Genomic DNA, 112,787 nt, shown 5'->3' with positions numbered 1-112,787 from the left:
CTTAGGTGCCTTCGTAAGATTACAGTGGAGCTATTAAAGGCACATTTCCTTTGTTACTTGCGGAGTAGTTGGAACTCAGTACAAGCAGCCTCCTCGTTATATAGAAAATGTAGCCAGATAATCAGAAGCAGAGGGAGGATCTCGCCAGTGGAAGCTCCAAGAAGAAAGAAAAGATGACAGATGACTCCAACCACCACACTTCCCAATATTTTTGGGGTAGGCAGATTATTATTAATTTTTATTTATATAGTACTGCACATAGTACAAAACAAATAGTGGGGAGCACAGATACATGAGAAGTTCCAAACTCCATACAATCAGGTCATCCAGCGATACAGATACATACAAAGCTGATGTGCGGTTTGAGACATCACCAACAGCAAAATTACAGCAAATTGAGAAACATTAGGAGAAGGTACATGCACTTGCAAGCTTATAGTCTTGAGGGTAGTGGGGTGGAGACACTAGGGAAGGAGACACAGGGGTTAGCAGATAAGGCAGTGAGTGTCCACTGCGACCTACAGGAAATGATAGGCTTGTCTGAAAAAGGTCTTTTGTATGTTTGAAGATTTGCAGGTTCGGAGCAGGACAGACAAGCTGTGGGAGAGGCGACACTTGTGAGAAGTCGTGGATGAAGGAGTGAAAGGCAGTGACCAAGGTAGAGGACAAGAGGAGCAAACGTCCAGTTGGGATGGTATTTGGAGATTAATAAGGAAATGCATGGAGGTGACAATTCATGTACGACGGGATGAGGAGTTTAAACTGCATCCTTTTGGTAACAAGTAGTCAATGGAGAGATTGGCAGAGAGGGGCTGCATCAAATGAGCAGGAGTAGAGATGGAGACAAGCAGCAGAGTTCTGTAGGTACTGGAGAGGTGCCAGTCTGGTGGCTCCCACATGGGATAGACACTAGGGGAGAAGCTGAGTGATAAGATGAGGGAATAGGGCCCAGGGCACAGGTAGAGAGATATGCTTTAGAGAGGAGTAAGGAAAGCAGGGAGGAGGTTTCAGTGAGTGACTGGCCATGTAGAGAGTGAGAGGGGGAGTTTCTAGTGGGTGAAAAACCAGGCATGGAGGAAAAAAGGAGGAGGGGACTGGACTGGTGAAAAGGGTTGCATTTTAACCTCCTGGGCAGTATGCCCGACACTGTGTTGAGCAAGGAAAATTAGCTGAAAGCGGTATGCCCAGCACAGTTTCAGGCATGCCGCTCAATGTTTTTTTTTTAAGGCAGCCAGGTGTTCCCAGTATTGGTTAGCTTTACTGGGGGCACCTATACCTGGCCACCTTTACTTGGGGCACATATCCCTGGCTACCGTTACTGTGGGCACCTATACCTGGCTAGCCTTACTGGGTGTACCTATAGTTGGCTACCTATACTGGGGGAACCTATACCTAGCTTCGTTTACGGGGGGCACCTATATCTGGCTACCAATACTGGGGGGCTAAATACTGCATCACAAATAATGTTCTTGAGCCCACAGGGAGGCGTGGGGGATTTTGTGGTTCAAGCTTTTATTATACTCAAAATGTATACTAGACCCCAGTGGACCTGAACTCTTGAACAGGAAAGAAGAAACACAGATAGAAATGTAACCTGTATGTATTTAGAGAGTTTAGCCTGTCTATTTCCCCCTTGGGCTTGATTCACAAAGCAGTGCGAAGTGTTAGCACGCTTGTGAAAAGCCCCTTATCACGTGATAATTAACACTCGCGCGCAAAGTCCCGTGCGCAAAACGTCGCATCGCGGTGCCCCTATAAGGTCGCATGGGGTGCGACTTTGCGCGCGAACTGATTGTAAAAACGGTGCTAACCTAGTTAGCACCCTACTTTACACGCCCAGTTTTTAGGCGTGCTAACTAGGTTAGCACCGCTTTGTGAATCAAGCCCCTTATCTGTGTCTAATCACAAGCTGTAATTTAATCTCTCACCGTGTCACATGACTGCCACGGCAGAGATGGCAGATAAGCCCATTTGAAAGCACAGGCTGTTAACAATATGATTGCTCCCATGAATCAGGAAGTAGAGACAGTGCAGATTTATTTTAGGATTTGTATCATCTGTAACAAAGAAATGTTTTTGTTGAAAAGTTATTATGCTGTTGTATATCTTTTAGAGCAGAGAGGATGTTCTGAGTTCAGGTCCGCTTAAATACATTTTGGTAAGTTACAGGAAAAAAGGTTATGAAAATTTATTGGATACATTTTTGCACAGAAATCCAGCAGACACTGAAAGCCAGGGAGGTTAAAGCTGTTCCGTATTGTTATAATTTTTTTTTTCACAAAGTATGAGACATTTTACACACTTCTCATCCCTTTCACAGTATTTGTACTTATAGAAAGATGATTTCTTCTAGTCAATCCCACCACACCTAAGTCATCGGCATCAGCCATTGTGTGTTTTCAAGTGCTGTTTTAGATTTCCTTTCTCAGAAAAACCCTTTCCACACGCATGACAAAAAAAACAATGCTCGCCTGTGTGATCTCTCTGGTGCTTAATAAGATGCCTTTTATGAATGAACCCTTCCCCACACTCTGGACATGAGAACTGACATTCACCTACGTGGCTTCTCTGGTGGGCAAGAAGTTTTTCATTGTCAGTGAAACCTTTCCCACACTCGGAACATAAAAATGGCCGCTCGCCTGTGTGCCTGTGCTCATGCCTACGGAGGGCTGCTTTCTGAGTGAAACTTTGCCCGCACTGTGGACAAACAAATGGCCGCTCACCTGTGTGACTTCTGTGGTGTATAAGGAGGCTTCCTTTATGAATGAACCCTTTCCCACACACAGGACATGAAAATGGACATTCGCCTCTGTGACTTCGCTGGTGGGCAATAAGTTTCTCATTTTCTATGAAACCTTTGCCACATTCAGAACATAAAAATGGACGCTTGCCTGTGTGTCTGCGCTCATGCCTAAGGAGGGCTCCTTTGTGAGTGTAACTTTCCCCACACTGTGGACAAACAAAAGGCCGCTCACCTGTGTGACTTCGGTAGTGTATTTGAAGGCTTGCTTTATAAAGAAATCCTTTCCCACACTCTGAACATGAAAAAGGGTGTGTTTCTGTGTGACTTCTCTGGTGTATAAGAAGTTTTTCTTCCTCAATGAAACCTTTCCTACAATACTGACATAAAAATGGACGGTCCCCTGTATGTCTTCTCTCGTGTCTCAGAAGGTGTTCTCTCTGACTGAAGCCTTTCCCACACTCTCGACATGAATAGGGACGCTCTCCTGTGTGACATCTCTGGTGTCTAAGAAGGTGTTGTTTCTGACTGAACCATTTCCCACACTCTGAGCACTTAAAAGGCTGCTCACCTCTACGCTGTGTGAAATGTTCTGAGGAAGTGACTTCCTTCTCCTCCCCCAGTCTCACAGTGTGTGATGTACTGGCAGAATCTTCCTCAGGATTAAAGGGATCCAATGACCTAGCTCCTTGGTAAAGTCTGTTATGTTTATTTCCAGCAATGGGGTTTCCTGCTGGATAATACTGTCTGACGTCATCTTCTGCATTGCAATCCGGAGGAGAAATAAGACGTCTCTTTGAGGTGTTCCAGGCATTGTGTCCACCTATTAGGGAAACATATTGCTATGAAAACAACAGTAAGATTCCCCACTTTGCATTGTAGAGCCGTGTATGTTTGTATAGAAGGTAACTCTGGCATGACAGTGGGTACAACATCCGACTATAAATATAAACCGATCAGCCACATCAATAAACCCATGCTTAATATTGTGTAGATCTCCAATGTGAAACCAAAATTGCTCTGACCCATTGAGACATGGACTTCACAAGACCTCAGAAGGTGGCCTGTGATATCGGGCACCAAGATGGCAGTAGTAGATACTTTAACCACTTCATAAAAAAGAGGACAGTGTATCTACACCCTCTAAGACTTCATCTGAAGTCCCAGGGGTGTAGATATTTATTTTCTGCTTGGGTCCCCCGTGAGAGTGCATGTGCTCCCACGTGAGAGCACCTGCTTCCATGTGAGTGCACGCGCAGTTTGGTGGCTCTAAAGGCAGCAATGCCTGCTTTTCTTAATTTTCCATGTACAGCAATAGGACATGAGACTCACGTCCTCTTTCCCTACCTCAACCCCGTGCAAGAACATAAATCTCACATCCTTGTAGCTTCGCGACTGCTGTATACGATCGCGAGCATGTTCGCACATGACTTTGTGAACCTGTGTGCACTCTAGCTCCCAACAAATCCCAAGATAGCACTGATTGCTGCAGGAAAATGTGTAGCCTGAGCCAATCTGTGCTTTTTTTGTGAATGTTACAGCCAGTAACATTGATCATTCTTAGGCTGGGACCACACTTTCACCATGGTGTCCACAGTTTTCCATGGGTGATTTTGCACGACGCGTGTGCTTTAATGTGCACTTCACTCACCAGACCTCCAGCAATTCCTGACAGCCTATGGTAATCACAGGTGCTTTGCAATTTTATGGGGGGGGGGGGGGGGGGGGGGCAACTTTTTTTTTTTTTTTTAAGGGCAGGAATCACATTAGAAAATCTGCAAAGTTGGAACAAATGTCCATGTCACCACTGAAAAGCATTATGGGTGGTCCCACCATTGAAGCAACAGTATCTCCTCTTTATTTGTTGGAAACATGATGCTATACTGAGGAATGGAGATGGGCCTCTCATATGGTGTACAGTACCTCCTCCTCATTTGTTGGGAACATGATGTTATACTGAGGAATGGAGATGGGCCTCTCATATGGTGTACAGTATCTCCTCCTCATTTGTTGGGAACATGATGTTATACTGAGGAATGGAGATGGACCTTCCATATGGTGTACAGTCCCCTCTCTGGGGCGTGCAATCGCGTCGGGACTACGAGGACGTTACAGTTACGTCCTGTCAGACACAGACAGTCACACAGAGGACATAACTGTAACACTCTTAGTCCCGAGGGGGTTAAACCAAAGGGCCACATAATTGTTTAGCCTGCAAATTCTTGTCTTGCAATTATAAAACCAGGTAAAGAAAACTACAAACATATTCATATTATTTGTTCCTTTACCGCCTGCTCTGATTGATGTAAGCTCACTGGTCACCACTGTTTCCTGCTCCTCCACAGACTGCTGCTCATCCCCCACATCCGTCTCCAGTTCGATCACTTCAATTTTCATGTCGGCCAGTTCTTCATTCTAAACACACCAAACAATAGATTAGACCATATCTGACTCACAAGCCTGAATTAACTCCGAGTAGTAAAGTCTCCATTCTACCTACCTGATACTGGTGGGAGATGGTTTGATCTGGCTGGGAATAAAGAGAACCTGTCCATCCCTCTGGTGGGATTCTGTAACTGGATGAATCTGTAGGAAACACACACGCTGACTTAGAGGGGATAAGAGGAGATTGCTGTAATGACGGAGAGAATACCTGAGGCGATTCTGGGGGGCGGGACAGATGGGACACAGTGGCATGTTCCCTGCTCCATGACATGCTTCTGTGTCCCCTCGCTGCACTGTCACCCCCCAGAAAATGCAGAGAAGCAGATTGTCAGCAACTAACGGGGGGAGGGGTGTCCCCCACAAAAATACCCCCTCTGGCTTTAGGAACGCCCCTTCCACAGCAGTCATTGGCCCTATACTGCCTCTCTTCAGCCCATTTCCCGCCCCTCTGCTCTGTGATGAGACTCACAGAGCAGAGCTTGCAGCCTCGTGACCCTTGGCTTGCGACCAATTTTTTTTGTTTAACTCCGCGATTGCAGGGAAAAGGAACAGTGGGAAACAGCGGTAATGTACGCTACCTGATCCAGCTCAACCCCCGGATCATGTAGTGTGTTTTTTTAGCATTTTTTTATCGCTTCAGGTTTACTTGAAGGAAGGTGTGAAAATATTTTGTATTTAGTGTTTATTACTGACCTGTGCTATGTGAAGGAATTTCCTCATCTGTACATGGATCATCATCCATCTCATACGTGTCGTCTGCTTCCTCCTTCATTTCCACTTTTATAGAAATCACATCTTCACCCTAAAATAATCCATAAATCCAAAATCATAAGCTGCACACAGCTTCACTACACATCACTCAGTACGGAGTCACTTTGGTACTAAGTTGCTGAGATCCTCAGTTTCATCTACCTGATGATGGTGGGGGATGGTGTGATCTTCCTGTGGACCATCCTGGGAATAAAGAGGACCTGTGCATCTCTCTGGTGGGATTCTGTAACTAGATCCATCTATAAGAGACACACACTAACTGAGTATGGAGAAGAGGAACCTGTTGTATTAATTGGAGGAAAGCTTGCAACTCTCTTCTGTATTTACACATATCAACATTAACCATTTGGGTTAATATGCACGGTAACCACAGATATTGAGAATAAACAAAAACTGTAGTCACATAGTTTACATCAGAAAAAAAATAAATCTTCCTTTCCCTCAACCTTCAAATATAGAATTTGCTATAACTAATCACTACGGTAATTACCGTAGTAGCAGCAGCGCTAGTGGAGTACCACGGTCACACAATGAGCGAATCGCGTGGCAGTTACGAGCCCACGTTACGCTGAGAGGATTGTGCACTTTGTGTGCGTGGAAATATTAACCTGTACTGTGTGTGCACTGTACATTTTGCGAAGTTTCCTGCATCAAGGTCTGTGTTTCAGGTTGCTGTGTGCATGTATTTTTGAGTGCAAAAGGTTAGTTTTGTATGTGTTTCATTTGGCCACATCTCTAATCCCTGGACTTCTCCTATATTCCTGGTACCCAAGGTGACATATGACATGATGAGATACACGTGTATGTACAGTACCAAGGACACAAATACCTAGGCTATGTTCCTTTTCTTCATTTTCTACCGGAAAGAGTTAAACATCAGGTATGCAAGTGACAGATTCTCTCAAGTAGGGACCTTGTTGGATTATAGTGTAACCCTCCTTCTCAAGGAATTACAGCCATATAACCTTTTTCTGACAGAAAACAGATTCAGAAGGCAGGGGTTAGATTAAAAAAAGTAAATAGTTCATAGATTTTAGATCCACGGACACTGAAAGATGGAATCAGCCATATGAGACAACACAACAATAAACATGTTTTTTAGCTGATACACAGAAAATAAAACTGTGAGAGAATATAGTCTTGTTACTAACTGTCCATCGGAGGAGCTCACAATGTAATCCCTACCGAAGTCCTATGTATTGTGTGGTGTATCTGTATCGTAATCGAGGGCCAATTTGTAGGTGGAAGCCAATTAACTTATCTGTATGTTTTTGGGATGTGGGAGGAAACCAGAGTGCCCAGAGGAAACCCACACAGACACAGGAAGAACACAAACTCTTCGCAGATGTTGACCTGGCTGGGATTCGAACTGGAGACCTAGTGCTGCAAGACGACAGTGCTAACCACTAAGCCACTGCGCTTCCACGAGGATATATAGAATTGCTTATCTCAGCAGTTAACAGAAACCTGAGACAAGATGACTACAAGAATTGATGGTTACCTGGGGCATTCTCCAGCTCCCTGCAGTCCATGGGTTCCCTCACCGTCCTCCCACTGTCAACCCCAGGAGTCAGGGGCTGCCATGCATCTCCATGGTCATGCTCCCATGGCAGAGAACACCTGCACAGTTAGTTAAAGGATACCCCAACTGAAATGTGACATAATGAGATAGACATGTGTATGTACAGTGCCTAGTACACAAATAACTATGCTGTTCCTTTTTTTCTTTCTCTGCCTGAAAGAGTTAAATAGAAGGTATGCAAGTGGCTGACTCAGTCCTGACTCAGACAGGAAGTGAAGTGACTACAGTGTGACCCTCACTGATAAGAAATTCCCCATATTTTATCTCTTTCTTGCTCTCAGAAGCCATTTTCTGCTAGAAAAGTGTTTCATAGTTGTAATTTCTTATCAGTGAGGGTCACACTGTAGTCACTTCCTGTCTGAGTCAGGACTGAGTCAGCCACTTGCATACCTTCTATTTAACTCTTTCAGGCAGAGAAAGAAAAAAAGGAACACAGCATAGTTACTTGTGTACGAGGCACTGTACATACACATGTCTATCTCATTATGTCACATTTCAGTTGGGGTATCCTTTAAGGCTGGTAACTGCGCAGGCACAGAACATTCCCAGCCACGGGAGCACAACTAAGCCGCACATGCGCAGCAGTCAACGACTGGCTCAATCAGGGACTTTATCGGGGCTGCCAGCAGCAGAACAGATGGGACTGGAAGGACACTGAGGGAGCCCACAAAATAAAGAGAGCTGGAGAAAGCCCCAGATAAATGTAAATGCTTGCAGTAGTTTTGCCTCAAGTAGTTTAATTTTCACCTTGGTGTTCCTTTAAAGGTCTCTAAAAGAGGAGCCCACCTTTGTGAGTACTTTTTTTGTTTTTAAAGCTAGATACTGACCTGAGCTGATCAGTGAAGTGATCTCCTCCTCCTCCTCATCATCACACGGCTCCTTGTCCCTCACAAATGTCTCCTCTTTTTCCTGTTTAATTTCTGCTTTAATAAAGATTCCATCTTCACCCTAAGTTAGAGACAAAATCCAAAATATGAGACAGCATGCTTCACATAGCTTCCCTATCATTACTGATTTATAAAAGGCCAACTCCTACTATGGAGAGGAACCAATAGATAGTTTGTAAAAAAACAACATGTACATAAACAGGGCACAACAGATGGAAAGCACAGGAGAGATGGCCGCAGCCCATTCAAGCTTACAGTCTCTACAATCAATGCAATATGGAGTCATTCTGGTATTTGGTGAGAGAATGTCAGTTCTACCAACCTGATAATGTTTAGGAATTCTGAGATCTATACAACCTCGGGAGTGAAGGGGGTTTCTACTTGTTTCTGGTGGACTCATACTTGATCCATCCTTACAGTGAAGATGGCTTTCTGGTGTCAGACGCTTCCCAGACATGTTCTTCACAACTGTGCAATCCTGTGAAATAATATACAGAAACAGAAGTTACCATGTCTGTTCACAGAATCGTCTGTACCTCCCAAGTCTGCTCTTTACTTCCTGCCCCTCCCCCCTCCCATAACCTGCCAGCCGTGCGTTCCACTTGGTGATAGCAAGCTCGCCCCCTAGCGGAGGATAGAGAGAATGCAGCCTTCATTCATTAGTTGTGGATAGGGATGAAAATCTCGCGATAGGGGGTGCCTGACTGTCTGCCAAAGGAAGTGACACTGTCTGAAAAAAATGGAAATCTAGTATTTTAGTATATCCAGTAAAAATCCAATATTTCACGACAGTTTTTCAAAGGACTGGGAGATACACTATATGATAACCAGCAATGTAATACTTGTAAGTAAGAAAACCTCAGAATCAGCTTTATCCTCCAAGTACGACAGGGGTCGCACCTGGAATTTCTTTTGGTACAGCTCTACCCCTTATCGTTTCCAGAAATAGCACCAAAAAAAGACACAACGGGGAGGAAAAAACAAAACAAAAAAACAAATTAATATTCCTAATTAACCATAAATTATTATTATTTATTATATATTTATTAAGTCAGAGCCAATATATTATGCAGCACTGGACAATAAAGATGAATACATATAAAGGTAACAAAGGATGGCAGACATAACATAGCACAAGGTTATGCAAGGCAAGCGCACAAAGGGGGCACGATGGCTTGCTGGTGGGACCCATTTGGGTGATCTGTGTTTGTATGACGAGCTTTAACTACCCATTTTCTGCCTAACTGATAAAATGAAGACTAAATAGTTCAGCAATGATAGGAGCAAATGAAAATATCACAAACAGAACTCAGAGGCCTTTGAGCAGAGCAAATTGTCCAAAAAAATGTGCTATTATTGAAGAAAAGTTATCTACAGATGCTCTTGGCTAGGTTGCTGGTACGCTTAATCCTTACTTGCTAGCAAGCTGCTTCTGTGTGGACAGATCACAGGCAAATCATTCCAGCCCCCAGCCTGTGTCTCATGACACTACAAGCAAGGGAAGGGGCAAAAGGTGGGAGGGAAATACTGTGGCCCATATACAATTAACTTTTTTCACCTGAGCTTCCTCCTAGGTGATATTTTTGCAACTTGCAAATAAAATGCTTTTTAACCCACCAGCAAGCAAACAAATACTCAAAATAATTTTGACAGTACTTTTCACCTACTGTTACCTTTTCGATTGCAAAGTGCTAAAAATTAATTTTAAATTGAAGATGAAAAATTATCTCCTAGGAGAAAACGCAGGTGAAAAAGTGAATTGCATATGGCCCCGTGTGTGTAATTCCTTATCTTAGTAGCTAAGAGCATTGCTAAAGTCTTGGGCCCATATGCATATGCAATCATTTTTTTCTCCTGAGTTATCTCCTACCGTACTTTTAAGTAAAAATACCCAAAACATTGTGAAAAAGTACTATCCAAATTATGTTGAGTATTTTCTTGCTTGCTGGTGGTTTAAAAGGCATTTTATTGACAAGTTTGTAATTATCACTTTGTAGAGAACTCAGGACAAGAAATTAATTGCCTATGGGCCTAGATCTTGTATTTTATAGACAGAACGTTTTGAATCAGGATTACTGGCTAATTTAAAAGAAAAAACATATGCTTTCACAATCAGGTGATAAAGAGTTTTTTTTGCAAATGTAAGTGTCATCCAGATACATTTATTACAAGAGATCATGCAAGGATTGTGAGATATTTATGGCAAATAGATAAGACACTTGGTTTACTTAACGCCTACATAGACTCAGGATGACATAGAAAGTTTTATTACACACCTTATCCTCTTCACTGTACACTGCTGGAGCCTGGAAACAGTTAACTGTATGTTACTAAGTGGGGAAGGGGGGGAATTCAGAGGGGTACAGTGATTCCAAGGGGGGACAGTGTCAGAGGCTTACAATCTAAGGGTAGGGTGGACACACTAGATAGGGCTGTGAATAGGTGTTCGGTGTTTGGCAGAGGGAGTTGAAGAATGGTAGAGGGTTGGTAGGCCATGTCAAAGAGGTGTGTTTTGAGGGCTTATTTAAAGATATTGAAGGAGGGGCGAGTCTGATTGGCAGTAAAAGGGAGTTACATAGGGTGGGTGCAGCTCTTCTGCAGGCCTGCACAGGAGTGAGAAATGAGCGGGGTGGTCAGACAAAGGTCATTGGAAAACCAGAGGGGGTAGGCAGGTATGTATCTGCAAACAAGCTCTGAGATTTAGGAAGGCAGGTTTTGTGCACAGATTTGTAGGGCAGGCACATTACCTTGAAACTTATCCTATTCCTAAACTGGATAAGGAGCCAGTGCACTGCAGGGGTTTACAGAGGAGGTACATAGATGGGGAGCGGTGTGAAGAATGGATTCTGGCTACAGCAATTATGACTGGATGAAGATGGGGAGAAAGATGCATTTCAAGGGGAGGCCAGACAGAAGGGAGATGCAGTAGTCGAGACGAGAAATGATGAGGGCATGGATGAGCAGCTTGGTAGAGGATGGGGTAAGGATGTTGGGGAGGTAGAAATAACAGGCTTTGGTAATGTAAATACATACCTTTAATGAATGATCCCAAGCCAATACTCTCTAGAGGAACTTGACTGGAGACCCCTGACAAGCATCCGCACTCCTGTAACCAACAGCCAAAAACTTCCCTACAGCCAGAAAGTTCTGGCAGCCTATGCCTTTATATGGGCAGCGATGTCACGAAGATGGCCGCCGGGGACTGCTAGTAGCTTTTAAGGTGAATGAAGGGTCCAGTGGATGAGAAAAGCATCCTACTCCTATAACCATTTCACCTGGGAAAGTAGACAGCATTTGCAAAAAGAGTGACAAGGAAATTTAGGCACTGGAAAAAGCTGCTAGTAGAATATCGGTAAAATTAAAGATATTTTACTGTTATGCAGTTCTAATTCCGATTCTGTGTCAGTAAATGTTAACATTTTACTATAGCTAACCCTATTCTCAAACAGAGGCCTCCTTCTACCAATTTCTTGCCCTGACCAACCCCCCACCCCACCGATGCCTAACCCTTATCAACACACTGCACAGGGATGCCTAACTTTAAAAGACCACATCCCCCCACCAATGCTTAACCTCAACTGTGCCTTCTCCCTGCTACTTTTGCCCCACAAAAAAAAAAAATATTGGGTGCTGGGGAAGTTTGGGTGCCATCATAGGCGCCCATACAAACTACAGCTATATGGGGACGCAATCCTATAAGGCTGGAGGCGCCTGATAAGATAGCCATCATTTATATGGGTGCCTATAATGGTGCAAAAACTTCTGCGGGGCGCCCACAGCTCCCAAATTTCCTGTTTCCCCGAGCAGCCTCTTGCATATTTTTCTATTATCAACTAATGTGGCCACTCTACCTTGCATTAAACAGGTCATAAATAGCTTGAAAAGAACTGGTTTTAAGACTGATCCTTATGGTCTTGATAGTAAATACCCTGTGAGTCCTTACAGAATAACCATACAGACTAAACTTGATGGACTGGTTCTGATTTAATGTTGTCGGAGAGTACCAGTTTCTCTATCCTCATGATCTGGATTTTACAATGGTTGTGAATCCCCAGAGGAGGGGTATGATAACCAGCCACAGATATACATTGCTTTAGTAAGCCTTTTATCACTGTAAAAGTAAAGAGGGGCCACGACAAAGTGTACCATCCCTGAAGATCTGTGAATCGAGGCCTCATGCTACACATCAGTTTGCGAAAGAAATATATAATTATAATAATGCCTAAAGCACAGCAAAAAAGACAACTACATAAAATGATATGAATAAAATTTTATTAAATGCAGGAATCAACATACTTTATTAATTTACCTACTATATACATAAAACAAAGTCCAATATCTGTCAGACTCTCTTCTGTTAGTAACAGATGAGGTTGGAAAGGGGAAGGGGTCCGTATTAGTACGCGGCGGGGGGTTGGGCGCAGAGTGAGCTGAATGATACCTCACCCTGCTGCCACTGAAATTCCTGGGGGTGTAAAATACTATTTCCCATCTGAGTCGTCGCAACTCAGAGGGAGAAGTAATTTGGGGTCCAGCGATGGACAGGACCCCAAATTACCATTGCGTGGGGTGCGCACCAAAGTATTGGTGCTATATCAGTGCCCAACTCCAAACCACCTGCCTCAGGAAAGAGGGGTTCTGCCAATTTCAGCCACCGCTCTCAGTAAAGGATTGTGCGCGCTATGCATGCTGTATTAAAGTAAACCCCCAGACTAGAAATCTACTCAGCAGCACTGAAAAGGCTTGGTGTTTCTTTAACAGTTTCACAGCATCAGGACTTTGTTTTTTCTTACCCAAGCCTCATTTTTAGCTGCACAGACGCTAAGCTCTGTCCCATCAAAGAAATCTGCCCGGTCATTTTTCCCCTGATGCTGTGCAAAGCATGATGAGATTTCTGATGTTGTTGTTCTCGTTGCCTAGCGTGCACAGCTGGGAGGGGTGATCAGGACACAGGACAGTTGGAACTGCGTCTCATGCTCCCTGTCACCTCCTTTCAACCAAAAAGATGGCTGCCCCCATGAAATCACAAACATGTGCCTGTTCTTTTAAAACAGGGTGGGTAAGAGATGATATTACCTATCTATTTTAATTAACAGAACTAATGAAACTTAATGACAGTATGTTTGTTTTGGCTGAAGTTCCACTTTAAGTTCTTTTTTTAAATAATATTTTTATTGTAGTTTTGTCATGCATATTCCTCTTAGTTTCACATTAACAGTTCATAATTTTTAGAATTAAATTTTAATACAATCCAATTGAGACCTTTGTGCTTGCCTTTATTCTATCTCCTAATCATTCAATGTCTTCAATTTTTGTCTAATATAAACACATTTTCAATTGGAATGAGAACAGACGAGAAAACCAGTGTATTAAGTTCTGAAGAAACGGCATATGGTGTGTGATCTGCAGTCCATAGACTTTTATAGTAATCCAGACGCACCCCTCTGCTGTGCGTTGTTGTATAGTGTGTTATCAGCATGGAACATTTTTGTGCAAAATACTTGCGGTTTCACTTTAAAAAAAAAAAACATGTTTGTGTTCTAAAGTGTCACTTACCCTAAAAGAAATGGTGAACTGAAGGCAGGAGGCAAGCAAGGCACATGAAAGAGGCGTCACTGCCCTGATGCCACCAGCCTATCACCACTGCATCCCAAGATCACAGGAGGGGACCATCACTTCCTCCTCCACACCTTGACTTTGTATTTCTCTATTCCCTCCAATCACTATCAGATAATGTAGCTGTAGTGATGAAAAAAGTTTTTGTCTTGGTTCAAAAACCCGATTTGTCTGGAAGGAAATTTCATAGTGGATTTACTTGGCTTCTGAAACTGGATGTGACATTTCAGCACCTCTCATTGTTTACATGCAGCAGCTGCACAGGAGCCCAATGTCTACACAGCAACCACCTTCCTGCTCTGCTGTCTTACTCCACTCTGCAATCCAAACATGGACAACATGCAGATAGCTCACTGGTAACAAGTGATCCGGGTACTCTGCTCTCTTCCATTACTGTCTGCCACTTCACCCTGGTAGATAGCAGTCACTGGTTGCCTCGAAAGAAAGTTCCTCGCTATGGAATAAATATAACAGAGTGGGGTGGCAGACTATACTAGGAGAGACAGAACACATGGATGCAAGGCAGCTACTAGCTCCTACGCCTTTCCTCCAGGATTTTGAAGTGGATTTGTGTCAGGAGATGTAAAACCCGTTTCCTCCTTGTCATATCAAATCCTTTGTTTCAGAGGCTCAATGCAGTCTGAGCAAGTGATCTCAGCATTTAAAGCACACTTGAAGTGAGAGGAATATGGAGGCTGCCATATTTATTTACTTTTAAGCAATGAAAATTGCTTCGCTATTCTGCTGATCCTCTGCCTCTAATACTTTTAGCCACAGACCCTGAGCAAGCATGCAGATCAGGTGTTTCTGACTGAAGTCTGACCAGATTAGCCACATGCTTGTTTCAGGTGTGTTATTCAGACACTACTTCAGCCAGAGTGATCAGCAGGACAGTCAGGCAACTGGTATTCTATAAATAGAAACAAATATGGCACCACCGTATCCGTCTGACTTCACGTGTCCTTTAAAGGATACCCGAAGTGACATCTGACATGATGAGATAGACATGGGTATGTACAGTGCCAAGCACACTAATAACTATGCTGTGTTCCTGTTTTTCTTTCTCTGCCTGAAAGAGTTAAATATCAGGTATGGAAGTGGCTGACTCAGTCCTGACTCAGACAGGAAGTGCCTACAGTGTCACCCTCACTGATAAGAAATTCCAACTATAAAACACTTTCCTAGCAGAAAATAGCTTCTGAGAGTAGGAAAGAGATAAAAAGGTTCAATAGGTCATAGATTTTAGCTCTGGCATACTTCAACGAATGTGTCATTGAGCAAAAACAATAAAACAGTTAAAACTTAAAAAGTAGATTTAAACATAAAATAAAACTGTGGAATATTCTAAAAAGTCATTTTTAGGAGAAGGAAGATAAATACAATAGTTTATTTCGTTAGTTTATTTTCGCTTCGGGTGTCCTTTAAAGTTAATTTGAAGTGAAATCTGAAGGAAAAAACAGATACTCATCTAATGAGAGGGAAGGCTCTAGGTCCTGTAGATCCTTCCCATTATCCTGTTGGTCACCTTGATCTCCTGCAGGCTTCAGCATTTAAATCTCCCACTGCGGGAGACTTTTGGCAGTCTTCGGAAATGCTCGGCCTTACGAAGCCCCGCGGCTCTGTACTGCACATGTGCAAGTGCGCGAGAGAAGGCGTTCATGTGTGCCCAATATGGAAGCCCAAGTGCTTCCGAAGACTGCCAAAGTCTCCCCAACCCCGAAGAGAGCAGTCCACAATCAAATTGGTCGTGGACTGCTAACGGGGAGCCTGCGGGGGAACGCGGACACCAGTAGGAGAACAGGAAGGCTCTACAGGACACAGAGCCTTCCTCTCCTTAGGTAAGTATCTGTTTTTTCTTTCAGATTTCACTTCAGACTCTCTTTAATGCAGAGGATCATAATAACACTAAAGAAATGAGAATTGTATACAGTAGTTGGAACTCAGTACTAAAAGCCACCCCATTCCTCATTATAGAAAATGTAACCAGAAAATGAGTAGCAGAGGGATTATGGCGGGACCATCTCACCAGTGGAGGCCCTCCCAAAAACAGAAGAACGCAGCAGGTGACTCCACCCACCAGACTTACCAATATTTTCTGGGTAGTCAGAATTTTGTTTACATGATCTTCATCCCTTTCACAGCATTTGTACTTATAGAAAGATTAATTCTTCTAGTCAATCCCACCACACCTACGTCATCAGCATCAGCAGTTGTGTGTTTTCAAGTGCTGTTTTAGATTTCCTTTCTCAGAAAAACCCTTTCCACACACTTGGCAAAAAAAACAATGCTCACCTGTGTGACTTTTCTGGTGTGTAAGAAGGTGCCCTTTATGAATGAACCCTTTCCCACACTCTGGACATGAAAATGGACATTCGCCTTTGTGACTTCTCTGGTGGGCAAGAAGTTTTTCATTGTTTATGAAACCTTTCCCACACTCTGAACATAGAAATGGCTGTTTTCCTGTGTGTCTACGCTCATGCCTATGGAGGGCTGCTTTCTGAGTGAAACTTTTCCCACACTGTGGACAAACAAATGGCCGCTCCCCTGTGTGGCTTCTGTAGTGTATAAGGAGGCTTCCTTTATGAATGAACCCTTTCCCACACTCTGAACACGAAAAAGGGAGCTTATCTGTGTGACTTCTCTGGTGCATAAGAAGTTTTTCTTTCTCCGTGAAACCTTTCCCACATTGTAAACATAAAAATGGGCGCTCACCTGTGTGCCTTCTCTTATGCCTCAGAAGGTGGGCTTTCTGGCTGAACCCTTTCCCACACTCTAAACATGAAAAGGGACGTTCTCCAGTGTGACTTCTCTGGTGTCTAAGAAGGTGTTGTTTCTGAGTAAACCATTTCCCACACTCTGAACACTTAAAAGGATGCTCGCCTCTGCGCTGTTTGAGATGTAAAGCAGATTGTGAATTATTTCTAAGAAATCCACTGCGTTCGGGGAAAGTGACTATCTTCTCCTCCCCCGGTCTCACAGTGCGTGATGTACTGGAATGAGGATTGTGAAGATATTTTGCACTCTGACCACTTGGGTGAATATTTAGGATAACAGGAGGCGATCTATCAAATGCTTTCCCAAAAAACAGGTCAGGTGATCCACCCACACTGTGAGACTGTGGGACAACATCTAGGGATAGAGTCTGTGGTTTAGGATAAGACTCCTCAGGATTCGAGGAATCCGGTGATCTATGTCCTTGGTATAGTCTGTGAGAGATACTCCCAAAATGTGAGTTTCCTGCTGGAGAATATTGTGTGATGCTGTCATCTTCTGCATTACAATCTGGAGGTGAAAGAAGACGTCCGTCTGAGGTGTTCCGGATATTGTGTCCACCTATTAAGAAAAATATATTGCTGATCAACCAAAACAATAAACCACCTGCCTAATATTGTGTAGCTCTCTAATGTGTCACCAAGATAGCCCGGACCCATTGAGGCATGGACTCCACAAGACCTCTGATGGTGTTCTGTAATATCAGGCACTGAAATGTTAGCAGTTGATACATTAAGATCTGTAAGTGGTGACACGTGGCCTCAATTAATCAGACTTTTTTTCCAGCACATCTCACCGATGCTTGACCACAGTGGGATTTGAGGAATTTGAAGTACAAAGAAAATGCAGCTCATCAGACCAAGCCCCCTGCTTCAATTGCATCATGGTACATTTCCGATGCTCAAATTTTGGGCAGTCTTAGCAGTGTGTAATTCTGCCACCGCTCTGCAGCTAAACTGTGATGCACAGTGTGTTGGACACTCTTCCTAGGTACTGAGCAGTATATACTGGGAGCACCCCAATGGAGATGCCAGTTTAAACGTCCTGATACAGGCCTCTGGCCATCATAATTTTGTACTTTGTCCAAGCTTGACGATTTTTTCTGCTTGCAATGCATCACCTTAAAGAACTGACTGTGCACACTCCTTAACAAAAGTTAAAGCAGTAGGATCAGCCATACTATGCCAGGGAAAAAAACACATATATAAGTAGATAAATATTTGATCTACTTACATAACACATGTATTATACTGTCCACGTTTTGATTTCAGTGAATGTTATATAGTAAATGATGAGAATTCTGTTAGTGGTGGGGGCCATGTCTTTTGCCCACAGTTAAGGCTAACTCGTGATGTCATTTCTGCCCTTTACTTTTTTTCTTGTCTCCTCCAATCGCTGAGTCGCCTCAGCCTTGCTTGTAAACACAAGTGAGTAGGGGATTAGGTTTCAGATAAGCAGCTGGCAGGGAAATAAAGAAAAGAGGAGGAATACATTATAGATAAAAAAAAAACCCAGCATACAATTCTTTGGCACCGACTACTAAAAGGCCAGTGCTCCTTAAGTATGTGATAACTCCAAATCATAACAGCAGAAAAAGTTTTGAAAGTTTTGAATGCAGGATTAGCATCTTTATCACTTAATACACTCAGACCAGTTGCTGTTGAAATGCGATTGTTATGGTGACGATACCGCTTTAATTTAATAAGATAATCAGTTTGATGAATCTCTTGTTAGTTGTTCTAAAGTTGGCGAATGGATAGAAATAATATAAAATGTAGAACACTTCCAAAACAACTCAAAAATGGGTCACGGTGTGCTCACATGAATGGTCTTTTATTACTTTATTTATTGGGAACCTGATGCTATGCTGAGGAAAGGAGATGGGCCTTCCATATGGTGTACAGTATATCCTTCTCATTTGTTGGGAACATGATGTTATACTGAGGAATGGAGATGGGCCTCTCATATGGTGTACAGCATCTCCTCCTCATTTGTTGGGGACATGATGTTATCCTGAGGAATGGAGATTGGCCTCTCATATGGTGTACAGTATTTCCTCATTTGTTGGGAACACGATGTTATGCTGAGGAATGGAGATGGACCTTTCATATGGTGTACAGTATCTCCTCCTCATTTGTTGGGAACATGATGTTATGCTGAGGAATGGAGATGGGCCTTCCATATGGTGTACAGTATATCCTCCTCATTTGTTGGGAACACGATGTTATACTAAGGAATGGAGATGGGCCTTTCATATGGTGTACAGTATATCCTCCTCAGTTGTTGGGAAAACGATGTTATGCTGAGGAATGGAGATGGACCTTTCATATGGTGTACAGTATCTCCTCCTCATTTGTTGGGAACATGATGTTATGCTGAGGAATGGAGATGGGCCTTCCATATGGTGTACAGTATATCCTCCTCATTTGTTGGGAACACGATGTTATGCTGAGGAATGGAGATGGGCCTCTCATATGGTGTACAGTATCTCCTCCTCATTTGTTGGGAACATGATGTTATACTGAGGAATGGAGATGGGCCTTTCATATGGAGTACAGTATCTCCTCCTCATTTGTTGGGAACATGATGTTATACTGAGGAATGGAGATGGGCCTTTCATATGGAGTACAGTATCTCCTCCTCATTTGTTGGGGACATGATGTTATACTGAGGAATAGAGATGGGCCTTTCATATGGTGTACAGTATCTCCTCCTCATTTGTTGGGAACATGATGTTATACTGAGGAATGGAGATGGGCCTTTCATATGGAGTACAGTATCTCCTCCTCATTTGTTGGGGACATGATGTTATACTGAGGAATGGAGATGGGCCTTTCATATGGTGTACAGTATATCCTCCTCATTTGTTGGGAACACGATGTTATGCTGAGGAATGGAGATGGGCCTCTCATATGGTGTACAGTATCTCCTCCTCATTTGTTGGGAACATGATGTTATACTGAGGAATGGAGATGGGCCTTCCATATGGTGTACAGTATATCCTCCTCATTTGTTGGGAACACGATGTTATGCTGAGGAATGGAGATGGACCTTTCATATGGTGTACAGTATCTCCTCCTCATTTGTTGGGAACATGATGTTATGATGAGGAATGGAGATGGACCTTTCATATGGTGTACAGTATCTCCTCCACATTTGTTGGGAACATGATGTTATACTGAGGAATGGAGATGGGCCTCTTATATGGTGTACAATATCTCCTCCTCATATGCTGGGAACATGATGTTATACTGAGGAATGGGGATGGGCCTCTCATATGGTGTACAGTATCTCCTCCTCAATTGTTGGGAACATGATGTTATACTGAGGAATGGAGATGGGCCTCTAATATGGTGTACAGTATCTCCCCCTCATTTGTTGGGAACATGATGTTATACTGAGAAATTGAGATGGGCCTCTCATATGGTGTACAGTATCTCCCCCTCATTTGTTGACAACATGATGTTATACTGAGGAATGGAGATGGGCCTTTCATATGGTGTACAGTATCTCCTCCTCATTTGTTGGGAACATGATGTTATACTGAGGAATGGGGATGGGCCTCTCATATGGTGTACAGTATCTCCTCCTCAATTGTAGGGAACATGTTCTTATACTGAGGAGTGGAGATGGGCCTCTAATATGGTGTACAGTATCTCCCCCTTATGTGTTGGGAACATGATGTTATACTGAGGAATGGAGATGGGCCTCTCATATGGTGTACAGTATCTCCTCCTCATTTGTTGGGGACATGATGTTATACTGAGGAATGGAGATTGGCCTCTCATATGGTGTACAGTATTTCCTCCTCATTTGTTGGGAACATGATGTTATACTGAGGAATGGAGATGGCCTCTCATATGGTGTACAGTATCTCCTCCTCATTTGTTGTGACCATGTTATACTGAGGAATGGAGATGGGCCTTTCATATGGTGTACAGTATCTCTTGCTCATTTGTTGGGAATATGATGTTATGCTGAGGAATGGAGATGGACCTTTCATATGGTGTACAGTATCTCCTCCTCATTTGTTGGGAACATGATGTTATACTGAGGAATGGAGATGGGCCTTTCATATGGTGTACAGTATCTCTTCCTCATTTGTTGGAATATGATGTTGTCACGGACGATTGCGGGGACGCAGGCGCGTCCTGGAACCGCCCGTGAAGAAAAGAACGATCGCACTCGATCCCTGCATCGATTGCGCTTCAAAACGATACAATCTGGGTTGAGTGTGTAGGGACAGCTGAAGTCCTTTTCTTAGCAAAGAGAGCACCATTCCAAAGGCTGGCTGGCTCTTTTGATATGCTAATGAGCCTGAGCCTAATCTGCCCCAGAGAGTCCCTGGCTTCAAGCTGTGCTGATGGCCCATCCATCAGGTATAAGGTGACAAGCACCATGGCAGGAGCAATCTAGTTGGGCTAAAAGCCAGACCCACTGGCTCATTCCCAGCAGGGGAGGCGACACCTCGCTGGCTGCTCCAAACTTCAAAGAGCCTTTGCCTGGGAATAACCTGAGTCTCATAGCAAATCCATAACTTCCCAGATCTGTCATATTTCTGGGGTTCCTGAGATGGCAGCTTCACCAAACGTGGGGGAAGTGTAGCATGAGCCCCGGTGCTGGTTCTGAGGAAGTTTCAGAACATTCTGAGGTAAGGACTGCCAGTTAGGCAGTTTGAAAAGGCCCTGATGATACCACAGGGGTCCCACCCCTCATGTCTGGTATCAGGGCGCTGGGTAAATCGAGACAGACCTGAAAATGTTAATAAATCTGCCCTGACCTGTACGGTTCTGTGAGATAGAGCCCATATATGGGTAGATATGATTTCTAGCCCCAGTACAAGGGGAGGGCTCATCTCATCTTTGAAGGGGGTGTATGGCTCCCCGCCCTCACTTCCTCCTACTGAAGCAGGGGCAGAATGGCTGAGGACCCAAACTCAGTGTCCTCCACACTGAACCATCTTGCACTCATCAGATGCCAGCTTGAGGATATGCTGGCATCCACCTGGTCTGAACTCTGGACTTTGAAACCAAGAACTTTATGATTCTTCCCACAATAAGGACATCTTTCCAGGAACTAAGTATTTTTCTCCCTTCTTTTATTTTTCATACTGGCTATTACTGTTTTAATAATTGTTGATTTTCATAATTGTCTGTATATATTAATTATTTATATTGCGTGAATAAACGACTTTCCCCAAGTCATTCACTGTTTCGCTACCCTGCTTATCAGCACACACAGAAATGATCCCGGGTCTCTGAAGATACGCTACTGTTTGTTTGTTGTTGGCTAGACAGAATATCGTGTGTTTAACCGTTTTATTCGCAGGATTAGTCAGTCAGTTAGTGGGCCCCACGGTCCCATAGTAACCGCGGTGGTGGCAGTTTACTCTGAACCAGTAGGTGACGTTGTAATTACCCGTGTCTCACAGGCTCCCTTCTGAGTTGTCTGCGGCTAATTCTTAACGGTTCCTGCGCATTGACTGCGACCAGAGTTCGCACGATCTGTGCGCTGGCACCGTTTATAAGGCTAAGTGCGGTCAGCCACTGAGGGCTCCTGTGACAGTGTTAGGCAGCGGTTGGGACCTGTGTTGTGCTGAAAGTATCTACGATAGCGCTAGCGCTATCGAGAAACGAACTAATTCGTTGGTGTAGCTGGAAGGCAATATATTTTTTATATATACAGAGAGACTGTGTAGCCAGTACCCCTCCCCAAAAGTTTTATTTTATTTGGCATGGAAATGTCCGGGAACTACAAGCTCATGGCCGTATCCGACCTGGAAAATCTTTGTCAGCTGCGGGGCATTGACACCCTCCGCAGGAACAAACAGGACATGGTAAATGACTTGTTTCAATGGGATACCCAGCAACCGCGGGAGCTGGATGTGTCTGCTGAGGTAGACGCTGCCCCATCTGACTCAAGGCAAGGGGAACCAGAGGCTGAAGATCCTAGGCGTACAGAGGTTGAGCATCCTGCGGGCCCTGTTGCAACAGTTACGCCAGAGACTGTCAGTATGGACCCCAATCCCAGAGTTTCTGAAAGTACTCGCCTGGAACCGGCCAGTACTGGACTGTCCGTTTGTACTGATCCGCTAATGCAGCAGGCATTACAAAAGCTGATGGACACTGACCTGGACAAGTACCTGCAGTACATGCGTGAGGAGCGCCAATCTGCAGAAGCGCGGACAGAGCGCCAAATGCGGGAGGAACGGGAGCGGCAAGCTGCTGCTGAACGCCACGCAGAGAGGGATGCCGCTGAGCGAGAACGGGAGCGCCAATCTGCAGAGGCGCGGGAGAGACGACAGCATGAGCTCAACATGGCAAAGGTTCAACAGGCCAGCCGGAGTTCACCGCCCAGCCTCCCTGCTGAAGGAGCTGCACCACCCGTAAGTGCAAAGTTTAAATTTGCTAATATTGAAAAAGACACAGACATTGACTTGTTTTTGCGGTCTTTTGAAAAAGCATGCCGTCAGTATCGTCTGTCCCAAGACCAGTGGGCCAGACATCTGACACCTTTACTGCGCTACAAAGCGCTTGATGCCTTCGCAGAATTGCCTGCGGAGAAGGATAATGATTATGCTGCTATAAAAGACGCTATCATTACTAAGTACCAGCTGACGCCAGAAGCCTATCGGAAAAAGTTCAGGTCCTGGCAGAAAAAGTCTTCTGATTCGTACCGAGATGTGGTCAGCAGCTTGCTCACCACACTCCGCCAGTGGACACTAGGCCTCACCAAAGGGTCTTATGATGTCCTGGAGGACTTGATAGTCCTGGAACAATTTCTGAACATTTGCCCTGCTGATGTACGCCAATTTGTGCTAGAACGCAAGCCGGCTTCAGCAACTGTCGCTGCAGACCTTGCTGAGACTTTTGCAACTACCCGGGTGGCTGATACCCGCAGAACTGCCCCATCCAGCTGGAGAGGAGGTCAGCCCAATACTCTGGCAGACTCTCCTGCCCCTGTGAGCCGTCCGCCACAGAGGCCACCCAGCGTAGCTGCTGCACCCAGGCCTGCAGCGCCTGGAGAGGTCACCTGTCACTACTGCCGCCAGCCCGGACACATGAAATTCGACTGTCCGGAGCGGAGACAGACACCACCAGCACCTGGATCATCTGCATCACCTGTACCTCACCCACAGCAGAGGCAACCCGCCAGCGAACCACAGCCGGGATCATCAGATTTTGTCCTGTTTGCCCGCGGAAAGGAAATCCGCGACCGAACCGACCAGCAGCAACTTGTTAGAGTGAACGGCAAAGTTGTCACCGGATTTCGAGAAACCGGAGCTGACATCACGTTAGTTCACTCACACCTTGTGCCAAAGGAGAGCATCAGCTCCAGCCGATCCCTTGCCCTTACTGGAGTAGAGGGCACCCTTTTTCACATAGCCCACGCGACAGTGAAGCTTGATTGGGGATTAGGAATCCAAGAAAGGGTTGTTGGGGTTATGAAGGATCTCCCAGTCCCTGTGTTGCTGGGGACTGATTTGGGCAAGCTTGTGTCCTACTATGAACCTGCCACGACCGCCTTGTCGCTCACGGAAGGAGACGGACTCTCCACCCACCACCAGGTACTTTATACACTTGGGGGAGCACCAGGGGGAGTTGGGTTGAATGTACCCAGTTCAAGGGTACCAGGTTCAATAGTGCCTGCTTCAAAGGCACCTGAGTTTGAGGTACAGACTGTCTGTTGTGATGATGCTGTAACTGTACCTGAGTTTCTTGTACAACCTGTCTGTAATGAAAAAATGTCTATACCTGTCAATGTCATTACAAGTACAGAGGGGCTGCAGCACACAACAGGAAAACAGTGACAGGGGCTCTTGGTTACGCTTTAACGCGCTTAAGCTCACCAACTGCGCCAAAGTGTCCCCAATCTGGTGAGTCCTACTCTACCATGCAAAATGCCAGTTTTTATAAGCAGTCTAGTGGGAACTAAACCAAAAACCCTAAAATGTCAACTAGATGGGAAAAAAGGAAATTAAAAACACCTCACCCTTCACCTAGCTACCAAACGAACTCTCTTAACATGTGCAAAGCACTCATTTATATACTTAACTGTGCTAGAGGTGGGCGTGGTCATGCAGGCTCACAGGGGAAAATTATAAATAAATTACCAAGGGGTGAGCAGCACAAACCAAATTTTTTTATGCAATTCTATGCAAAGCATGCACGCAGCGCTGGAGGTCCCCAGACTCCATAAGAAATATATAAGTACAGAGGGGCTGCAGCACACAACAGGAAAACAGTGACAGGGGCTCTTGGTTACGCTTTAACGCGCTTAAGCTCACCAACTGCGCCAAAGTGTCCCCAATCTGGTGAGTCCTACTCTACCATGCAAAATGCCAGTTTTTATAAGCAGTCTAGTGGGAACTAAACCAAAAACCCTAAAATGTCAACTAGATGGGAAAAAAGGAAATTAAAAACACCTCACCCTTCACCTAGCTACCAAACGAACTCTCTTAACATGTGCAAAGCACTCATTTATATACTTAACTGTGCTAGAGGTGGGCGTGGTCATGCAGGCTCACAGGGGAAAATTATAAATAAATTACCAAGGGGTGAGCAGCACAAACCAAATTTTTTTATGCAATTCTATGCAAAGCATGCACGCAGCGCTGGAGGTCCCCAGACTCCATAAGAAATATATAAGTACAGAGGGGCTGCAGCACACAACAGGAAAACAGTGACAGGGGCTCTTGGTTACGCTTTAACGCGCTTAAGCTCACCAACTGCGCCAAAGTGTCCCCAATCTGGTGAGTCCTACTCTACCATGCAAAATGCCAGTTTTTATAAGCAGTCTAGTGGGAACTAAACCAAAAACCCTAAAATGTCAACTAGATGGGAAAAAAGGAAATTAAAAAGGAAATTAAAAACACCTCACCCTTCACCTAGCTACCAAACGAACTCTCTTAACATGTGCAAAGCACTCATTTATATACTTAACTGTGCTAGAGGTGGGCGTGGTCATGCAGGCTCACAGGGGAAAATTATAAATAAATTACCAAGGGGTGAGCAGCACAAACCAAATTTTTTTATGCAATTCTATGCAAAGCATGCACGCAGCGCTGGAGGTCCCCAGACTCCATAAGAAATATATAAGTACAGAGGGGCTGCAGCACACAACAGGAAAACAGTGACAGGGGCTCTTGGTTACGCTTTAACGCGCTTAAGCTCACCAACTGCGCCAAAGTGTCCCCAATCTGGTGAGTCCTACTCTACCATGCAAAATGCCAGTTTTTATAAGCAGTCTAGTGGGAACTAAACCAAAAACCCTAAAATGTCAACTAGATGGGAAAAAAGGAAATTAAAAACACCTCACCCTTCACCTAGCTACCAAACGAACTCTCTTAACATGTGCAAAGCACTCATTTATATACTTAACTGTGCTAGAGGTGGGCGTGGTCATGCAGGCTCACAGGGGAAAATTATAAATAAATTACCAAGGGGTGAGCAGCACAAACCAAATTTTTTTATGCAATTCTATGCAAAGCATGCACGCAGCGCTGGAGGTCCCCAGACTCCATAAGAAATATATAAGTACAGAGGGGCTGCAGCACACAACAGGAAAACAGTGACAGGGGCTCTTGGTTACGCTTTAACGCGCTTAAGCTCACCAACTGCGCCAAAGTGTCCCCAATCTGGTGAGTCCTACTCTACCATGCAAAATGCCAGTTTTTATAAGCAGTCTAGTGGGAACTAAACCAAAAACCCTAAAATGTCAACTAGATGGGAAAAAAGGAAATTAAAAACACCTCACCCTTCACCTAGCTACCAAACGAACTCTCTTAACATGTGCAAAGCACTCATTTATATACTTAACTGTGCTAGAGGTGGGCGTGGTCATGCAGGCTCACAGGGGAAAATTATAAATAAATTACCAAGGGGTGAGCAGCACAAACCAAATTTTTTTATGCAATTCTATGCAAAGCATGCACGCAGCGCTGGAGGTCCCCAGACTCCATAAGAAATATATAAGTACAAAGGGGCTGCAGCACACAACAGGAAAACAGTGACAGGGGCTCTTGGTTACGCTTTAACGCGCTTAAGCTCACCAACTGCGCCAAAGTGTCCCCAATCTGGTGAGTCCTACTCTACCATGCAAAATGCCAGTTTTTATAAGCAGTCTAGTGGGAACTAAACCAAAAACCCTAAAATGTCAACTGGATGGGAAAAAAGGAAATTAAAAACACCTCACCCTTCACCTAGCTACCAAACGAACTCTCTTAACATGTGCAAAGCACTCATTTATATACTTAACTGTGCTAGAGGTGGGCGTGGTCATGCAGGCTCACAGGGGAAAATTATAAATAAATTACCAAGGGGTGAGCAGCACAAACCAAATTTTTTTATGCAATTCTATGCAAAGCATGCACGCAGCGCTGGAGGTCCCCAGACTCCATAAGAAATATATAAGTACAGAGGGGCTGCAGCACACAACAGGAAAACAGTGACAGGGGCTCTTGGTTACGCTTTAACGCGCTTAAGCTCACCAACTGCGCCAAAGTGTCCCCAATCTGGTGAGTCCTACTCTACCATGCAAAATGCCAGTTTTTATAAGCAGTCTAGTGGGAACTAAACCAAAAACCCTAAAATGTCAACTAGATGGGAAAAAAGGAAATTAAAAACACCTCACCCTTCACCTAGCTACCAAACGAACTCTCTTAACATGTGCAAAGCACTCATTTATATACTTAACTGTGCTAGAGGTGGGCGTGGTCATGCAGGCTCACAGGGGAAAATTATAAATAAATTACCAAGGGGTGAGCAGCACAAACCAAATTTTTTTATGCAATTCTATGCAAAGCATGCACGCAGCGCTGGAGGTCCCCAGACTCCATAAGAAATATATAAGTACAGAGGGGCTGCAGCACACAACAGGAAAACAGTGACAGGGGCTCTTGGTTACGCTTTAACGCGCTTAAGCTCACCAACTGCGCCAAAGTGTCCCCAATCTGGTGAGACTGACCTGGACAAGTACCTGCAGTACATGCGTGAGGAGCGCCAATCTGCAGAAGCGCGGACAGAGCGCCAAATGCGGGAGGAACGGGAGCGGCAAGCTGCTGCTGCTGAACGCCACGCAGAGAGGGATGCCGCTGAGCGAGAACGGGAGCGCCAATCTGCAGAGGCGCGGGAGAGACGACAGCATGAGCTCAACATGGCAAAGGTTCAACAGGCCAGCCGGAGTTCACCGCCCAGCCTCCCTGCTGAAGGAGCTGCACCACCCGTAAGTGCAAAGTTTAAATTTGCTAATATTGAAAAAGACACAGACATTGACTTGTTTTTGCGGTCTTTTGAAAAAGCATGCCGTCAGTATCGTCTGTCCCAAGACCAGTGGGCCAGACATCTGACACCTTTGCTGCGCTACAAAGCGCTTGATGCCTTCGCAGAATTGCCTGCGGAGAAGGATAATGATTATGCTGCTATAAAAGACGCTATCATTACTAAGTACCAGCTGACGCCAGAAGCCTATCGGAAAAAGTTCAGGGCCTGGCAGAAAAAGTCTTCTGATTCGTACCGAGATGTGGTCAGCAGCTTGCTCACCACACTCCGCCAGTGGACTCTAGGCCTCACCAAAGGGTCTTATGATGTCCTGGAGGACTTGATAGTCCTGGAACAATTTCTGAACATTTGCCCTGCTGATGTACGCCAATTTGTGCTAGAACGCAAGCCGGCTTCAGCAACTGTCGCTGCAGACCTTGCTGAGACTTTTGCAACTACCCGGGTGGCTGATACCCGCAGAACTGCCCCATCCAGCTGGAGAGGAGGTCAGCCCAATACTCTGGCAGACTCTCCTGCCCCTGTGAGCCGTCCGCCACAGAGGCCACCCAGCGTAGCTGCTGCACCCAGGCCTGCAGCGCCTGGAGAGGTCACCTGTCACTACTGCCGCCAGCCCGGACACATGAAATTCGACTGTCCGGAGCGGAGACAGACACCACCAGCACCTGGATCATCTGCATCACCTGTACCTCACCCACAGCAGAGGCAACCCGCCAGCGAACCACAGCCGGGATCATCAGATTTTGTCCTGTTTGCCCGCGGAAAGGAAATCCGCGACCGAACCGACCAGCAGCAACTTGTTAGAGTGAACGGCAAAGTTGTCACCGGATTTCGAGAAACTGGAGCTGACATCACGTTAGTTCACTCACACCTTGTGCCAAAGGAGAGCATCAGCTCCAGCCGATCCCTTGCCCTTACTGGAGTAGAGGGCACCCTTTTTCACATAGCCCACGCGACAGTGAAGCTTGATTGGGGATTAGGAATCCAAGAAAGGGTTGTTGGGGTTATGAAGGATCTCCCAGTCCCTGTGTTGCTGGGGACTGATTTGGGCAAGCTTGTGTCCTACTATGAACCTGCCACGACCGCCTTGTCGCTCACGGAAGGAGACGGACTCTCCACCCACCACCAGGTACTTTATACACTTGGGGGAGCACCAGGGGGAGTTGGGTTGAATGTGCCCAGTTCAAGGGTACCAGGTTCAATAGTGCCTGCTTCAAAGGCACCTGAGTTTGAGGTACAGACTGTCTGTTGTGATGATGCTGTAACTGTACCTGAGTTTCTTGTACAACCTGTCTGTAATGAAAAAATGTCTATACCTGTCAATGTCATTACTGCATGCAATGATGATTTGAGTAATGCCCGTCTGTGCCATTCTGACAGTGTACCTGTGCTAGCAGTACCGCGCAGCTGCACTGCTCAGAACCCGAGCTCAGAACAGGTGGAGGGGGTTCCGGCCTCCTCCCCCTCCTCTGACCGCAGGGATGAGACCTTTCAGCCGCTGGCCTCGTGTGACATGAGCCAGTTGGCTGAAACTGACAGCGCCATATTCTCAGCCGCACTACAAAGTGACCCGAGCCTGGAGGTGCTCAGGCAGCAAGCCGCTGAGCCCCTCGCAGACGGGGCCGCTTTCAAGGTGTACTGGGAAGGTGGGAGACTGTACAGTGAGTCTGTACAGCCCCCTACAGGTAGATCCCACGCGGATACCAAGTGGCTTGTGGTCCCGAGTGCGTTCAGGGGACATGTGCTGAAATCCGCACATGGTAATCCTCTGACAGGGCACTCGGGTGTCCGCAAGACACTCGCCGGTATTCGGAAACAGTTTTATTGGCCCCGGATGAACAGGGATGTAGCCAACTACTGCAGGGCATGTGCCGTCTGTCAGGAGCTGGGAAGGTCCAGGGATTCCCGCGGGGTTCCCTTAGGTCCACAGCCACTCAGCAGGGGAACCCTGCGTGGGCTGGCTGTTGACCTAACCAACCCACTGCCCGTTGTCAGCAGTCCCGGCAGACACCACGTCCGACTGCAGTGGCGCAAACGCCCTGTCCAGAACGGTCCATGTTGGGTCAACCCTGAGGGTAGCAGACCGCGACCGGTCCAGGGGAACCGAGCCACAGGCTCCAATAGGTTTTCCCGCCGTACCGGCAACTCGAGGCCCGTCAGCCAGGTTAGCGGCGCCGCCACACATCTTGCGGATGAGTGGCTAAGCCACGGACAAGGGGGAGGGCTGTCACGGACGATTGCGGGGACGCAGGCGCGTCCTGGAACCGCCCGTGAAGAAAAGAACGATCGCACTCGATCCCTGCATCGATTGCGCTTCAAAACGATACAATCTGGGTTGAGTGTGTAGGGACAGCTGAAGTCCTTTTCTTAGCAAAGAGAGCACCATTCCAAAGGCTGGCTGGCTCTTTTGATATGCTAATGAGCCTGAGCCTAATCTGCCCCAGAGAGTCCCTGGCTTCAAGCTGTGCTGATGGCCCATCCATCAGGTATAAGGTGACAAGCACCATGGCAGGAGCAATCTAGTTGGGCTAAAAGCCAGACCCACTGGCTCATTCCCAGCAGGGGAGGCGACACCTCGCTGGCTGCTCCAAACTTCAAAGAGCCTTTGCCTGGGAATAACCTGAGTTTCATAGCAAATCCATAACTTCCCAGATCTGTCATATTTCTGGGGTTCCTGAGATGGCAGCTTCACCAAACGTGGGGGAAGTGTAGCATGAGCCCCGGTGCTGGTTCTGAGGAAGTTTCAGAACATTCTGAGGTAAGGACTGCCAGTTAGGCAGTTTGAAAAGGCCCTGATGATACCACAGGGGTCCCACCCCTCATGTCTGGTATCAGGGCGCTGGGTAAATCGAGACAGACCTGAAAATGTTAATAAATCTGCCCTGACCTGTACGGTTCTGTGAGATAGAGCCCATATATGGGTAGATATGATTTCTAGCCCCAGTACAAGGGGAGGGCTCATCTCATCTTTGAAGGGGGTGTATGGCTCCCCGCCCTCACTCCCTCCTACTGAAGCAGGGGCATAAGAATGGCTGAGGACCCAAACTCAGTGTCCTCCACACTGAACCATCTTGCACTCATCAGATGCCAGCTTGAGGATATGCTGGCATCCACCTGGTCTGAACTCTGGACTTTGAAACCAAGAACTTTATGATTCTTCCCACAATAAGGACATCTTTCCAGGAACTAAGTATTTTTCTCCCTTCTTTTATTTTTCATACTGGCTATTACTGTTTTAATAATTGTTGATTTTCATAATTGTCTGTATATATTAATTATTTATATTGCGTGAATAAACGACTTTCCCCAAGTCATTCACTGTTTCGCTACCCTGCTTATCAGCACACACAGAAATGATCCCGGGTCTCTGAAGATACGCTACTGTTTGTTTGTTGTTGGCTAGACAGAATATCGTGTGTTTAACCGTTTTATTCGCAGGATTAGTCAGTCAGTTAGTGGGCCCCACGGTCCCATAGTAACCGCGGTGGTGGCAGTTTACTCTGAACCAGTAGGTGACGTTGTAAATACCCGTGTCTCACAGGCTCCCCTCTGAGTTGTCTGCGGCTAATTCTTAACGGTTCCTGCGCATTGACTGCGACCAGAGTTCGCACGATCTGTGCGCTGGCACCGTTTAGAAGGCTAAGTGCGGTCAGCCACTGAGGGCTCCTGTGACAGATGTTATGCTGAGGAATGGAGATGGACCTTTCATATGGTGTACAGTATCTCCTCCTCATTTGTTGGGAACATGATGTTATACTGAGGAATGGAGATGGGCCTTTCATATGGTGTACAGTATCTCCTCCTCATTTGTTGGGAACATGGTGTTATACTGGGGAATGGAGATGGGCCTCTCATATGGTGTACAGTATCTCCTCCCCATTTGTTGGGAACATGATGTTATACTGAGGAATGAAGATGGGCCTCTCATATGGTGTACAGTAACTCCTCCTCATGTGTTGGGAACATGATGTTGTACTGAGGAATGGAGATGGGCCTCTTATATGGTGTACAGTATCTCCTCCTGATTTGTTGAGAACATGATGTTATACTGAGGAATGGAGATGGGCCTCTCATATGGTGTACAGTATCTCCTCCTCATTTGTTGGGAACATATTATACTGAGGAATGGGGATGGGCCTTTCATATGGTGTACAGCATCTCCTCCTCATTTGCTGGGAACATGATGTTATACTGAGGAATGGAGATGGGCCTCTCATATGGTGTACAGTATCTCCTCCTCATTTGTTGCGAACATGGTGTTATACTGAGGAATGGAGATGGGCCTCTCATATGGTGTACAATATCTCCTCCTCATTTGTTGGGAACATGATGTTATACTGAGGAATGGAGATGGGCCTTTCATATGGGGTACAGTATCTCCTCCTCATTTGTTGGGGACATGATGCTATACTGAGGAATGGAGATGGGTCTGTGTTTTTAAAATATTTCTGTTAGGCGGTAAAAACTAGCAACTCTTTACTAGGTCACACTGAAACATAGTGGGGCTTGCTGAAAGGATAGTAAATTAGCAGTTGTGTGTTTGCAGTTGGTGGGCTCCCTCGCTGTCCTCTCTGGGTGCTTCGTCCTCGTTAACACCACCAGTAATCTGACCAGTCACACTATTCTGTGCATGCGCAGTTCCCCTCTGTATGCACCTAAGCCCCCCGTTGAGCTACCGCAGCCAGGAGTATACTGCTCCCGAGCAGGTGGGCATGACGGGGTTACGAGTTATGCATGCGTGGAAGAGCACGACTGGCCAGATTACCAGCGGGGATAACGAAAATGGAGCAACTGGGGAGGACGGCGAGGGAGCCCACACACCTCATGAGGCTGGAGAAAGACCCAGGTAAGCATAAACACACCGCTATTAAACATCTCAGGTACACTTTAAGGAAAAAATTCCTTGTGGTTTCAGCTTACCACTGGTTCCTTTACCACCTGCTGTGATTGATGTAAGTTCACTGGTTACTATGGTCTTCAGCTCCTCCATAGAATGCTGCTCCTCCCCCACATCTGGCTCCAGTTCTAACACTTTAATTTTCATGTCAGTCATTTCTTCTTTCTAAACACACCAAACAATAGATTAGAACATCTTTGACTCACAAGCCTAAATTAATTTTGTGTTGTAGAGTCTCCATTGTACCTACCTGATAATGGTGGGGGATGGTGTGATCTTCCTGTGGACCATCCTGGGAATAAAGAGGACCTGTACACCTCTCGGGTGGGATTCTGTTACTGGATCCATCTGTAAGAGACAACACACACTGACTGAGTATGAAGAAGGGGAACCCGTTGTCGCAAATGGAGGAAAACTTGCAACTCTTTTCTGTATTTGCACATATCAATATTAACCTTTTGTGGTAATAAAAAATGCATCCAGAAACCTATGACACAGACAATGGGATATTGGTTCCCAAATAATTAATGTTTTTACATTAAAGTGAACCTCCAGACTAAAAATCTACTCAGCAGAATTGAAAAGGCTCGGTGTTTCTTTAACAGTTTCACAGCATCGGAGCTTTAGAACTTTGTTTTTCTTACCCAAGCCTCATTTTTAGCTGCACAGAAGAAAACTGCCTGGACATTTTTCCCCTGATGCTGTGCAAAGCATGATGGGATTTCTGCTGTTGTTGTTCTCCTTCTGCTGTTTTGGTGAATATTTTTTTCTTTTTAAATTGAATTTGAGATTTGAAGCCTAGCGCGCACAGCTGGGAGTGGTGATCAGGACACAGGACAGTTGGAACGGTTTCTCATGCTCCCTGTCAACTCCTTTCAACCAAAAAGATGGCTGCCCCCATCAAAAAGATAGCTGCCCCCATGAAATCACAAACAGTTGCCTGTTCTTTTAAAACAGGGTGGTTAAGAGATTATAATACCTATCTATTTTAACTAATGTAACTTAATGACAGTATGTTTGTTTAGGCTGAAGTTCCCCTTTAAAGGGAACCTGAAGTGAGATGTATATGGAGGCTTTTAAACAATATCAGTTGCCTGGCTGTCCTGCTGGTCTGTTTGGCTCCAGTAGTATCTGAATCTAGGTGCCAATTAATGGCACAATTATTTCCTCAGATGTGATCTTTTGATGCACTTTTTATGACCAAAAGTAATTGGAAGTTGATTATCGATTGTTCCCATAAACAGGCTGATTAGGGCAATTTTATCTTCAGATACTCTATTTTCCATACAACTTGATCATAAATATTGCATCAAAATAACACATCTGATGGAAATATTGTACCATTAATGGGTACCTTTACATTTCTGAAACAAACATGCAGATATTCTTGCCTGTTTTTTTTTTTGTCAGAAACATCTGATCTGCTGCATTTGCTTATTCAGGGTCTATGGCTACAAGTATTAGAGGCAGAGAATCAGCAGGACAACCAATGAATGTGCGTTGTTTAAAAGGAAATAAATATGGCAGCCTTCATATCCCTCTCACTTCAGTTGTCCTTTCAGCTGTAGCTCTTATTTCTGTGTCATTACATCCCGTTTTTTATATAAATTGTGTGTGTAGGAGAGTTTGCTCCCTGGAAAGATTGGTTTGATACATAATGTGTAGGTCCTGCATATTTAAAGAGACACTGAAGCGAAAAAAAATATATGATATAATGAATTGGTTGTGTACAATGAATAATTACTAGAAGATTAGCAGCAAAGAAAATATTCTCATATTTTTATTTTCAGGTATATAGTGTTTTTTCTAACATTGCATCATTCTATAATATGTGCAGATTACACAACACTCTGCATTCAAAATGATTCTTTCAGAGCAGTCTGTGAACTAATGACCTCTCCTCTGTCAGAGAAAAAGGAAATTTGTTTAGTAACAGTTGAGATAATAAAAGTCAGAGGACAGCCCTCTCCACGACTTTGAAAGTCGCAGAGATTAATGGCTTTTTTCCATAGAGATAACAATTGGAGTTTCTTAACTCTTCCTGTACTGGAAACAATTAGACTGATGTATCTGATCTTAATGTTTTGTTTCTTAGCTGTACTACACATACAAATCATAACATCATAATTTTTTTTTCGCTTCAGTGTCTCTTTAAAGCTAAAAACCCTCAATGTGTGCCTAGTTCATGTTTGGATGTATGAAGTGCCTGTTTGCATGCCAGTTGGCGTAAGTAACAGTAAGGACCAATTTTAAAGAGGTAACCAGGTTATTAAGTTAAGACTAAGAAAAGATAAGAGGCACCCTAAGATCTATATAAAATAGTTTAAAAGTTTAAAAGAAAAGTAATGTTTAAGAATCAGTTCAACAATATTTATTCAAAAAGCACCCAAGACAACGCGTTTCACGGTCTATCGATCGCTTCCACAGGTTAATCAACACGCCTGAACAAGCCGTGTAGGTGAGCTTGGGGCACCTATAGTGACAGGTTGTGAAGTTGAACTCGCTTAGTGCAAAAACACTGTGTTCCTTTTTTGCTGACTAGTATCCACCAATTTGAAAACTGAAGTGTTTATGTTCACACTTTGTGTTTCAAGTTGATGTGTGCATGTATTTTAGAGTTCAAATGGTTAATGTTCTTATGTGTTTCACTTGGCCACATTTCTTTAGCACACAGCCTTCTCCTATTTAAAGAAGAACTGTAACCAAGGATTGAACTTGACCCCAATCAGTAGCTGATAATCCCATTTCCCATGAGAAATCTTTACCTTTTCTCAAATAAATCATCAAGATGGTCTGTATGGCTGATATTGTGGTGAAACCCCTCCCACAGTGTGATGTCAGGACCTAGGTCCTGACAGTTTTGTGTCTGTGAACCTTGATGCATTGTGGGAAATAGCAGCTGTTTACAACTGCCAAGCAATCAGCATCTCCCTCTACATATCTATAAAAAGACAACCTTTTAGCCTATCGCATTGTTGGGGGTGTGGTTATAGATAATTGCAATTGGTGCTGTTTTTTTCATGTCTGCCAGTAGTAAAGATGATTAAGTGCAGGCTGATTGTGGATCAAACATCATGAACAAATTACATGGTGAATATCAATAATTTATTGGTCTCTCTACTATGTATTAACTGCTCACTTTGCAATGTATTGATTTTTTTTTCCTGTTTTGCTAAAGTTCCTCTTTAAGGTCTCTGAAAGAGGAGCACTGGTTTACTTGTTTCTGAGCACTCTCCTGTTTTAGTGTTTATTTACTGACCTGTGCTGATCTGTGAAGGAATTTCCTCCTCCTCCTCACACAGCTCATCTTCCCCCAGGTTTTCCTGTTTTACTTCAGCTTTAAGGATAATCACATCTTCTCCCTAAAATGAGACGGCAAAATACAAGAATGTGAGGCTATACGTTGCACAGTTTCCATATTACAGGAGGGTCTTGGTTATTAGGCAAAGGTGTGAATTGCCTGAGCCTGCTGCTTTGCTGCATCCTCCGTACTGTTCCTGGCATGAGTCAGGTGACATAATGGGAGCCTATAGAGGATGCAGCAGAGGAGCAGGCAGCTGAACAAGTGAAGAGGACTGGCGCTCAGAGCTCTGGTAAGCTGTTTCTTATCATACAGAGCAGCATGCTGTAGAGAGAGGGGGGCACAACCCCATGGCTTCCCCCGTTTTACTGTATTATTATTACTAGGTGGTGGTGCCTGCTATACTGCACAGGGCCTTGTGTGTGCCATCCAACCACTTGCATGCACAATCCAAACAGTGTGTGGCCAATCACATTGTGGATGGGCCTGAGGAGGTGTTTGTAGGGCAGACCAGAGTGGGGTCGAGCAGAAGAGTTCATGTGCAAGATAGGAGGACATACAGACAAGCTTGGAAATCATTACTTTAGATTTATTTATAAAATGCCAACCTCTACTATGGTGCTGTACCAATAAAAATCTTAGAAACTGAAAACATGTACAAACAGTGCTCAAAACATAACACAAAAAAGCACAGGAGAGGGCCCAGCCCATTCGAGCTTACAGTCTCTACAGTCCATACAACATGGAGTCACTCTGGTATTTGGTGGGAACCTCCGTTCTGCTAACCTGATAATGTTTAGGACTGCTGAGATCTTCATGTATACATTCTCGGGAGGAAAGGGGACTTGTACATCTCTCTGAAGGATTTCTTGTACTTGATCCATCCATACAATTAAGATGGCTTGTGTGTGTCAGTAGCTCCCCAGAAATCTTCTTCACAACTTTATAATCCTGTGTAATAACATACAGAAACAGAAACGACTATGAATGTTCACAGAATCCTCCTCATCTTTCAAGTCAGGATTGTGGTTTGTCATCAGTGATAAAAGTGATGTCATGTGACCCTCCCAGAATCCTCCTCACCTCTCCAGTCAGCAGGTAAATGATCTCCAGGGTGAGGTTTAGTATCCTCTCAGTCTTGAGAATCTTGTCCTCGTCCATGCTCATTGATGCGTCTTCTGTATCAATACAGCCTGAACTTCTCGGTAGATCACTAATCATAATAAGAAAATGAAAACGATCTGAACTGGGAATTATTAGGATGGGTATATAGTATATACCACACACCAAACATGGTGGAGACTATGTATTACACTGAATTACAAAAGGGGTGCTTATTGGAGTAGTTTAAAGAGAATCTGTACTCTAAAATTCTTACAATAAAAATACCATTCTATTCATTATGTTCTCCTGGGCCCCTCTGTGCTGTTTCTGCCACTCCCTGCTGCAATCCTGGCTTGTAATTGCCATTTTTATGCAGTGTTTACAAACAAAAGACATAGCAAGTGATAGGAGAGTAGCTCAGTGTGTGAGTCATACAGAGCTTGCAGTGGGCCTGAAGAGGGTGTGTATAGCTTCTATCCAATCACAAGCAGCACAGCACATTCCAGCCTGACTGCCTGAGTCCGACAGAGCCGCCAGAGGAAAGAAAATTAGATCATATAACAGAGATAATACAGCCACTGTGCAACTAGGAAAGGCTGCAGTGAGCCAGAGCACATTAGAACAGGTAAAGGAACTTATAGGATAGAAGAAATACGGCTCAAAATTTTGTTACATAGTCTCTTTAAAGGGAAACCGAGGCGAGAGAAATATGGAGGTTGCCATATTTATTTAATTTTAAACAATACCAGTTGCCTGGCAGTCCTCCTGATCCTGTGTCTCTACTTTTAGCCATAAACCCTGAACAAGCATGCAGCAGATCAGGTGCTCTGACTCAGCAGACTCAAGCTTTACTGGGTTACTCATAAGCTTGTTCCAGGGTTTCAACTCCAGTGTTCTCCCCAGAATTTTTTTTCCAACCGGGTGGCATGAAAAAAGTTGCCGGGTGGCATGAAAAAATAGCCGGGTGGGGCAAGATGAGAGATTACAGGGCCGGTGCTTCTCTGCTTACAGCAGAAGAAGATATGAGCAGATAACAGCCGGGTGCTCACCAAAACTAGCAGGATCACCCAGCTAAAAGAGCCTGGGGATAACACTGAACTCACACTACTTATGCCAGAAGATCAACAGTGCTGCCAAGCAACTGGCATTGTTTACAAGTAAATAAATATGGCAGCCTCCATATCCCTCTCACCCCGGGTTCCCTTTACACTTGAACTATGTATTGGTGACTGGATCCCCACTGATGACCTACATATGTGTAGTCAGATCCACAAGTCTCTGGTTGCCACTTGTGTCCAAACTGATAAATGTTACCTGTCTGCCTACATGTTGTGTGATTTACACCATACAATTGTGTAGCTGGATTTTATAAAGACTGTATACTAGCATATAGGGATAGCCCTGATTAGGAGAACTTATGGAGAGGCATGTGATCAGTTTGATCAGCTGATAGATTTGTAAGGTCCTGATATGCATTGATGACTTCCTGGTTTAACACATGATCAGGACTAGACATGGGAAGTTCGGATCTTTTCAATGATTCAGATGATTTGAATCGGATCATTGAAAAGATCCGGATCTTTGATCCGAATCTCGAATCATTTTTACTAGGGAAGCATTCAGGGGTGAAATGACTAGCAGGACAGGACTTTCCCTGCAGTGGACAGAGAAGGGAAGGGGGTGGATGGACAGAGAAGGGGAGGGGGTGGACGGACAGAGAAGAGGAGGGTGGTGGACAGACAGAGAAGGGAGGAGGTGGACGAAGAGGGGTGAGCAGAGAGCAGAAATGTTTTTTGCACACATTACCCACATGTTGCAATCATATGCTCACAATGAAAGAAAACATTCCCCACCCCAATGTGTCCTGTTTTCACCTCCAACACGCATCATAAATTTAGGGTGAAGTGAAGTGCAGCTGTTTAGAGCAGAGTGCAGGAGGATCATATTGCCCTGCAATCACAGTGCCTGCCCTGTCCTAGCCCAGCACGCTGTCTGCAAAGTTACTGAGCTGTGCTTCTGAGCCAAAACTTTCCCATTTGTTCACTATGCACAACTACGGAACAGACAGCCTATAATGAGCAGCACATTACAGCCAGTACGTGTGCTCTACACATATCTGGCAGTGGCACCGATGTCCCCTCTCTCTCATGTACCTGTCCCTGCAAGGCTGGCTCCCCTCCAACAGAGCGATCCATCTCTGCTCTGCTTCCAGGACCCCGCTGCCCGCTGAGAGGGGGGCGTGCCGCTACTGGCTTCACCCCCTTTTTGATCCGAATCATTATTTTTGGTGATTCGGATGATTCGACTCACAAAAGAGATTCGGATCAAAGATCAAAGATCTGAAAAGTTTCATGATCCGGAAATTAATCAGGACCAGCAAATCAGAACCTTACAAATCTATCAGCTGATCAAACTGATCACATACTTCTCCATGAGTTCTCCTAAACAGGGCCCTCCATACTAGTATACCTCCCAACTTTTTGAGATCAGAAAGAGGGACACATAAGTCAAACCCCTGCCACACCTCTAACCACACCCCTAATCACACACACTATAAAAATGTCACAAGAAAAATATGTTGTTTTATAATTCAAACCACACTGGCCCTTTCTATCCTGGTTCATTTTCCTTCATATTAACATTAGAAAATAGGAAATATATCAATTTAAAGGATGAGAATAAAGTTTGGAGTGAATCAAACACATTTTTCTGTAGAACAATACATCCATTTACACAGATTAGCACAAGAGTCCTGAAAGAGGGACATATAAGGGAGAAAGAAGAACAGAGGGACAGGGTTCCCAAAGAGGGAATGTCCCTCCAAAAGAGGTAGAGTTGGGAGCTATGTCCCAGAAGCCCAGATCAATACAGTGGCTATATGATCGGCAGGGGCACCGTGCACATTGCCCCTACTGACCCTGCTGTATGTGTATGGGGTGACATTTCAGTGTAAGCCACTACTTGCATCAGTCTCAGCACTAATGTGCAGAAATCTCTGTAAGCACTGCTAAATAAGCCATTGCTATGTTTACATATAACAATAAGTATCTGTATATGAGGCATCATAGTTATATATAATATACATGATAACATGATAAGTGTGTGAATTTAATTACCTCCCCTGCTGCCAGTTTCAGCAATGTCTCCTCTCTACTTCCTGCCCGTACCCCCCCCCCCTCACTACCCCCCCCCCCCCCCTCAAACCAAACAGTCCCATCTGTGCGTTCCACTTGGTTTTAGTAAGATCGCCCCCTGTTGGAGAATAGAGAGAATGCATCCTTCATTCATCAAATACCTAAGTGAGGCTGCAGTTCCTTTATTCTCCAGATGACACCAAGTGGAACGCACAGATTAGAGAAGGTGTGGGCAGGAAGTAGAGGGGGGATATTGCTGGAATAGACGGCAGAGGACTGGAGGTAAAGAGAATTACATTGTATGCAATGGAGCTTTCTCCTGGCCAAGCATTTGGGCATGGTTGTAAAGTTCCAGAAGTGTTTTGAAGGAGCTTTGTTTATATATGTAATAGCATGCACAGAGTGGACAGTGTTTGTGCATTGGAAGGGAGGCAGTATGCTGTGGTTTGCAGGTCTAGGGGGTCTGGCTTGTGGGAGCCCTGGTCTGTCAGCAGCAATAGCTGCCTATCTCTTGTCACAGGATTATCTGCACAAAGGGGACTGGACTACTTACAGGGCTGACTTTTTCATAGGGGCAACCTGGGCAATAGCCCAGGGCCCCGAGCCGGCTGCCATTTTCCCCCCAAATCAAACTGTGATCCCTTTGGCCCCTTTAGAGTTTTTGGCAGCGGAGCACCTCGCCTATCTGTCTGGCGTGCTCCTCCATCAGTCCATGTGCTCCCATCCTTATCCCTTGATTGCAGCATCTTCTCTGTGACCTGGTGGCATGTTATTACATCATAGCATGTGGTTGGGTCACCGGGAAGGGGTGCAGGTGCAGAGGATGAAGACGGGAGTACATGGACGGATAGGGGAGCTTGTCGGACAGGTGCTCCATTTCGGAAAACTCTGCAGGGGACCACAATTCAGTGGGGGGGGGGGATCTCTCAGAAACAAAGTGCCCCCCTAATGCTGCGGAGATCAGGTGAGCCTGCAACGCTTGCACAGCACAGGAGGTATGTATTAAATGAAGGGGGGGGGGGGGCGGCAGGTGGGGATAGGCTGCACAGGTTTCCAATAGATAATGTATCAGATGTGATCAGAGAGTAATCTATCTGATTGTTGAATCGTTGAAGTGTTGCTAGCTATATAGTTAGTGTTCATCACATATACACATTTTCTTACTAAAGTACCTGACTGGAGAGGAGGATTCAGGGAGGGCCACGTAACATCATTCTTAAAAGTCAACTGAAGCAATAGGGATAATACATAGTGGGACAATAAACTCAAACTCACCCGTTTGTCCTGAAACAGACATTAATCTTAAACACTGATTCCCCAGGCAGAAAAAACGTTGTGATTGTTTTTGCCCGAAGCCTCACAACTCCTGTGCTGATGTGGCCCACCCAAGCTTGGCAACCGCAACCTTATAGGTGGAAGCAAAGCTGGGGTCGGGCCATGTCAACACAAGTGGGGGTGGCCCAGAGCTCCAGACCTCTAGACAAGGCTTAGGGTTTTTGACAGGGGGAGGTGTTTAGGATTAATGTCGGTTTCACAGTGAACGGGTGAAGTGTTTACATGTTTTATTGCCGATCCTAAAGGCTCCTATTAGGATTACATAGGTACTCTTTAATAAAACACACTGAAAAGTTGAGTAGGATTATGGGTGTGTTACATGACATTAGTCTAACCTTTTTTAATAAAACACAGTTCACAAACAGCGTGATATCTGCAATACACAATCAATGCAAAAAACGCAAATACTAGAGGACAGAGGCACCAGCAGGATAAAAAAATTTCTAAAAACGTTAAAAATGCTTGGGACGGAGGCGCTCTGACAGAGGCGCTTTTTGTGTTACTTACGAGCTACTGTTTGTCTCCTATTTATTGCCTGATGAAGAGGGCTGTGTCTGCAAAACGCGTTGCATCTTTTGGGGAAAATACATTAAATTAATTTGTTTGTTTGAATTGACAGTTATCGTGTCTGCTTCTTGGAGGTAAAGTCCACCACTGCCTCCCAAGCATTTTTAAAGTTTTTAGAGATTTTTTTATCCTGCTGGCGCCTCTGCTCTCTAGTATTTGCACTATATCCACCCCTGGTGGAGGGGTGACCTACCCCTTTCTTTCCAATATACAGAGAGCAACTTCTTAATCCTGAGTAAGGAAAGGTCTAATCTCCTCACCTGCATGTACAGTGGTTGCCTGGAAGGTAACCCTTGTTTGTGAGTAACTCATTCTCACACTTTAACTCTTCAATGTATTTTAATACATACTACATATTGGGCTCTCGGTGTTCTCGTTTTTATTTTAATAAAAAACAAAAAAAATGCTTCTTTATTATAGGGAAAGCCTGCTCTGTCTCCGATATTGTGTACTTTTCATACAAAAAACATTTTTTGGCAGTGATGAGGTGTGGCAGACATCACCCTGTTTGTGGAGTGTTTATTGTGCTTTGGCTCACAGGTCTGCATCACCTACACCAGAACCCTGAGGGTCCTTTCACACTGAGGTGGTGCGGTCAATTTAAATTTATCGCATTCCACCGCAGCCTAATAAAAGTCTATGGGGGAGATCACATTCCCCATGTTGCTGTATTTAAAAACCCCGCCGCCGTTGTCAGCATGCGCAGAAGCGTATTTTAACAATACGCTTCCATGCACTTCACCGATGCCCAACAGGAAGTGAGAATCGCTTCCTGCTTGGCTGGATGCCAGGCGGGGATTACCGCTTACCAACACGGTAATCCACACCACCAATCTGCAGTGTGAAGCCGGCCTTAGAGTCGGGAGGTATGTAAAAAGGGGATTTCCCATCTATTAATAAAACACAGATTGCCTGTAGAAATAGGACATCACTCTTATCTATCTATGGTAATCTGTCTGGAGAGGAGAGATGTATTGTGGGAATTTACATGGTGATTCTTCTTGTTATGTCATTACATAGGATTATGAAATAGTGAAGACGGGTTGTGGTGCGCCATTGTCAATCTCTCCATGGAAGACTGACAGTATTTAGAAGGACGAAAAGACGTCATGATGGAGAATCAGCCGCCACTCTCATCAGCGGGTAGGAGGAAACTTTCAATTCTTGTAGAAAAGATAATAATATGGAGTGTCCATCTAGATTAAGCTTTCTCAACCAGGTTTCACTGGAACCCCAAGGTTCCTTGAGTACTGTGCAGGGGTTTCTTGGCATTTTCTCCCATCATGGGGAAGCATAAGAGAGCACATTATGAGTGGCACTGTAATGGGGGTGGTGAAATAAACAGCCTCACTTACTTTTAAAGACCATGCCTCCTCCAAAATAAATGCAGGGGTTCCTCGAGATCAAAACATTGTTTGCAGGGGTTCCTTGAGAGCCCAAAGTCATTTGCAGGGTTCCTCCAGGGTAGAAAGGTTGAGAAAGGCTGGCCTAGAAGCTCTATAATCTGATAAACATGAACTCTGTAATCAGTCAGTGTGTGTTTCCTACAGAAGGATCCAGTAACAGAACCCTGCCAAAGCGACGCAAAGGTCCTCGTTATTCCCGGAGTTGTACACAGAAGGATCGCACCGTCCCCCATCATCAACAGGTGAGTGGAACGGATGATCTCACCAAATACCAACATGACCCCATGTAGTCATACATAATCAAAAACTTGACTGAAAGAACTATAGTATGCCAAGTTAGAATTATACAGGTATAGAACCGGCAGAAAAAGAACAGAAGATCTATATAAGGGTCACACCATCACATATGTTATCAAAAGAATGCTAAAAATACAAATAAAAATGATTGTGATAACATATAGGGTAGTAGGACTCCTACGTAGAACATGTGTTTATTTTTGTTGTAAACCTGTATGAAACTTATAGTCATAGTCTAATTTGGTGCTCTAATTATAGAGTGAAGATGTGATTAGGATTAAAGTAGACATTAAGGAGGAACCAGAAGACACATATGTGACGGGTGATGAGCCGTTTAAGGAGGAGGAAATACCTTCACAGATCAGCACAGGTCAGTAATGATATACAGGGAGTCCCCGACTCACCCACCCCATTCTATAATGCACAGTATAGCCGCAGCAAAAGCCCCTCACCAGAGTCCAACGCTGTGTTTCTTCACCTCTGCTCACCCTAGTACTCAGCATCTCCAGCATGTTGCTTGATTACACGTGACAGAGGCGGAGAGGCTGGGCACTAGAGCAAGTGTTGAGAAGAGAGAGGGAGGTACAGCGATGGACTCTGGTGGGGAGGTGAGATCCGTACTTCTTCTGCTGTGCCTTACTTGGGGGGGGGGGGGGCGAGCACCTATCTCCTGATAGACTAGGTTGGGGGTAGAGAACAGGATGGGGAGGCCACTCACACCACCGTGGAAGCTATATTGGAGATGGGGGGGGGGGGGGGGGGAACTGGAATGAACATACAGTCCCTATTTTGTTCATTAACCAGGGATTACCTGTACATAAACATAAAAAGGGTCATAGGGTCTCTTTCATCAGCCTCTACTACAATCGCCCCTACCCCCTTCTTAATGTGTGTGTTTCCTACAGATGGAACCAGTAGCAGAGACCCAGAGAAATGTACAAGTTCTCCTTATTCTGAGGATTCCACACAAGATGATAACACTCTTTCACACCATTATAAGGTAGGTGGTAATTAGTCAAAAACTCCAAACCTTTTTCCAACTGTAAAAATGAGTCTTCTGAAGTTTTAGTGCATTGAGTGCTCACACCTTGAATATGTAATTTTCTATCATTCCGTGGGTTTAGGGTGAAGATCTGACTATTCTGAAAGTTGAGATTAAGGAAGAAGATGTAGAGATGTGTGTGATGGGTGAGTGTCAATCAGCAGAGGAGGGTGATATGATGATGACCAATAAAAACAGGATTCTATTTCCATGCAGAGAAATAACCTGAAAGAAACTGAGAGGGTCCTTATTTTACAATCAGCTTTGTGTTTTCTTTATATAGATTTAATTCTATTTGTCTATATGAGGAAATGTGTTGACAGTTTTGTCAACATATTATGAAAAGCATAAAGCCCATCTGCAGGAAGAGATGTAAAAACAGATGAATAGTTTAGTTAACAGAATGCTCAAAGGCTCATTTACCTTTTTGTATGAAAAGAGTAGCAAAAAAAGAAATCTTGTCCGCATGACCGGAAGCTGCTGTGAGGCGTGGCTGTTCTTGATGACTGAATTGCATAATCTCCACTGTTCAGCATAGAAGGGACCAGCACAGTCAGAATCTGTCAGAGAGGAGTGCAGCCTATAGCACAGGCAGTCAGGGGTGCAGACACAGGCAGTGTTTGCACCCCTTACTGAGTAGGTATGTGGAAAAAAACGAATCAAGGAACTTGACTGGAAAACCTGCAGATCTTCCAGGAACAAGAAAAATCACAGGAGAAACCAAGAGCCCTATTAGTGAATGGTACTCACAAACCCAGGATGCAGAACGACAACCACAGTAAAAAGTTTGGGTGTGGTGGATCCAACCACCCTGTATATCCTAGTAAGTTCAGTCGCTGTCCAAAAAAAGGTATAACTAAGATACAAAAGGGAAGGAGGCGCTCCAAAAATATAAAATATCTAAAAACAGTTTAAAAGGTAAGAAAAACTTGCCTCAAGAATGAGGGGGATCTTGCCCAAGGTCTCCTTACTGAATAGGTGCTGGCTTACTGAACAGGAAGAGCCGAGATTCAAACCTTGGTGTCCTGTGTCAGAGCAAAAGGGATACAGAGGCTGCCATATGTATTTCCTTTTAAACAATGCAAATTGTCTGGCTGTCCTGCTGATCCTCTGCCTTTTAGCCATAGACCCTGAACAAACCTGCAGATCAGGTGTTCTAACTGAAGTCTGACTGGATTAGCTGCATGCTTGTTTCAGGTGTGTGATTGAGATACTATTGAAGCCAAAGAGATCAGCAGGATAGCCAGGGCACTGCTATTGCTTAAAAAGGAAAAAATATGGAAGTTTTAGGTTCAATTAAACCAGTACACTATCCAGCCACTGTGTTAGGAGTAGTGGGGATGGGGGGTTAGAGTTAGGAGTAGTTGGAGGGGAGAGGTTAGTGTTAGAAGTAGGTGGGCAAGGTTAGAGTTAGGAGCCGGTGGAGGGTGGTTAGTGTTAGGAGCATGGGGGGCTGTGGTTAGTGTTAGGAGTATGTGGGGGGGGGGGAGGTTTGTGTTAGATGTAGGTGGGCAAGGTTAGTGTAAGGAGCAGGTGGGGGTGGTTAGTGTTAGCAGTAGGTGGGGGATAGTGTTAGGAGTAGGTGAGGGGTGGTTAGTGTATGGAGTAGGTGGGGTGGTTAGTGTTAGGAGTAGGTGGGGGGACAGTGTTAGTAGTAGGTGGGGGGTGGTTAGTGTAAGTAGCAGGTGGGGTGGTTAGTGTTAGGAGTAGGTAGGGGGATAGTGTTAGAAGTAGGTGAGGGGTGGTTAGTGTAAGGAGCAGGTGGGAGTGGTTAGTGTTAGGGGTATGTGAGGGTTGTGGTTAGTGTTAGGAGTACATGGGGGGATAGTTTTAGGGGTAGGTGGGGGTGGTTAGTGTATGGAGTATGTGGAGAGTGTGGTTAGTGTTAGGGATAGGTGTGTGGGGGGGGGGGGGGGGTTGTGTAAGAAATAGGTGAGGGTGGTTAGTAGTAGGGGGAGTAGTTGGTGGTTAGTGTAAGGAGTAGGTGGGGGGTGATTAGTGTAAGAAATAGGTGGGGGAGGTTAGTGTTAGGAGTGTGTGTGTGTGTGTGTGTGTGTGTGTGGGGGGGGGGGGGGTTAGTGTTAGGAGTAGATGGAGGGTGATTAGTGTTAGGAGTAGGTGGGGGTGGTTAGGAGTGTGTGTGTGTGTGTGGGTTACTTTTAGGAGTAGGTGGGGGTGGTTATTGTTATGAGTAGGGGGTGGTTAGTGTTAGAAGTAGGTGGGGGTGGGGTGGTTAGTGTAAGGAATAGGTGGGGAGGCTAGTATTAGGAGTGGGAGGGTGGTTAGTGTTAGTAGTAGGGAAAGTAGTTAGTGGTTATTGTATGGAGTAGATGGGGTGGTTAGTGTAAGAAATAGGTAGGTGAAAGTTAGTGTTAGGAGTGGGGGGTGGTTAGTGCAAGGAGCAGGTGGGAATGGTTAGTGTTAGGAGTGGGGGGGGGGGTAGTGTAAGGAATAGGTGGAGGGAGATTAGTGTTATGAGTAGGGGGGGGCTGGTTAGTGTTAGGAGTAGGGGGGCTGTTTAGTGTTAGGAATAAGAGGGTGGTGGTCAGTGTTAGGAGTAGGAGGGTGGTGGTCAGTGTTAGGAGTAGGTGGGGGAGGGGGTGGTTAGGCATAAAAAGGGGAGGGTTTGTGTGAGAGTTAGGGTACAGAGGGGCACATTACAATATTGGTGTAATTACCAATATTCTACCAAAGTGAATAATAAAATATTGGTAAAATTACTGATATATTACTGTAGAGGATTGTAGAATATCAGTAAAATTATCAATATTTTACTACAGCTGTTTCACACCCATTTTTCATTAGGCCTTTTTTCAGTAGATGCTATCTAAGACCCTCCACCACTTTCAGTTGTGATTACATTTTATACAATTTATTTTTATATATTGGTGTTATCCCCACCTTCATGTCAGAGCTCCATGGAACTTACAGTTACTGTCCCAATTTCCAAAGCACAACTGCTATCCCACTATACATCATGTAAAGGAGAAACAATGGCTGTGATATTAATAGCAATATATTTTCTCCAATAGATGGACAGAATGTTGAGAAGACCTCAAAGGAACATTCAGATTATGACGCAGAAGATAATGATGTCGCACAGTATTCTCCAGGAGGAAACCCCATTGCTGGAAACACACATCACAGACTTTACCATGACGATAGATCCCAAGATTCCTCTAATCCTGAGGAATCTTCTTCCAGTAAATCTCATAGTAATGAACAGGGGGATGAGAAGATATTTCCATGTCCTGAATGTGATAAATTCTATAAAAAGAAAAAACATCTAGTTGTACACCAGAGGGTGCACACCGGGGAGCGCCCGTTTTCATGTTCAGATTGTGGGAAATCTTTCCGTCAGAAAGGGATCCTCCTTATACACAAGAGAAGTCACACAGGTGAGCGTCCTTTTTCATGTACAGATTGTGGCAAATGCTTCACTCAGAAAGGACAGCTTCTTAACCATCAGAGAAGTCACACTGGTGAACGTCCTTTCTTATGTTCAGAGTGTGGGAAATGCTTCACTTCGAAAGGATACCTTCTTGAACACCAGAGAAGCCACACAGGTGAGCACCCTTTCTCATGTTCAGAGTGTGGGAAAGGCTTCAGCCGAAATGTACAGCTTGTTGCGCATAGTCGAAGCCATACAGGAGAGCGACCGTTTTCATGTTCAGTGTGTGGGAAAGGCTTTACTCGGAAAGGTTCCCTTCTTGTACATGAGAGAAGTCACAGTAGTGAAAACTTTTTCTCATGTGCAGAGTGTGGAAAGAGTTTCATAGCAAAAGCAAACTTTCTAAGACACCAGAGAGGTCACACTGGCGAGCGTCCGTTCTCATGCACAGAATGCGGGAAAACGTTTTTAGATAAACATAGTCTTGTTAAACACCAGAGAAGTCACACAGGGGATCGTCCTTTCTCCTGTAAGGAGTGTGGGAAATGCTTCCTTGATAAAGGAAGCCTTGTAAGACATCAGAGAAGTCACACTGGGGAGGGTCCGTATTCATGTGCAGAGTGTGGGAAAGGGTTCATTCGTAAAGGTCACTTCCTTACTCACCAAAAAACTCATCAACCTTCTTAATGTTCTGATTGCAGGGAAGGCGTTTCAGAGAGAGGAAATGTATATCCGACCATACATACCTGTTTCTGCAGGTGACATTTCATAGGATAGATAGTTCTTTTAATAGAAATATTGTACAGGAAGGATGTGTTTATTCTAATGTATTTCTGAAAATGCATACCTGCTTTTGCCAGTGACATTTCAATGGTTAGGTAGTTATTTTAATAGAAATACTGAACTGTAGCGAGGGGAAGTCTCTTGAAGATGACTCTGCCCAGAAGTAGTGGGCGGAGTCAGCTGCTGGTTACTTTAAAGTGGTCTGAAAGCCAGCATTTCTACTTCGCTCGAAAAGATTCCTCACAGCTTAAAAGCTACTATCCCAGATTTTTTTTTTTAGCAGAACATCACTGAAATGGTTAAACAAAAGCACTTTGCCCTGCTATTCAGCTTCAATCCGCATCCAAACTGTAGATAACAGTATCTTTGTTTACATTCCAATGTTGTTACAAAGTGCGTAAACACAGTCTAAAAAGTGAAGGAGCTTGCAGACCACTTTAACTCTTGAGGCCTCCAATGGGGAGATCTTTAAAAACCACTATTGCAAAAAAAAAATTAAAATACAAGAAAAAACATGCAAATAAGAAGTACATTTCCTCCAAACTAAAATTTGCTATAAATGTATCGTCTCTCATGTTGCTGTCACTTAGAGTAGGCAGTAGAAAGCTGACAAATCTGACAGGTTTTGGACTAGCCCATCTCCTCATGGGGGATTCCTAGGCTTTCTTTATTTTGAAGAGCACTTACTGAATGGCAGTTGCTCAGTCAGAGTTCCAAATTAGCATGAAAACAGGTATGGGGGCCGACCTGCATCTTTACAAAAGCACTCCCTGCAAAGAATCCATGCAAAGAGACAAAAATCCCCCATGAAGAGATGGACTAGTCCAAACCTGTCCGTTCTGTTGGATTTCTACTACCTACTGTAAGTGAAAACAACATAGAAGAAAAGTAATTTATGGCTCATTTTACTTTGGAAGAAATGTACTTCTTTTTTTGTAGGTGTTTAAATGTATTTTTTATGTTATCATTTTTTTCACTTTAGTTGTCCTTTAAGCCATAATTCCCACCTCTCTTTCTGTCTGCATGCCACCCTTCATTCATTTTGCTTCCTCCATAGTATAAATGCAAGATAAAGGAAAACTAACCAGAGGATCATGGAAGCTGCCTGTGCTGGCCAGGCACACTGCTGGGTCCTGGAGTACCTGGGGCTACCTTGAGAAAGAGATTTTGGCAGACCATGGTCCTAGTGAAATAAGGCTTATGGATTTATAGTAACTGAGGTGAGCCTACATGGCACTGTAGCACTATACTTGTGTGGCACACATGTCACCACACAGCTGTGTCTGATGCATGAAAATCTACTAAGAAGTGATGCATCGAAGAGTCCTAAAGAAGCTTCATAGCTATGAATGTGTGGGAGAAGCCCTCTTCCTATCAGACTGGCCTCCACCCCTATCACATTCATTGTGCTCCTAAAACCCCAAGACTTCAAAATCACTCTCCCATCTTCTACTCTATCCTATCCCCCCTTTACTAAAGTCACAACGGTCCCATCCCCCCGCCTATTGTATCCTGTATCTCCAGCTCTAATGCTGGGAATACACCCTATGTTAATTTGGCAGATAGATGGTTCGATAGATAATTTCCAACATGTCCAATCTTATTTTCGATCGTTTTTCTGTTCGATTTCTCATAGAAGGGAATGGAAATATATAACAAAAGATAAGAGAATCAAGTGGGAAATTGAGCAGAAAAACAAATAGAAAATCGGTCGAACAGAAAATTGACCGAAAAAACGCATCGTGTGTACCCAGCATTACAATGTCAGCTGGATCGTGCAGCTTTGTTGCTCCTCCTGTCTCATCGTTTTGTATTTGTTATCTGTGTATGTTTGTACTTTTATTTATTGCACAGTGCTGTATAATACGTTGGCACTTTACAGCAAAAACACAATAAAGACTAAACGAAAAAAAAAATGGTTTCCGGATTATTTATTTTTAAAAAGTGTGCTGCACGGAAAAGGATTGAAAGTTGATTGTTTAACACATTGGTTTATTTTACTATATTTGGTGGCTTACTTAGTAATTCTTGCTAATTTGAAAAAATGTCATAAAATTTAGATGAATGTGAGCTACGATATCATCAGATATTCAGTATAAACCACAAAAAATGGGTAAGCACCATCAACCAAACCCCAAGAAGTGAGGGGTAGTAAATGGGTGTGCAGAAGGGAACTGAATACAGTATATACCACAAACAAGACGATATTCCCTACAATAACGGCACCACTCCATGTAAATCAATATAAATTCATCTTTATTCAAAAAAGCAATATGATAATAACACTAAAAACAAAAGCTATGGGGAGGGGGGGGGAGCGGGTAACTGACAACTGTATACCAATAGAATAGATCTATAGATAAAATTAATCACGAAACATATATAAATAGAAATCCACAATGCAATGTGGGTAACATCAAGTTAGTGTCAACAAACCAACATTTGCAAAAGGATGAAGAGATGACTAGTGAAATACAGTTGTCAGTTACCTGCTTTTCCCCCCATGGCTTTTGTTTTTAGTGTTTTTATCATATTGCTTTTTTGAAAAAAGATGAATTTATATTGATTTACATGGAGTGGTGCAGTTATTGTAGGGAACTTCTTGTCTTGTTTGTGGTATCATCAGATATTCAAAGAAATCCTAAAAGTAGAGGAAGAAAACAAGTTTAAGTGGGTTGGAATTGCAAATTGAATTCTCTATTGCTAGAGTAGTTAGTGTAAGATTTTTTTTTTTAATGGGGAAAACAATAAGATACATTTAAAGGACAACTGACCTGAGAGGGATATGGAGGTTTCCATATTTATTTCTCTTTAAAGAGACTCAGAGATGAAAAAAGTGAAAGATTTTTTACTTACCCGGGTCTTCCTCTAGCTCCATAAGCATGGCTGCGTCCCTCACCGTCCTCCCGCGGTCCTCCATTTAGCAGCAGTCAGCCCCGGTAACTGGCTCAGTTGCGTCAGTCTGGGTCTACTGGGCATGCTGCATGTCTTGGTCAGGATCTATGGGGTTGATTGGGGTTGGAGGGTGACATAATTTGACAGGATGCCTATTGGGCCAATCAGAGTGCGGGGATCAAGTCCTTTAATCTGACTGGACCCACGCTAATGATAATGCCGGGAGGATCGGAGCCACGTTAGTTCATAGCATTCACAATGCTACAATTCAGTAGCATAGCGTCCGCTGACTGCCCGGTCCCCCATTACGCACGCTATGATGTTAATACGGTGCGTAGCGTGCAGTGATAGGAATTAAGGCACGCTTGTTTTTACAGCCTTATACAGCAGGCGTAACAGCTGATAGCTCTCGTGGTTACGCAGCGCTACAATTAGTGAATCAACCCCTATGGCTGAAAGTATTAGAGACAGAGAATCAGCAGAACAGCCAGGCAACTGGTATTTCTTAAAAGGAAATAAATATGGCAGACTTCATATCACTCTCATCTCAGGTTCACTTTAAGCGAGCAACTGTGGTTTTCCATGATGCATCACTCCTGAATATGCAAATCCTCTCTTTCTGCCCCTGAAAGCAAGGCTGCACATCCAGAGCCGCTGGTGTATAGTGAGCCTGTAGCTAATAAATCTTACAGAGCCTCAGTAACCAACGTACATACATACAGCCTGTTTCAGACTTAATGGTCCTCATCAGTGCACATTGTGGATTTATATGGCTCTATAGTCCGCTCAATGCCCATCTTCAATAAAGTGTTCCACTTTCTTGGTACATAGTGATAAAATCAATAACAATAACTAACTACAACCAAACATTAGGGGAAACTTTTAATCAGTCCAGCAAATTAACTCTGAGGAATCATAGCCCGTTCCTCCATACTGAACAGCTTCAGCTCTTGGAATATTGGTGGGTTTCCTCGTATGAACCACTCCCATTAGTTATTTCCACAACATTCCAGTTGGATTAAGGTTAGGACTTTGATTTGGCCATTTAAGAACATTCACTATTCATGTGTAACCATTCTCTGGTAGAATGACTGTTTCCACAAAATGTTCTTCCAGTATCCCTGCGGTTTGTCCAAATGATCTTTAGCAATGTGCAGATGATCAGCAATATTTTTGAGGGAGAGGAGTGGCTTCCTTCTTGCTACCATTCCATTCGCACCAATGGTGTTCAGTGTTCTCTTGATAGTGGACTTATGAACACTTAAGTTGCTTAACTCAGGGCATGAAATTAGAATAAAGTTACAGTAGGTATAGTATTGTCAGAAAAGGCAAAGAAGTGGTTAAAATGGTCTAAACATAAAATCCATACTCAATAGGACAATAAACTTAGAAATTGGCACTACGTTTCCCCAGTTCTCATTAAGACACGTCTAGGCTCTTCCACATCAGTTCAGTACATTTTTTGGAAATCTTTTCATATATCCTCCGATCCTTTTCAGAATACTGAGGCTAGTGTGGGGCTAGGGTATGGGAAGGGCAGCATGAGCTACGGTAGAGCAGAGAGTGTGTGGCATGTGGCTGGGGTATTGGAGGGGCTGCATATGCTAGACTAGGGGGTGATTTTTTTTTAGCTGAGGGAAAGGGATAATAGGTTAGGGAAGTGGTGAGTTGGACTAGAGCAGCAGAGGGGTAGCATGGACTTGGGAATGGGAGGTGCAATACACTATGGAAATGGGGATGGGAGGAAAGGCATATGAAGAGGTGGGGAAGAAGGGGAGGGGCAGCACCTGCTAAGGTATGCCAGGTGCGGTGCAAGTTGGATACAGCAAACTCTGTAGTGCAGACTCGGGTAGTGGGTGGTGGTATAGGGTGGGGCTGGAGTAGGGAAGGTGTGGGCTTGGGTAGAGGTAGGGGGAGCTGGAGTAGGGGAAGTGTGGGCTGGGTAGAGGTAGGGGGTGGTGCAGGCTTGAGGGTCTGCATGGGTTGGGTAAAGGGAGAGGGTCAGCATGCACTAGGTTAGGGGAAAAGTTGCTTGGGTAGGGAAGGGGCTGCATGGGCTAATAATGGGGAATGTCAGGGATGGCTGCAGTAGGGGATGTGTGGGCTGTGTAGAGGTGGCGGTGGAGCAGGCTTGATTAGGGTCTGCATGGGATGGGGAAAGGGAAGGTCGATATGCACTGGGTTAGGAAAAAAGTTGCTGGCGTAGGGGAGGGGCTGTTGCTGGGGAAGGGCAGGAGTAGCTAGAGTAGGGCTGGTGTGGGTTGGATAGAGGAGGAGTGGTGCAAGCTAGGGTAATGGAAGGCATTTGTAGACTACGGGTGGTGTAGGCTGGGGTAGGAAAAGGGTTGGAGCAGTGTGTGCTGGTTACATCCTCCACAGGCTGGAATAGGAGGAGATTGGCGACATGGGCTGGAGAAGCAGCGGTGAGGGTTAGGGTTGGAGAAGGGTAGGGCTGTGGTAGGTAAGGAGTAGCACAGACTGGAGTAAAGGAGGGGTGGTGTGAGGTAGGATAGGGTGTGCACAGTGCTGGAGGAGGATAGAGGGTGTTGGAGGAGGGGAGAGGATATGCAGTGTGGGCAAGGGTAGGGGAGGGACCTATTCAGCGTGGTCTGGGGTTGAGGAGGGGCTGTGTAGCGTGGGCTAAAGTAGGGAAATGCTACATGCCATAGGCTGCAATAGAGAAGGTGTTGTGCAACACAGGCTGAGATATAGAAAGGTGTGGGTTAGGGGATAAGAGGGGCAGCTAAGGCTGGTGTAGAGGAGGAGCCGCATTGGCTGGTGTAGGTTAAGGGCAATATGGGCTGGGGTATGGTATTGGCACCATGTGCTAGAGTAAGTAAGGTTTTGGCAGGGTAACTTGAGATGGAGTAGAGGATGGGTTGCATGGGGTAAGGGAGAAGTGGCGTGGACTGGAGGAGAGGTGTGGGCTGGGGTAGGGGCAGGCCAGGGGTGACACCATTTGGGGTAAGGCAGGCGATGAACAGGCTAAGGTAGGGTAGAGAGGGTACGGCATAGGGGGAAGGCGGTGTGATGGTAGGTTATGGGATGGGTGGCGTAAGTTGGGGTAAATGTGTAAAGCAGAGAGGGGTAGGGAAAGAGTAGAGCTAGCTGGTGTAGGGGGCAGGCAGAGGATTGTCTGGCAACATGGTCTAGGCATGAATGGAGCAGACTGGGATAAGGGAGGTGGAGTATGAACTGGAGTAAGGGAGGGGTTGCATGGCATGGAGGAAAATGATACAGACTGGGGTAGGGGAGGAGTGGTGAGGTGTGGCCTGGGGTAAGGAAGGAGCGATAAAGGTTGGGTTAAACGACGCCAGGGTAGGGGAGAGCATGGCCCTTAGCTGAGGAAAGTTAAGGTATAGGATGGGGATATGGAAGGCTGGCACAGGTTTGGAAAAAGGAGGGGTGATGAGGGCTAGGTTATGGGAGTGAAACAGTAGAGTGTAATTGGGAGGGGGGGGGGGTAGCAGGCTAGGGAAGGGGAGAGGGTGTGTGGCATAGTCAGTGGCAGGGAGGGATAGGAATAGGGCATGATAGGTGAGGCTATGTGAGTTGGGGAAAGGGAGAGTGGTGCAGCCATGGCCAGGGTAGAGGAGGGACTGTGGGCTGGGAAGGGCATGGTAGGCCCTACGCAGGCTGGAAAAAAGGAGGGGTGGCACAAATTAGGGTATGCGAGGGCAGTGTGGGTGCGAGTTGGTGTAGGGTTAATGCAGTGCCTATTAAAGTGTGTAATTTTTGTTTTCTCTCTTTGCTGGCTATTTATTCTTATTTTGGTGACTCTAACACCAAAATAAGCCCCAGGCCAGATGGAAGATAGCTCTACCTCCAAAATTAACCAATGTACAGTAAAGCATGTTCCGCATCTGACCTGCAACAGCGTCATAGGAAGTCGGAATCACACATCTTCCTGTCTCCTGGTCTCTGCTTGTCTCCTGGTCTCGATGGAAGATGGCTCTACACTGAAAATTAACCATTGTCCAGTACAGCATGTTCTGTATCTGTAGGCGTAATGGCCTAATTCCATTTCATAGGCCATTATGCCAAGTGCAAAGTAGCCCACCGTGCTGTTGTATTACTGATGCAAATAGACCTCGGGGGCCATGTAAGAAGGGTTGACAACAAATGTTTTGGATATTATGTTTCCAAATATTCCTGTTTTTGAGAGGCCAAAATCTGCAATCTTGACATAACCGTTGTGATCCAGAAGGTTGTCCTCTGGCTTCAGGTCCCTGTGTATGATTCCCTTGATGTGCAGAAACTGCAGATCGCACAGGATCTCCACAGTGAGGAATCTGGTAAGAGTGATAGCCGATGGAGCATATTTCACTATCATCTTTATCAGGGTCCCTCCGTCCAGGGACTTCATGGTGTAGAAGATGTCAACCTTTGTTTTGAAAGTACAGAAGGCATGGATGAAGAATAGGCTACTCCCCACCATATCCAGGACTTGGTGCTCTACCAGAGGATTGCTTACTGGTGATTCCAGTATGGTCCTCTTCTCCACCATTTTCAGCTTTCTCTGGGGTAACATAGTCTCCAGCAAAGTCATAATGTATTAAGAACTAATAGGATTTTGTAGTGTGTAAGAACCATTTTTTTCCCACTGGAAAGGCTGTGCTAGATACGATAATACCATCTTAAAAACAGAAAGTATTTGTAAATACACAGCTTCCTAAGAGCAAGGAACTAGTGCCATAATACATTATTACATATTGGAAAATGAATATGGAAAATATTCCTTCATGTTCCCAGAAAGACTAGGATACACTCAGAATCATTGATGTATGGGATGTCTGCAGCCTATTCATTTTACAGAGACAAAATACCACTTGCAGAACTTTTTACTTACCTGAAGCTGAAAAGTTGGAAATCTTTTTTGGCTTTAGGAAGAAAAACTTGTATTTAGTGTAGCGGTATACTTGTTTGGGGCTTTTGCTTCCTTTAAGGTGTGTACACACGCACCACAAAAGGAAACGTTGGGTCCGCCGGACCCTCCCGCTGGGCGGTCTTTAGCCGACAGTATGCGCGTGAGTACGCGCTGTCGGCGGACTGATAAGGCTGTTTCTGAGCGATCCGCTGAGCGTACACACGCGCATACTGTCGGCTAAAGACCGCCCAGCGGGACGGTCCGGCGGACCCGTCGTTTCCTTCTGTAGTGTGTGTGTACGCACCTTTAGGCTCTCTACAAAATCCTAGTTGTTTTATTCTCCACAATTTCACTGGGTACCCAGTAACACGTCTACCTTGCAAATCCTACCCACAGAGGCATATGGATCCATACCTTGCACTGCTAAAGACCAAAACAGCCATTTAGGTACTAAAGTCTAGTAAAGATTTGAGATGCAGGGTCTCTTTAAGCATAGTTTCTCGGAGAGAAATTATGCAGTCATTTACAAGAAGCATGTTCCTCTAGAAGGACACATAATATGTTTTCAGATATTTGGAAAACATTGCATTCCTTGCATCTAGGTCATAAAGCACTGGTGTATTAGATGATGATGTGGGTCACATGCCCATGCCTGCCAATTGGAGGCTTGGGAGTATGGCTCCGGTGATGTCAGAATTTAACTCTTTGATGTTCATATAAAAGTATAGACGGGATGGCAGAGACTACTTTACTTTGTCTTCTGCATGCTATCCTGCTCTCTACGCTTCCTATTTAGAATAATAGCTTCATGTCTGTATGCTGTAAATATACGTGATGTACATAGGACATAGGAAAGACTGTTTATACTCTGAAGAAATCTGATGGAAATACCCAGGTAGTTTTTCCAGTGGTGTCCCTGGGGACACCTGTTTCATCCACGCATGTCTTACACCATGACTTGAGAGGTCAGCATTTTGTGGTGCTCAACGGAAAAGTGAAACAAGTGGACTTGTTATCATGCTGACAGTGTTCAGATAAGTACCTGTGTTTGCCAGGACAAGTCAAATTTAGTGATGAAGCCTGCTGGCTTAAAGGGACACTTAAGTCAAACAAAAAAAATGAGTTTTACTCACCTAGGGCTTCCAAAAGCCCCCTGCAGCTGTCCGGTGCCCTCGCTGTCTCCCTCCGATCCTCCTGGCCCCGCCAGCAGCCACTTCCTGTTTCGGTGACAGGAGCTGACAGGCTGGGGACGCGAGTAATTCTTCGCGTTCCCAGACACATTAGCACCCTCTATGCTGCTATATGGTATATGATATATGCTATAGCTGCATAGATGGCGCTATTGTGGCCAGGAACTGCGATTTTAACAGTACAGATTCTCTTTAAAGAGAATCTGTATTGTTAAAATCGCACAAACGTCGCCACTCCTTGCCGCATTAAAAGTGGTTAAAAACAGTTTTAAAAAGTTTGTTTATAAACAAACAAAATGGCCACCAAAACAGGAAGTAGGTTGATGTACAGTATGTCCATACATAGAAAATACATTCATACACAAGCAGGCTGTATACACCCTTCCTTTTGAATCTCAAGAGATCATTTGTGTGTTTCTTCCCCCCTGCAGCTATCTTCCACTGAAGTGTCAGGCTGTTTCTTCCTGCAGAGTGCAGACAGCTCTGCCTGTATGTAATTCCTCAGTATGTGAAAGCCCAGCCAGCTCAGAAGAGTTTTTATCCAGCTTGTAAAAGATAAGAGAGAAGCTGCCCTAATCTAAATAATACACAGGCAGTGTGCAGAGAGGGGCCTGGAGGGGGGAGATGCATCACAGAACCACAACACTGAAGAACTTGGCAGCCTTCCAGACACAGGCCGACAAGTCTGACAAGAGAGAGATAAGTTGATTTATTACAGAGATGGTGATAGAACGTGCTGCAGTAAGCCAGAGGACATTAGAATAGATTTTGGAACTTGTAGGATGATAAAAAACAGGAAGCAATTTTTGTTACGGAGTCTCTTTAAGTGTCCCTTTAATACTGAGTGCACAGCGGCCATTCAAAAGATCTGCCCTGAAGCCAAACCAATATTTCCGGTGGCTGAAGGAAAAGTTTGTTTTTTTAAACATGATGTCCACGGACACATTCATGCCCAAAAAAAGTGTGTTGTGCTGTTGCCAATAGCAACCAACATATAGATTCTTACATATGCATGTGTAAAATTAATAGGCCATAGGCTTACTGTACACAGATGGTTCTGGCTGTATGCCTAGCTTTTAAGGGCTATAAAGGAATCATTTGCTTATTCACTCCCTGGAAGAAGTGATGAATTAAGGACGTACATTTTTACTTGTGTGAAGCTGAATATTTAGAAATACCTTCTGTCTAATGAAGGTAACATTATATTTACAACATTTAACAAGGAAACAATACCATTTTGATACTCTAATCAGGACAGTTACCATATTTTTCAGACTATAAGACCCTCCTGACCATGAGACACACCTAGATTTAGAAGACTAAAAACAGAGCAAAAAAATACAGTTTATACTTAACCTGGTGTACCAAGGTGCAGGGGTGTCTTGCGGATCTTCTGCTCCATGTAACGATTGGTGTCAGCGAGAACAGATTTCTATGATTATTGGTGATCTGCAGTATCACCAATAATACAGATGCTATACCTGATTATGTGTGATCTGCAGAATCACCAATAATACTGGTATAGCCAGAAACAGGACAACCAATGTGAGGGTATGTGTTTGGTGCAACAGTAATGATAGAGATACTCGCTTTTCCCAGAGGAGCTGGGAGATAGGAATATTTCTATATAACACAGGAATACAAACTCCAGCAAGCTGGAGATACAGGCAATAGTTCACCCGAGGAGCGGGTAGAACTATGTTAAACAAGCTTACTGATCACCCGAGGAGCGGGTGATTCAGACTGTACTGTAGCCACTATCACCTGAGGGGCAGGTAGAGAGGATAGTACTGTAGTGACTATTCACCTGAGGAGCAGGTGATAAAGACTGGATTGCAGCAACTGACCACCCGAGGAGCAGGTGATTCAGACTGTACTGCAGCTACAGACCACCTGAGGAGCAGGTGATTCAGATTATACTGCAGCTACTGACCACCTGAGAAGCAGGTGATTCAGATAGTACTGCAGCTAGTAATGTCCTGAGGAGCAGGTGATTCAGGCTGTACTGCAGCTACTGACCACCTGAGGGGCAGGTGATTCAGCAGCTAGTATTCACCTGTGAAGCAGGTGATGCTGGCAGAGGATCCCTCACCAGTGACTAGGCTCACTGGTGAGGACAGGAGAGTCAGACAAGCAGGTTTGGCAACGAGCGGACAGATACGGTACAGAGACAGAAAGCTAGATCAGAGTAGTGTTTCAGAGTCCGCAACTATATCAGATAGGCAAAGGTACAGGTTCAGTAAACAGAAGAGTAGTCAGGCTAGCAGAAGGTCATAACAAATAATACAATTCAATTAGTACTTTAAGCTATCAACAGAATCTGGCTAAGTGTGGATCCCCAGCTCCTGCTGGTTCTAGCACACTTTGGGATCTGACTAGGTCTGAGTGCTAACACGTAGCATATGCAACAGCAGACGCGGAGCAACTGAATGACCTGTCCTATATATACTGCAAGCGCTCCACAGCGCCGCCCCAGTCACTCAGCCAATCCGGAGCATAGCTGGAGACAGCTGATTGCCTGATCAGCTGACTCCCCTTCTAGTTGCATAAAGGTCCTGTCGCCTGGCGCACGTAGCCCTTAGTCTGTGAGCAATAGAAGGACCAGGCAAAGCACCGGCGTGTAACTGTGCGGCGGAAACTGCCGGCTGCGACGCGGAGATAGCCGCCATGCCGCTTGCTGTTGCGGCCGTATCTCCGCTATCCATTACACTCCAATTGTTATCGCCCCTCTTGTGCCTCCCTTGTACTATTCTGTCCTTCTTTTGTCCCCGTGTCCAGCTTATGCCCCTCTATATCCAGCATGTGTCCCCCTTGCACCTCTTGTGTCCAGCAAGGACAAGATGTCTCCAAAATCATAATCGAAACTGGTCGGTAGCGGTTCATATCGGCGGATGTTCGTAAGGTTGGGACTTACAGCTGGAGGAGACTTTTCTTCGCATCCAGTTATCTTGGTGGATGCAAATTTCAGGATGGTAGGGGTTGCCAAGGAGATGGAGGGGATGGGACAATAACGGAGTATGAAAATGTGGGGAAAAGACTGGAATACAGAAAGAGTATGGAAGGGTGATAAAATAAATGCTTTGACTACAGAGAGGGTTTGAGGCTGGGGTACTAATCCCACAAAGTCTTATATCAGCAGCAGAAGATGCAATTTTAAATAAAACAATCAGTTTTTTTTAATTATATTTTTATTTCCAGCTATGCGTCCCCAGTCCACCAATGACAACATGCCACACCCCTGATGTAAGGCCCGACAAAAAACATGAGATCCCTCATATACTGTAAACTCAACTAAAGAAAATCACAATGCTCAAATAATGCAGACAGTCTCAAGTGAGGGAATAACACAAAATAACATAAAGGGCAATTCAATATTATTTTCAAATAAATATGTATAGAGGAACATCAGAGAATAAGTGGGCTCCTCTTCTGTAGTGAACCTGTGTCTAAATCACCTGAAATACATCAAATCTATGACATCATATGTCTCGTGATCAGTCCATAACTTCAATCATGTCAGTTTTTTAGCTTGAACCATAAATTGTGCCAGCTCTTCCGCCCTCACTTTGCTTTGCCCTCCGTCTTTAAAGGGGATCTCCGCATCAAACCAACAAGCCTTTTAGAGTGTATCTATGAACATTTATGAATATTTACCCTTCCTCCTGAAAATGAAATTCAGCAAAACGGAACATGTTGGCGTTTTATAAATTATTAATACTTAAAGGACAACTATTGCAAAAAATTGTAAAATATAAAATACATATTGTACCCTTTCCTACAGTAAAATTCACTAAAAATTACCATTTTCCTATGTTGCAGTCACTTACAGTAGGTAGTGAAAATCTGACAGATCTGTTTTGGACTAGTCCATTACCTCAGGGGGGATTCTCAGTAATTTCTTTATTTACAAAAGCACTTGAACTGTAGTTCAGTCCAACTGCCAAGCGACTGAGTGTGCAAGCGAGTAGGGAAGCTGGCTGATATTTTTGTTTAGATCTTTTCCAGAGAGTGCTTTTGTAAAAAATACAGGTAATATACTGAGGATCCTTTAAAGTCTATAAGCAAAAAAGCACAGTCACTCATGGGTATATGAAAATAAAAAATTCAGCTTTATTAGGGAACCATACCCACATAAGTTCAGACCAACCAAATAAAAACAATTAAAAATGGCCAAGATAGAGCGCACCTCATCCACAATTGCTCCCACACACGGCACTCTCCACACATACACCCCCTTTCCGGTACCAGAATTGACTGTTTCCTTGAATCTTCAGAGAGGGGGAGAGGGAACCTATGCTGCGGGGATCAACCTGGATAATAAGATCTCTTCAGCCCGCAGATTGCAATTACACAGATTGAGGCAATCTCACCAACTCTTGCAGCTTTTTACTGTGTGGCGGCGCCATCTGCCAGGCATCCACATCACTCCAAACCAGCACTGTATGGATCCCGATTGACTTAGACGTATGGTGCAAGTATCAGCTCAACCCACCATGCAAGATGCCATAGCGGGGAGCCAGATAAGAGAGTCTCGTATCCCAGTGTGTACCGTGCATTCAGCGTCTTTGCTGCGGCTGTTGAAAGAGCTCCCAGGCCACGGGAATTGAGCCCGCCCACCTACGCATTGCACCCGCCCCCTTTGGGAGCTTCGTCAGAATGTGCGCGGTTTGTGATTGGCTAGGCTGCGCATTTTATGCATAGTCCAGTACTGGGGCGGAGATTTAGACCACTTCCTCCTTCCACTCCCCTCTACTCTGGACCTCACCATGGCAACCACCAAAGCGGCACCTCCATAGATCAATATCAGTAAGTTGTGTAGAAAGTCCATCAGCTCACACACGCCAGTCAGATCATCCGCAGCTCCTGGACATCAAATCCTGTTTACACAGCGTCAGGATCCAGCCATTCATGCTAATCAGCACATGCTGAGTTGAATCACAGAGGGACAAATTTAGGTCTTGCAGTTTAAAGTTATAAACATTTACAGTCCTAGTGCCTGGTCATATGGTTCTCCCACTCCCCCACTCTCTAGCATACACTGATCTTTACTTCTTTTTATTATTATTATGGTAGGAAAGAAGTATAATTTAGTTCACTGTTCATTCCAGCGGGTTCCAGCAAGTTCAGCAGATATATCCATCTACTTTCCTGTTGTTTTAGGACTTTAAGGCGGTCTCCCCATCTCCTATTTGCCTGAACATGGGCTATTCCAATAGCTCTAAGGCCTTTTGAGTCTCCACCATGCACAATGCAAAAATGTTCAGCCACTGAGCTCTTAAACTGCCCATTTTCCTGTAGTCCACTCTTTATATTGGAAACATGCTCCATAACCCTTGTTTTTAATTTTCGGGTCGTCATCCCTACATATAATTTGTGACAGGGGCATTCCAGGTGATATATGACCCATTCTGTGTCACAGTTAATAAAAATTTTTGATTCTCCACTGCTTCCTTCCAGATGTGTCAGTAAACATCTTTGATGGTACTATCATGTCACATGCAACACACCTGCCACACCGATACATTCCCACTGTCTTCCCTTTTCCCAACCAAGTAGTTCTCTTCATGGGGACATACAGGGATTCCACTAGGACGTCACGCAGGTTTGGGGCATGTCTAGCTACCAGAAGGGGACAATCACCAACAATCTTATTGACCACAGGGTCAGTTTTTAATATCGGCCAATATTTGGTCAGGATCTCCCGGATATTATCCCAGTTTGAATTGAATGGGGTTATGAACCGGGTGGAGTCATCCCAACCCCCCCCCCCCCCCCTATTCCTCTTGCCAGTCTCCAACAACTTTTCCCTCCTGCGCCCTTTAGCTCTCTCAAAGCCAGAGCACAACACTCCATGCTGGTACCCCCTCTCCCGGAATCGGTCGTACATCTCAAGGGACTCACTATCAAAATCCGTTTCAAGCGAACAGTTCCTGCGCAACCGCAGGAACTGGCCATACAGAATGCCCTTCTTAAGATGCCTCGGATGATGGCTGGTGGCGTGGAGGAGAGTATTTCCAGCAGTAGGTTTCCGAAAGGTGGTAGTGCGTAGAGCATCCCCATCCCTCCTAATCAGCAAGTCCAGGAAAGACATCCTGGCGCTCCCACTGGCCTAGATGGAGACAGGCATAGGCAGGTGCGCAGGCCGCACCCAACGATATGCCCCGCACCTGCCTATAGTGGGATCTGCCAAACATGAAGCAATTGTGCTCTAACACATACCATAGCGCCTCAACAATGAAGAAGTTGTGGGGCTGGACATCAGGGTTTACATCATCCAGGAAGAACCGGACGGCCCCGATGCCAACCTCGTAGTCCATCTCCCTCACGAGGAGACGGACTAGTGACTAGTCCAAAATCTGCCTGATCTCTTCTTTTTACTTTACGTGACAACAACATAGAAAGAAGTAATTTATAGTGCATTTTACTTTGGGAGAGATATACCATTTATATGTACAGTATGTATTTCAAATGTTACAGTTTTTCATGATATTGATCCTTTAAAGTCATTGGGGGTCATTTAAAAAAAAAAAGCTAGATACCTGAGGTCTAGTATTTGGTGAAATACTGCTCGCTCTGCCACCGAAGGGGAAGCTTTGGAAATCTTTGGGAGCCTGAGTGCTCCTGAAAACGGCCCGCCCCACACTGCGCACACACGAGTGCCCTCTCTCACGCACTCGCGTGTGCGCAGTGTGGAGCCGCCTGTCTTCGGGAGGACTCGGCTCCCAGAGACTTCCGAAGACCTATTGGCAGGGGTTTCAAATGGGGAAGCTAGAGCTGCAATGAGGGGACTGGGAGAGGAGAGGTAATGCTCTATAGGACCCAGAGCCTTCTCTCTCCTTAGGTAAGTATCTGGCTTTTTTTTTAAATGACTCCCAATGACTTTAAACAGTGAATCTGTGGAGCTGCGATGTGTCCCTCCATTAACCATCAGAAAGGGTCTTACTCTTTCTACTAGACCATGTAGGAACAGCCAATCTTCATAACCCCATGCATGGCGATGATTAGCCAGTCAACATGTTTTGTCCATGAGGGTCTACACCAATCAGTGGTGCTCTTAGCCTTCAACTGATTTTGTCATACAAAAATTGCAAGGACTGGCTGATCAGTGCAGCCATGGAAGAGGAAATGAGAGTGAACTATTCTACAGGGTCATAATCCAATGTCTCCACCACAATCTACAGTCAGTTAACCTACTTGTATGTTTCTGGAATGCAAGAGGAAACCAGAACATCAAAAGAAAGCATCCAACAAATAGAGCCCTGACTGGGACTCAACCTTGCACTGTAGTGCTGCAAGGTCAGAGTGCTTCCCTTACAGTAACCTTAAAGAAGAACATTACCTTTGTCATGGCTCTGACATCACACTGCAGTTGCAATGTTTGTCTAGTTACTTTTAGCCTGGCTAATTTTGGTGAGCGCCCGTCTGTCCTCCCTCCACAATGGAGGAGGATCCAGGGCTTGGCAGCTAGGGGGCGTCAGCCAGGAATTGACTGGAACTACATGAAGGAGACCTCCTGGGCTTTGAAATTTGTTGCCTGCTTCGGCACATCCACTGCCTTTGTGTGCAGCATCTTTACCCTCCTCCTGACACACTTGACAGCACAGTGGTTGTTGAGGGGAGAAAATTCAGATGTGATTGGCGTCACATCAAACTAGTCCTGCCCCTGATGGACCAGCGAGAGGAGCAGGGGATTTAAACCGATGGGAACAAGGTAATAATGAGGGTTCTGTCACACCAGAGAGCGGTTTTCAGGTCATTTTCATTTTTTTAAAAAGAGACTTCAATTGATTTAAAATTGCGTCAAAAATAGCCGACGTGATTTTAATGCAAGTCAATGGAAGCAGCTTTTTTTTTTACAAAGTTTAATCGACCCAAAAAATGGTCTCTGGTGTCTACAGCCTCAAACAGCAAGTTTCCCCCTGAAGTTGCAGCTCTATGCAGCCCGTAGAATATCGATAGTTTGGCTGCCCCCTCTCCTGTGTATACCGCCCAGCTACTTTTTCCTGCCACCCGGATGAAAAAAAAATTCTGGGGAGAACACTGCACTGTGTTTCACCACATTATCAGTCATACAGACCCTCCTGATGATCTATTTGAGAAAAGGTAAAGATTTCTCATGGGGAAGGGGGTATCGGCTACTGATTAGGATGAAGTTCAATCCTTGGTTAAAGTTCCTTCTTAGGAACCTAGCAGAACCCCTCCCACTAGATGAACCTGTATATCTAGACACGTCTGCCTTGGTCAGCAGCACACAGATCCCTTCCTATCTATGTGAGTTCTCTGATGTGTGTCTAGATGTGGTTTATCTCTAAAACATTTCCCACACTCAGAACATGAATAAAGGTTCTTTCCCCTGTGGGATCTCAAATGTATAAGTAGGTATGATTTATATGCAAAACATTTCCCACACTCTGTACATGAATACGGCTTTTCTCCCGTGTGGTATTTTTGATGTCTGAGAAGACATCGCTTATCCACAAAACATTCCCCACATTCAGGACACAGAAATGGCTTCTCCCCTGTGTGACATCTGAGGTGCACAGTAACTTGCCTTTTCTGTGCAAAACATTTCCCACACTCTGGACATGGATATGGCTTCACACCTGTGTGAAACTTCTGATGAGAGTCAAGGTACGATTTACGTCCAAAGCATTTCCCACATTCAGGACATGAAAATGGCTTCTCATCTGTGTGAGATCGGAGATGGTCAGTAAGCAGTACTTTTGTTACAAAACATTTCTCACACTCAGGGCATGGATATGGCTTCTCACCGGTATGATATCTCAGATGTCTGACAAGATGTACTTTATACACAAAGCATTTCCCACACTCAGGACATAGATGTGGCTTCTCACCCGTGTGAGATCTGACATGGTCGGTGAGGTGTGTTTTCCGTAGGAAACATTTCCCACACTCAGGACATGAAAACGGCTCCTCACCTGTGTGAGATCTCTGATGTATGACAAGTTGTGATTTATATACAAAACATTTCTCACACACAGAGCATGAAAAAGGCTTCTCCCCTGTATGAGACCTCAGATGTGTGGCAAGTTGTGATTTATGTACAAAACGATTCCCACACTCAGAACATGAATAGGTCTCTTTGCCTGTGTGAGATCTCAAGTGTATGGCAAGTTGTGATTTACGTAAAAAGCATTTCCCACAGACAGAACATATGTTCGGCTCCTCAACCATATGACAGCTCTGATGTTTCACAAGCTGTGATTTACTTACAAAGCTTCTCACACATTCAGGACAAGAGTACGGTTTCTCACCTGTGTGAGTTCGCTGATGTGTACCAAGGTATGATTTAGCTGCAAAGCATTTCCCACACTCGGGACACGAGTAGGGTTTTTCACCTGTGTGAATTCTCTGATGATTCTCAAGGTGGGATTTGCGTGCAAAACATCTGTCACACTCAGGACATGAATACGGCCTCTCTCCGCTGTGAGTTCTATAGTGTCTCTCCAGGTGGGATTTACGGCCAAAACATTTCCCACACTCTGAACATGAATACGGCTTCTCTCCTGTGTGAGTTCTCTGATGTTTTTTTTAAGTCCGATCTATGTCCAAAACTTTTCTCACAATCAGGACAGGGAAATTTCTTCTTTTGCTGAGGTCTACCCTGATGAATCCCAGTATGGATATTTGGGGAATCAGTGGTCTCTTCTGAAGAGTCATCTGTGACATCATCACCCCGTGTAAAGTCTGGAGATAAAATTAGAGAAATTTCTGATGGGTTCCCGATGACCACCTTGTGCACTGCAAAACAGAGAAACATTGTCACCTACTGTCAGGGGGTAGAGGACTAGAATGAAAAGCTATGTTGCTTAGGACCTCCTAATCAAAAATAGCTGTTTGTTTGCTTGTCTTGCCTTATATCATGGATGATGGGTGCTGGGTGGAGACAGCAAGACTCAAAGACCTCAGATCACTGTGATTCAAATGCCAGGTAGCAAATTTACTGACAGAAACACTTAGGATTGGTTTCCACTAGTGCCGGCGTCCGTTTCCAAGACATGTGTGCTGATGCGAGTACGCTTCCTAATCCCTCTAGCTATGCCAAGCACAGCTATGGGGATTCAGGGACTATGGCTTCAATTCATCAAAGGGTGTTCGATAACAAAACCCCAGTCCTTAAAATACCGCATTCGGTATTTTACACTTCACTGTGCTAATTCATCAATATTTTCCCATGTGTGGTAGAGGTTCGTTAAGTTACCGAACTACTAGGCTTCAATTCATCAAAGGCTGTCCGATAACAGCAGAGTGGTGCAGAGCAGCTTGGAATGTCCATGTGTTGTTACAAGCTGATAACAATAGAAGGCATCCAGACATCCCTTTAGATGTAAAGGTGTTATAGTTACTGTTATTTATACTGCCTCTGCTGCTCTGAATCTGTCGATCAGTCTTTCTTAACATTTTATTTATTTGCCTCAACGTAGATGAACTTCCTGGAGACATTACAAATGCCATGCTTGGTGATTTCACCACCAGCATCTTTGCATTATCAAACAGGGCCTGAAAGGGTTACACCACCGAAGGGAATCTGGGGATATATTTTGACCCGTTCTCTCTGCTCACTGCTTGGGGGGTCTGAAAGCTTGTGTGGAGAAGCCTGTGTGACCTATCAGCGGCACTTGCAGGAGAACAGGGGCTGTTTCTATGGGCTGCCTGCTCCTGCTAATCATGAAAACATTCACACAGAAGGCTTTCGAAGCCTGTAACGACAGGGGAGAGCTTGAGATAAACACCGAATGTGTTAGCGAGTGTGGGAACCTTGATGAATTAACATTTGTTGAGCACATGTCGGTAATTTATCTCATTGCTGTGTCATTTCAGCTTCTCATTCGGTAACAGCTTTGATGAATTAACATTTTCTTAAGTGCTCCGTTAACTCAGCTGTTTTCAGCATTACCGAATGCGGTAATGCTTGATGAATTGAAGCCATTGTCCGAAAAAATGCTGCAGGCACTACATTTTATTCCATGCATGTAAATTTGGAAGCAGCCTATAGATTACAATGGACAATTGATTTCCCAGCCGAATTTCCAAGCCAGGAAACACTGCGAATCGCCTCAAATGGAAATGAGCCCTTACAAAAGTCTCATGTCTAATTTACTGGTCCTGGCAAAAGAGGAGCCATTAGCAGACATGACACAACTACTGTGTTCCCCAAAGTAAGACATGGTCTACTTGAGGCTTATTTTAAGGGGATGTCTTATTTTCCATGAACAACATTTATTCTTGAACAAAATAAAATCAACATTTACTCAAATGTAGTCATGTAATGACAATAAACTGCTAGAATTTGGGCCTCATGTGATCTTTTGGCCGGAGTCGATTCTTTTGGTGGTGTCTGCTTTCCTTGGTAAACGTCTAGGTGTCCTGCTCCATCTAGTGCCGATTGATTTTACTTTTTTACATGCTGCCTGGACACTCTTTTACTTAACTTTTTTTTAACTCTTTAGCAGCCAATTTATTTAAAGGCTTGCAAGTGCTCCAGACCAATTTATTTTAGCACCTTTTTTAATGTGTTATTTATTACATTCCTTGCTACTAATTAGTACTGCTGTCATGTGTATTTATGGCCACTTGTCACTAGGGGGAAGTATGAGACAATTACAGAGGACTTCTGCTTTCAGTTTCTATATTCTCTGCCAGCAGACAGACATTAAAGCATTCCAAGAATTTACAGCACAACGAGTTCTGCCTACTGAGTTCAAAAGCAGTGCACTGATCTCAAACGAGATAATTCCTTTGAAGCGGCTAATAAGTTGAATAGCTGTAACTAGGGCTTATATTTATAGATGCTCAAAGCAGGACAACACAAAGCAGGATAGTTGACTCAAGCCAATGCTAGGCTACATTACTCAATCCTGAGACTTCTCATGCTGCTCAGGCCCCTCCCGTTTCCTGTTCCCCATCTCCCCACAGCCTATCCTATGTTCTCTGAGTGGTGATAAGTAATTCTGAACTGCGTATGTGCAAGCTCTGGACCGCACATGCGCAGTGAAAGAAATCGCTTCCACTAGGCTAATCGACAGAGGGAGCCAGTCGAATATGAAGAGGACGGTCGGTCTTTAAAAGGACAATTATCCCAAAAATCCTAAAAATTTCAAATACAGATATGTACACTTGTACATTTCTGCCACAGCAAAATGCACTATAAATTTATTTTTTTCCTATGTCGCTGTCACTTACAGCAGGTAGTGGAAATGTGACAGTTCTGTCAGGTTTTAGATTAGTACATCATAGAGAATTCTCAAGGTGTTCTTTTTTCAAAAGCACTTACTGAATGTTAGTTGCTCAGTCCAACTGCCAAACTAGTTTGGAAGAAAGTAGGGAAGCTGGATGACAAAGTGGCCCAAAAGTAATCACTGGGACCAAGTCTCGAGTCAACCTCAAAGTTTAGTGGTCACCTCCCTCTCCTATAAAGTTCTCTGGTGTCTAATAGCCCCCCCCCCCCCTCACCTTATACAGTTCCACAGTTCCCTGGCACCTAGTTCCCCCCTCCCTCCCCTGTACACTTCCCTGGTAGAGGTAGGGAGGGTGGAGATAGTGAGGGTGTTGAGTAGAGACAGTGGATGGATGTGGAGGGGAGGGGGGGGGGGCAAAGAGAGATATTTGTACAGTAATAGACAGTGAGAGAGATATTTGTACAGTAATAGACAGTGACAGTTATCAGCTTATTACAGGCTCATAGGACCTGGGTACCTACTGCAGCTAGTAGTCTGTAAGCAATGAACACGCTATAGTAATAATGATATGAAATGTTTCAAAATGTAATGTTTACTGACCTGTTCTTATTTCTGTGCGAGCGTCTTCCTGTTTAATTGTAACCACTGTATCTTCCTCTTCTGTAGATTGTTGATCATCCCTCACATAAGTCTCTTCTTCTTCATCTTTAATTATCCTCCTCATTCCACCCTCCTCTGCAGACAGCTGCTCATCCCTCACAAAGGTCTCACCTGTAAACGGCTCATATTTCCTTTCATACATCTCTACTTCTTCCTCTTTGCTTGTCCTCTTCTTTTGAATCTCCTCCATAGACTGCTGATAACCCATCACATATGTCCCGTCTTCTTCCTCTTTAATGGTCATCTTTATTTCACCCTCCACTGAAGACCGGTGATTACACTTTACAAATGCCTCTGTGTCAACTTTGACTGTCCTAATCATTGCATCCTCCTCCACAGACTGCCGCTGACCCCTCGTATGCATCACTTCTTCCTTACTCTCCATTTTTCCTTTAGTCAGGTCTTTCTCCTAAGCCAACAAAATGATACCAAATAAGCATTGTGAGCAGTAATAAACCGATGTACCATCTCACACAATGTGAAGTCTCAGGTGACCTTCTGTTCCACCTACCTGATAATGGAGGGCCATGGTGTGATCTACTTGCGCACACTTCAGAGAATAAGGAGGACCTGTACCTCTCTCTGGTGAGTTTCTGTTAAAGCGTCCATCTACAGGAAACATAAACATAGACAGTTTTCATGTGATTATTAGATAATAAGGGATCTAGGTGGGCCTGTAATACTGCTTTCTACTCTACAAGAAATGAAATTCTCCACTTACCTGGCGATGGGAGCAGCATCTGATTCTCCATCATTCATTAGGTCCTTGATGAGATCCTTGTGTCCTACTAAATATTGCCCTTCCTCCATGGAGGAATAGACACTGACATCCTGCTGCACACAATTATAGTCAACATCCAGACACATTCCTTACCAGATAAAGTCTAATAATTATGATTTAGGTGACCCAGCAGTCCAGGAAACAGTTCTCCAATCACAGCACCCTCTAGAAATCGAAGCGGTGTAAATGAATTTTGTGGTTGTAGTTATTTACAACCTGTCTGAAACCTAAACGTTCTAGAGTGCTGTCCACCCAATGACGTTAGTAGAGTTTCCCTATGAGCTTACCCGCTGGGTGACCAAATTTCCTGCCTTGCTAAATGAGTTCACCCCCTAGGTGTGGAGGAAAAGGAATTCCGGATTTATTTACATAATAGGTGGACAATTAATACGGTAGATTCAGGAGCCTGTTTGTCCAATCCAGACGCCGGTTCCACTGACAGAATTTTTTTTTAAAGTCAATTTAGCTGCTATGTGCAATTTTGAAGAAGCTACTAGTCTCCTGGAACCTGTGCAGCCTTTATTTATACCATCTGGGCTCTGAGCTTGCAGAGATATCAGAGGGTGTTTTATCTGTGCCTGGAGAAGGCTTTGTAAGGAGCTCGGCTGATGTGGAATGCCACAAATTAATATCCTTCTAGCTGGTCTGTTCTCCACTTTCTGCATCTCACCCTAAATTTCCGGTGTAGATTATATCTCTTCCTGTCTGTGCGTTTCACCTTTTTCTGCTTGTGCGTTCCAACTAGGAGCGATGATGTCTCCATCTTGTGGTAAGTAAGGTAACTGCAGTCTCTATGATTTTATATTGTACTGTATAATTAAATGAGATGAGGCGATTTGCCTCTGGGAATGGGATCCACCCAATAACACCTGAAGTGACAGGAGGAAGCAGACAGACACATGGAAGGAATAATGTCAGTGATTATTATTATTAATTATTTATATGGCGCTGACATCTTCAGCAGTGCTTTTACAGAGTATACAGTCGTGTCACTGACTGTCCCTTAAAGAGGCACACATTCTAATCCGTACCATAGTCTTAGGCAGAGGAGAGAGGGGGGGGGGGGGGGGGGGGGGTTAGTGTTAGGCATAGGAGAGGGGGTTTTAGTGATAGGCACACTTTCTCCTGAGATATCTCCTATGATAGCGGTTAGTAGTTCCCAACCTTTTTGACCTTGTGACACGTCATGCCGAATGCTCAGATCTCCGTGACACACTTAAAATGAAGGCTAAAACCTTTCAGAAGTATTAATAAAAACAATTAATGGGACAGTTACACCCCCCCTCCCATTTAGAATGATAGCACAGCACCGACAATTTGCACCACGCGTTATAGCCGTAGTGCGTCCCCCCCAAAAAAAAAAAATGCCCTCAGACTCAGTATAGGTAGGTAACCAGGTATAGCTGCCCCCAGTATAACATCTAATGTGTAGGTGCCAAGCATAGGTGCCCCATTATAGGAAGTCAGTTGAAGGTCTCCATCCTCCCCATAGGTAGCCAGGTGTAGGTGCCTCCAGTATAGGTAGTCAGGTGTTGGTGTTGTAACTGCTGGTCACTGTGAGATGTGGCTGACAGGGATAGGTGATATTAATTGTGGGGGGCTAAGGGGACCCCGTCCTGTGTCAAGGTAAAGAGTGGGTTGATACTTTACCTTCTTACAGCTAGCATGACAATTCCTCATGCCTTTCTTCACTGTAGCTACCGCACAGTCTATTTCCTTGCGGCTTCTGTCTCTGCATGTCACATGACACACAGAGGGCTTGATTCACAAAGCGGTGCTAACAGTTAGCACGCTGGTGAAAAGCCCTTTATCACGCCTAAACTCAGTTTAGCAAAAAAGTTCTGGGGTAGTGAGCCCCTAAAGGTGCGATCTGGCCACCCAACAATCACAAATTCATTAATTCATTAATACATATATATGTGGGTATTGATATGTAACTTTGATTGCATAATTAATGAATTAATGAATTTGTGAATTTAATAGGGTATTCTGGGGGTCTTGCAATTGTATTCCTTAAATTTAAATAGCCCCTTGGAGATACGCAATACTTGGAGAACTTTTGGTGTAGAGACTATATACACAATGGTGCTTCTACATGTTTGATTACTGGCTTTCTATCCTAGATCTTTTTTCTCTATTCACTGGGTGTCTGATTTCTATTTTTCAGAATCCTGGTATTTGCGTGATTCTTGGGAGCGCTTCTTCCCCTTTAGTAAGGGTGAAAAGGTAACTCTATGTCTATTAGGATCATTACGATCCTTTTAAGTCCTCCCCTAGGAAATGCTGATTGGCTGTATTCTAATGACCAGATGATAATGTATGCTATATAAGGAGTTGTGTTTTAAATGTGAACATATGACTTGAAAAAGCGGAGGGTGTCCTTCTGCGAAACGCGTTGTCTTTTTATGCCCTTTTATTAAAAATGTTTACTTTCCTTAAGCCCTCCACGTGTCTGTGCTATTGCACTATCTTAACCTGTACTTCTGCATATTGCCTGTCCCCGTGTGGAGAATCAGACGCCGCTCACCACGCTTTCTAGCGTGTGTTAGAGCTAGCGTCTTGATCCCCATAGAAACAGCCGCAAGGAGCACTGGGACGAGTGACGTCACATCTGCCCCGCCGATACGGAAAGGCCGGTCCCTGGCTAGGCAAGAGTGGGGCACAAGCTCACCGCGGCTGAGTACGCTGTGCCAGCCATACAAATACTAGGTGAGACCTGTCCTATTGCAACTTTCTTTCATGTTATTGAAAATCTCAGAGCGCTCCCTTTTTCTTTCTTTTGCATAAACTCAGTTGAGGCATGATAAGTTTAGGTGTGATAAGTTTAGGTGTGATAAGTTTAGGCATGATAAGTTTAGGCATGATGAGTTTAAGCACCAACTGGGTTAGCACCGCAGTGCACAGCTGATCAAAAGTTTTGCGCTAGCAAAGTCTGGTGCACTTCGCATAGAGTTTAATGGCGCTGCTTTGCGTGCGGGACTTGGAGCGCAATCTAAACTTGCCTAAACTTATCATGCCTAAACTTATCACGCCTAAACTGGCTTTTCACCAGTGTGGTGCAATGGTTATCACGCCTAAAGTCTCTAACTGGGTTAGCACCGCTTTGTAAATCGAGCCCAGAGAGAGACAGGAACCAGGACCCCCCCCCACTCCCCGATTTGGAATGATTGCACAGCACCTGACAAATTACTCACATGGGATGCTGCAGCTCAACACAATAGCACACTGGCTGGCTGTGAGTCTGTGACAAACTATTTGCTCACCCTCAGCCACTCCATTCCTCCTCAGTCAGGACAGTAGTGCTACCTCCTCCCTTCTGCTGTGCAAGTTAAATGAAACACTGCTGCTCTCCTGCCTCCCCCCTCCTCACTCACTGTCAGACTCCTCACACAGCACAACAAGCTGCTTTTACCCAATGATGACCTTTTTACCTCACACGCTCTCCTCCCGCTTCTCCTCCTACTCTGACTGCATGCTGTTAGTGTACACGGTACAAACATGCTGCCTCTGTAATCTCTGCGCCCGATGCAAATGTTTCAGCTTGCTTCATGCGAGAACCAGCCCTGCCTAAGGGCTCTTTCACACTATGCAACACAGGCGCGATTGTGGTTTCGTGCATGCGTTCCTGATGCATGGCATGCATGTCCCAGTACGTTATAGTGCTGATGTTAGCAGCAGCATCACAATAGAACCCAATGGGAAATTGCATGCATTGTCAATAAAATGCCTGGCCGCATTACATCTCAACGCATGGGAACACATGGCTGTACTGACTGTCTGTGAATTATTCCAATTGCACACTGTCTATGTACAGTGTGTGTGTCAAAACTGACAGCACCGCACATTAGTGTGAACGAACCCCACACAGAGTCACAGAAACACATTTTCATAGAGCAATACATATATTTACGCTGATCTGTACATCAATCCTGGAAGAGGGACACATGAGAAAGAAAGAGGAAAGGTTGGTTTGGTTCTGAAAGAGGGACAACGGGACTGTCTCTTTAAAACAAAAACAAAAAAGGACTGTTAGGTAATATGCATTTTTACTGTGAGTGGGTTATCTGCTCATGTGCTCAATAAACAATTTCGACAACGAGACTCTAATTATCACCAAAATCCATTGAGTTCATAATACAAGGAGTCTTCAGTTCCTTTGTTCTCCACTAGGGGGACAGTCAATGAAGAGCAAGTGGAACGCACTGGTAGGAAATCTCTGATACTAATGAAACGCACAAACTGGAAGTGATGTAATTTACAGGCAGGAAGTTCTGGCTTATAGATGAATGGAGATAAATTAAGAAAACATTTCTGGGACTGTCAGTAGAGAATGGAAATACCCCCCAAAAAATCTGCATTCTGCATTAGACAACCCATTTTGAAGTAAGTGGAGGGAATGAGTATGGGAAGGTGATGAGTGAGTGGGGATCCAGTATGACACATAGAGGGTGATGTGCTGATGATTGTCAGTAATTTTGTAATACATGTAACAGGAATCTCAGTGTCTGAACAGGAATGGTCCACCGGCTAGTTTATTCATCAGACATCACTGTGCTCCAATGTGACACTGACAATGGCTGCAAACAACGAATGGCCAAAAGCAGTACATAGGGCGTTAGTCTACTTTAGGGGAGCAAGGCAGAAACCTCAAAGATAAATTCTGCTGATGTGATTGTCAGCTGGAGGTCAGCTAGGTAGCGTACTAGTAAGGCTGTTAACATTGACGTAGGTTTTGAGCCTTTGACATAGGTTCAAATCCGGTTTTAAGACAAAACAGTAAGGAGTGTTTGGCTAAGGCTCTCTAATGATCCTGGTCTTCTCCCACACTATTCAGCCAATCACAAAGCTTTGTGCTGTAGAGTACTGGGGCAGGGGGGGGGGGGGGATGTGATGAAACAAAAAATAATAATAAGGGGGAGGGAAGTGTCTTTACCGCTCCAGATGGAAGAAACCAAAAACAGAGTTAATGTAAAAAGCTTAAATTATTTATTCAGCATGATTAAAGGACAATGCATTTCACGGGTTTCAGCCCGCTTCCTCAGGTCAATATAAGTGCCTTTAAAATATGGTCACAAGCATGGACGCCATGTGCTGTAGAAGATTAGTCTACTTTTGGGGGCCCAGCAGGAAACCTCATAGGGAGCAGTTCTCCAATCACAGCATCCTCTACAGCAGGAGGCATTGTGATTGGCTAAATAGTGTGGGCGGAGTTTACTACAACCTATATATGACGCCTAGCAGTTCGAGAGGGTGCTGTCCACTCTATCACATTAGCAAAATTCTCCTATGGGGTTACCTGCTGGGTTCCCGACACTAGACTAGCGCTGAGAAATCTGTGATTGAAGAACTATTCCCCACAAGATTTCTTGCTAGGTACCCTACAGTAGGCTAGCATGTGCCTTGTAGCTTTGGATTTGGTAAAGGACTTTTTTAAAACAGTGGTGCAGCCCTGTAATTAGTTTCATAATCTTATATGAAAATTGTTAAGCCAAAACCGAGCTTCTGGCGGGAGAGTTGAGTAGTGCTGGGAATGATGGGACAGTATCCAGTAACAATAAGTTATGTGTCTGGATGGTGACTCTTATTATTGTGTGTGTCAGGTTCCTATAAAGTGACAGGATGTCGCTGTCTCTACCTCTATGGGCAAGCACGTAAAGGAACATAAGGATCTCCGCAAGACGTCATGATGGAGAATCAGCCTCCTCTCACATTGTCGGGTAAGAGGAGAATGTCATTATCATCAGAAAGTAAAAAAAGCACATAAAAATCAATAATTTTTTTTTGTATCACCAATCAGATAAGTTTGTATTGCCTTCCATAATAAAGTACAGAAGGTCCCCTACTTACAAATGACCTGAGTTACAACGTTTCATACATACAAACACAGTTGTCTTCATGCATACAATGTACTGTACTGTAATTGTTATTACATATCTTGGCGATAGTACAGTTTAGGTGACACAACATGAAAGTCCACAGGGAACAGTTCTCCAGTCACAGCACCCTTTACAACTTGAAGCATTCTGATTGGCCAAATAGTTTGGGCTGAGACCTGGAACCCTCTCACAGGGCTTTTCTAAGCAGTCGTGATTTGAAAAGCTCTCGCTAATGTAATGCTATTAAGGGGTGTGATTTTTTTTTTTTTTAAATCACTCATAGCATTACATTAGCAAAAGATATTCAAACCTCAAGTGCTTAGAAAAGCACTGCTAGTGGGTTCCAGGTATGAAACCTAGAATTTTGAGAGGGTGCTGTCCATCCAATCATGTTAGCGGAATTTTCCTATGGACTTTTCCATTGGCTCATCTCAACCATACTAGCTCCCATATTTTTGTTGTCACATCACAGCATTGTATAAAGTGCTGTAAGTAGTTAAAAACACATTAAAAGCAAATTGAAAACAACCAAAAATCCAGAGCTGTCCCAAAAAATCATGTATCCACGTTTCACTATGTATAACACAGGACTCAAATTCCACAATCTCCTAGAATGGCACCTGTTTATAAATAGGAGGCCGTGTATGATGATGGGCAGTCCTGTGCTCATAGGGACCTACTTATCACAGTCTTGGAGAATATGTTTGGATGACCCAGTGGTCTTCTGGTGACAGAAATCGAGACAGGTGTTCTCGGTGTCAGCTCAGAGCCACGTAGAGCCTGCATCGGGTGCCACCATAGAACATAATGTTATTATGGCTATAGCGGCGCTGGGGGGGGGGGGGGGGGATATAATTGGGGTGGTGGCAATAGTTGGACCCCCAATTACGTCCATAGAAGGACATGCTAGGTAATCAAGAAAAGACAAATAACATTTATATTGCGTTTCTCTCCTGGCGGACTCAAAGCGCCAGAGCTGCAGCCACTAGGGCATGCTCTATAGGCAGTAGCAGTGTTAGGGAGACATGCCTAAGGTAATCAGTAGGGGAATATATCTGTTCTATTCCCCTACTTTGCAATGCACATGGAGAGCCATATGTTGGCTTCTCCCGCGCTCAGCTGAACACCACCGAACCCACATGTACACACACACATCTCTGTGCATCTGTTGTTAAACCTGCTTGTGACTGAAGTGACAGGAGCAATGTATGTCAGACTGATATCAGTGCGGGTGTAGAATGACATTCAATTTTCTTTGCATGAACGGGGGTAAAATCCTGAAGCCAGGGAGAAATGAGTATATATTTTTTATATTTTTTGCCGGACTTCCAGCAATGAACATTTGGCTTACTTTGCACCAATCACAACTCAGTGCCTGCCACCCACACTCATTCACCCACCCACCAGTGCTAAGATATTCGTTACTTACACTGAAGAGAACAGTAGGGAGGGTCCCCATAGATCCTCTATCATCTAATCAACACCTAGGGCCCTTTTCCACAGGCAGCTGAACTGTGCTCTCAGTGAGCAGTTACCAAGCAGCAACAAGCGGTTAGCAGGCAGCAGCAAGCAGTTTCCAGGCAGCAGCAAGCAGTTGTGAGAGTTTGACAATCTTTTCACTGCCATTGCTGAATCAAGCCTGGGTTCTATAGTCTCTGGCTTACTAGCCAATAACAACCCACGTTGTTATTGTAAGGAGACGAGTGACGCCTCATACACTTGTTCTTACCCCTGGCCAGTATACATGCGCTAATTTAATTTGGGGTACCCATAATTTTGGGCCTTGTATGTGAGAACTCTTTTTATGTTTTTATTTTATGATTTTATGGTTCATTTATCCTTAAGAAAGTGGTGTACACTTAGAACTACTGTTTTTTTTAATCATTTTTATGATATATCATCGATCTTACACTGATTCTATCTGGAGGATGACTTTACGCAGTTAAAGATTGGAACAGTTCTGTGACCACTGGGAGTCTCATGCTATGTATACAAACTTATCATGTGGGTTGTTATTGGCTGGTAAGTCTTTTTCCTTTTGGGTGCTGGGACTCTTTTATTGGATTGTTACCTCAGATGTGAAGCACAGTGGAACTGTATCATATACCTACATGTGGCCTGTGCTGATTCAATTACATTATTACTTGAACATTGGACACTGTCTTCTCTCAGCTGCGCTCTTATGATGATAAACATTGGCACTGTTCCTTTTTCTCTTGGAATAGAATATGGCCCAGTATTTAGTCAGTGTGTTTGTCTCCTACAGAGGGATCTAGTGACAGAAACCCACCAGAGAGATGGAGAGGTCTTCTTCATTCCCGATATAGTACACAGGAAGATCCCACCACCCCTCATCGTTATCAGGTTTGTGGAATTGGGAGTCTTACCAAATACCAAAGTGACTCCATCTGAAGGGAAGCTGTGAGGAGTTTAAAAAATTCTCTTTTGGGGTCCCATTTTAGGATGAAGATGTGATTACTATTAAGGAAGAAATTAAAGAGGAGTCAGAAGATGCATATATGATGGATGAGGAGCGGTATAAGGAGGAGGAAATTCCTACACACATCAGCATTGGTCAGTAGCCGACACTAGGGGCCTGATTCAGTAAACGGTGCTAACCCAGTTAGCATCCCTAAAGGCTTTGGGCATGCTAACTAGGGTGCTAAGTAGTTAGCACATGCAAAAGTTGGAATGCACAAACTAACGACATCGCTCAGATGACATTTCCCAGCAAAAAGAAATGACAAGTAGTTCCAAACAATTATGTTATTCGAAAACGACACACAATCAAAAAGTGACTGTCACGCTTGGAGGTGTATTCTCCACGGTCAGCACGCGATGCATAAGCTGACGTGAAGGGGGTACACACACCAGAACAAGGAATCAGGATATCCCCAGTTTAGTGGAGGAGAGGACTGACTCCAATAGGAGATTGTGGCGCACAGAGCCGATGCAGATCCGAACAGCCACAAACAATACTTTCGTGAAAACGTCTCAGCGCAAAGTAGCGCTGAGCGCATAAACCAGAACTGAGGAGATCAGGACAGGTAGACAGAATGAACGCTTGCTTAACTAGCCACTACTTAGTGACAGCAAGCGTCCACAACAAGACAGACTGGAATGAGGCAGCCAATGCGTTTGCAGCGATGGCGTGCCTCACAAAGACAGGACAGGATAGTCAGGAAATAGCAGGATCAAGATAGATGAACGTAACACAGATAAATATACAATAAGTATGTTTTCCTAGCGTATTACAATTACAGCTATCAATGAAACTATTTGTAACGTCTGACTAACATATGTATATATCGGCAATGAACCGATATATGACATAAGCAGGAACACTGACTAGAACTGGAGCAATACAGGGAACAGGACTCAGAAGGATTCGCTATCTCTTCGCAGAGATGAGCGCAATCCACAAACGGAAACAGGACAGGATTCAGAAGGATTCGCTATCTCTTCGCAGAGATGAACGCAATCCACAAACGGGACCAGGAACAGGATAACTAGCTCAGCACGGGTGATCACGATACGCGCATCCACCAAAACGTGCTGGAACTGACTAACTGAACACAGGATATAAACAGTTCGTGTACGTATATATCAGCGTCACTGATGTATCAACGTAACACGAACACAAGGAAAATAATAAACGTGCTGGTATGCATATATATGAGCAATGAACCAATATATGATGCAAAACCAGCAAAGTATCTTTAGAACAAGAAACACGGTCTGGGGCTGAGCAACAGCAAGACTAGCTTACACTGAAACTATGATAGCCCAAGGAAACCCTGCAGGAAGCAGATCTTTATACTGAGGTCATCCAATGGGAGCAGACATGCAGATTCCCACACAGGTGAATGATAATCAGTCACAAGCTGACAGCAGGGAAAGGCAGACAAAGCTATGCAGCTTGCATGGAAAGAGATCAGAACTGCCTCAGCAGCACTACTACTGCCAGCAATACCTGCTGCAGCAGCGATCATAACAGTGACATTTCACAGGACACACGCAATGCTCTACAACAATGTGGTGTGAACGACTTGTACACACCAGCCTATTGCACTTTATCTGTCCAATAGCTATCTGAAGTGATCCATCAGTTGGATTGGGCAGCATACCCGATATTGGTCACATGTTGTTGTCAGTTAGCTACATTTTTAACAAGGATTGTGATCCAAAGCAGCAAAATCTATTGTTTGTTGGACATTTCAAGCAACTTTTATCTAACTGTGTACAAAGTTTAAGTCACTACAAAAATCTACTCCGTCTTTTCAATCAATATGTGTTTCCTGCAGATGAGTACAGTAACAGAAACCCACCTGAGAGGTGTACAGGTTCTCTTCATTCCCAGGATGGTACACAGGAAGATCCCACCATCCCCCACCTTCATCAGGTAGGTGGAAATGAGTTCACTAGATGGCAATCTCTCAGGTTTTGTGCTTTTGTGCAGCTAGGTTTGCTAGCTAGCTACGATAGCCAGGTAGCCGCTGCTGTATACGTATAGTGGAGCCAACTTCTCTGGGCCATATATTGTATACCTCTAGAACATAGTGCTCTGAACTGGGAGATCTGTTTACAAAAACAATAACCTTCTTCAAGAATTTTAGCCTGTGTCCTCTCCTACTGAGTTAATTTCCTGGACCAACCCACAGCAGACCAATGGGCATAATAAAGTGCTTCTGCATTCTTTTGGACCTGTTCATACATTGGGTGCATTGCTATTCATACCATGAATGGGAAGCATCTGCTTAGGTGTGGTAGTGGACTCTGTAGCAGTAAAGTATTGCCATACAAATCCGATAGGGTGTGGCTGGGTCACTTGCAGTAGGAACCAAACCTATGAGATTAAGTAATAACAACAATGGTGGAGGAGCCTGTTATGTACAAATTAACTATAAACTCATATGTTAACAGGGGAGGCAAAATCTTACCTCTCCAGAAGAATTCAACCCAGTTTAACTGGAATTAAAGTGCCTTTGCTATCTGTTGTCACAAGCATAAGCACCTGTATGGATACAGAGGTGCTCACGCTCGTAACAGCTGATAACAAAGGCACTTGTTGATTTTTTTAACTGACCTGAGGAAGCGGACAACTACCTGCGAAACGCATTGTCTTGCTTTGCGCTTGAATAAAATCTATTTCCAGTTAATCTTTTTTGAATTCTTTTTTCCGCAAGCCTAAATGGTGTTTGCAAGGATTTGCATCCCACCCTTATATGTATACACTTTTTGTGCCATTCCACATTATAAAAGATAATGTACCATTGAACTTCTGGTCTCTCTTCTCATCCCTAGATGGCCCTGGGTTCTACTTAGCCACAGGAATCACCGATACCCATACAAGATAAAGGGGTGTTTTCCACTATCCACGCTTTGTAATATGATACTTATTGCTTACTGATTGCAAAAAGCTAGGCAGTATTACACTGCAGAAATCGCGCAGTAATGTTCCCACTACACAATTTAACTGAAATGCAAATGTCGGTCCTGCGTTTTCATGCAATTGCGATGCTGTTTAGAGCAATCACGGCGTGACACCTGTTGGATCACGCCGCAATTGCGAATGCTCATGGAATCACAATTCTTAGTGGAAAATGGCCCTAACATACTAACTGCTTGTGTAGTGGATCCATTCATAGGAATACTATGTTATAAGCTGAAGCATAGCATGTTTTCTGTCCTATCCAGCATTTTAAAAATTCTGCAGTTCATACCTACTTCTTAGTCGACTCACAGCTAAACTGTTTTTATTAACCACTTAATTTTCCGGATATAAATGTGGATTCCTATGATGGGCTCACCACACTGTCTACTAAGTGTACCGAGGCGACCTGTGACATGATGAGATAAATTTGTATGTACAGTGCAAAACATATACTGTAAATAACCAGGCTTGTATTTTGCTGCATGAAAGAGTTAATTTTTAGGCATGGAAGTGACAGCTTCTGTCTTGTTGGTACCTTGATGGGAATATAGTGAATCTCACTGATAAGCAAATTACAGCCATAAAGTTTTCCTGGCAGAATACAACTTGTAGAGGGCAGGGAGAGATAAAAAAAAAGGTAAATATTTCATGTATTTTAACTCTGGGACACTTAATAGACTCCCACATAGCAGAGGCAACAAAATATTCAATCTATTTTGTAAATGTTTAAATATAAAATAAAACCATGGGATATCTAAAAAAAGAAGTCATTTTTAGGAGTAGGAGGATAAATACAATAGTTTGTCTCATCAGTTTTTTTTCACCTCGGGTTCACTTTAAGCTGTGAGAATGTTAGTCCCTCAAGCTTAGTTCACTTTACAAATGACCAAACATGATTTTGCAAATTGCTTTTCCAAGCTACTTTGAAAGAATGTGTGGTTTTGCAGCATTCCTTCAAGCGTAATTGCTCAGAAAATGCTGCTTGCAGTGCGATTGCGATTTAATACAAATTGCAACACTGGAGTGGGGTCACCCTCAGAGGGTTCCGATGTACTAGTGCTTTGCCGATCGCCTGTTAATTGCCAGCAATCAGCAAGCACCCCAAAAGTGCAGCTTCTAGTGTGAACTAGATGTTAAGTTGGGTTCACCCTGCCTCTGTAGTATAGAGGTACACTGTACCACTCCAGAGTCTGCTGATACCCCCGAGCGGATACTCCGATATATCAGACTACTACAGGATACAGTGAAATCAAGTACACTCCATGTTTTATGGTCAAAAGGGAAACTTTTTGGAGCTGTTTAACTCATGCTCTTTATTTTTGTTGTCTAAATGTAGGGTGATGATGTAGTCATTGTTAAAGTAGAAGTCAAAGAGGAACCAGAAGACACCTATGTGACAGGTGATGAGCCGAGTAAGAGGGAGGAAATTCCTTCACAGATCAGCACAGGTCAGTAATAAACACCATTCATTTTAAGGTAAATAAAACAGAGGTGCCCAAATACACTAAGATCAGTTTAAAAAGGGAGGTAGCCATGCACTTACCAGGAGAAAACTCTAATTTATAAATAAAAACACCCTTTATTTGGGTACAGTGCCACTTTGCTTTGTGACGTGTTTCGGTCTCTGTAGACTCTGTGCCTCTGTCCTGCCGAGGGGTGACAAGACTACCAGGACCAGTTCTCAGACACTCCCATATATATTTATTGCCTGAAGAGGCAGGTATTTTTCCTGCAAAACGCGTCACAAAGCAGAGTGGAGTTGAAGTTGTTTTCTTATGAACATATCCATTTGTGTCCTTTCTGGGGAGGTAAGTCCACCGCTACCTCCCTTTTAAAACTGATTTTAGTGTATTTTATACTTGTTAGCACCTCTGTTTTATTAATCATAACAGTATTCATTGTCCACCCTTGGTGGAGAGGGTGCCACCCTGTTTGTTGAGGGTGAGGATGATGATGGGTCAGAATCAGCATTAGAGGTTGTGGTTTTCTGTGATTTTGCGTGGCTAAGGTCTCAGCCACACTGCTGAGTGCTTTGTGAACTGTCCGTGCTGCGTTTGCGGTTTTAAAAAAACCCACTTATGTTAACTTACATTAGAATTGTGGCAAAATCACATTAATTTTTCAAAATTGTGGCAAAAAATGTAATATTTTTCTGTAATTTTGTCTAGATTCTAATGCAAGTCAGGGGAGTGTTTTTTTGTAAATGCAGCGCCAGCTGACCGGTAGGGCTCAGCCCTTAGTGTGTGGGGATAGGTTAGCAGGAAATTAGATTTTATAGCTCAGTGCAGTTTAGCATCTTGTTAGGAAAGAGCCTAGGGTTAGGTGTCAGGAAGGTCTGTTGCTTCCATGGGGCAAACTGGGCAATTGCCCAGGGCCCCATGCTCCTTTGGGGCCCTACAAGTCAGGGTCACAAGTTTACTGTCAGTACATTATGAGAATGTAAGTGGTTCCACCTTCATTTTTTCCTTATTTTACTTAAAACTGTCCCTAGTGTCGGAATTATGTTAAGGTGGCCACACACCATTCAATTTTTTAAATATCTGATCAATTTAAGAATTGCAATCAATTTTTCTGACTGATTGTAAAATTTCAAAAATATGACCAATGTACCACACACACATATGTTCAATTTTTCCCCACTTATGATAAAAAATGATTGGAAACTCTGACAAAATTGCTAGGGTGTGTATATTAATAACTTGACAATCTAACACACATCATACAATCTTTAGAAAGATTGAAGAAAAATATCTGGCATTCCGGATCGATAAAAATCGAAGAAAACAGGAAATCCGATCGGATTTTTCAGTCGAATGAAAAAAAACTTTCAAATTTTTCAGGAGATACAATCGTTTTTATCGAATTGCTGTAAAATCGGATCATTTTATTGTATGGTGTGTGGCCACCTTAAGACAGTAGGAAGGGGAATACATTAGAGAATGAGATTACGGTTAGGAAGGAGATGTGTGATTGGTTAGAGGCAGCTATAAAACAAGGATAAGAGCACCTAAAATGCAGACCACAGGACTGTCATAAAGCCGACATAGCAGATATTGGTCAGTGCTATAAGCCAATATAGTAATGTCAATAACTGCTCTTTACACATACTCAGTCAGCTGTGACCTGGTGCACAAAGTATGCAGCACTGAAATTATATGTACCTCAATATAACTTCATATTTAAAACAAATGAGATGGAGAAATAATGCACAGTATGAAGGCGCTGCGCTGTTCCTCACTAAAGCGGTTCCATCAGTGTATGTACACAGTGAGTCAAAGTCACTTTCATTGTATTTGTACAGGTCACCCAAGTTCTCTTCCTTTATTGGCATTAGAATTGTATCCAGTTCCATGCAGGAAATCTGTCATCTATAAGGCCTGGTATACACCATGCAAATTTCACTACAAATCCTACTTCCGGTAGAGATAATGGAGTTGATGCAGAACCTAGAAATGCTCATTGCGCAGTTAGTGCAAGAGCATTACCATAGCAACATGCCTAAACAGTGTGCATGCGGTACCGCAGTAGTGTAGCGCTCGCTAGGCTACCCCCATACTGCACGTACACTGTTTACGTGCGTTGATATGGTAACACTCTTGCGCTATCGGCACAATGAGCATTACTAGGTTCATTACAGGCTGGTAACATTGCCCCACGGTGTGTAATGTTACCGACCTTTTCTGCATCAACCCCAAAGATCGGATCGGGGGGAAAAAATATACAGCCTACTGATTGCCGGTGATCGATCCCAAGCTCAAAATCAATATGTTTATCGATCAGAAGCTGATCGGACATGGTGGAAAATATTAATCAAAATACTGGCTATGTGTATGTCCTTGTGTGTATGTCCTTTCATTAATTTTCAATTGATATCCAAGTAGAAAAATGATTGTAAATCTGGTCATAATTTGAAAAAAATCTTGTACGTGTGCATGCTAGCTTTCTTCTATATCTGATCTGTCAGAATATCGATCTGATCACTTGCTCAATATAGGAACCAGTGAAAATTGCCTGGTGTGTACCAGACTTTAGGCTATGAGACCAATATTCATGACTCCACAAGATAAAACAGGAACAATAAATGTGCTTTTCACAGCAATATTATCTCCTCAATAGATGTCGGGGAAACCTCGAAGGAACATCTTATTTCAGCCCCAGATTATGATGCAGAAGATGATGTCACACAGTATTCTCCAGGAGGAAACCCCATCACTGGAAATACACATCACAGACTCTACCATGAAGAGAGATTGCCGGATCCCTCTGATATCTCCTGGGAATCATCTGACAGATCACATCCTCTTACCGCCGATATCCACACCAGATATCCCAGTGCTGATAGATCACCAGATCAGTGTAATCCTGAGGAATCTTCTTCCAGTACATCTGGTGCCATTACACAGGAAGGAGATAAAAGATTTCCATGCTCTGAATGTGGCAGATATTTTAGAGCCAAGTCACTTCTTATTAGACATCAGAGAAGTCACACAGGTGAGCGTCCTTTCGCCTGTTCAGAGTGTGGGAAAAGGTTCTCTGAGAAAGGAAATCTTCATACACATTTGAAGTACCACACAGGCGATCTCGCTTTTTCATGTTCAGAATGTGGGAAATGTTTTAGCGCAAAAGGAATCCTTTTAAAGCATCAGAAAATTCACACAGGGGAGCGGTCTTTTTCATGCTCAGAGTGTGGGAAGCGGTTCATTCAGAAAGGAGACTTTGTTATTCACCAGAGAATACACACAGGTGAACGGCCATTTTTATGTTCAGAATGTGGGAAAGCTTTCAGTTATAAAATATCACTTCTCATACACCAGAGAAGTCACACAGGAGAGCGGCCTTACTCTTGCTCAGAGTGTGGGAAATGCTTTGCTCAGAAAGGATACCTTCAAACCCACCAGAAACTCCACTTAGGTGCTTTTCCTTTTTCATGTGCAGAGTGTGGGAAATGTTTCAGTGTGAAAGAAAGACTTCTGAGACATGAGAAATATCACAGGACTGAGCGTCCTTTTCCATGTTCAGAGTGCAAAAAATGTTTTATTCTTAAACATCAGCTTGTTAGGCATCAGAGAAGTCACACTGCTGAGCGGGCTTTTTCATGTTCAGAGTGTGGGAAAAGTTTCTATTATAAAGGAGACCTTATCAGACACCAGAGAAGGCATACAGGTGAGGGACTTTTTACATGTTCAGATTGTGGGAAATGTTTCACACGCCAAGGGGATCTTGTAAGACATCAGAGAATTCACACAGGGGAGCGGCCATTTTCATGTTCAGAGTGCGGGAAAGCTTTTACACTAAAAGGAAATCTAATTAAGCATCTGAAAACACACCCTGTGATGCTGGTGAGTTGTGAGTGGTAACATTAATATTTGTTTAATTTACTGGAAATTTTGCATGATACAGAGGAGAAACTTGTGACCTCACCCAAAAGGCGTGGGGTCTTGTAGACGGAGTCACCTGCTGGTTTCTTTTACCTCTTGTTGGGAAATCCTCCAACCACAAATCCTGACTCTCTATCCTCCACAATTAAAAATGTATTTATTGAGAGGAATATGGAGGCTGACCTGGATTAAGTATGCAGATGAAATGTTTGGTCTGCACTCTGGATTTTCTGTCTGTGTGTTAGTCTCAGGTCAGAGTATCACAGAACAGGCTCAGGAGATTGCTGGCACACTATACATACAGTATATATGGCTACTAAGGGAAGCACTATAAACACCTATAGTCATTATGGGGGGAGGGGAACGCTGTTTAAAGGAGAACTGTAGTGAGAGGTATATGGAGGCTGCCGTATTTATTTCCATTTAAGCAATACCAGTTGCCTGGCAGCCCTGCTGGTCTATTTGGCTGAAGAAGTGTCTGAATCACACCAGAAACAAGCCTGCAGCTAATCTTGCCATATCTGTCAAAATTGTCAGAAACAACTGATCTGCTGCATGCTTGTTCAGAGTCTATGGCTGAAAGTATTAGAGGCAGAGGATTAGCAGGATAGCCAGGCAACTGGTATTGCTTACATGGAAACAAATATGGCAGCCTTCATATACCTCTCACTACAGTTCTCCTTTAAAGTGGAACTACACTCAAAACCTCCTCTCTGCTATAACATATTAGTCACAGCATGGTAACCTTTCTGGGCAAAAACATTTCTTCATTACAATTTATGGATCCTATTAATCCTAACAAAACTGTTTACAAGTTGGTTTTCACTTGGCAGGGAGCACTAATAGGGTTATGCCTTAGTGTTTTTCTGTATGGGGAGAGCTGCTTATGCAGAGCTCCTGCAGTCTATTCCCAGCTGCTGATAAAAACTAATTAGACACTTTGATCTGGCTAAACAATCACAGAACACAGAGCAGAGAATTTCTTCAGCAACTATATGTGGAATAGAGGGCCTGATGCACTAACTAGTGATAATATTGCCGCGCAGAGACAATGGCAATATTCCTGGCACTACCACAGCTTAAAGTGAATCACCATCTATAAAATAAAAATACATCAGCTATGCTGTAATAAAAAGTTTTATTTACCTGCCGAGTCTACCACAGTAAATAGCTTGCCGGTTTTCTCTCTGAGGGGGGGCGCCGGAAGTAGAGCGATGCGGGGTCTTCGGGACGGCTTTGTGGGATGAGACTCCGCAGGTAAATATAACTTTTTATTACAGCAGCGCTGAAGGATTTTTATTTTATGGATGGAGATTTACTTAAAGTACTTTGAATGTTGCTATGGTAATGTGTGTTAGTAACATGCATTACCATACCAACGTTTGTGTTATTTGAGTACCGCAGGCTGTGCTAATAGCGTAACTCACAGTACACTGCTGATGTAGTCTCTGCAAGGCAATATGAGGCCAGTTTTGAATTTATTTTTTATATGGGGATGGGGCGGGGATGTTATGGTCCTGCCACATCCCACCACAACTCAAAAAATTACAAGCATATGACTCTGCGGGCACCGCACCTGCTGGGCAAGAAGTACGGCAGTGGGATTCCCATTGGTCCATGCATACGATTTACGTTTACGCTGCGTGCGGCATGTGGTGCAGTAATGCGCTGTTGCCCTTGCCCTTGGATACTTCCGTAGTACCGCAAGGAACCACAATAACTGTGAAAGTCTCTATAGACTTTCAGTGCTTTTGCAGCCCCTTGCAACAAAATAGGGTAACACAACTCAGGAACTGCCTGCTAGTGTAAAAGGGCCTTACTGTTAGTTTGTGCATCAGGTCCAAAGACTTTTCATTGTGTGCTGTGAGTTCCATTCCAATGTAAAGCAGGGGACAATTCCTACTTGTGCTGTGCTCTATAATGTCATGGCCACAGCCACGTTATTTTTTGGAAATATCAGTTTTTGTGTTCCCTTGGATTGCATGACACGGTCCTCCCCCACCAATCTCACTTATATCCCAGGGGAGATTCCCAGTGAATCTGGCTTTACTGTATAGTAAGACTCAGTCAGCTTTTGCATGAAACCAGCTTCAGAGGGGAAATCGACTTCCTGCTTTCACCAAAATGTTGTAAAAAGTCACCCTTGTTTTTTTTTCTGTGTGTGTTTGTGGAATGACCATGCCATATCTTGTATGGGAAACTCACTAATAGATCATATGGTGCCCATACATGGATGCCTGTAGTGACCATGCTCTGTCCTCCTATGCTGTATGGGCAGCCCACCAATAGATCATATGTGCCCATACATTGATGCCTGTAGTGACCATGCTCTGTCCTCCTAATTTGTATGGGCAGCCCACCAATAGATCATATGTGCCCATACATTGATGCCTGTAGTGACCATGCTCTGCCCTCATATCCTGTATGGGCAGCCCACCAATAGATCATATGTGCCCATACATTGATGCCTGCAGTGACCATGCTCTGTCCTCATATCCTGTATGGGCAGCCCACCAATAGATCATATGTGCCCATACATTGATGCCTGCAGTGACCATGCTCTGTCCTCATATCCTGTATGGGCGGCCCACCAATAGATCATATGTGCCCATACATTGATGCTTGCAGTGACCATGCTCTGTCCTCATATCCTGTATGGGCAGCCCACCAATGGATCATATGTGCCCATACATGGATGCCTGCAGTGACCATACTCTGTCCTCATATCCTGTATGGGCAGCCCACCAACAGATCATATGGTGCCCATACATTGATTCCTGTAGTGACCATGTTCTGTCCTCATATCTTGTATGGGCAGCTTACATATAGATCATATGTGCCCATACATTGATGCCTGCAGTGACCATGCTCTGTCCTCCTATCCTGTATGGGCAGCCCACCAATAGATCATATGTGCCCATACATTGATGCCTGCAGTGACCATGCTCTGTCCTCATATCCTGTATGGGCAGCCCACCAATAGATCATATGTGCCCATACATTGATGCCTGCAGTGACCATGCTCTGTCCTCATATCCTGTATGGGCAGCCCACCAATAGATCATATGTGCCCATACATTGATGCCTGCAGTGACCATGCTCTGTCCTCATATCCTGTATGGGCAGCCCACCAATGGATCATATGTGCCCATACATTGATGCCTGCAATGACCATGCTCTGTCCTCATATCCTGTATGGACAGCCCATCAATAGATCATATGTGCCCATACATTGATGCTTGCAGTGACCATGCTCTGTCCTCATATCCTGTATGGACAGCCCATCAATAGATCATATGTGCCCATACATTGATGCCTGCAGTGACCATGCTCTGTCCTCATATCCTGTATGGGCAGCCCACCAATAGATCATATGTGCCCATACATTGATGCCTGCAGTGACCATGCTCTGTCCTCTTATCCTGTATGGGCGGCCCACCAATAGATCATATGTGCCCATACATTGATGCCTGCAGTGACCATGCTCTGTCCTCATATCCTGTATGGACAGCTCACCAATAGATCATATGTGCCCATACATTGATGCTTGCAGTGACCATGCTCTGTCCTCATATCCTGTATGGGCAGCCCACCAATAGATCATATGTGCCCATACATTGATGCCTGCAGTGACCATACTCTGTCCTCATATCCTGTATGGGCGGCCCACCAATAGATCATATGTGCCCATACATTGATGCCTGCAGTGACCATGCTCTGTCCTCATATCCTGTATGGGCAGCCCACCAATAGATCATATGTGCCCATACATTGATGCCTGCAGTGACCATGCTCTGCCCTCATATCCTGTATGGGCAGCCCACCAATAGATCATATGTGCCCATACATTGATGCCTGCAGTGGCCATGCTCTGTCCTCATATCCTGTATGGGCAGCTTACATATAGATCATACGGTGCCCATACCTTGATGCCTGCAGTGACCATGCTCTGTCCTCATATCCTGTATGGGCAGCCCACCAATGGATCATATGTGCCCATACATTGATGCCTGTAGTGACCATGCTCTGTCCTCATATCCTGTATGGGCGGCCCACCAATAGATCATATGTGCCCATACATTGATGCTTGCAGTGACCATGCTCTGTCCTCATATCCTGTATGGGCAGCCCACCAATGGATCATATGTGCCCATACATGGATGCCTGCAGTGACCATACTCTGTCCTCATATCCTGTATGGGCAGCCCACCAACAGATCATATGGTGCCCATACATTGATTCCTGTAGTGACCATGTTCTGTCCTCATATCTTGTATGGGCAGCTTACATATAGATCATATGTGCCCATACATTGATGCCTGCAGTGACCATGCTCTGTCCTCCTATCCTGTATGGGCAGCCCACCAATAGATCATATGTGCCCATACATTGATGCCTGCAGTGACCATGCTCTGTCCTCATATCCTGTATGGGCAGCCCACCAATAGATCATATGTGCCCATACATTGATGCCTGCAGTGACCATGCTCTGTCCTCATATCCTGTATGGGCAGCCCACCAATAGATCATATGTGCCCATACATTGATGCCTGCAGTGACCATGCTCTGTCCTCATATCCTGTATGGGCAGCCCACCAATGGATCATATGTGCCCATACATTGATGCCTGCAATGACCATGCTCTGTCCTCATATCCTGTATGGACAGCCCATCAATAGATCATATGTGCCCATACATTGATGCTTGCAGTGACCATGCTCTGTCCTCATATCCTGTATGGACAGCCCATCAATAGATCATATGTGCCCATACATTGATGCCTGCAGTGACCATGCTCTGTCCTCATATCCTGTATGGGCAGCCCACCAATAGATCATATGTGCCCATACATTGATGCCTGCAGTGACCATGCTCTGTCCTCTTATCCTGTATGGGCGGCCCACCAATAGATCATATGTGCCCATACATTGATGCCTGCAGTGACCATGCTCTGTCCTCATATCCTGTATGGACAGCTCACCAATAGATCATATGTGCCCATACATTGATGCTTGCAGTGACCATGCTCTGTCCTCATATCCTGTATGGGCAGCCCACCAATAGATCATATGTGCCCATACATTGATGCCTGCAGTGACCATACTCTGTCCTCATATCCTGTATGGACAGCCCACCAATAGATCATATGTGCCCATACATTGATGCCTGCAGTGACCATGCTCTGTCCTCATATCCTGTATGGGCAGCCCACCAATAGATCATATGTGCCCATACATTGATGCCTGCAGTGACCATGCTCTGCCCTCATATCCTGTATGGGCAGCCCACCAATAGATCATATGTGCCCATACATTGATGCCTGCAGTGGCCATGCTCTGTCCTCATATCCTGTATGGGCAGCTTGCATATAGATCATACGGTGCCCATACCTTGATGCCTGCAGTGACCATGCTCTGTCCTCATATCCTGTATGGGCAGCCCACCAATGGATCATATGTGCCCATACATTGATGCCTGTAGTGACCATGCTCTGCCCTCATATCCTGTATGGGCAGCCCACCAATGGATCATATGTGCCCATACATTGATGCCTGCAATGACCATGCTCTGTCCTCATATCCTGTATGGGCAGCCCACCAATAGATCATATGTGCCCATACATTGATGCCTGCAGTGACCATGCTCTGTCCTCATATCCTGTATGGGCAGCCCACCAATGGATCATATGTGCCCATACATTGATGCCTGCAATGACCATGCTCTGTCCTCATATCCTGTATGGGAAGCCCACTAATAGATCATATGTGCCCATACATTGATGCCTGCAGTGATCATACTTTGTGCTCATATCCTGTATGGGCAGCCCACCAATAGATCATATGTGCCCATACATTGATGCCTGCAGTGACCATGCTCTGTCTTCATATCCTGTACGGGCAGCCCACCAATAGATCATATGTGCCCATATATTGATGCCTGTAGTGACCATGCTCTGTCCTCCTAATCTGTATGGGCAGCCCACCAATAGATCATATGTGCCCATACATTGATGCTTGCAGTGACCATGCTCTGTGCTCATATCCTGTATGGGCAGCCCACCAATGGATCATATGTGCCCATACATTGATGCCTGCAGTGACCATACTCTGTCCTCATATCCTGTATGGACAGCCCACCAATAGATCATATGTGCCCATACATTGATGCCTGCAGTGACCATACTCTGTCCTCATATCCTGTATGGGCGGCCCACCAACAGATCATATGTGCCCATACATTGATGCCTGCAGTGACCATGCTCTGTCCTCATATCCTGTATGGACAGCCCACCAATAGATCATATGTGCCCATACATTGATGCCTGTAGTGACCATGCTCTGTCCTCATATCCTGTATGGGCAGCTTACATATAGATCATATGTGCCCATACATTGATGCCTGCAGTGACCATGCTCTGTCCTCCTATCCTGTATGGGCAGCCCACCAATAGATCATATGTGCCCATACATTGATGCCTGTAGTGACCATGCTCTGTCCTCATATCCTGTATGGACAGCCCACCAATAGATCATATGTGCCCATACATTGATGCTTGCAGTGACCATGCTCTGTTTTCATATCCTGTATGGACAGCCCACCAATAGATCATATGTGCCCATACATTGATGCCTGCAGTGACCATGCTCTGTCCTCATATCCTGTATGGGCAGCCCACCAATAGATCATATGTGCCCATACATTGATGCCTGCAGTGACCATACTCTGTCCTCATATCCTGTATGGGCAGCTTACATATAGATCATATGTGCCCATACATTGATGCCTGTAGTGACCATGCTCTGTCCTCATATCTTGTATGGGCAGCTTACATATAGATCATATGTGCCCATACATTGATGCCTGCAGTGGCCATGCTCTGTCCTCCTATCCTGTATGGGCAGCCCACCAATAGATCATATGTGACCATACATTGATGCCTGCAGTGACCATACTCTGTCCTCATATCCTGTATGGGCAGCCCACCAACAGATCATATGTGCCCATACATTGATTCCTGCAGTGACCATGCTCTGTCATCATATCTTGTATGGGCAGCTTGCATATAGATCATACGGTGCCCATACATTGATTCCTGCAATGACCATGCTCTGTCCTCCCAGCCTATATGGGCAGCCCACTAATAGATCATATAATGCCCATACATTGATGCCTTAGTTACCATGCTCTGTCCTCCTCGGTCACCCTTGCACACACTGCATGCAGAATCTTCCAGAAATTGTATACAAGTACAAAATTGCACTCCAATAATGACTATTGTAAATCCAAAATGTATATATCTATAATAAAAAAATAAACTATCGTCTCGATGTTTCATAGAAATCTTGTCAAATAAAGATATTGTTCTAAAGAATATTAGCAAAATCGTGTGGTAAAAAACGAAAAGAACATATTCATGATTATGAAGATTACTGACAGTAGTGGGCAAGATTGGGAAAGATATACAGGTCGCGGAAGAGAGAGGTGGCTGAGAGTGAGGCAGATGTAGTTTGGAGACAGGCAGAAGTAGGGATAGGAGGGTAGAGATACAGCGGTGGTAAGAGGGAGGAAAGGGGCAGAGTGGTGGGCAGATAGACAGAAGAGGTCAGGAAAGGGTAGATGTGGTGGAGATTGTGGCAGAAGAGGTGATAGAGGGATAGAAGGGTGGAGATACAGCAGTGGTAAGAGGGAGAAAAGGAGCAGAGAGGTGGGCGGATAGACAGAAGAGGTCAGGAAAGGGGCAGAAGAGGTGAGAGAGGGGCAAAAGTAGTGGGGAAAGTGGCAGAGGAGGTGAGAGAGGGGCAGAAGTAGTGGGGAACATGGCAGAAAATTTGGTAAGAGAGACAAGTGGGGAGAGGGGCAGAAGTGGTAGGGAAAGTGGCAGATGTGAGATGTGTGTTGAGGAGAGGGGCAGAAAAGGTGGTAAGAGAGAGAACTGGTGGTGGGGAAAGTGGCAGAAAAAGTGGGAAGAGAGACAAGTGGGGAGAGGGGCAGAAAAGGTGGGAAGAGATACAGAAGTGGGGAAAAAAGCAGAAAAAGTGGGGAGACAGAGGTGGTGGGGAAAGTGGCAGAACTGGGGAAAGTTGCAGAAGAGGTGGTGAGTGAGACATATTTGGGCAGAGGGGCGGAAGGGGTAGGGAAAGTGGCAGATGTGGTGAGAGAGAGGCAAAAGTGGCAGAAGAGGTGGGGAGAGAGACAGAATTGGGGAGAGGGGCATAAGTGGTGGGGCCATCAGGACTGGCATATTACTGCCCATGTTATTTTCCATGTTGGGAAATTAACTTTAGGGCTCATTTGCAAAGTGTTTTGCTTTGCTCAGGAGTGTCTGATGTTGGTGTGGCAGGGCACACTTCCTGCTGGCGTACAGCTCTGGATTCTACAGACCCTCTCACATCTTGGCATTGCACAGCCCGTCTTTCATGCTCCTCTCTGATGAACTGCAGCTATTTTTAGATTCATTTCCAGTAGCCATTACGGTGCTTGCTGTAGTTCTGGGAAGTCAGCGACAGGGACAATCGTCCAGAACTTAACTGCTCAGGCATGTAACAGGACTGGTAATGCATTAAACAGGCACTGAAGTGACATATAGTAGAATACAATACATAATAACTCACTATTATAGTAATTGTCCTGGTTTCAGCATCAGAAACAGTTCTGTATACTGGTATGTAGCCCCGCCCTGCCAGATATGTCACAGCCTAGGCCAGTAATAGCTAACCTTGGCACTCAGCTGTGGTGGAACTACAAGTCCCATGAGGCATTGCAATACTTGGGCCCGTTCTAGAAAGGCACATATGAGGGGGCAGTCAGAAATGTGAAGGGGGCATCACGTTCAAGCACATTTCTCAGTAATGCGGTGCAGCGAAAAATGGGTGTGGCCATGACACGTGGGCGGGGCTAACTGTAATGTAATGCGTAACAGTGAGGCGGCAATGCAAGAACCATTACTTCTAACACGTGAAATGTAAGAACCATTACTTCCGACACATGAAATGCAAGAACCATTATCTCCAACAAATAAAATGCAACAACTGTTATCTCTGACACATGAAATGCAAGAATGATTACCTCCGACACGTGAAATGCAAGCAGTGCAGCAGTGTTTAACCATAAAATAATCGTAACGCAGCAATGATTCACCATAAAATAATCGTAATGTGGCAATCTTACACAAGAAAATAATCGTAACGCACCAATGATTCACCATAAAATAATCGTAATGCGGTAATCTTGCACCAGAAAATAATCGCAATGCAGCATCGTTTCACCAGAAAATAATCATAATGCGGCAATATTTCACTAGAAAATAATCATAATTTGGGCAGCGTTTCACCATAAAATAATTTTAATGCGGCAATGATTCACCATAAAATAATCGTAATATGACCAGCGCTTCACCATAAAATAATCATAATGTGGCCAGCGTTTCACCATAAAATTATCGTAATGTGGCCAGCATTTCACCATAAAATAATCATAATGTGGTCAGCGTTTCACCATAAAATAATCATAATGTGGCCAGCGTTTCACCATAAAATAATCGTAATATGGACAGCGTGTCACCATAAAATAATCGTAATGTGGCCAGCGTTTCACCATAAAATAATCATAATGTAGCCAGCGTTTCACCATGAAATAATCGTACCGCAGCAATGTTTCACTAGAAAATTATCATAATGTGGGCAGCATTTCAATAGAAAGTAATGTAACCTGTAAAAAAAAAGCATTTACTCACCTGGCAGAAGTCTCCACTCCCGGCGGTGCGCAGCTCCCAGCAGCTTCCTGGAGCCAGCCGAAAGTCCCGCACTGACAGGCAGAGAGCAGGGCTACGGGAAGATAGCGCCCGAAGCCCTGTACTGGAGACACAAATAGTATAATCAACTAACAGATCTTCATCCACCATAAAATGTCATGTGACTATTAATAAAGCGTGATCGGGAGAATGACTCGGAAATGGGGATAAAAGCAATGAATTAATGTCGAAAGGAATAACCAAATAAACATATTACCAACTGATAACAGTGAAAGGTGCTGAAAGCAAACCTGAACTGAAAAATCGTCAAAATAAACATACTTACCTCCTACATAGTCTGCTCATCAACCTTATTCTCATTTTCCTGCTTCCTGAATTCTCCATCCTCCGACCCCATAACAGCTTCCGGCAAAGCCGTTTCTGGCCTATTTGTCACACCAGGCCAGAATAACCTATGTCTCCTTCCCACTCATCAATAAAAAGGCCAGGATTTGTGTCTGCAGGTGACAGGTGAGTCTTCAATACTGCACAAGGGCACATGAGGAGAAATATACACTTGGAACAATTTTAAATGAATTTCATGCTGAACTCTATTGGGAATCAGTGTGTAGTGTATGGGCAGGAAATATATCCCTCTTTGATCAGAGAGGCATCTATCTAATGGTCGATCTGGTGGCACATCGAGATGGTCAACTTTATAGATCAGGGGTCCCCAAACATTTTGGGTCGAAAGGCCGGGTCAACATACTTCAAACTGCTGGGGGGCTGGAGTATACATAAAATGATGTAGAAGTTTTTGTGGGCCAGACAATGAAGCATACCCAGGTGACAACCTGCAGTCCAATTGGACAGCAGTGTCACCTGATGTGGAATTTGATTGGAAACCAGCAAAATTACTGCTTCTGCTTTCCATGTGGATGGGTGGTGCCAGCACTGCTATTTCATATGTGCACCACTAATATTTAAAGATGTAGCTGACCGCATCTATAAGTAATACATTTTGTGTGTGTGAGGTACCGCGGGCCTTAGTTTGAGGACCACTGTTATAGATGGACACCCAATTTGGCCCAAAACAATAGACTTCTCTCAGATCAGAATCAGCGAGATATCTATTCTTGCCACACACATGCCGGTCGGTCAGGAGACTTCTCTCCGCTACTGCGAGTACCCTGCAGGGGTCCAGATGGACCACTATCACAATGATTGAATCTGCTGGGGGAAATAGGATAGTGTGGGCACTTTTGTTAACAAAACCCACCTCACCACTGATATACCACAGTACAAAATGAAAAGTGTTGCTGCAGCTGGACAGACTGACTGTGCAGTGAGCGACTCGCGTATCTGTGCTGTCCCAACAGTGCCATGGTGTGCTGCAAGACACATCCCTCTGTCTTCTGATGTACTCCACTTCACTGCACACATGCAGCCATAGACAGGGGCCAGGCACTCACAAAAGTGACCCACACTTGCAGGGGGAGGTGGGCGCCAGAGCAGCTGGAACTTTTGTTGCAGTCATGGAACGTTGTGTCTGCACACATGTAGCCAGGGCACTCACCGGTGGCGTAGCTAAACATGGGGCCTCATAGCAAAATTTTCATGGGGCCAGGCCATCATATCTGAGTAATGCTACCTGCCCCTACCGTATGAATATGAGTTGACTGGGCAACATACATTCTCATGCAATGTGCACTGTGTATAGTCTATGAGCACTGAGACAAAGTTAGGCCTGGTGCACACCAAAAACCGCTAGCAGATACACAAAACGCTAGTGGTATTTGAAAAGCTTTTTTTTATTTTTATGAAGCGTTTCACCTAGCGTTTTGCGTTTTTAGGTAGCGTTTTTTGTGTAGCAGATTTCATATATTGTTACAGTAAAGCTTCTGTAACAAAAACGCCTGCAAAACCGCTCTGATGTAGCATTTTTCAGAGCGGTTTGCGTTTTTCCTATACTTTACATTGAGGCAGAAACACCTCCGCTATCCAAAAAATGCCTCAGCCCAGGAGTATGCGTTTCTGCAAAACGCCTCCCGCTCTGGTGTGAACCACCCCATTGAAATACATTACCCTAGTGTATCCACAGCCGCAAGCGGCTGTAAAAATGCAACAACAGTCACTTGGTGTGCACCAGCCCTCAGAGGGTGAAGCAGAAAAGCAAAGTAAATAGTGAACACATCAAGTTCCATCTGGGCCCAGGGCCGGATTACCGACCAGGCAACAAAAGCAGTCGCTTGGGGCCCCCATTCAGAGTCAAAGGGGCCTCATCAGAACATAAACCAGTCCTCTCCATCTTGTCAGTGGTGGCTGAATGGTATAATGGTTAACCTGCCTGGCGTTCTATTAAGATCGCCAGGCAGGCTGCGGGAGGGTTTTTTTTTAATAAAAAAAAAACTATTTCATGCAGCCAACTGAAAGTTGGCTGCATGAAAGCCCACTAGAGGGCGCTCCGGAGGTGTTCTTTCGATCGCCTCCGGCTCCGGCGCCCAGAATAAACAAGGAAGGCCGCAATGAGCAGCCTTCCTTGTTTTGCTTACATCGTCGCCATAGCGACGAGCGGAGTGACGTCAGCCGACGTCCTGACGTCAGCCGCCTCCGATCCAGCCCTTATCGCTGGCCGGAACTTTTTGTTCCGGCTACGCTGGGCTCAGGCGGCTGGGGGGACCCTCTTTCGCCGCTGCTCGCGGCGAATCGCCGCAGAGCGGCGGCGATCAGGCAGCACACGCGGCTGGCAAAGTGCCTGGTGCGTGTGCTGCTTTTTATTTGAGCCAAATCGGCACAGCAGGGCCTGAGCGGCAGGCTCCGGCGGTACTGGACGAGCTGAGCTCGTCCAGACCGCCTAGCAGGTTAAAGGGACTCTGAGCAGTGCAGTAACTATGGAAAGGTGCATATCATTTTAAAGCTCTCTTTCTCCTCTTTCCAATGATATATAAACCGCCACCCTATGCCTTTTAGTTTTCGCTATTTTCAATAAAAATCGCGGCCACTGCAATTTCAATCACAAAAATAGTGATAACTAAAAGGCGTAGGGTGGCAGTTTATCTATCATTGGAAAGAGGAGAAAGAAAGCTTCAAAATGATATGCATCTTTCCATAGTTACATTGTATTATACAGGACGACTTTTCTCCAAAGTTGGCAGCTGGATTCAGCACAATGCAATGAAATATAAGGAACCCAGGGGGATATAATTACAAACATCATGCTGGTAGGTGTGAGGATGTAATTAATTAGTTGTGGGTATGCTTAAAGGCATACCCACAGGCACTGCTCGGAGTCCCTTTAAGAGCTCTGCCTCTGACACAGGAGACCAGGGTTCGAATCTCGGCTCTGCTTGTTCAGTAAGCCAGCACCTATTCAGTAGGACACCTTAGGCAAGTCTCTCTAACACTGCTACTGCCTATAGGGCGCGTCCTAGTGGCTGCAGCTCTGGCACTTTGAGCCCGCCAGGAGAAAAGCGCGATATAAATGTTATTTGTCTTGTCTTGTCAAATGATGCTGTGCGCTGCTGATTGTCTTCAGAGCCAGGCTCTCCTCCTAGGTCCCCCTCCTGCTACTGTGCACTCTGCCACTGCCCACTCCTCCCTCCCCACAGAGAACCACAGCTGCAGCAAGAATGATAGCAGCAGATGGCAAACGCTCACTCACCTATCCATGATCCAAGCGATAGAGATCCCATCATCTGAAACCCATCTGTCTCTTCTACAGTGCAGCCGCTCGCTCTGAACTTTCTGATTCTCAGATCAGACAGGAAGTAGTAATAGTAGTAGTAACAGAGCAGTGGCACTCTATAGGAGTCTGATGGGCCCTCTATTGCTTGGATCGCAATAGGTGAATGCGAGTCATCTGGTGCTGTCATTCTCCCCCGCTGCGGCTGCCTTCTCTGCTGGACTATCGTATTCACTGGGATGGAGGCTGCATGGTGGCTGTCTAGTTTGGGAGGAAATCGGTTGTTCGATGGTGGTGGTGGGGGGGGGGGTGGTGGTGGTTATGTAATTCTGTCTGGGGAACGGCTTCCGGTTTGGCAGTGTCCAGAGCTTTCTGGAGATGCAGGGGGAAAGTGCTGCTGCTGTGATATCTGGCACCCTCTTCACAGGTGTGCCCCAGTCCCTGAGTGCCAATGTCCCAGCCATTGATCTCTCACTCTGCATTTTGCCGCCTCTATTCCCTGCAATGTGCACCCACAGAGGAAAGCGGGCTGTTGCCCATAGTAACCAGTAGATCGGCTGCCCCGGTGTGTGCAGCATGTTGCTGTGCAGCTGCATCTTCTGCTTCTATTACGACATGATGGGGGGGCCCAAATCACTTACTTTGCTTAGGGCCCCATTTAGCCTTAATCCGGCTCTGTCTGGGCCCCCTCTGCTTGAGGGCTCCATAGCAGTTGCTAGTGTGTGTGTGTGTGTGTGTGTGTGTGTGTGTGTGTGTGTGTGTGTGTGTGTGTGTGTGTGTGTGTGTGTGTGTGTGTGTGTGCGCGCGCGCGCGTGCGTGCGTGCGTGCGTGCGTGTCACTATCGATACCCAAGTGTTCTAAAATGACAGTGTGCAAATAATGTGTAGCTGTGTAAACATTTTCCTACTTTTCATGTTAAATATCAGAGGCAAAAGCTGTAATTTATTGAGGGTAGTATTTAGCTATATTGGGACAAATCAATTGCAGAAGGGGTGTCTGCTTCAATGCACAGCCAGAGTTGCATATCAGACTACAGAAAGCAAATATCAAACATATCAAACTCTGAAAGCAAAAACAGTATGAAAAAGCTGTGACAATTGGTTACATTTCCTCTGCCCTCTTCAGACAGGTCAGTCAGAAACACAGGACACAGGAGCTGCAGCTGTTGGGAGCTCTCTTCTCTGTCACACACAGAGCTACACATAGAGTTAACTGATCAAGTGTGAGGGGAATTTCCCCTCTCCTCATGGCTCAGTCAGTCAGTTTTGGCGTCAGTAAAGTTTGAATGTATTTTCATAACAGTAAATAAAGAAGTTGCTACTAAAATGTATACACCAGTACTTAGCAGCACTTCCCAAACAATTCCTGTGTCAATTGAAAAAAATATGTGAATCGATAGTATTCCTTTAAAGGAGTTGCATCAGAGCAGCTGGACCTTTGGCTGCACTCATGGAGCAGCCGGAACTCGTGGGGACGATGGCATTGGGCTCAAGGAAGTGAGGGTGGAGCAGCAGCTTATACTGTGTATAAAGGAGAGAAGGGTCTGGGTTAACAAAGAGCCGTTGCTGCTGACGATGATCATCAGAAAGCAGCGACACAGCTCTTTCTGCAAATAGCGCTACAATAACTTGCTCAAAAACAGAGCTGGCTTCCGGGTCGCTTCCGTAAACCAGTAATATTGCTTGAGCCATAGGGAAACATGGACATTATATTGCACATCATTAGTCATCTCTGTTATAACTGACAGCAACTGACATAGTAAAAAAGGGCCCTCAGGCCTCTTTCACAGTGCGACGTTAAAAGTCGTTAAAAAGACGTTAAAAGTCGCACGTTATAAAATATTATAACACAGAGTAACGCACAGCAATGCATAGTCTGTGCGACATTCACAGTGCACACGTTGCGTTAGTGTGTAACATGTAGCGTTATTAGAAAGTGCTGCATGCTGTGCAATTAGCAATGAATCTGCTGCGTTACTTGTGTTGCACATGCTCAGTAATGTTTTTTTTCTTTTTTAAAATGTTCCGCATGCGCTGTTTTCATTCCATAGTAAATACATTTTCTAACGTGCGACTTTAATGTCAAACTGTGAAACTGTATATGCGTTGCGTTAGGGCCGCGCTGTGCGACTTTAACGTCGCATCAAACGCAACGTCCTACTGTGAAAGTAGCCTAAAGTTACGTTCACACATACGACAAAGATCGTTCGTTGTGAACGACAAACAATATTTTAATTGACGAAAGAACGACCTAAGTAAAGTTAGCTTTTAAAGGTGTGTAACGATCTGATCGTTTGTTAACGAATGATCTGGAACAACGTCACATACTGTTCCTGGAAGTGACATCATAGCAAGTTCCGCCCGCATGTAACGAACGGTTAAAAACGTACGTTACACTGTAAAACTAACGTTACGTATATTACATTACAGTACATGATTTCATACTGTAGGTATGTAGGCAGAGCAATAACATAATATAGCGTTGACAAAACATACAAAAATACACGTGTCACAGGACACATTCATAGAATAAATGTTACATCACGAAAAGCAACTGTTGCACTTGCGCATAAAAATGAACGCTTCTATGGAGATATTACGAAATGCGCATGTCAAGCCTAGTATGAATGACCGTTTTCTAACAATGTACTACTTTTGCAAACGATCGTCGTTTAAAAAAATCCGCCAAGGCAGATCTTTCGTTAACGATTTAGCTCGTCCATCATTTGAGTTAATGATCGTTGGATGTTTTTTTTAAACGATCGTCATTTGAAATGATCGGGGAGCGATCATTTCAAACGACTATAGTCGCATGTGTGTATGCACCTTTAGGCTTTCAGCTTCTGGACCTAGTCAGAACTGTAAGGAATCGTTGTTAGAAGAAAATGATGAACTTCTGAGATGAACTGATTGTGAGGTAAGTATGTAAAATTTATTTGCAGGTAGATCATGTGTTTATTTTAAAGGACACCGAGGCGAAAATAAACTAATGAAATAAACTATTGTATCTATCTTCCTTCTCCTAAGAATGACTTTTTAAGATATTCCACAGTTTTATGTTTAAATCTACTTTTTAAGTTTTAACTGTTTTATTGTTTTTGCTCAATGACACACTCATTGAAGTATGCCAGAGCTAAAATCTATGAGATAAAAATCTCTGAACTATTGACCCTTTTTATCTCTTTTCTGCTCTCAGTTTTATAGTTGGAATTTCTTATTAGTGAGGGTCACGCTGTAGTCACTTCCTGTCTGAGTCAGGCAGAGAAAGAAAATAAAAAAACACAGTGTAGTTATTTGTGTGCTAGGCACTGTACATACCCATGTCCATCTCATCATGTCACCTCGGGTATCCTTTAAAATAAGTTTACTTGGTTCAGTTTCACTTTAAAGGACAAATAATTACTATATTTAATTTAAACTTCTATATTCTTAACCACCGCAGGTGCATATATCTCCATCCCTTTGCACAACCTTTAACCACCAGGGACAGAGATATACGCACCTCCCGCTCGCTCGTGCGCTTGTGCACGTTGCTGCCCGCTCGCCCGGAGATCAATGAACGGGAATAACCATTCCCGTTCATTGATCTGAGCCCCCCAGCAATGATCGGCTGCTTCTATGAGAAGCAGCCGATCATTGTGAAAAAAAAAGTTTCCCAGCCTCCCTGAACTTCCTGCAAGCGTACTTCCTACACTTGCAGGACACATTCACAAAAAGTTACTATGGCCATCTTGTGCCATATAGTAAAACTATACCCAAAAGCATTTTTCATATACATATACATAGTTTCACATTATAAATTACCTCATAACCTCCCACACTCTCCAATTTTTTTTTGTAATAAAAAAAAAAAAATTACAATAAAAAAAATACATAAATAGTTACCTTAGGGACTGAACTCTTTACATATTTATGTCAAGAGGGTATAACATTGTTACTTTATAAACTATGGGCTCGTAATTAGGGATGAACGCAAAACTGAAAAAAATGCACCTTTATTTCCAAATAAAATATTGGCGCCAAACATTGTGATAGGGACTTAACTTAAACGGTGTAATAACAAGACAAATGGGCAAATACATTTCATGGGTTTCAATTACAGTAGCATGCATTATTTAAAAACTGTAATGGCCAAAAACTGAAAAATAATGATTTTTTCCCCAAATTTTTTCCTATTTTCCCATTAAAACACATTTAGAATAAAATAATTCTTGGCATAATGTCCCACCTAAAGAAAGCCTAATTGGCGGCGAAAAAAACAAGATATAGTTCATTTCATTGTGATAAGTAATAATAAAGTTATAGACGAATTAATGGAAGGAGCGCTGAAAGGTGAAAATTGCTCTGGTGCTCAAGGGGTAAAACCACTCAGTGGTCAAGTGGTTAATAGCCAATAGTCACTGGGGGAAAACACTAAAGTCTTCCAGGGGTGGGGCCCTTTAAAATTAGGAGTGCTCTACTATGCTTAAGATATTAGTAATCGACAGGAAATGCTTGATTGGCAAGAAAGCCTTGTACCCATCCAATGTCCTCTAGGAAGCAAGAGCTCCAAATGCTCCACTTCCAAGAGCTGGTCCATTTTTTGAATCAATTCCATCTGATTGAAATGGGTAGCTTTTCTTCCTTTAGTGGGCCCAAACGATGGTTTCCAATTGACATTTTGATCAAATCGGATGATTGATCGGAGAATTGTAGTGGGGATGGGGAGTGGGGCAGATTAGTGTTAGGGTAGCCATTTACGATAGAATTCGCTGGAACGATCGATCAATCTGATCAAATTGATAGCAGCTTTCCTTATGAATATATGAATATGGAAAGGCATGGGCAACTTTTTCTTTATCACGTGGCTGTGATGCAAGTCCCACATGCCGCGGGGGGAGGAGGGGGGGGCAGGCAGGTGACAGCGATAACAACATCACAGGTGTTCTGTGACGCTTCCTAAATTACTGAATAAATAATGCAACCATTTCATTATATTTTCAGAACTCATTTTAATAAGGAGAAACAGACATAAAACAGACATGAAAAAACATCAAAACATTTTACATATAAAAAACAACTGAACTGATGAATCTGAACAACCCTGTTTTTGCTTCTTTTATTCCCAAATATTTCTGGTTAGAATACTCTGCCACGGTCACCTTATTCTCATTATGTGGTATCTTCCTATCCAGACTCAGGTCTGCCATGTAACAGCAGGTATTGCATTTAGTCAGTAATCCCCTCAGTTGTGTCTTGTAGGCAGTATTAGTGGTATAAAGGTTCTAAGGGCCCATTCACACCAGAAGCGCTTTTCTGGGCGTTTTGCAATTGATTAGCGTTTTTTAAAATCGCTCCCATTCACTTTCATTTAATTCGCAGTAAAAATCTTCGCAATTTCGCAATAGCGTACATGATTTCTACTACGATTTTAATAAAAGTGAATGGGAGCGATTTTAAAAACCGCTAATCAATCGTAAAACGCTCAGAAAAGCTATTCTATTGTGAATGGGCCCTAAAGTTGCGTTGGTGTAATGGTAGATTTTCAGTGTTAGGCCACATCATTTTCCATCCAGGATTTGAGTAGTGTTGTGGGGGATACCATTAAAGGGGGCTGTAAAATCCAAAAATAAATAAATTGGCCAAAAAAGTTAGTGCCCCCAAAATATATCTAAGCCCTTTTTTTTTATCTTAAATAGGTCCCTATATGTCTCCCCCTTTTTTTCTGGGTGCCTTTGTCTAACTGCAGGAACTGTGCTGTGCCAGGGGGACTGTGGGAAGTTTTGGGATTGTGGGAAGTCCTTTTTTTTTCTTTTAGGCTGGTTTTACAGTGGGACGTTACAGGCGCCCGTTAGAGCAGCCTGTAACGCACCCCACCGCACAGCAATGAAAAATTAATGGGCAGTTCACAGTGCCCACGTTGCGTTACTTAGTAACGCTGCGCCATAAGACAACATACTGCATGCAGTACTTTCTAAGCAGCAGAGCCGCGTTAGACTGCTTGCACATGCTCAGTATTGTTGGGGAGGAGCGGAGAGCAGGCAGGCACATGGCTAATTAATATTCACTGCACTCAGTGACGTGCAGTGTTTACTTCCTGGAGCGGCCGCTCTGTGCGGCGATTGACCGGGCGGGACCACGTGATGCCGCATGCGTCCAAGAGTAGGCATCACGAACGCCAGAGTGAGCTGCACAACGCGGCTCACTCTGACGTCCACATCAGAGAGCACCAGACGTTGCGTTAGGGGCACGTTATGTAACTAGCCTTAAAGTACAACTGAAGTGAGAAGAATATGGAGGCTGCCATATTTATTTCCTTTGATCCTAGCTTCACAGTGGTCAGTCGCATAATGCAAACATTATAATGAGTGTACAATGCAATGGATTAAATACAAAGCCTGAATGAAGGAAGTTAGAATAACGCGATCAGTTATAACTGTGAACAGCCCCATAGAATTGTAAGGGCAGTGAGTTGACATCCAGAATTATTCTGCAACGCAACTGAGCACTGTGAACTAGCCCTTAAATAATACCAGTTGCCTGGCAGTCTATTTGGCTGCAGTAGTGTCTGAATAACACCAGCAACAAGCATGCAGCTAATCTTCTCAGATCTGACAATAATGTCAGAAACACCTGATCTGCTGCATGCTTGTTTAGGGTCTATGACTAAAAGTATTAGAGGCAGAGGATCTGCAAGATAGCCAGGCGACTGGTATTGCTTAAAAGGAAATAAATATGGCAGCTCTCGTTACAGATGTCCTTTAATCACTTTCAGCTCCCGGACGTAGTAGCTACGTCCAGGAGGCCATGTGTGCTCCCTCGGCCGATCGCGCGTGGGCACGCGCGCTCCCGGCCGCGGATCGTTAACCCAGAAATCAATACAGTAAAGATGAAAACCAGTAGAAATATTATTTTCTTTTTTTTCACATCACATTTCTAGTAAATCAGTGAACTTTAAAAACAACCAGGTGGGTAAGCTAAATACATAATCTCTTATTGAATATTTGTTTTCTTCAGTCAATATGGAGGGTACTTATCCGTTAGCCGGGCGCATCCGGCAGGTGGCGCTAATTACTATTCCCCCTCCAGGCCGCCATGGATAGTAGGGAAAGATGCAACTCTGGTGGAGATTTGTCGCCACCTACAGGATGCGCCCGGCTAACGGAAAAGAACCATATGGAGTTTCATCCCAGAACATTCCATACCGTGTAGCAGTGATTTCTGCTGTGTTAGGGGAGTCCAGCACAAGTGGAGAGAAGTCACATTGGTGGAGATAAAAGAAAGATGTAAATATAGGGAGATATCTCTACAAATAACATACAGTAATGTTATTACTATTATGCATTTACATAGCACAGGCATTTTTCTGCAGTGATCTGCATAACACACTGCATAATTCCAGTCTCTAGTCCCTCAAAGGAGCCCACAATCTAATTTTCCTATAAGGTCCATGATTTAACATCCCTGAGGGCTTGTTCACATTTAAGTGCTAGCGATTTTAAAAATCACCTTAAAGGACTTACGAGGCCTAAATCTAAAAAAAAAAAAGTTAATAAAGTTAAGTACCTGCATCTCTTTCAAACACACGGAGGACGCCTTCCGCGCCCTCTGAGTCGTTCCGCCAGGTCCCCGCCGCTCAATAGCCCCCCCCCTGGTCATGACTGGGTCGGGCTGTCCTGCCTCTGCCAATATGGCCGCCGGAGCTGGCCGCGGCTGCGCAGTCCGCACAGCCGCTAGTGCGGCTGCGCAGCTCTAACGCCAACCCCCCCAATCCACGCTACTGTAGCGTGGATCGGGGGGTTGGCCCTAGAGCTGCGCAGCCGCACTCCGGCGGCCATATTGGCAGAGGCAGGACAGCCTCGTGACCGGCCGGGGGGGGCTATTGAGCGGCGGGGACCTGGCGAAACGACTCGGAGGGCGCGGAAGGCGTCCTCCGTGTGTTTCAAAGAGATGCAGGTACTTAACTTTTTTAACTTTTTTTTTTTAGATTTAGGCCTCGTAAGTCCTTTAAAAATGCTTGTGTAATGATCTCTTGTGTGAGTGTTCTCACATGAGCGATGAGCTTTCTATCCAATCGCAAACGCTGCTCCTGCACCATTTACAGAGCATTTGCAATTCAATAGAAAGGATAGGGAAATTGCTAAGCGCTTGAAAAAGCGCTACGAAAAGTGGTTTCCCGAGCGCTGTTATATTTTCGGGGCAAAGAATTAGCTTCCTGACTGACGCTATAAAAAAGCACTTAGAAAACGCTTTTCTAAGCAAAAATCGATCAATGCGCTCAGAAAAGCACTTTCAAAATCGCTCAGCGCTTGTGATAGCGCTGGCGATTTATAATGTGAACTAGGCCTAAGAAAGTCTATCACCAGTAAGGAAGGAAGCCAATTAACCTGTTGGTAAAACAAGAATCATAAACTAGGAGTGCTCAGTGAGATGCAAATAATACCGAGTTGATGCAGGATTATGCAGATCCTGAATACAAATTTCTGCAGCTTGAAAATGGACCAATCCAATTCCAACTTGGCAGCATTGGATTGCTCAGTTTTCAATCTGCATAGATTTGCATTCAGATTTCTATGCCACTTTAAAAATCTGCATAACCCTGCATTAAATCAGAACTATTTACATTTCATTGACCATCCCTGCCTGGAGTACATATTTTTTCAGCGCCACTCAGTTCGGCGCAGGGAGAGCTGAATGACAGCTCTCCCTACTGCTGCTAAACTCACAGACAGCGTTAAATACTATTCCCCCTCCGAGTTGTCGCAACTCGGAGGGAGATGTAATTCGGGGTCTGGCAGCCGCCATCATAGTATTGCTGCTATGACGGCGCCCAGCTTCGGCGCTCGGCTCTCAGAGCCACGCGCCGAAATGAACTAATTCGCCCTGCCTGGGACCATAGCGCTGCAAGAAGTTTGTGGTAGCCACTAAGCTTCTTGTTAAACATTTCACTTAATACACCAAGCGAGATCCATCCAATCACTCAATGGCTGATATTTTTTTTTGCTGAATTTGATTTGTTAATTATCATAGAGGGTCTTTAATAATAATAATAAAAAAGGTCTTCAATAATATTAATTTCTCAATATCTATCTCCCAACAACCTGATTCTCCATTGAAGAGAGGGTATTGGGGGCATGTCATATGAGCTGCTCTGTTTTATGGATATATCAAGGGAAGAAAATAAAAAGAAAAACATTATAGTCACCCTGATTACCGGTCTCCGGAATATGTGACCATATATTTGGCTTATAAGCTACTAAATAGTTTTACTGCTTCCTGGCTGAATTTTGTGAAACAGATCATTAAAGAGAACCCGAGGTGGGTTCTTAGAATCCTATTAGCACACAGAGGTTTGGTCTTCATATAATGCCCAGCCTCTGTTGCTATACTGTCTCCCCCCCTGTGCTCTGCTTGCCCCCTAAACTAAACTGCCGTGCTAGAGACACACAGCAGGCTGTTTACATGTGCAGTGTCACTCTCGCCGCTCCCCGCCTCCTCTATGATGCCGCTCCCCGCCCGCGTCCCTTCCCTCCCCGCTGATTGGTGAGGAGCGGCGCAATACAGGAGGCGAGGGAGCGGCGAGAGTGACACTGCACATGTAAACAGCCTGCTGTGTGTCTCTAGCACAGCAGTTTAGTTTAGGGGGCAAGCAGAGCACAGGGGGGAGACTGGGGCAGACAAAATAGCAACAGAGGCTGGGCATTATATGCAGACCAAGCCTCTGTGTGCTAATAGGATTCTAAGAACCCACCTCGGGTTCTCTTTAAAGGACACCTGAAGTGAGATATGGAGGCTGACATTTTTATTTCCTTTTAAACAATGCACATTGCCTGGCTGTCCTGCTGAGCCTCTATGTCTAATCATTTTAGCCATAGACCCTGAAAAAGCATGCAGATCAGATGCTCTGACTCTAGTCTGACCAGATTAGCCATGTGCATGTTTCAGGTGTGTGATTCAGACACTATTGTTATTGTTTTAAAGGAAATCAATGTCATCCTCTAACTTTAGGGCCCTTTTACACTGGGGCAGTGCTGCATTTTACCGCATTCCTACCACAGGGGAATGTAAATCTATGGGTCAAATCACATTGCCTGCTGTGCGATATGCTGCGCTGGAAGTCCCCATACGCAAAATGCATACCTACGATACCGTGCGGCTCAAGCGGCGGACCGGAAGTCATGTAAGTCTATGGCGTTGCAGGGATTTTGAAAAATGGTGGTGGCGGGGAGGCGCACATGCGGGAAGCGTATTTTTACAATCCTCTTCTGTGCACTTTTGTGTTTTCTAAACAGGAAGTGAGCACAAGCGTCACTTCCTGTTTGTCTGTCGGCCTGTTTTTGGTGGTGCCGCCAATTCGCAGTGTGAAACCGTCCTCAGGAGTCCTTTAAAGTGAAGGTGAAGCCGTTTAAACTGAAGGTGAGATGAGTAAACTCACTTCAGGTTAGATAGAATGGTACTAAACAACGCCAGGAAGGCTCTTTGATATCCAGAGTCTTTCCACTATGTAGGTATGTATCTAAATTGATGTGAATTTCCCCGCTTCAGGTTTTGTTTTAAAGGGAACCTGATGTGAGAGGGATATGGAGGCTTCTATATTGATTTACTTTTAAACAATACCAGTTGCCTGGCTGTCCTGCTGGTCTCTTTCACTGCAGTAGTGTCCAAATCACACACCTGAAACAAGCACCTGAGTCAGAAATATTTTAATCGCAAAGGACAACTGAGTCGTGCCCGTAATTGTTGCTCCGAGTAGAGTTAGGAAATACTGTA

General features: G+C 44.4%; 5 protein-coding genes across 8 annotated transcripts; 2 read left to right on the top strand and 3 right to left on the bottom strand.

The window, feature by feature from the left end:
- Nucleotides 1-219: 219 nt before the first annotated feature.
- LOC137534385 (oocyte zinc finger protein XlCOF22-like) lies at nucleotides 220-40,553 on the bottom strand. 3 transcript variants are annotated; one of them, XM_068255870.1, is made up of 9 exons: nucleotides 40,508-40,553; nucleotides 37,371-37,500; nucleotides 37,074-37,238; nucleotides 36,246-36,348; nucleotides 33,237-33,334; nucleotides 5,879-5,987; nucleotides 5,241-5,326; nucleotides 5,029-5,155; nucleotides 220-3,563 (listed from the first exon to the last, which is right to left on the bottom strand). In XM_068255870.1, exons 2-9 carry the CDS (start codon nucleotides 37,452-37,454, stop codon nucleotides 2,383-2,385), a joined length of 1,953 nt encoding a protein of 650 aa, XP_068111971.1. In that variant the 5' UTR covers nucleotides 37,455-37,500; nucleotides 40,508-40,553; the 3' UTR covers nucleotides 220-2,382. The 3 variants fall into 3 exon arrangements, with proteins under 3 accessions (XP_068111971.1, XP_068111972.1, XP_068111973.1); XM_068255871.1 differs by lacking the exons at nucleotides 33,237-33,334; nucleotides 36,246-36,348; nucleotides 37,074-37,238; nucleotides 37,371-37,500; nucleotides 40,508-40,553 and adding exons at nucleotides 6,098-6,195; nucleotides 8,366-8,486; nucleotides 8,748-8,983; XM_068255872.1 differs by lacking the exons at nucleotides 220-3,563; nucleotides 5,029-5,155; nucleotides 5,241-5,326; nucleotides 5,879-5,987 and adding exons at nucleotides 12,676-17,374; nucleotides 33,010-33,151.
- A 202-nt stretch (nucleotides 40,554-40,755) lies between these two features.
- LOC137534395 (gastrula zinc finger protein XlCGF57.1-like) lies at nucleotides 40,756-51,241 on the top strand. 2 transcript variants are annotated; one of them, XM_068255886.1, is made up of 8 exons: nucleotides 40,756-40,807; nucleotides 43,448-43,570; nucleotides 43,978-44,075; nucleotides 44,389-44,500; nucleotides 45,036-45,130; nucleotides 45,255-45,318; nucleotides 48,205-48,738; nucleotides 50,404-51,241. In XM_068255886.1, exons 2-8 carry the CDS (start codon nucleotides 43,537-43,539, stop codon nucleotides 50,406-50,408), a joined length of 942 nt encoding a protein of 313 aa, XP_068111987.1. In that variant the 5' UTR covers nucleotides 40,756-40,807; nucleotides 43,448-43,536; the 3' UTR covers nucleotides 50,409-51,241. The 2 variants fall into 2 exon arrangements, with proteins under 2 accessions (XP_068111987.1, XP_068111986.1); XM_068255885.1 differs by having other exon boundaries at nucleotides 48,205-51,241.
- Nucleotides 51,242-64,093: 12,852 nt separating this feature from the next.
- LOC137534399 (zinc finger protein 300-like) lies at nucleotides 64,094-67,771 on the bottom strand. The gene has a single exon (XM_068255895.1). It carries the CDS (start codon nucleotides 67,491-67,493, stop codon nucleotides 66,540-66,542), a length of 954 nt encoding a protein of 317 aa, XP_068111996.1. The 5' UTR covers nucleotides 67,494-67,771; the 3' UTR covers nucleotides 64,094-66,539.
- On the bottom strand, nucleotides 67,771-72,589 carry LOC137534400 (uncharacterized). The gene is made up of 4 exons (XM_068255896.1): nucleotides 71,880-72,589; nucleotides 71,670-71,767; nucleotides 71,099-71,567; nucleotides 67,771-68,060 (listed from the first exon to the last, which is right to left on the bottom strand). The coding sequence occupies exons 1-4, from the start codon at nucleotides 71,911-71,913 to the stop codon at nucleotides 67,777-67,779; spliced, it is 885 nt and encodes a 294-aa protein (XP_068111997.1). The 5' UTR covers nucleotides 71,914-72,589; the 3' UTR covers nucleotides 67,771-67,776.
- Nucleotides 72,590-76,226: 3,637 nt separating this feature from the next.
- LOC137534390 (gastrula zinc finger protein XlCGF57.1-like) lies at nucleotides 76,227-90,946 on the top strand. The gene is made up of 7 exons (XM_068255879.1): nucleotides 76,227-76,322; nucleotides 77,540-77,656; nucleotides 80,082-80,179; nucleotides 80,278-80,389; nucleotides 82,120-82,217; nucleotides 84,586-84,697; nucleotides 87,366-90,946. The coding sequence occupies exons 2-7, from the start codon at nucleotides 77,623-77,625 to the stop codon at nucleotides 88,604-88,606; spliced, it is 1,695 nt and encodes a 564-aa protein (XP_068111980.1). The 5' UTR covers nucleotides 76,227-76,322; nucleotides 77,540-77,622; the 3' UTR covers nucleotides 88,607-90,946.
- The last annotated feature ends 21,841 nt before the right edge of the window (nucleotides 90,947-112,787 follow it).

The sequence above is a fragment of the Hyperolius riggenbachi genome, chromosome 10, assembly GCF_040937935.1.
Source record: "Hyperolius riggenbachi isolate aHypRig1 chromosome 10, aHypRig1.pri, whole genome shotgun sequence".
NCBI lineage: Eukaryota > Metazoa > Chordata > Amphibia > Anura > Hyperoliidae > Hyperolius > Hyperolius riggenbachi.
This window is presented reverse-complemented; position numbering and strand designations above follow the sequence as displayed.

Coding starts and splice junctions, on each gene's coding strand:
- LOC137534399 (XM_068255895.1), bottom strand. CDS start 67,493: ATGGTTGAGGAGCCGAACATATGTTCTGTCTGTGGGAAATGCTTTTTA.
- LOC137534400 (XM_068255896.1), bottom strand. CDS start 71,913: ATGATGGAGAATCAGATGCTGCTCCCATCGCCAG. Junction 71,568..71,669: donor CCATGGCCCTCCATTATCAG/GTAGGTGGAACA, acceptor TTGTTGGCTTAG/GAGAAAGACCTGACTAAAGG. Junction 68,061..71,098: donor TCGCACAGAAATAAGAACAG/GTCAGTAAACAT, acceptor TCTGTTTTGCAG/TGCACAAGGTGGTCATCGGG.
- LOC137534395 (XM_068255885.1), top strand. CDS start 43,537: ATGATGGAGAATCAGCCGCCACTCTCATCAGCGG. Junction 44,076..44,388: donor CCGTCCCCCATCATCAACAG/GTGAGTGGAACG, acceptor CTCTAATTATAG/AGTGAAGATGTGATTAGGAT. Junction 45,131..45,254: donor CTCTTTCACACCATTATAAG/GTAGGTGGTAAT, acceptor CCGTGGGTTTAG/GGTGAAGATCTGACTATTCT.
- LOC137534385 (XM_068255870.1), bottom strand. CDS start 37,454: ATGAGCATGGACGAGGACAAGATTCTCAAGACTGAGAGGATACTAAAC. Junction 36,349..37,073: donor GCAGTCCTAAACATTATCAG/GTTAGCAGAACG, acceptor GTCTCATTTTAG/GGAGAAGATGTGATTATCCT. Junction 3,564..5,028: donor TACATCAATCAGAGCAGGCG/GTAAAGGAACAA, acceptor TTTCCCTAATAG/GTGGACACAATGCCTGGAAC.
- LOC137534390 (XM_068255879.1), top strand. CDS start 77,623: ATGATGGAGAATCAGCCTCCTCTCACATTGTCGG. Junction 80,180..80,277: donor CCACCCCTCATCGTTATCAG/GTTTGTGGAATT, acceptor GTCCCATTTTAG/GATGAAGATGTGATTACTAT. Junction 82,218..84,585: donor CCATCCCCCACCTTCATCAG/GTAGGTGGAAAT, acceptor GTCTAAATGTAG/GGTGATGATGTAGTCATTGT.